Source organism: Sinohyriopsis cumingii, unplaced genomic scaffold (genome assembly GCF_028554795.1).
Source record: "Sinohyriopsis cumingii isolate HCF-2022 unplaced genomic scaffold, ASM2855479v2 utg002725l, whole genome shotgun sequence".
Lineage (NCBI taxonomy): Eukaryota > Metazoa > Mollusca > Bivalvia > Unionida > Unionidae > Sinohyriopsis > Sinohyriopsis cumingii.
Genome location: NW_028316283.1, coordinates 221,062 through 357,554, shown reverse-complemented (window position 1 = coordinate 357,554; position 136,493 = coordinate 221,062). Strand labels below are relative to the sequence as shown.

Here is a 136,493-nt window from a genome sequence, read left to right as displayed (position 1 = left end):
GACTGCAATTTTTGTTCTCTTAGATTCATTTTGAGAAATCGTACGATGACGAATTTAGACATTTGTAAGTCAAGATGAAAGGTAAGACCCGAGTAAACCGAATGTTCCACCCAGCACCACCGGAACCGTGCGTCAAACATGTTGTAGCGCGTATGTCGAAATTATCAATTTGAAAACAAAACTGATACTTTTGCAGACTGATACAGATTGCTAATTTTCATCGTTTGCGTGAACTGATACCCTTGTGAAACAACAAAACAAAATCTGGCCAAGACAAAAGGGTAGGGAGTGATGAAATAATGTTCATTCTGACGCAATTTTCAGGCTTACAGTGCATTTAAAAATGATGAGCCAGAATGACTACCAGTAAGTCGGAGGGAGAGGTAATGACACTGGCGCACGTTCTTATTTTGAGCCAAGGAAGAGTTTAATGTACAATCTTTCATTCGTTGCGAAGATAATCAGTTTCTCCTTTACAGTCAACTGCAGAGAGTTGCTATGGGTTAATGCCATTTTTCAGTACATTATGCGCTAAGCCGAGATCGACTGACACTGTTAATTGCTAAAAATAGCACGCTTATTTATAGCTCGCAGACTGAGCTGCAGAATGAAGGACAAATAAACCGGCTTTTGTACTACAATATAAACGGCGGAACACACTGAAGAGATTGCATCTTTCCATGAAAAGCGAAAAAATCACTACAAAATCAAGCGGACCCTATCCCAGCAACACTTACACCAAATCAGTTTCGTCATTTACATGTATTTAGAAACTAGAACATGTGCGATTAACATCGGGAGTAGGGGATGTTTTTAATCAATAGATGTGCTAGTAATGCAAAGTTTTTCAGTTCCGTTATACAGGGGGCTGACCAAGAATGAAACAGAAGGGGTCTAGAAAAATAAATAAATAAAAGTACACAAGAGCTCAAACTTTAAAGAATACACACACACACACACACACACACACATATATATATATATATATATATATATATATATATATATATATATATATATATATATATATATATAAGAAAACACTTAAGATTTATTGAACTAAGCAACTTTATTGCATAGTTTAGAATAGACCATTTGTATAGTTCAGAATTATATAAAGGCCTGCTCAGTGCAGGGGGCGGGGACTTAGGGTCCCGCCATCAACTCAAATATCAGAAGAAACAAATATTTTAACAATAAATTTTTAAATGTTATATTTGCAGGTGTCTAAATGGTAGTAGATTACTACAGGCGTGATATACAAAGCTGTACAAAGATGTTTATATAAAAAAATAAACTAGTAGTGGGACCCATGGGGCATAATTTATGTATTACCAAAATCTGCAGTTTACACTGGTCAACAGTGAAATCATTACTGACTTGAAAAGGCCCTAATCTGTAGTATTTTGGTGTGCCGAACACGAATATAACCGTGAAAAATTTGTATTGGCTCTCGTTTTGAAGATATTCATATACCTCATTTTCTATGTTTCACTGTGTAAATTTCTCCAGTAGGACTGCAGCAACATCCGGAATAATGATGTAACATTGCATAATACCATCATGCTCACATCATCCACAGTTGATTGCATCATTTTCTGATGCAATGCAATACTAATGCCATGCGGCTGCTGAAGTAAGTTGACGTCAGCAGTGTACTATACATGTGTAGGCCTATTATACTAATGCCAGGCGGCTGCTGAAGCTGACGTAAGCAGTGTACTATATAAAGCCCAATCAGATAGGTTCAGCATTTAAAATATTTTAGACGTTGTGCGAGACAGTTCAAGCTACTGTTACATAAAACTTATTATTTTATCCATTTACGTACAATAAAGAACAGTAATGCCTCGAAAGTGTGTTAATACCGCGGACAATTTTTGCTATATTTGTGGGGAAGTGACATTTGCCAACCAGAAGAAAAGTATCAATTCTCAAGTGAAGAAGGCATATCATCTTTACTTCGGATGCAAGGTTGGTGACCAAGACAAGCCTTGGGCTCCGCATATATGCTGTGCTACATGTACAACACAGCTTTCACAGTGGTTGAATTGCAAAAGGTCATCAATGCCGTTTGCAGTCCCAATGGTGTGGAGAGAGCCAAGCAACCACCTAAATGACTGTTACTTCTGCTTGGTTCCTCCTCTTTCCGGCGGAATAACGAAGCGAAAGAAGTCGAGAATAGTCTACCCAAACATTCCGTCTGCATTGAGACCAGTTCCACATGGTGAGGGACTTCCTATTCCAGAACCTCCAGCAGAATATTCTCTTGATTCATCTGACGAAGACAAAGGTGAGTCGACCTGTTCTTCTCCTGGTCCATCAGCATGCAGTGATCCAGATTTTCACTGTGGTGCATCATCAACCCCACACAGAATAACACAGGAAGAACTAAATGACCTGATTCGTGATTTGGACTTATCAAAGAACAAGGCAGAATTGCTAGGATCAAGACTCCAACAATGGAATCTTCTAGAAGAAGATGTCACAATTACTGCATATCGAAAGCGCCACCAGCAATTGGAGCCTTTCTTCAGAAAGGAAAGTAATCTGATATTCTGTTCCGATATTGAGGGCCTCATGAATGCTTTAAAAATCACTCATGACCCACAAGAATGGAGACTATCTGTGGACTCTTCGAAACTGAGTCTCAAGGCTGTGCTTTTGCACAATGGAAACATTCTTCCATCTATTCCAGTAGCGTATGCTGTCCACATGAAAGAGACATACGATAACTTAAGGCAGCTACTGAATTCCATTGAGTATAACAAGTACAGCTGGCACCTCTGTGGTGATTTGAAGGTAGTTGCCCTTTTAATGGGACTGCAGCAAGGATATACAAAATACATGTGTTTCTTATGCGAGTGGGATAGCCGAGCAAGGGAAATGCACTACATGAGGAAGGAATGGACTCACAGGCAGAATGTAGCCATTGGAGAGAAGAATATCCAACACCCAGCTCTGGTTGAGGCTCAGAAAATCTTGCTACCACCCCTTCACATCAAACTAGGTTTGATGAAGAACTTCGTGAAAGCCATTGACCGGACTTTGCCAGCATTCCGATACCTGCATGAAAAATTCCCTCGACTCAGCGAAGCAAAGATTAAAGAGGGAGTTTTTGTGGGTCCTCAGATTCGAGAGCTTTTCAAAGATGACCGGTTCAACAACTTGCTGGAAGGTGACGCGAAACAAGCATGGAATGCTTTTCGCCTAGTTTCTACAAACTTCCTCGGAAATGTTAGGGCAGAAAACTATAAGGAACTAGTAGAAGACATGTTGATGAAGTATAAGAAACTTGGCTGCAATATGTCTCTAAAGATTCACTTCCTTCATTCCCATTTGGATTTCTTTCCTAGCAACTGTGGTATTGTTAGTGATGAACACGGCGAACGTTTTCATCAAGATATCGAAACAATGGAACAAAGATACCAAGGAAAATGGTCCACTACAATGCTGGCTGACTACTGCTGGACACTCCTCAGAGATGCTCCCGAACAGCTGTACAAGAGACAGGCGAAGAAATCTAAGATGTAGTCAATGACTTGATTTTTTATAGGTAGGCTATTACAGTTGACCTTTTACTATTGGAATGCATTTCGTTATGTAAACATTAATTTCTTGCCGATTACAAAAAATCTAGAGCCAATTTTGCAATTTGACTGTCATATTCGTGTTCAGCACATAAAAATTGATAAGAATTGACTAATTTTATTTCAGTAACATGACTTTTGTAAAAATTTGTTGTCCAGTGTTATATACTACATAGTAAGACAATGTTACTGTTCAAATGGCAGCTTATTTAATATGTAGGAACCTTTATTCAGATATTTCTTTTTAAGTGTGAAAATAAAAACACGAGTAAACAAACTTACAAATCTCACACATTCAAAATTCAACTGTGATATGTAACATATTTACTTGTGTCTTCTGATTCGTAGATACCAGAAGAGGCCAATATGTATAGAGCGACCCATGTTTGTGATGCTGGGACACACAGACTACCTAATATAATAGTGACGATTGTGCCACTGGCGCACTAAGGGGAAATATCGCCAGGGGCAACATGATCCCACGAATGGATTTTTGGCGGCCCAAGACTTCTGGCGCCCGGGGACACCCCCCAGTTAGTACGCTACTGGATTCTGTTGTTTCGAGATCAAGATCATGCGTCATGGAAATAAATGAAAAGTTGCTTATATGACCGAAGCATATAATCAGGTCGTCTTCATGTACACAATTATATGACTGACAAATTTTATTTATCTGTTCTGTGTACAATTGCTAGCATGCAAACAGAATTAAATTGTCCATCTTTTAAAGCAGCTGGAGCATAAAATCGAGCTTTCCCTTGAAAGCTTTACTATGTCACAATTAAATTTAGGTCGATGGTGAAAATTTCACACAAATTTAATGAATATGTTACACAGAGAAAGCTACTTCGTTGTCAGACCATCAGTGAAAAATACGGCCGCAGGAGACAATCTTAAATCTTTAGCGTAATTACTTAACTGTTCACATTAAGCTCAGTTTGAGATTGATCAGTGGTCGATTAGAATTTCGAATGGACATTGAAATTGCTCCTTCCTGAATCCCGTATTAAGATTAATATCAGCAGCGATAACGGAAAGACTCCAAGCGAAAATGTAAACCTTATAAATGTAAAGGTTAAAACCAGGGACGTCATTTTAACTTTTTTCTTGGGGGGTGGGGGGGCAAAACTTGACGGCCTTGTTATTTTCGTATATATGCTACAGCAATTTTACTGACGTCCCTGGTTAAGATCATCACTACCTGTCTTTGCAAAGTGCTTCCAAGGATGCTCGTGCACTTCTAGGCTAGCCAATTCGCACATTTTAGCAACTGTTAAGCATGGGCGCCCGCACATGGGGCAAGGGATGGGGTAGGCACTTTGCAATAACAGGTTAGAAACCCCATATTTGTTTTATTGAAGTTCCTAAAACGTCTTCGAAATCATGTTTTCATTCCATTATCCGGGGTATGTATATGTGATTCACTGTAATAATGAGGAGACAACTCAGTAACTGTACGGGCGTCCCGTCCGTTAAGTGTCAATCTGAACCGACAGTAATCAAAATATTAAAGTTGTTTATTGAAAAGTATATCATAGTAGTGAACCAATACATAACGATGCTTAAGGTGCACACATATCAATTTCTTGGTGAAAAGTGTTAGATATATATATTGCCCGAGTGGTCTAAAGCGCTCTCCGTTACGGGTCACTGCCATCTCACCTTTGTCTGCGTGGGTTCGAGTCTAGGATTCGGCCAATGTGGGTACGTGAGAAAGCTTGCCAGTAGCTTCTCGTGGGAAGGTGGTTCTTCCCGGGGTTTTCCCGGCCATGCATAGCCTATCGTGTGCTGAAAAATGGCGTTAAACCCCGCAACAACAACTATATATATAGAGAGAGAGAGAGAGAGAGAGAGAGGGGACATAACTCTTACACTTGCCACGGAATATCGTCGAAGTTCGAACTAGAAGACGCGAATTCTCTGCAGCGATACTTTGTCTATTACCTAGTATCATGTAATAAATAAAGATAAAGAAAAAAAAAGCAAACAAACATTTTGGAATCGGGGGGATAAAAAATGGAGCATAATTGTGAGCTGAAGCTGGGCACTAAGTCATTTACTATTGTGTTGTATACATTTCGCAGAATTTATATTAACTCTGATGCAAATTTGTCGTAGTTATTGTCCGGAAACTCAATTATTTCAGTTTTCTGTGTTAATGCAGAAAAAAATGGTTACATTTTAAAGCTAACTGGTTACTATGTCTTCAGTAGGAATATGAAAGTTAAATTAAAACACTACTATGGTATAACGACAAACCATTTAATACACTACTATGGAATAACGATAAACCAATTACGACACCACTATGGTATAACCATAAACCAATTAATACACCGCTATGGTATAACGATAAACAAATTAAGACGCCACTATGGTATAACGATAAACCAATTAATACACCACTATGGTATAACGATAAACCAATTAAGACACCACTATGGTATAACCATAAACTAATTAAGACAACATTATGGTAAAGCTATAAACCAATTAAGATACCACTATGGTATAACGATAAACCAATTAATACACCACTATGGTATGACGATAAACTAATTGAGACACCGCTATGGTATAACGTTAGTGCATGGTAAGCATTTTTTTGTTCGTATTTCAGACCTCTCCAATGGCCTGTCATGTTAGAGCATTCGCCTCGGATGCGGTAGTTCACGATTTCGAACCCTAGCCTAGTCATACCAAAGTCATAAAATGGTACCTACAGCTGCCTCGCCAGGCGCTCAGCATTAAGAGGTTAGTGTCTAGACAGATCGGCCTAGTGTCAGGATAAAGTGATCATGCTAAATGTCTGCGGCACGATGCCCCAGTCCTGGATATCAATATAAACTGCTACACTGCAAACATTGTAGCGATATGACTGAAAATTGTATAAATCTACGTTAAAAATCGAAATCACACACACACACACACACACACACACACACACACACACGTCTGTGTCTCAAGAACTACAGGTTGACAGCAGAATTTCCAGATGCAAACCATCACTGGTGTCTCTTAGTGTACATCGATGTTCGCTGTTACAAAAGAACTCTGAATTCACGACATTTGGGTTTCCTCATTGCTTGCTTGTTTTGTTTGTTTATCGTTGTTGCTTTCTTGTGTGTGTATGTGTGTGTGTAATTGCACACTTCATATAAACATCTGTTAAGTGCCGTGTTAGATACCCCATATGTGTATTATTGGACATCCTAAAACGTCATCAAAATCATGTTTTCTATCCATTACCCGTAAGCATATGTGATTTTGGTATTACTTTTTTGTACCCCGTTAGACAGATATGAGAGTATCAAAAGTCGGTTCAGGTGAATATTATTAGATCTTTTATTTCAATATTCTTTTCTGCGATATACGTCCAAGTACTTTACTTCAAACACCATTCAAGTGTTTTTGTAATGCAGCTTTTTTCGACATGAATTTGCTTTTCTTGTGTGTAGATTTCCGTTTTTATCAGTTCATTAGTATGTTCATTATATATTTCCTATTTTTAATTTCATTACATTTACATAATCCCTTAATTATTGTTCCTCTCATGCAACAATCTATGTCACTGTACACAAAAGCTCTCCGCCCTGAATTATTCTGTGGTAATTACCTTCTTGTGGCGTGACTTGGTTGATATGTCGTCACTGTGGTAGGTGTGGGGTCCCCACATATTCCAGTATTTTATTTAAATTATTATAGAAATCCCACCCAGGCTCGATTTTGGTTGGAAGTTAAATTAGTGAAAGATAGATGTAAAGCTCCGAACCCCCAGTCAGCAGTGACGACGATTAAATGATTGAATATACAGAAAAGTAAAATTCAACTAATAACAAGTTAATGAGAATTCAATAATCAAATTATTAAAATTTCCCAAGTACTCTCCTTCCGCTCGACCCTGTGATGCCTATTGCATCATTTGATTTTCAGTGTAAGATAGCTTTCCACCTGTTCTTATATTCTACTCATCTGTGTATTCTTCTCTCCTATTCCTCCAATTACTTCTTCTCTTCTTCCCAGCTTTCTCGAAATTCCTTCTCTCCACCGACTCTCGATGCTCTTCATCCTTCTCCACTTTCTCCTCCTCGACTCTTTTTCCTCCTCCTCCTCAACTCTCTCCCGACAAGACTTGTCGACTCCGACTGTTCTGCTAGTTGCGCTTCCGTCCCCCTCTTAGAGACTTGGGACATAACTAAACCGGAAGTTCTGTCCCCCAAAAAGCTTCATGTGAAAATACAAGGACGGTACAATCTTTTCCTAAGCCCTCTCATCTCACACTATACCCAGCCTATCATCAGATAACGGCTATTAAATCTCTTCGGTTACGCATTCATTCATATCGAAATACTCATACGTCCTTGTATGGTAAAACAACGTCGTAATAAAAGCCCCGTATCAATTACGTCTCATACATACATCAATAAATTGCGTCACATCAGTCTCTATTCCTATTCCCATTATACTATACAATACCACAACAATTAGACGCATTTCTTTACATTACAACTCATACAGAGTACCCAAATATTCAAATATTTACGTTTTGATATATCCATACATCCATATTAACTAATCTTACACACTTCATGCATTTTCCAAATTAACAGTTCAAGTATGTGTAAAATCTAATATATCACACGAATACCTTCGCCACCTTCTCCTTCTTTACCACACGTCGACGATTTTAAACAGAGACAGAAAGAAGAATTGGAGAAATTTTTACAACAGCAGAAGGAAGCAGAACAAGCTTTTCTCCTTTAACGACAACAGCGAGAAGAAGAGACAAGAAGGACACGACAGGAAGAAGCAGCAGAGAAGAAACAAAGTCTAGGAGAGAAGGAGAATAGTGAAAGTCAAACGGTAACGGTACTTTTAGACATTTTAGCAGAGTTAAGGAGTCTGAAATAAATGTATCAGACTTCTTTATTACGACCCAAAGGGAAAAGACCTTCTCGAGCTAAACAACACAGCCATGTTACTACGCCTGCGATACTACCCTTAGTGATTTCTACCAAATCATCATCGACAGGAGCCAGTCCAGAAGTAGGTCTTGGCCGTGGCAAAGGCTTATGGCAGTTAAAGATGATTACGTCCCGTTCCTGAGTTTGTTTTTCTAAACAAATACCCAACGGTCCTTTTCAGGGCCACCCACTTCTCTCGAAAAGAGATATTATTTAAATTGCCAAAATCAATTAAAACTCAAAAGCCCGTTTGAACCCATGATGTACGTGTGTGAGTGCGTGAGTGTAGGTCCATATTCTAAAAATCAAAACCAAGAGACACTTACGTTTTCTGTCTGGTCTATTCTGGCACAAATTTTATAATCCAATTCACAACACAACACAACACTTTAAAAAAGTTCATAGACTTCTTCTGTGTCTGTGTTCCCTCTCTCTCTGTTTTTCGAATTTCTTCACTTTCACATGTTTTTTTTCTTTCTCCTCTTCTTCTTTTCTTCTCATTTCTCTTTTTCTGCACGTGTCTGGGTTCTTCCTTTGGGGAGGGTACCTCTTCTTCTTCCTGCTCGGAACCCCTCTCTTCTTCTTGCTCCTGTTGTTTCATCGGGCATTCTGAAGACCAATGTCCTTTTTCTTGACAATGATAACAGGTATCTTGACTTTTGTCTCTTCTAGCACCTGTTTTGCTTTTTTGATGGCCTGCATACTTTGAAGACCCCACATATTCCAGTATTTTATTTAAATTATTATAGAAATCCCACCCAGGCTCGATTTTTGTCACTGGACGAGCGCATGGACGTCATCCTGCCGTCTATAAATTGGAAGCCAAGAACGGAGAAGTGTTAAAAGGAACGTTTTACTTGCCCGAGTTACAACGTGTCACCAAACAAAGAAGACGACGTGTACGATATCGAAATCATTATCGAACGAAGAACCTGTAAAGTGGGGAAACGACGTGTCAAAAAAGTCAATGTGCGATGGAAAGAATATCCTTCCAGTTTTGATTCTTGGATCGACGCTTCGCAAGTCATCGAATATAAAAAGAAGTGACCATCATGTCATTCCACACAGCTTCAGCTACCGCTACCACCGCAATGACCACTCCTTCACCCAGTTCTACTCTGCAAGATCTACAAAAGCAACCCTTGTGGGTGTGGTATGGAGAACGTGTGCCTAAAACGCAAATCGTCTTTTTCTGACAAAATCTTTGTGGTGTATTGTGTCATCGGTGCGGCCATTGCCAATTTGAGTTTGCAACAGGAGACAAACAACTGTTGACCATTTTATTGAGCAGTTGCATCGCTTATCTCCTCCCCAATCCTTCACTGAAATACACATTGAACGGGAACAACGGGAATCTTGCGTCCAGCGTCACCACTCCAACAACAACAACATTTTGAGGGGAGACACTCCTCTGACTTCCAGTGACACCTCGGACAGCAGAACTCTGGAATTATGAACCAAAAAAAATCCTTTTTACTTAACCTTACCCAGTGACAGTTCCATAGAGGTGTTTCCAAATAACACTTTGTGTTGTTACACGGCTAAATTACCTCAGACCATCCAGTTAGATTATGAAGCCCGTTGGGAAGTGGCTTTGGTGGAAATCGTTCACCCTACACAAGTCCTGAATGTCCTTCCAAATCAAAATTTGTTTACGGTCGAAGCTCATGACAAACAAGTGCAATAACACTTGAATGAAAAACCCATCTGCAGGTGGGTGACTCTATGAAAACACGTGACCCCAAAACTAGACGGGTCACCTATATGTTGTCAATTCCAACAGACTATTATTTTAGTGGTCAAAATCTGGTGAACACAATTTCTGTCAGGTTTAATGCAGTGCTTGGTAAAGCCTTGGACAAAAAACAAAAACGTGTCACCATTGATTACGATAAAATAGCTCGTCGCCTGTGATGAAATTTTTTGAGGACAAAGTATTGGCCATTACATTTTGTCCTCATTTGTTTTTGTGATAAAAAAACAACACAAACGCCGAAAATTCTGTGCAACTAGTTTCGCATTTAATGTATGCTTACTCAGGCACGAAATGTTTTGAAAGTATATATATATATATATATATATATATATATATATATATATATATATATATATATATATATATATATATATATATATATATATATATATATATATATATATATATATTATAAATATAATTTACGTAATATAGGTCGTATAATTAATAAATATTATAGTCTCCTAAATTTATCCAATAAAACTAGCGTCAAATCACTTTTCAAAATTAAACCAGTTCTCGCTTATAGAAGACCCAAGAATTTGCAAGATTTTTTAATCAGAACTAAACAGACAGAAAATAAGAAAATACACTTTTCGTCATCTAAATGTAACAGACACCGATGTTCTCAATGTGCAAACATAAGAGAAAGTACTTCTTTCAGTAGTGCTAATACAAAAGAGGTATTTTCTCTACGCGATAACACTAACTGCATATCAACTGATGTGATTTATTTAATAACCTGTAAAAAATGTAGCATGCAATATGTTGGACAAACACTACAACAAATTTCTAAGAGAATGAATAATCATCGCTTTCATATAAAAAATTATAGAGATTCTCAGTTTTCCTCTAATGTTTCAACACACTTTAACACCAATAATCACTCTCTACTTGATTTTTCTTTCGTGCCAATAGATATTGTGCATGGTGACATGAATAGACTCATAAAAGAAACTTATTGGATTCATAAGTTAGATACTCCGTATCCTAATGGACTTAATGATAATGCACTATATAAAATTGTATAATTTAAATTGATGTATTGTATATCCTTTATAACAATATAATTATATGTATGACTGTTTGTCTCTAGTTTATTTTAATATTTTCCTCATTTGTTTGACATTTTGGGTGGAGACACCAAGATGATTAAGATTAAAAACGAAATATCAGACATTATCTGCAACGTGGATTTTGCGAAAAATTTCGATTCCCTGTTGAAATGAACCAAGGACTGAATTTGATCTTTGTGTATTCCGATGTGGTGGAGTACAACGTGGTGGGACACATCTTGGTGCCGTTACTGCGTGTCATTCCTTTCAAAGTGGATTTTGCCACGAACGCTGACGAGGAAGATGGAAACACCTAACACGGTCACCGCGAATTTGTACATCCTCACCATTTGCCCGTGAGCAAGTCGTATTTTGACACTTTCAACATTGCTATAAAAGGAGATCTTAGACAAAATATTCCAAACACCAAAGGGAAAGTCACGGTGAAACTCCATTTTCGAAAACGATTCTCTAACGACTCGTAAGTCATGTATCCTGTGTACCGAGGCGTCGCTCGACAGCGAGGACATGTTTTGGGAGATATGTTAAAATCAGCCTTTGGTTCGGTGGCCTCAGTTTTAAAACCGATGGTGACACGAGGATTGCATGCCTTGAAAGTTTCCGCATTGACGCAGGGCAAAGAATTTCTCCAAAATGTCATCATCGGCAAACAAAACCCCAATGAAGCATTCTTGAGAGCAGGCAAAAATGTCTTGCTGAAAACAGGCAAAGCCATTTTGGGTCGACGAGAAACGCCTATAAATACCCTGGGCGCTGCCGAGTCAGGCATTCCTGCTTTCCTGACGCCACAGAAGGACAAGGCAGAAAGAGACGACGAAGAAAACAACCCTTCAGAAGTCTCCATACTCATAAAGCTAGAAAGACTAAGAAAAGAAGAACCGTCCGATACTTAGACGTTTTTGATTATTAAATCATAGAGACAAAGAATGCACCGAGAGACTTGTTCCAAGTCTGAACTAGATCTGTTTGCCATGCCACCCACCATGATGAAGATGCAAGAATCCCAATGGGTCGAATCATGTCTCCTCTTTGACGGATTCAGCTCCCATCGAATCTGAAATCAAAGGAATGCCCGAAGATTACATCGATCTGAATAGCAGTTACTTGTACTTGAAAGTCCAAGTGAAAAAAGTGGCAGACAACAACCCTCCAGGAGTCGATGCTGGAGTAGCTCCCGTCAACAATGTCATGCATTCCTTATTCAGCTCAGTGGATTTGTACTTGAATAACAAACTGGTCAGTAGCAGCATGGATATTCACCCTTACCGAGAGTACCTGGAAAATCTCTCGACGTACGGAAAAGAAGCCAAGAACACTCATCTGTATGCTTGCGTGGTATGGAAACCTGACACAGCAGGTACAAACACGTTTAACGACACAGAACTGGCAAAAGACAACTAACTTCACAATGTTGGCTTTAACAATCGTCGACAGAAAATCGTGCAAGGATGTAGTTTAGAACTGATGGATCGCTTTCATTTGGACATGTTGTTACAAGAAAAGTATTTGCTGAACGGAGTGGATGTCCACCTGAGATTGAATCTCAGCAGCTTTCCATTTGATGGCTGAAATTGCCGATTTCAAAACCGTCATCCAAGAAGCCAGACTGTACGTGCGACGTGTGGAGTGTTACCTAAAGTGGGAAATGACATCAGTCACATTTTGAGCAGAACGACCGTCAAGTATCCGATACGAGGCGTGGAAGTAAAAACTTTCACCATTCCCGTTGTTCATCATTCCATCATCGAAGATCATCTGTTCCAAGGATAGTTACCCAAACGTTTAATCGTTGGTACGGTGAGCAATGCAGCCTTCAATGGAACCTTCATTGCTAATCCTTTCGAGTTTAGGCATTACGACGTGACCAAGATCGAAGTCAGTCGCGTTGGCATGAGCTTGTGTACCAGATCTTTCGAACCTAGCTTTGAGAAGAAGAATTACTTGAGATCGTATGTGTCCCTATACGAAGCCATCGGACAGTTAGGGACTAAAACCAGTCACGGAATTACGTACGACGATTATGCAGGAGGCTATGTTTTGTGTTTTTTTATTATTTCACTCCTGACCATGGCAGCGACGAGGGACGTTTCCACCCTATAAAATCTGGTCAGATTCGTATGTAAATTCAGTTTAATCAAACTAAAGACCGAAACCACACGGTGAACGTCATCGTGTATTCAGAATTCAACAATACGATAAAAATCAACAGTTTGAGAGAAGTCATTCTAGACTATTAGAAGCAATGGAAGACTGTTATCCTTCTTTGAATAGTGGAGAATCAATGGAAAATGGGATGGAAGGAGACCGTGGAAGTAGAACCCCAAGACAAAGACGAAAGGGACATAGTCATGAAGTCCAAATGGCCAGAAAAAGAACAACATTTAGTCTCCTGTTTTGCCAAACACCTGGCAGAAAAAAATACAGATTTGATCAAGAATGATTGCTATGGATGTAAAACCAATCATCCCAGTCAAATTCAACACGATAAATGTCTGATGCTGAGTCAAGAAGAAAAATAGGACGAGTATTTGGACGAAGCTTGGAGTCACATATCATAAGAATCCGTGTTGTATCAGTGGTATAAAGACTTGCGTGAACATTCCTTTCCTCCACTGATGACTATAGAGATCCATCACATCGAAGGTCTCTTGGCTCAGAGTGCAGAGACGAAACGAAAAAAAAACAAAACGGTTACTTGTCAGACATTTTCAAAGAGAAAGTCTGGATTGAATTGATCACTTATCATTACCTGTGAAGAAAAGAAGGAAAACAACAGCAAAAAAAAACAACAACAAATGGATACCTGGGAACATTATTACCTTTTGAACTACAGTTCGTACACCACTTCTGGGAATCCTGTCGTGTGTGGAAAAGATGAACTGCCTCATCGCAAACTTCAAGACCATCAAGCTTATGTGATCAACACGGACGATAGTCATCTCCCAGAGTCTCACTGGGTAGCCGTCTACTTTCATAAAGAAGGTTGTGTGCGGTATTTTGATTCATATGGATTGCCTCCTTTGGAAGACGATATCGTTGACTTCATGAGATAAAATGCTCAGACAACACGATTCAATAATGTGAAATTACAGGCACAGATTCCATGGTGTGTGGACAATATTGTGTGTATTTCCTTCATCAATGCAATCTGGGATATTCTTTAGAACATTTAGTGGCTTATTTTGATCGTCATTCTCCTAGAAACGATGACAAAGTAGATCGATGGTTTTGTGAACATTATGGTTATCTATTTTCATTAGCTAGGAAACGTAGTGTACATCAATGGCCCAATGACATTGGAAGTCTAACTTCATTTCACAACGTTGTCAACCTTGTCCAAAATAGTTTGTTCTTTGAAAAAATGTTTGTTGTTTGTTAAAATATTGTTAATTTTTAATTGTCGGATGTTAGTTTTTTTAATAAAAATGTTGTGTTTTGAAAAAGACGTCTGTCGTTTGTTTGTCATTTTATGATAAATTATGATCTTTGACTTCTCTCTATCCCTGAAATCAAACTATTCTAGCGTTCAGACTCTAAACAGTGTTTGGATGTTTTCTATCGCGTCCGAGCTTGAACCATATAAAGCGGGGTAGTCTTCAGCCTGACCATCTCACTACCACCAGAAACAAGAGTAAGATCACCAAACCGAGTACATTGGCTCAAACCCCACTATTGCCACAAGGCAAAAACGAAAAAGGACTGACCAATCCAAAAAAAAAAACAAAGGACGCGAACCTCCAAAAGACAAAAGAGGTCTTACACTCCAGCCAAACCCCAGGCCTTCCATGGAAACAAACACACCAGACCTAGCTGACCCAATATGTACGACTCATTACCGTCAGAAGACTATTTCCACATGTTATCACGAGAGAGGAGAAGAGCAAGGTCAGCAGAAGAAATATTGAATTAAAAAAAGGGTAAAACCCCAATAAACGGAATATCCAAGGCCAAAAATACCACCAAGGTAACTATTAAGACGACAACAATCAAAACAATAAAGATCCCGATCAAAACGACAAAGGAAACAAAACGCAACCTCACAAACAACAGTAGGTAACACAAAGGAAAGGACTAAACAACAAACAAGAATGAACAACCAAACAACAATGGGAAACAAACAGGGAAAAAATCAATACCATAGTAATGATCTTACCCTATTCATCGCCAGCAACAGAGCCAAACAATTCAATATATGCACTACTAGTCTAGCATCCATACTAACTAAAATTCATGCTCGAGTCTTTGAAATCATCCGACCAAGATCGAACTATATCATAGTCAGATGTAGCACCTCAAGACAAGTTGCCAAATATATGGAGATCCAACAAAAAGGCCAAAACCAAAGTGAACACAACAAGGCATAAAGCTCTCTCCAAAATAACCTCAAGCAAAATACAGCAGGACCAAACAATGAATAAGAAAAAGGAGTAAAAACCAGATATCGTCCACACAAAAAAACAATACTCAACAAACACGGATGATTGGACCCAAATCAACTACAACATACAAAAATGTTTTTTAAACTACATCCAAAATGTAACCACCTAAGTAACAACGACATAGCCTTAGAACTAATAAACCAGGTAGCTGATATATCAAGAGCTTACAGGTTTAAGACGAGAGCCAAGCACAACCGACCAACATCATCCTGCTATATTTCTATCCAAATTCCACCACTTCTCGTCAATTTTGATGGCCACTCATACCCTCAACTAGAATACAATATTAAACCTCGCTTCTGCAGTCATTGCAAGTCATGGGGACACCAAGCCAGCAGCTGACAAACCCAAAAAGATGCGACACCTTCGGCGGAAATCACAGCAGCAAATATACCTACCTAGGACACAAATGTGCCAACTGCAACGGCCTCCACCATCCTATCTCCAAAAATTGTCACTACACCAGAAGAGAAAAGGAAATTATACAAGTAATGAAAGAGCAAAAGCTTACCTATGCAACTGTCAAATCAACTCTCCTATCGAAACGCACCGTGCAGGAAAAGAAACAAAAATCACAAACACCTGCTATAACTATACCAATCCCCAAACAAAACCCCAAACCTGCCCTAATCTGAAAAATCAGCTGACAACAGGAACCACCCTCTAGCCCTCTAGCACCAATAAAAAACAGGCGGATCCTAAACCAAAACAAATAATTAAAGATATTAATATTATCACCTAACCAACTAAATCATATATATCGACCTTCGTCCAGGGGTTCGAAACCAACAAAAACTGAAATTGCAGACCCACCACTACCAAGCAATGCAAGTAGCAAGGGCGAAAGCAATGCAGGTAACACATGTGTGCCCACACATGAGGAATTCTCACATGACACTATTATTCACTACTTAAAGGACCTCATAGTGGGGATAGCTAACATCTCTCAAAATTATCACATACCTTTTTTCCATTGCAGATTATTGTCTGATTTACTGGAAAAACACCTCCAAACCAAACACCGATTTGACCCTATAATTTACTACCCTAATTAATTATAACAACAGACATGGATACAAACAGGAAAAAGAATATAGTAATCTGGCAATGGAATAGCCGGGGATTAAATATTAATAAACCGGAACTAATGATTAAACTACCACAATCGAAAATTAAACCTGATTTGATAGGCATTCAAGAAACACTTATCCATCAAAAACTAAAAATATACCCAAAAAATCCCAGTTTATTCAGTCAGCAACTTCATGATGAGAGATAATGAGGTAGGTGGTTTAGACATCTTTCACTCCCAAATACATCATTCCAGCAACACCCTGTAGCCACAAATGACACATTAACCCCACAACCCTCGAGTATCAATCGATAATCATCCATAGTGGGCAGTTTGTATTTGAAATCTTGAATAGTTATGACCCTGGCAAGCCTCATGCCGTCTCTCCCCCCCCCCCCCCGCGGCTATGCCCAACTCATCAGCACAACAAATGAATACATGATATGCGGTGACTTCAACGCACATAGCAAAAGATGGGGAGGAAAACACCAAAAACAAGAGAGGCTAATTAATCGAAGAATGGACACCAACAATAAGCTGGTTATACTTAATGATGGTACTAAAACCAGAATTTCACCAGAGGATGGATCACTATCTGCAATTGACCTAACAATTTGCACACCCAAATTAGCATCCATATCTAACTGGGAAGTAGATAGAAATACCACGTTGGGCAGCGACCATTTCCCCATTATTATTACCATTAATTTTACCAATCCTGTTGCCACTTCCTCCCAAGTCTCCAAATGGAGACTGGACAAATCCAGTTGGCACTCATTCAATTCCTTGCTCACCGGAGTGACTATAGCCAGCCTACGGGACGACGACATTAACAAATATAACAAAACAATCATTGAAACGATCAATGCAGCCGCCACTCACAGTATCACCACTACTGGAACCAAAAACACCGCTAATGCTAAACAACCAATCCCGTGGTGGAACGACGACTGCAAAAATATAATCAAGGGAAAAAAGAAAGCCCTCAATAAATTACGCCATACAAGTCTCTCAACCGATTATGCAAATTATAAAATAAAAATAAAACAAGCAAAGAATATCATTACAAGAGCAATTGAAAAATCTTGGCAAAAATATTGCTCCACCCTTAAAAAAAACCAAAAGCAACTCAAAACACGTTTGGAATAAACTAAAAGCAATGCGAGGCGCAAATAGTAACAGTATTCCAAACATCAAGGGTGCAATAACGGACAAATATAAAGCAGAACAACTAGCAATACACTTCGCTGGAATGAGCAAAAACTGAAAATCATACAGCTAAATTTCAAGCACATAGAAAAAGAATAGAATATATATATATATATATATATATATATATATATATATATATATATATATATATATATATATATATATATATATATATATATATATATATATATATATATATATCCATACCTATGTACTGACCTAGATCAAAGGATTTCTCCATTAAACGAACTATTTAGCCTGGACGAATGGAAAACAGGATTTAGACATAAGAAGACCACCTCCCCAGGGGAAGATAACTTAGGATAAGAAATATGTAAGAAAATACCACCCAATATGGAAAAACAATCATACTACATTTGGTTAATCAATCATGGCAGACAGGACAAATTCCCTACAAATGCAAACAGGCTATCGTCATCCTGATCCCTTAGGCGGGCAAAGACCCAACATAAATATCCTCATACAGACCGATCTCTCTCTTACCGATTCCATTTGCAAGGTGATGGAGACGATGATAAACAACAGATTCAAACATCTCCTTGAAAGTAACAATCTTCTCTCACAAAACCAAAGTGTCTTCCGCAATAAAAAGATCCACCCTAGATCAACTAATAAGGCTCTAGTCTCGTATCAAACTAGCTTTTAATGCTAAAAGAAAATGCGATAGACACCTCATAGCTATTTTCTTAGACCTTGAGAAAGCCTTCGACTTATTTTGGACTGATGGTCTCATTGCCAAATTGAACCACTATGGAATCGATGGCAACATGCAAAACTATATTAAGACCTTTTTAAAAGACAGACAAATTAGAACCAGAATAGGAGCGCATTATTCAGAAGAATATGTGCTAGAGAACGGAACCCCACAAGGAAGTGTCCTGAGTCCGACCCTATTCAACGGCATGATAAACAATCTAGAACGTTCTGTCGATCTCAGCAAAACAGACCTATCGCAATTTGCTGACGACAGCGGCTTTTGGAAAGCGGGCAATCCACGCAGTCAACAACTATTAAAAGAACTGCAAGTCAGCCTAAATAACATCGGAAAATGGGCGACAAATGGGGGTTCAAACTATCAAATGGAAAAACAAATGGAATACTATTCCCCCATCCCCCCAAAAAAGATACAATATAGAGCCACCAACCCTATATATTCAAGGTGAAACAATCAAATTTGAAAGAGTGGCAAAAAATGTAGGCATGTATTACGACCAACATCTCACTTGGAACCATCGCGTCACCGAATTAATACGGAAATGTACCGGAGACCTTAATCTTCTGAAAAACATCAAAGGCTCACAATGGGATGCAGACCAAGATATATTGGTAACACTCTACAGGGCCTTAATTAGATCCCAAATGGATTATGGATGCCAGATAAATGCATCTGCCAAACCATCAATGCTCAAACGCCTTGACATAATCCAAGCCAAAGCTTTACGTATATGCAAAGGTACGCTCCGAAATACCTCTAAAGAAGAACTACAAATCATAACAGGCGAAACATCTCTAACACTAGGGAGAGAAGAAATGATATTAAGATATGCAGCCAGAATTTCAATACAAAATCCGAACCACCCAACAAGGAACATCATTAACAAATGCAACATCCCATTTAGCCGGAGACTTTTTCCCTTCCCGCCATCCGGGAAAATGATCCATACATTATATATAGATCTACAACTCGACTATCCTAGAAATAATATCCAGACCCTACCCCATGGTCACGGAAGAAGCCAACTATCAACACCCTAGCAACAACCTTCGGATCCAAAGAAGAACATCCTTTGGAAATAAGATCACAGATCCTCACTATATTAGACAACTCTTACAAGGACTTCGTCAAAATATACACAGACGGGTCCAAATCAAATAACCCAGACGGAACAGCTGCAGCACTCACTATACCGGAACTGAACAACGAAATAGGAAGCAAACTCTCGGATACGTGTTCAATATACATATCAGAATCACGGCCATATTCGAAGCAGTAAAGATAGCATATAAAAAAAAAAATTCAGAAAATACTAATGGTAAGCGACTCACTTAGTGTACTTAAAACACTGGAAACAGGCAAATCAAAGGGGCGTGAAAACCTCCATAAAGAAACCTACTTGCTAATTAACAACATGGAAAAACATGGCCAAGTTATAGAATTCATGTGGGTTCCAATACATATAAACATCCCAGGCAACGAGAAGCCCGATCAAGCAGCAAAGAACGTACTGAGCGAACTTGAACCAACCCACATCGATTACAGCGTCTCAGAATTGTACAGCACGACAACCACAAAAATTGTCTCTAAATGGCTGCTGGGTGGTATAGTGGTGGCAGGAGTGGCATACGGTTTACAGCCCGAATAGGAGCGAGTACCGCCAGTGCGCGGGCTGATGCTACACTTGCAGCTATCACCCACTTCGGCGCCATGAGCTGCCCAGATGTATAGTCTATTAAACAACGTAACAAGTAATCGGTAATTAGGAAACCATATTACATACTAACATCTATCTTCTATCCTTACTTAAAGCATGATGAATCGACATAAAATATAATAATTATGACTGGCCAACAAAATTAAAATGGCTAAGGTGGCTTAAATCGCAGCCACCAGGGTCCGCTGCACAATGCGGCAACAAACTGACCATAAATTAACTAGAAAACTAGAGTAACAACCCAAAATTAGATCTATAAGGCAGCTAAAAACCCAAACACATCAGGACCAGCCACACAAGGTGACACCAAATTTTACAATTAGGAATTATGTCCTTAAAATGTTGATCTATAAGGTGACTAAAAACCCAGTCATCAGGCTCTCCGCACAAGGGGGAAACATTTATTTTTAGAATAGAAACACCAAATATCATTCGATTAAATAATTTTCTCCCTAAAATAGATTAGGAGATTCATCTTGCTATCTATATCTATATCTTGTCTTTTCAAAGATTTTCCAAAGTTATAAATACGGCAAACGACGCCATTTACTATTCGGAAATTGGGAACAAAAATCGATACCGGATGTAGAATGCATCCCTTACACTGAGCCCGATCTTCTGCCGCCTCCAGACATCTAGGTGAGTGCGTGTGGACCATTCCAACTCACCGCTAGTCCCGTGAGACATAAATGTCTCAAAACCGGACCAATCAGATAGCACTTCTTAAGTGCATTAATGCGTTGGGGGAAGTGGCACCAAAATCAATCATTCCTAAATGGGAAATAAACCGGTCGTACATGCCCGAAAGGGCAATAAACGACCTTAATTCAATCAGTCAGTCAGTTTAAAGCATCCATTGTTGACTCATTCTCCTATGAAGATGTGCTCAAGACTAGCCAAGCTGAACGATGCTTACGTAAATTTACATCGTGTCAGGCAAAGCCTGATACCAAAGCCTGCAGAGATAGAGAATGTCAGAATCTTGAAAGTGACTGAAGACCTGACAGAAGAGTTCGTCAGAGAGGAAATCAAGAAAGAAAAGGAAGAATGGACGGAAAAGTACAGACTTCAGAAACAGCAGAGAGAGCAGCAGCAACAACAGCAACATCAGGAACCAGACAAAGGGTTTGTCAACTGCCGTGTAGACACCAAAGAGTTCTTCTCTTTCCGAAGAAGCAGACCCTATCCTGTGGGAAAGCCTGCCGATAGACGAGGACGCAATCTTAGACAATAAAAGATTGCCATACCTCCTCGTCCACAAAAAATAGTCCTTTTCAGGGCTACCCAATAGTCTAGAAAAGAGATACTAATTCATTTGCCAATAGTATGTTAGTAAGTTCGAAAAAATAGAAGTGTGCCTATAAGCACTTCGTTTCTTTAACTTTGTTAGAAAATTTGTAATTAATGTTTGTAAGTAAAAAAGTGAGTGAGTATTTCTTTTAAGTCCACGCGTTTATGTTTCTTTGGGTAATGATATGGACAAGTAAGTTTTTTGGTGACGGGATGTTTTCCTTCACGTCCGTGCTTGATAAATATAAAGGAAAAGCTCGACAGTCTGGCTACCCAGACTAAACCACAAATACTGGTATGATCCTTTTGTACACCATCGAAAATTAAAACCGACGCCGGATATTGATGAAACTCTTATTTTGTCCCTTTGACAATTATATAAGTAAAAGTAGGGTATTATATCATGTACGCTAAGTACTAGCTAAGTCAGTTAGTTAGGTATTAGGAAAATTTTCTATTTTTACCTTTGACTGCGTGACTCTAATTGCAATTGTGGCTTACACATAATTGGCTATAGGGAATTCGATCATTCTTAAAACTGGAAAGAATTTGATATACAGTATGCCATGGCGTTTTCAGGTACATTCCGGTGAAGTTTGGACCCCCTTTGGGACCCATTCTTCCCTGCCAGCTTAGACATTTAGAGACGAATGTGTGGGCCAATCCCAACTTGTCTATAATCACGTGCCCCGATGATCGTGTAAACACGGAACCGGGGTGACGTCATAAGAGCAGTACCCAATCCTGTGAGACGTCTTATCCAGCTATACTTTCAAATACAGACGTCAACTTACTTAACTTGAGTGCATGCTGGGTCCAATCCCACTCGAGTTAGCCTTACATATAGGTCGAAAGGGACTTATTGTCCCACGACCTGTCGGCTAATCAATTAGCACTCGAAGAGTGCATTAATGCCTTGAGGGAGGTGGCACCATTCCCTCCCCCTCGAATAAATCTAGCATTCCCAAACGGGAAATTAACTGGTCGTGAAAGCCCGAAAAGGTGATATATACGACCTAAATCCAAATGATAGACAGTCTGGTTACCCATCATTGACCAGTCAACTACGAAGAAAATGAGTAGAATAGTGAAACTAATTAACTCCAAATGCACCTGGAATATGCCAGGCGGCTCCTGGATGAGCTGTCAATGGAAGCGATCGAAGAGGGAGAGAGAATAGAAGAAGAGGAGGAGAGGAAAAAGAAGAAAGAGGAGGAAGAAAGAATCCTACCTCACCTCATGCTGAGACCTCTGTGTAAGGTCAAACCTGAGGTGTGGATAACTCCACAGGCAGCACCAGCAGCAGCACGACTACCACAGTCACAAAAGCCACAGCAACCACTAGCAGCAGTAATACAACCTGTACCAGTATCGCAGACACTAGCAGTACCACAACTTCGTCATCCACGGGTGTGGCATAGAAGGCAAGAACACTTCAGAATCCCACAAAAGGAAGATTGGTATTCTAAAGCCAATCAACCAGCCTCTGCGCTCCCAAGAGCAAGACTGAACTGGGAGCAAGACTGGAGTAGGAGATGTGTTTGTGGTGCCAGGCCTGGGAGATGCCGGCATTAGTCATGTGCATTTGGAGTTGTTTTTGTTTTTTTTTAAACAGCCCTTCTCAGGGCTAACCAAATCTCTAGAAAAGAGACTATTCGAGTTGCCAATTTGTGTGAATGTGAAGTAGTGTGATTATAAACACTCACTCCTTAACCGATGTGATTGCGCGCGTGTGTGTGTGTGTGTAAGCTCACGTACGTTTGTGTGGATAGTAGAGTCTGTGTTTGGATAATCGGGTGTTTTGTACGAGCTTACGTAAGTTTGTGTGGATAGTAGATATTTTGGGTTTGTAAGCGTTCGCGTACGTTTGTGTGAATAGTAGAGTGTGTGGTTTTTTAGTTTTTCTTCTGTGTGGATGATATATTAAGGTTTATTTTTTTCCCTTCCCGTGTGTGGATGGTATATTTGGTTTTGTGGATAGTATATTATGGTTTCATTTTTTTATGCTACTTATCGTGTGAGACTATTATATTTTGGTTTTGTTTTTTGCTCCTTTCCGTGTGTGGATTGTAATTTGAGGCTTTGATAGTATATTTGGGGCTTTCTTTTTTCTTCTTCCCGTGTGTGGATAGTATAATAAGGTTTGCTTTTCTCCTTCCCGTGTGTGTATAGATGATAATATGTGAAGTGAGAGATGGAGATATATTCCTTCACGTCCGTGCTTGACGAATATAAAGTCAAAGCGTTTGTCGTTCGCGCCATTCTACCCAGAATAAAAGAAAATGTCAATAGAGTTGTTCAACGAGTTAAAGAATTGTTGGTACTGGATGATGGATGTAACATATGTGGTGGAAAGGCTTGAGACAGAATTGAAGTATCTAGGTAGCCTAGACTTCGCGACCAGTTTGAAATTAACGAAAGATCAAGTAGAAGGTATGATAGAGGAAAAATTGAAGAAATTAAGAAGAGTCATTCAACCTCCGTATGTGAGAGTAGGTAGCTTGAAGGAAGCACTTGATAATGTAATCAAAGTCAGGTGCTTTCTAGAAGACACGTTGTATTGGACTTAGTGGTCTTTTGTGAAATGAGGATGAGACAAGCTATAAAAAAAACCCAGAAGAAATGATAAGAAAGGTGTTGGAAACAGAGGTAGAGAAAAATATTAAAGACACATGGGCAAAGGAGAGAAACGAACAAGACAACAGAAAGAAAAAAGAGGCATTTGAAAGATTGAATAACAACTGGATCAAGATAGAGAAGAAATTTAAATCCATGGGACATACTGTCTGGATGCCAGAGACGGAAATGAAGAAGAAGAAAGGAATCATTGAGAAAGTGAGACAATGGCTGAAGAACTTGAGAAAATAGAAGAAGAACCCAAAGGCCCTTTTTCAGGGCCACTCATATACCTCGAAAAGATTTGCTTTTATGCCCAATTTTTTTTAATAGTGTGTTGTATAGTTGTTTGTATTGCCTATTGTCTGTGTTATCTCTGTCTCTGTCCATCTATGAATGGTAAGTCCCCTTGTCCTTAAACAATCCCTATTCCCATGTTCAATTTCCCTTGTCGCTAGACAGTCCCGTTCTTTTTTGTCGCTCTATAGTCCCATCCATGTTAAATTTCCCCATGCTAAATTCCTCTTGTCGCCAGGGTACAACCCCCCTAGTTTAACATTAAAGTCCCATGTCGCTAGGGTATCCCACTATACTACTTATGTCTATTTATGCAGTGAAAGCCATAACGAAAAACACGAATACAAAAGGATACTAATGGATCTTATTCACACTCTGTGATAATACAGGTATATACTCTTGTATGTATGTACTCTTGCCTCTTTTCGTGGCATATTCGTATTTTAAATGTTTAGCATATAGCTTATGTTTGACCAATGTAAATATTTTCTCTGCTAGTCAATAATCGATTGGGTAAAAAAAAACGTACATGGAATGATATATGTCTGAATCATTTTTACTAACACCTGAAGATTTTGCAAAATTCGGCCACCCTTCGATAGAAATCATATAATAAATACCGAGTATTTTGAATGTTGTCCTGAAATTGAAGTTTTGTTTTTGTTCTTATAAAGTTTTACTTCTATTTCATTTAATCGGAAATTTTCATCTTAGTATCTTTCTTTGTCTTATGCGTTTATGTGACATCTGTTTTCTCATATATTCCATATTGTATTCCTTATTATTATCACAGCAACGGTGGTGGTGGGGGGATGAGTGGTCTAAAGCGCTCGCAGTTACTAATCACTGCCATTGGACATGTGACGGGCCTGGGTTTGAGTCTCAGACTCGGCCAATACATGTATGTGAGAAAGATTGCCACTAGCTTCCCGTTCTGAATAAGAAAGGGTTACTGTCCGTCTAAAGGGCAAAGGCATTTCTATTTGTAAAAGTTAGCCAAAGGAAAAAGGCGTGGCTTTTCCTAAGGAGAGTGTAAAATAAATAAAATAGAAAAACTTTAAACTGCTGAGTGCAGAAGCAGACCTTCAGCCCGAAAAGAGATAAACTTTTTCTGTCAAATAACTTGTTACTACTGCAAGTATAATCTGTCCCTTGCGTGTATTTAAATGGCAGATCTTGTATCGATGTACAAATGAGTGATGAAACACACACCGTTCTATTTTATACTGCGTTGTTGGTCAGTGACGGGGCATGCCCTAGAGGACAACGTCACTACTTTATCAGAGTACGGCACAACTGTCAACAAAATACACTTTAAACTTGATCCAATACAATGATTCGGTGCTGGAAATCGGACATGAAAGAGGTGATGGAAAGAAATACTAAGCTGAATTCGACGGAGGCAGGGTTAGAAACAGTTACAATTTGTATGCAAAAGACATCAGCTGGATTTGGTCGATAGTTACAGGCATGTCTATTCTTTTAACCTTTGCTTCGTGTTAGTACTGTTATGATAAGGCGTTATGTGTATCATAAACTTCTCATTTCTTGCTATGAGAAGGAATTAGTCATAAGTTAAGAAATGTCTTGCCCATAGTGAGAGAGATAGAGAAGAAAGAGTTCAGGCTCTCTTAAAAGAGGTGTCAGTCATGATGGTGTAGATACGGCTACATCATGGAGAATGGGGTACGTCGGGATGTGTTGACTACGTCATCAGACAGACAATTCTGCTACAACAGCTTGCTTACTCATTCAGAAGGAATATTTGGAATTCGTTAGTTCCACAACCTCCACAACATACCGGGTGTAATATTTGCTGACTTTACGATACATGAGAAATGTATAGTGCAAGATAGTTTTGCCTTTGTTCATAAGGGCGCAATCTTTATTAAAATAGTGTATAGTTGTAACACAAAAATAAATGAAATTGATCTCAATATAGTTGAGTAGAAAATTACTTTCAATATAATTTTAATGAAAAGATACTTTTAACACAATTTAGAGAAAATTTAAATCTTATTACATTTACTTAAAAAAAATCTGTCCTAATAATACAACACTTTTATGTAGTGTTACAAAGTCAGTAAGAAAGTACTTTATACAACAAAGGTTTGAAACATAACGAAATATAAACATGTGCCATCAATAAGCGTCGAGGAAAAAAGCTCGGAGGCAGTATTAGTTAAATCAACAACGATAGGTTTATTTGATCATCAACGAATACAACAATTACAAAAGATAAATATATAAGGAAATGTCCCCACCCCACAACTGGGCCAATATGACAATACTTAGTTCCAAGACAGCGGAACATCGCTGAAGGTGGTCACTGAAATACGATTGTTTCAATAAAGCTAACTTTATTTACAGGAAAGGAGGAAATTGAAAGAAATATTCAAATCAATGGTCTTTCGAATAAAGACCTAATATATGGTGACATTTCAAGTACACGACAGATTTCCTTCGAAGAAATCTGTTTTAAGAATTCATTGGATAACAGAAGTGATCAACTAATAATTTCATTGCAACAAATATATTTGATTTTGGGTATTGAAAACTTTCCGATGAACTTAAGAGCAAGTATATTTTACTAGCTAAACACCATAAATAAAGAGATAGCAACAAATAAATGCTGATGGGTTTGACACATCCAAATACGCCTGTCGAAATTTGCTAGAATTCGGGTGCTAGAGATCTATAAAGGTATCGACTGCATCTGACGAATTTTGAAGATTTCCAAAACCTATTTTTTTATATATAAATTCTACTCAAGTTGATAACTAACAGACAAAATTACTCGAATGGCTACTATTCGTGTTGAGCAGAGTTTCACTGTGACTTACTTTCATATAGTGGTAATGGTCATGAAATGCTATTTCAGATGGGAAATTAACAGGTTGAGTTTCGAAATGACAGATAAGAATGGACAATTAAGCACGGGCGTCCACACGTAGGGACATGATTTTGTGGGGGCAATTACCCTACCCCCACCCCTGAATTTCACCTCTGAACATGTTTTGGCCTACATCCGTAAAACTTAATAACTGACAACTACATGCTCCCTCCCCCCCCCCCCCGAAAATAATTCTGCGGGCGCCCTTGCCAAGTAAGCGATTTTCACTGGGTGCCTGTAACATATCTCTGTTCCTTATAAAGAAAATGGCGTTAAGAGGCCATCGTGACTTTAGTTAAACGTTGAGACAAAAGCAGAGGAAAAAAGATGCCACATTATGTCAAAATATTACTTGTAAGTTAATCTATAATAATTATCGTGTTACTAATCTAACAGATCTGGTAAAATAAAACAATAAATACAAAATTTGACGAACCATATATTATTTTGCTACAGAAACGGGTTGATACTCAAATACGTAAGATATTGAAGGGTAATGATTCAAAGACATGGGTGGGAACAGGTTGACAAATAATTTTCAGTTGATGAATATATTTGTACTGAAAATGCTAAAAGAATGTATATCTACAAAAATAGATTGACCAGAGTAGACAAAAGATTTCAGATGTTCATGATTTGCTTAAAAAAAAGAGATTAAAAACGTTAATATTTTGCTCTTCATAAATTGAAATAAAACAGTAAGAACATAAGTAGACGAACAAGGGTGTACTAATCAAGATTATTTACAGCCAGTCGAGCAGGAGATACATGACGGAATATATTCCTTTGAGAATGAGATGAAGGTAAATCTCTCGAAGGCTATAACACCTTGCATATCACATTGAACAGTCACGCGAAGATCTGAATAATATAACACACCAATTTTCGTTTTGAATAGCAAGATAACAGCTAACACTAATAATGAGACAGAGTTGATAAAAACGAATGAAATAACCCAAAAGACGGAGATAAAGAAAAACAATAAAAGAGCAATAAGAGCGATTACTCTAACTTACGATGTATATACTGTACCCAAAACTTTAGGTCCAAGAATTTGAAAAAAATTAAAAAAATGGTTAACAGTACTTGAATAACCTGAAACCATCCGGACATTCAACTTTATGCAAGATGATATTGCGCTTAACCCTCTATCTGTTTCCGTACAAACGTGCCTTAAAAACATATAAGAGTGTGCTCTGAGATTTGTGTATGACGATTTCACAAGCTGCTATAATAAATTCTTATTATGTCAAAAGTACCAACCCGATACGTATGTAGACCTTGGATTATAGTTCTAGAGACTATCAAAATTCCGAATAAGCATCCTCCCAAATGTCTAGATGATTTAATGTGTTTTAAATAAAACAAATAAAAAAATCTATATTTAAATATTTTAGATTCCCAAGAATTAAAATCTCAACTGTTGTCAATAAAATCTTAAAGATATGCAGCTGCCATTCTATGGAATGAAATACATAATTTAAAACAATAAATAACTTTTAGACAGCAATGAAATTTTAACTTATTTAGATCATTATTTCTATTCTGGAATGTCTGACTGTAAATGTACTATCTGCAAATAATTGCCCCCCCCCCCCGGCCATGATGACGACAGCTAATATTTGTTTTACTGATTTTTGTTTATCTGTACTTGTCTTATGTACCATGAAGCACCTTACTGTTAGCACCTTTCTTTTGAAGTAAGACACACGCTTCATCGAAGCATGCCTTTAGTCCTAATTTGAGCCTTATAAATTTAATTTAAATTTCTACCAATAATTCTTTCTTTTTTTGTGTTGAAATTATCTTACATTTTGGTTTGAATGTATCCAGATACTTAATTAACTTTTAATTACTTTTAAAACGCATTGCTTGCTCATTTAAATTTATCAGGTGTGTTTTGTCCAACTGCATCAATAGACCTGTCTTATGCTGAGTTTGTATGTCATGTGTGTGTGTGTGTGTGTGTGTGTGTAATGCTGGTAAATATCTCATTATAGTTGATGTTGAATTGTTGTTTTAAATCATACTGACGTTAAATAAATCTTATCTTAACTGCATTTGTCTGAAACAAGTGATTTTTGTGCATTTGTCATTTGTCATTTTTGGTTATGTCTATGATCATGAGTCTTCATTGGAACCAAGTAAGTCTTTCTTGGGACTTCATCGTTCTCAACTTATGGCCCTCTTAACTGACGACTAGGTTTACTTGGATATCAGACTAGTCCTACTTGGATGACAGCATATATGCGCACAACTTCTCCGGGATATAATCTTATCTAAAGAAATTCATGTAAGGTTACTGAAAAATTAACTTGTTTACTTTTTGAATGCATAGTAGCAACTTCATATCGTTTTAAAAGTATTCGCGATGACTACAATTCAAGTGTGATATACATTTATTTCAAAGTGATCGTCGGTATTCATAGACTTCTCACAGACTATCACAAGGTTGTCAACATTTTTGAATACGAGACTACCAGAAATCACTCCTAGCTCTACTAGTACTGAAATCGCCATTTCAAAGAAGAGGGGAAATAATTTGGTACGTGTGTCAACTTTTTCGCACAGGGCTCGTATAGTTGCTTACAATTCAACTGTCATACATTAGTATAAAATAACATTTTATACTATATGTATGGCTGATAGTTAAATTGTAAGCAAGATACGAACCCCTGTGCTTTTACGTTGAAGAGCGTACCGTTTCCAAGTCATGGTTTCTTCGTTAATGATAGTTCAATCGTTGTAGTAAATAATGAAGAAGAAATTTCATCAGAATTGGAGGGAAGCTCATGTCTTTGCTCATAGGCTTAAAGACGATTAATGTTTTTGTGATTGGCTTGAAGACGAACTTAATGTTTTTCTAGTCCTACGACGTAAGACACATCACCCGATAGTTTTGTTCGGGGGTGGGGTGGGGTGATGGGTCTTACTGCTAAACTAACGAAGCGGTGTAGCATGTTTTGATGTCGACTAACTGTAATGAAAGTCAAATTTTCAGGAATATCTTACACAAATGACAACCAATAACGACGCATTTCTACAAAGTAAAGTTTCTAATGTTTTTGTCAGACTTTACTTACTCTGATGTCTTTTCTCTAATAAATTTAAATTCTCACCAAAGAAATGGACCTGTTTTCAAGTTTCGTTGGCCTACATTTCAGTTGGCTGGAAAGCAATGAAAGCAGGGAATGCCAAAATCAGTTTAAATTGAAATATTCTTTAACAATACGAATAAAAATATATTATGCCTATTGGAACTGTAAGCAGCGTTTCAGTTCATTTAAGAAACATATCCCCCACATGAACCTACTTAAACATACTTGGGCATACCTCGACTACCGTTGCATTTCAACAAATTCAAATGTATGTCAACAGAACATGAAAATGCAACCATTTGCTAGTGTCATATTTCCATCCTGCCAGGATAAAGACAGCACAGTAAGTATATTAATTACATATAAATTAGTGGAATAGTGTCGATATAGGCTGCCAAGTGTGTGAGATTTTCTTGAAACTTTGACTACTCATTCCGATGTCAACCGACATTGGAACACGCTATACAAGGCCATTATTTGGATAGTAAGACAGAGCACTAAAACAAAAACAACATGTGCTATATCTTACATTGTAGGACTAATTAATTTTTGTGTGTGATTAATTAAACAATAATAAAATTACAAGGTGGACACCATTTGCATGGTTGTAGTCTAGTCTACAAAGTAAGACCTCGACCCTGATATTTATGTTTTGCATGAAAGTTTAATGAAACGAATAAAAACTGTATTAATATTCAATAAAGTGTTTAGATAGCTTTGTGTTGTTCAAGATTCTTATCATCCTTTTGACCGATTCTGGTATTTCCGGGGCCCCGAGTGGCTGAGTGGTCTAAAGTGCTCTCTGTTACAGATCACTGCCATCTCACCTCTGTCTGCATAGGTTCAAGTCTCAGATTTGGCCAATGTGGGTATGTGAGAAAGCTTGCCAGTAGCTTCTCGAGGGTCGCTGGTTCTTTACGGCGATTTCCTGGGTTCTTCCTCCATCATTAATACTGGCCGCCATGAATAGCCTATCGTGTGCTGAAAAATGGCGTTAAACCCTACAACAATAACAAGAACAACTGGTATCTCCGGCTTCCATATATTTTCCAGCCAACTGAAATGTAGTCCAATGGAACTTGAAGCTTGCCTTTGTGGGAATTTTAATTTTTATAGGAAAAAGACATCAGAGTAAGTAAAGTGTGACTAAAACATCTCTTTAATTTGTAGGAAAGCATATATATGGAATGCCAACTGTTTGAGGTATTCCTGAATTTTGACTTATAGTGCCGATGTTAACATCAAAACATGCTACACAGCACCATTATTTAGGCAGTAAGACCTCTATGACCAAAACATAAATATCAGAGTTAAGGTCTTAAATTGAAGGACTAGTTATAATCTAGTTCTGCAGTGTAAGATATCAGTCCTGATATTAATGTTTTGGGGGTTGCGGTCTTACTGTCTAAATAATGACACTGTGTAGTGTGTTCTGATGTTGACTAACATCATAACATGAAGTAAAAATGTCAGGAATATCTCATGCTTGGCAGCCCTTATCGACACTTTTCTATAAATTGAAGTCATAATGTTTTAGTCCAGTTTTAGTATTCTAGGCTTCCATGGACTAGGTTGGTTAGTCCTAAAGTGTAAAACATTGACCCAGATATTTCAGGACTAGGATGGTTAGTCCTAAAGTGTAAGACATCGACCCAGATATTTCTGTTTTGGGTCTTACTGCCTAAATAATGACACTGTGTAGCATGTTTCAGAACAAGAAGTCAAATTTACAGGAATATGTCACACACTTGGCATCCTGTATCAACATGTTTCTGCAAGTTAAAGTTATTTTGTTTTAGTTACTTAGATGTCTTATTTTTGGAATAAATTAATATTCTCACCCAAGTAAATGGACATGTTTTCAGGTTCCGCTGAACTACATTTCACTTGGCTGGAATGTAATGGAAGCGGGGAATGCCAGAATCTGTTAAAAGGATGATAAGTATCTTGAATCTAACAAAACTTTAGCTTTCGTTATTGTGTTCATTTCCGAATGTATCGGAATAAGTAATGCATGAGAATCAAGACATGTTGAGACTTAGACAAAATGCCATTTGTAAATTTGGATAAGTATTTTGGGGTTAAATGGCAAACTTACGAAGATTGTAACGATATTCAGAAGAGTGCTAAAGCTGCTAGAATTGATAGTTCGGATAGGACAGTAGCTAAGTGTAAGAAAGTGTGTGATGCTTAGCTTAGTGTTTGGAATAAATCCTTGCTTGGATTGACAAAATTCAGTATCACTCTGATAGACGAAAAAGAGCTATTTAAGCGGTACATTGACTGACCATACTTTTTTTTAAAATGCCCCTCGCCTTAGCCTGGTTAGTTCTAGTGTTTGTAGTGAAATGTATTCATCAAGAGATCAGTAGCTAGGCCAAGTTTTGATATCAGTTACGTTGACAAACAAACTCCTGCCCATTCACAAGCATATGTTTTGATAGCTGATTGACCATTAACCCTTTTTCGAGTAAGGTAGCAACTATCAATTTCCTGCATGATATCCTTTGATGATAAAACATACAAACATGTTTTTTAAGATCAGAATCGGTGATCTGGATATATATTAGCTGCCTCTTTTACACTATTTTGTCATAAAATTAGTTTGAAACTGTAAGTGAACCAGTAGGCCTAACGGGAAATAGTGGTGGACTTTGCTAAGTCTGGGATATACCAGTTTATTAGATTGTCTGTTTTCGTACATCATCAGGCAGATATTTTCAGAAAAATATACAAATCATTGAAAGCAAAGCCAAGGTATTATTTTATTAAAGATTTAACTTTAAACTGCAAATTATGTAGGTCAGAAACGTAGAGGACAACGCTATGTTGTGGAATTTGCGAGATGTGCTTTAAGGTCTAAGCTTTATTCCTACTTGACACGTATTTGCGAAAATACGGGGAAAAAAACCCAGCAAATCAGATACTATTTAACCATTGCCTAAAATTACTACAAGGACGTAGACAAAAAAATAAACCATAAATTTGCAATCCTGTCAATAGACTGTTGTAATGAAGCTATATTAAAGTGAGTGATTACATTACGGAAACCTCTCCATCTAAATATAGATGCACTCACGTCTGTGTTGATTCTGTAGGAAAGAAGGGACTGCAACTTTTGATGGTGGGACTCCTATTTTTACCAAATTGGGAGTCTTGTACTACTTGTTTTAAAATCCTAGTGAGATCTCTGTATTGAAACACTTTCTTCAGTATTAATATATTCCTGATTCATTTTGTTAAAGCAACATATTTCAACTTAATCCAATTCTGCATTCCTGGCTTCCATGACATTCCAGTTTCTAGGCCAAGTTTTATTCAGAACATCAGAATTTTTTGCACCTAAAGAAGCTAAACACTTCATGAAACCAAAATCAGACATTTGAATAAATCTTTCACTTATCAGAGTTATTAAATAATATATAATCATAACTGCACCAGGTAAGCACATTGTTTGATTTATCCTAACGGGGGGGGGGGGTACTGGCTCATTTAGATTCTTTCTTCGGTAAGAGTTACAATTCTGTAAGAAGTTAACTTTTTAGACTCTAATTATTTTGTATAAATTAATGTCTTGAAGGTTTGCTGTTTCTTACAAGTTTTTTTTAATGAATCAATACTTTCTTTGGAGAGAATATTTGGATGGACTGTTGTTGTTTTTCATGATGTGATCAGCACTTTTTAGTTGTTTTGCACATGATTTCCACATTCAATGTGCTAAAAAGCATGGAGATTTGCCATGGCAGGCCATGATGTAAGATCTAGTTTTTGGTCATATGACTCCTGTTTTCTTCTTACAGGATTTATTTTAAAAATGTCTGACAGTGATGGCAGTGTTGTTTCTGATGCTGAAAGTGAAAGGGCTGAAAGTGGAACAGAAAGTGAGGTAAAAATTATATCATTGATGTACTTATAAGTATTGTAATCAGTTCTGAAAAAATCCATTGTTGTGTTGCATTGTAAAATGTGCCTTCTCTGATAATATTCCTGAAGACTAGTATGCACACATATAAATGAAAGTAGCATCAGTTTACTTTTTCTTTTTTTCTTACGTACGCACATAATTTAATTTGAAGCATTTGAGTTATGACTCTTCAAGCAATAGTGGCATCCATCACTCAGCTGTCTGATAATAGATTCCAGCAGATCATTAACCAGTTTGATTGCTTGCTAAGCGAGTTGTTGCATAATCACATATCCAGAGAAAAGCTTGCCCCATATAGTATGACGGATAGTGAGAATTTACTACTTGACTTGTTCGTATTCAGTTCCTTATAACTTCAACAGTTCTCAGAATAAAAAATTGATGGTTTTAAAGAAATAGAGTTTGTACAACATTTTTTAAAATTTTACAAGGAGTTGGTTAGTTGATGAGAGATAAGCACACAAATTGGTTAACCAAAGTCAGCACAAGAAAGGTACATTTTGTCTTTTGTAATAAGTATTCTCACTGCAACTGTATGTAATTAAAGTGGGCACAGAACAAAACTGACTTCTAAAGATCTATTTCATTCACTATACAAAGGATCCTGATGAATTCAGTGTCTAAACGTCAAGGTCACTTGGGGTTCTCAAGAGATTTTAAGGATGAGGAAACCAGTCTTGAGTCTACATTGTACACTCATGTAATTCAGGGGTCTGCAGCCTATTTCTCATAGTACCTGGTATAAACTTGTGATTCATGCTCTTTCAAAAGGATAAAATGTTAAGTGAAAAGCATAAAGCACGTTATGTGTAAATTTATAAGTTTGTTTACCCCTATAACAACACTAAAAACAAAACATAAACCACAACAATAAAATCAACATATAGTTTAAATCTCAAGAATGATCATTTATAATATTCTGCAATTTTCTCTGCAAGTAAAACATCATTTCCATTCCCACTGAAGAAACTTCCAGGAATAAACAAATGACATTTCACTGTACTGTATATATAAACGTAAGTTACCATCATTAAATGAAACAAAGAAAGAACGAAAAATTTATCAAGGAACATTTATCCAAAGAAACTAAGTCAGACAAAAATTTGAATGGTTAAAATGTCTAACGAGACGGCCCTAAGGAATAAAGCCAGGATATGGCAAGGCTCTGTAGAAAAGATGAATTTATTTTGGTATGTGTGCAGTACATAAATGTTGATTGAGACTGCAGATTTGAACTGTTTTCAAAATGAATTCACGCAAGCTTTAGGTACTGAAACTCAAATTTCATCCCGCTTCGGATGCGGGAGGTTGTGGGTTTGAACCCTGGCCAAGTCATACCAAAGACTTACAAAAATGGTACTAATAGCTGCCTCACTTGGCGCTCAGCATTAAGAGGTTATTGTTAGGACTGGTCAGCCTGGTGTCTGGATAATGTGACTGGGTGGAACATCATGCTACATGTCTGTGGCATGATGCCCCAGTGCTAGACATCACTATAAACTGTCACACTGCAGACTTCGTAGCAATATGACTGAAAAATTGTTAAAGCTACTTTAAAAATCCAAATCACACACACACACACTCAAATTTCACCAGTTGAATGGAATTTTCATATTTTTTCCTTTTGTTGGCAGTGTTATTTTCATCACAATTTCATTTCCCCAAAAAATGAAAACATTATGCAAACACATTTTTACGAGTTCACATACTTTTCTGCACTCTTATTTATTGTGGTGCCCTATAAAAACCACACATTCTTAAATGACAGTTTTTGTTATTATGGCATATCAATGATTTGACAACTTGGAAGAGCTCTGATTACTTTTATGATTTATATTTGTGTTGTCACCAAGTTAATTTAAACACTGTTATAATCAAATAGGGCACCATTTATCTGCCCATAAGTTGCAGGTACTTACATGGTTTCTTTAAGTACATCAGGGTAGCCTTCGGAGGGACAGTCCTTTTCACAAGATAATTACAGTGATAAGGATTAATTGTTAATTAATCACACTAGCTTCATGCTAAGCGCTCAGCATTAAGAGGTTAGTGTTAGGACTGGTTGACCTGGTGTTAGGATAATCTGACTGGGTGAGACATCATGCTACATGTCTGTGTCATGAAGCCTCAGTGCTAGACATCACTATAAACTGCCACACTGCAGACATCATAGCGATATGACTGAAAATGTTGTAAAAGCTACATTAAAAACCCCAAACACACACAAGCTTCATGGCTATTTACATAAGTCTAGCACTGTGCTGTTCTGCATATTAGCCGTGGCTGATCAAATCACAATGGATAGGTTTTGTCTTTAAGTCACTTTCTCAGTGGCATTTGTATTCCATGAACACATTTTTCTCCTTCATGTTGTGTTGGGAATATTAGCTTGCTACCTCATGAATCCTCACCACTAAATGATGAAAAATTTTTTTCTTTCTATGTATCTCATGTAGACAAATGGCAATAATTCTTGCCCCTTACTTTCACTTGCCACCGCCAGGTGTCGCAAGTTTTTAACTTCACTGTTGTACTGATAACATTGTAGTTTACCTCCAAGAATCCAAGCCATTTTGAATTTATTGTGTGGAATAATCATCCTGTAGCAGGTTGTATACATTATTTTTACAATTCTGCCAAATATGAGCGATTTTTTCACCTTTATGGGCTTAGTTCATTTAAGACCATGTTACACCACACTATTGTTGACCTCAGGTTGTTATTACGAGTCAGCATGATTTTCACTATTTTTGCTTACTTTGTTAGTAACAGAGATGGTATTGGCAAGTTTATAACATTCTACATCTTTGCATACTCTAGATTGCATCTTAAAATAGACACTATTTTAGTTTTTTCCATTATTAACGGGAGAGATATTTACAGGTTAGTAATATACTGAATTACTAATTTATGCTTTGTTTTTCTCCTCTTGTGTCATTTCAGTGAGAATCTCATCCAGATATATAAAATACAAAAAGTTAAAGCAAAGAAAGACAACCACAAGTCCTGTATTGTTTGTACTAAATGTATAACATTAATGCCAAGTAGCATAACAAGACAGAACGAGTCAAGAAAAGATAGTGTTGACATCTTCAGTATACATCGCAAGTCAACTTCTGTTGTGAGCCTTTAGGGGGATGCTGGGTCCCCCCAACAAAAAAAAGTTAGTTGTTTGCAGCCATCAGCAGCAGGGGAGGAGGATCATGTGGAAAGGGTACAACTGTCTGCGTTTGAACAGATGTGTCGCCTTGTCCAGGAAATGCTGGCGCAATTGCTGACATCATGCCAAATATTACTTCAATTTCCCTTGCTTACTTCTGCACTGGGGCCCTGAGTGGCCGAGTGGTCTAAAGCGCTCTCCATTACGGATCACTGCCATCTCACCTCTGTCTGCATGGCTTCGAGTCTCGGATTCGGCTAATGTGGGTATGTGAGAAAGCTTGCCAGCTTGCTTCTCGTGGGTCGGAGGTTCTTTCCAAAGTTTTCCAGGGTTCTTCCTCCACCATTAATACTGGCCGCCATGTATAGCCTATCGTGTGCTGAAAAATGGCATTAAACCCTACAACAACAACAACTACTTCAGCACTTACTTCTGATTCATCGGGGAAGTGTCCCCCCAATTTTAGGTAGCCCAGTGGGCTTAAGTCCTTCAGCATGCCTGGGCATGGCCTTCAGTCCTGTAAGTCAAGGGGGTTTGTACCACACCACTGGCAGCCATCTAACTGCCCCAGCATGGGGACCTTTTAGTTGAAACGATTCAGCCAACAATGATTTACAGGATGTTAGTGACAGATCTGTTCATCTAGCCATACGTTTACATGGTCATTGCAGTGACAAATCTATCTGTCCAGCCAGGCCCTTGGAGCGGCCAGTACCGGTGATAGCGGGACTGTCTTTTATACTGCCAGCATCCAGGCTAACCATTCACCAGGCAAACCAGCTGGCAGTTTCATCAGTGCTGGACTTCCATAAGTTAACTGCTTATCCACCATGGAGAGCTAGTAACATTTTCAGAGGGGGGATGGAATTGAGTCATTGATGCCACCTGGTATGACTTATTCAGGGCTGCCAGCAGACCCAGATTGGGACTTGACATACAGTGAGTGTGACACAACTCCTTCAAATAAACCATACTCAGATCTGACCATGGAACAGACTGAATTTAGCTTTAAAGCTACTATCAATGAAATTTGTAGGGTGGTGGCTACTTCAGAATGCCCTCCACCTCCTACTGCTACTCAAGACTATAAAGTGAAAGCATTGGTAGATCTTGACGAGGAGTAAGAGATGCTGTTCTTCTGGCTACTTCCCCATTGGCTAAAATTAAGATGAGTGAGCGGCTTTCACTAAAAATGCTGACCTCGAAAACTCTAAGGCTTTCTTCTCAGAAAGCCAAGTTCCAGTGACATTTACAACTTACTGATAAAAAACGGATGCCTTCAATACTGATTTCCTGGCCCTTGACAAGAATGTAGCAGTGATATGTTTGGTCCACTGTTTTATGGAGTGGAAAAAAATGTGTTCCATGCCACGTTACTTATTTGTCAATGTTAGATTTGGCCTCATTGGCAATTTTTCAGACTCTCGGAGACATTTGGAAATAACAATACTTGAGAGGTGACAGCCAGGATTGCTAGAGTCATTAACCAGGCAGCTCACCATGCCTTGGACAATGTGTTGACAACTTCAGCCAACTTAGATGTGGTCTGTGACATGATGCTTGTCTGTGGTCCACGTCACTCCAACCTCACCATACTCTTGCTTTATGGATGAACCCATTTAGGGTCACTTTTGCTTTTTGGAGGCGGTATTGAAAAAGTTCGAAGGCAAGCAGCTCAAGAACTGCCCCTCCAACTCGCCACTCAACATTCAGCCTAGCCAGTTCAGAAGAACAATAAGTGACCTTGGCACAAGGGGTCTTTTCAGTCAGATGTGAATCAATATAGATCCCAAACCAATGCCATGAGACATCAGTCTAACCAAACATTAACCTTCCCTCCCCACAACCTGCAGACAGCGTTAAGTGGGAGCGGCCAACTCCTGCAATTTCAGGCTCAGATCTCCCTATTCTCTCAATGACTGGGGGATCCATGTCATTTTGGAGGGGCTTTGGATTTCATTTATGGGGATGCCTTTCTACAACAGGAGATATGGTCAGTCATTGAAAAGTGGAAATAACAGTATGTACCAATGCCAGTATGAGTGGTTTGGGGGCCCACATGTTGCTAGACCTATTCTCAGCAGCACATGGAAACCAGGTGGCAAACTCTACACATCAACCTTCTAGAAATGAAGACTATCATGAACGCCTTTCATTTTTGGAAAGATCAACCCTCAGGCAAAATGGGCCTTATTATGTCCAACAACTCTATGGTGGTAACAAAGGGGGGGGGGGCAACAAATCACCCCACCTGTGTGTTCTGATTTGGCAGTTTTTACATTGATGTGTCAGTCTCCATATTAACATAAAAAGCAAGCAGGCACATTCCTGGCATGGCTGACTCAATATCTTGGCCAACACTATCCAGGATAGGACAAGTTCTTCAGACAGAATGGTGTCTCCATCAGTTGGTCTTCACTTGGATGTGTGCACTTTGGGGGCATCTGTTGTGCGGCCTTTTTGTGACAAGGTGAAATCACAAGTAACCTACCTTTATCCCTCCAGTCCCAGACCCAGATGCTTGGGCCATGGATGCTCCGTCCATCACTTGGTAGGGGTTGTGGGTATTTGCCTACCCTCCCATGGTCCTAACACCAAAATAATCCAGAAGTTACAAGATCAAAAATGCAAGAAGATGGCCCTATCAGATGGGTCAAGGCCTGGGTCACCGACCTACTCAGTCTAGCAATAGATCTGCCCAGGAATATTCTGGCCAACTTGAATCTTCTTTAACAACCATGGCCGCAGGTGTTCCATCCCTGCCTGGACTATCTTCTTCTGCAAGCTTTGCTCTTATCATGGAAGCCTTGTGAGACAAACAAATTAAACCTTCAGTTGTGGTGAGAATCTCTAGAGCAAGAAGGCCCTGCACTCTGAATGCTTCTGAGGGAAGTAGCATATTTTCAGGACTGGTGCAATGCTAATAACATCGTCCCTCTGAGTGCCTCAATTCCTGAACTGGCTGACTTTTTCCTTTGGCTCTTCAATGAGAAGCAGTTAGCTCCAATAACTATCAAAGATTACTGCTCCATGATATCTGACACATTCTGGCATCAGGCAATATTGGTCATGATAAAGACCTATTGGTTCTATTAGCCAATTTTGATATTAATTGACCAAAATCCCTCATCCTGTTTCCAAATGGAAATTGTCCTGGGTTTTAACATGGCTCAATTCAAATAAATTTGATTCTCTAGTCTTCACTTTGCTAAAGTTATTATCTTACAAGACATTAGCTTCTTTATACAGGGTAAGCGAGTTACATGCCCTTTCTGTTGTCCTGAACTATTTTCAGTTCAGATCAGATGGTTCAGTGGTCCTTTTGACACAACCGGACTTTGTAGCCAAAAATAGGTTACTGTCTGTCGGTAATCAAAGAGTCCTCATTTACTAGCTCAATTGCATAAACTGGTCAAAAGCAGCTACCATGCAAGATCCTGTTTGCATACTCAAGTACTACTTTAAATGCAGAGACAAGTCATGGAACAGGCAAATGCCTCTTCCTTCCAGTGAAAGCCGGGAAACAGGATATCACCCCAGAAGCCCTTGGTTTGTGGCTGAAATGGGTTATACACTTGGCGTGCTCAGAAGTCTCTCAAAATGAGAGTTGCCTCATGAAGATTACCGCCGATGTTATTAGAGCAGTCTCTGCAAGCCTCATGTTTGAAGTAATGTTTTGATCCAAGATATAGTAGAGGTGTTGGCTGGCGCAGAGTCTGCCTTCTTGAGTGTTTATCTCAGTGATTTAGCTTCACAGAGGTAAACCTTGAATCTGGTAGGTCAAGTGCAGTACAGATGACCACTAGACTCAAAACAATTAACACAGCCTATCAGCTTTGCTGATTTCACCAGTTTCAATAGATAAAGTGACCCTAGACTGTTTTGTTTACTTAATTAGAAGAATGTGTTATCATTTGCATGTAGAATCCAGCCATCATTCCCTAGAAGGATACCCGAGGTAGAGGTCATATGCTTAGCATTCCCTCTCCTATTACATATTCTCCTAACATAATGTGATTGGGGTACATATTTGAAGGAAAAAGCAAATTTTTAAGTAAATGTATTACTCCAAGAATACTTAACCAATCACTTTACTTAAAAACCCTCCCAACCACCCCACAATTCAAGCATCCTCATTAGTATATTGCTCAAATAAAAGCTAGTGGCAAGTGGAGGTAATGGGCAAGAGTTACTGCACTTTGTCTTCATGAGAGAGATAGAAAAGATGTTTTTCATCTTATAGTAGGGCTGGATTTGCAAGGTAACAGGCCAATATTCCTTTGTAAAATGGTTGGGTAAGTATTCTTGGAGAAACGTAATTTATTTAAAATTTGCTTTCTAGCTGCATACTAACTAGAGTTCTACTAACATATCTTTTCCAAACTTTACAGGTTGGTTGCATTTAGAATTTTACTGGATTTTAAAGGTTATGGAAATGGTCATCACAGCCCTTAACTTGACTATAAGCGGATGCATTATGTACCATTTTTGGTACTCCTGCTTTCAAGTAAATGTTAGGAGTGCCCATCATTCACAACTTTTCATGTTCACAGACCTTCAGATTCTTGTCCTGAACTGTGATTTTAGACCTGTTCTTTTGGATTTTGTTTCTAAGCAGTATAATCTGTCTGGTGTTTCCTATAAATATGATAAATCAGAGTCTTTTCTGTTTGGAAAATCTTCTTCATCAGACCTTTGCATTTGATAAAATATGGTGCTAAATATTGTGCTTCAGAATTTAGTATAGCCGTAATTTTGGTCCTGTACATTTAGTCGGACAAAAGAGCTTTGTCTAAATTGGATTTTTCAAACTCCCATTTTCAGAATTGTCCAGAGGGGTTTGTTCAGTTTATGATTTATGATTATTGCTGCTTATTAGAATGATGAGTTAGTTATTTTGTGTCACTTATTTCATCAATTAGTGAACAAAATTCGTGTCTAGAGATTAGTATCAATATGTAACTCTAGATTAGTGTCAGAATTCTATACAATTCTGTATCTTGATAATTTGTCACTTTTTAAGGGAGAACAAAATGGATCATTTGATAAGGAAGAAGAGGAAGGATCTTCCAAACCATCTAGACGCAGCAGAATAACCAGTGATGATGAAGATGAAAATGATAAAGAGGGAGGAGAGGAAGGTGAAGAGGATGAGGAAGAAGAAGATGATGATGATGAGGTAAATATATGTCTGTTTGGCACACAAGGTGGCATCTAAGATATATTTACAAACAAGAATCTTATCACGGTATTGCATCTTAAGAGTTGGTCATAAAAAAATTGGTATCAGCTGTCTTAATGCTTGCATGCTTTATTGTCACTTAACAGTGAATTTTGCAGATGTCATTATAACATATAGAGTTAAATCTGTGGCATGTTTCACAATGCTAGTTCTTGAGTACATCTGGTTGGGACTTTATTGAGTATTAATGAGTTTCCGTTGGATAACTAATCAAGTAAAACTAAACAGGGGTGAAGATTGTGTTTTGTTTAATGAAATGCCAATGGTTGAAATGTTGCAGAAACAGCGTTTGTACTTGTTGGAATATTTATCATAAATTGAAACTTTAGAGAGATCAGTATGTCAAGGGAAACAAAAGAAATATATACTAAAATGGCAGTTAGATAAACTGAGATTTGATCAGATAGTTAATAGTTTGTGGTGTGTTCCCAGCAAACATGGCAGTCTAGTTTTGTGAGAACTGAAAGGTCTTGCCTCTGGGCATAGGTGAGACTCTTGTAAAGATTGCCCAAGAAACATGTAGCTGAGAGCCAATGAGAGACACATAACCAGTGGTGTAAGGAGACCATTCTGCTAAAGGGGAAAAAGGGAGTGAACCTCAACACTAAAAATTAAAATTGCTTCCACAAATTAATATAAGAATGAAAGACCAGTATAAGAGACTGGATGACCGAAAGAAGCCACAAAAGACGATGTGATGTATGAGTAGGCCAGAAGGAACCCAAGAATGTTCCAGTGCAAATTGATCCCAACTGACAAGTTGTGTTGATTCTGGAGAGTGACCAGCAGCCATTTTTCAGATTATGAAGCCATGCTGGACATTCAAAGTTTAAAACACACCCATGATTTTGTGATGAAATTTGCCATATTGATATAAAAATAATTTTTAAAAATTCTCAGGTAGATACGCTTCCTTCATTTGGTCCTGTACAGTTTTATTTTGCTTTATCAAATTGATTCAGTATCTCTGCTCAGATTTCCATTTATTCCATCAATTAATTTCATTTTAATATTTGTTCACTCCAGGTTGTAACACTGTGGTCAGTGATCCTCTAGACATTGATAACCACCAAAAAAAACCATGTCAGTCGCCATACTCTGTAACACATCATGATAACCTTTATATTACATTTACCCAATTACTAATAGCATCAAACATGAATGGTTTAAAGATTTTTTTAGCACAAGTACACCACAAAAATTTGGACCTGTTTAGACCATAATTTTAGGAGATACTATTTGGTCCATTTCCAGATTTTCTGGGTGCATGGGAACATGTGAATCTTAAACTTTTATGGTTTTCTTTCGGCATTAATGAAGTTTGAGCCCTATTACACTTGGCATCAGAGGTAGATCAAGTTTCTAAATTTGGACTTTAAAACTTGGAATATTTTACTCCCAGCTTTGAATTCCAAGTCATAATAGTTGAACTTGAAAACTTAGGAGCACCAAGAATACATATTTCAAACAGTATTTCACATAAATATCAGGGTTTTTAAATTTTGATGGAAGTCGTATACAAGTTGAACAGCATAAACTTTAATCTTCTAGCACTTTCTGCAGTGACAGATCTGGGTCATTGCAGTGACATTTGGTTCTGCTCTGTACAGTATACTGTAGCTTTCTTGACAAAGAATCAGATGCCTTGTGATCCTCTTTTGTCCATCCTTCAAGCTTTCTTCAAACCATTAGACCAAATTTATCTAAATAATACTTGCCGATATATGAGGTGGGTGAATATATCAGTATGGTCATCATTTGGTCTCACCCATAGGATTGGTTTGTTGGATTAATAGCACTTTTACCACTTTATTGGCTGTATCATGCTGAGGAAATGTGAGCCAAGTGCCTTTTCAAAGGACACATTGAAGCTGCCAGCCAAACCAGGCACTATACTGAGCTACCATGCATCCCTCACCTGTAGGGGAACAAGGAAGAAGTTCAAAGAACAAATTGTTCAAAATTAGTAAAATTGCTTCTATCTTCTCAGAATGATGTAAAAAGACAGAGGGAGATGATTTGTTGTGGTTTTATAAATTGTACATGCATCATGTACTGTGTTGTTAGGTGTACTTCTAATGTACATCTTATGGCTTCCAGTATGATGAAGAGGAGGATGAAGATGATGAGGAAAGAGGAAGCAGAAAAAGAAAGAAGCCACGATATGGAGGATTTATTTTGGATGAAGCTGGTAAGAAACCTTACAAGAACTATGCTATTAGATCAAACTGATTTGTTTTCATTGTTTATGCAGATTCCTTGTTTTGTACCATCAAAAGGACAGTGCCTTTTAATTCACTATATTCTTCCCAATACTTACTGGTACTTTAATCTTTCATGTAACATTAGATCAGCATGTGATACAGACATAAAACACTTACTAAGGATGACATCATTTTGTATCTCTTACTCATTGGCTTGTGTCTGGCAGTTCTGTATGTTAAGGAGTGATAAACCAGACATTTATACTTCAATATCAGAATGTGATAGCCTTTCTAAGATAACACACTTCTTCTTCCCACTGCTATATTGCAAGGGTAACTAGTAGACACTCGTACCAGACCTGCCAACCCTTTGCAATTTTGCTGCGAGTTTTACAGAAATGACCATTGTTGCGTTTAGGCTGTTACAAAATGTAACAAGAAAAAAGTAGAAACAACCAGCTTTGTACAATTTAACAAATAATTTATTTCCCTAGATAAAAAAAGCGGGAAAAAAATGAGAAAAAACTCATGATTCTACGAATCAAATCCAAAAATAATCCAAGAATATTCCAAGAATTAAAAAATTGAAGTCCTAGTAATAAAAAGTCCTAATGAAACAGAGTTCGAATCCCAATGAAATCCAAAATGGAAGGTGATGACAGATGCTGTGGTCAGTGTCATACAGATATGTCAGCAGTTCTTTGTTGAATCACAGAAAATAATATTCCACTGTTTGAATTCTGTGTAAATTTTGATAACTGTCCTTGTCCAAGAATTAATTTAGAGCACAAGTATTTCCAGGTAAAAATAATTTTTTTGAATCCATATAATTTGAAGAAAATATTAAAAATTTAACTCAAGCTGGTCACAACAAAACACCAGTAGTTTGAAGCCCGACTGCCCAAATTCTCTATAGAAAATAGTTGTACACTAATTTAAGACGAAACAGATTCCCGATATGAGGGTGACATGATCACCCTTTTAGAAGAACGTAGAAGCTTTTTACATGCCTAACATCACATACTCCCAGTATGGTCTCAAATTCACTTGATCAATCTTATACTGAGAAAGAATTTTAAATTATTTTTTTTTAAAAGTTGTTTACTTCAACTCTTACTGATCCTGAATCAAGGTCATGAACTAGGTAAGCATTAGATACAAAGCTTCTATTATTAGTTGTTTATGAAAAACAGTCAGGTCAAATAGAACTGACTGATTTTTTGGAAAATGTCAAAACAGTAAATAAAGTTACATTACAATAGCATGTAATGGAATATAACAAATTTTTAAACTAACAAACAAACAATTAAATTAAATCAAATATAAATTAAATCAAATATACATAACACCATTAAAATACAGGCTTACAGAATAAAAGCACTAATTGCAGAAATTTAATTGTCTTTATTAAAATCCTGAAACTGGTTTGTCTGTGTTTGATTTAGATCTGAATTTGATATTAAATTCAGTGGAGTCTTCCACACATCAGTCTTGAATCACACTTCTGAACTTTCAAATGCGTATTTTGTTACATCTTTTTACAAATGGTCTTACTCAACAGAAAAAAAATTGTCTGCCTTACTGAGAATGTTGGCTGGTCTGCCATGTACCCACTATGCATAAATTCACCTTCACCTTTATTTTTCTCTTTGAAAAAGTTTATCTCCATTGATAAGATGAAGATAGTGTACATTATAACATGCGACAGATAATTAGTGCCAGCAGTGGAGAATTTTAACCTGTTAGCAGAACCACAGATTTTGTTAAACCACTGCTTCATTAAAGTCTGATACAGTTTGATTCTGTCATAACATGTCAGAAATATTGTATGCCACAATTGTAACTTTATTTAGCTAAGCCATGGAGCAGCACAAGTTTCTGTCTGATTAAAGTTGAGATTTGCCTGATAAAATGTTGATCTGATGAGTACCACTACAAGTCATGTTGGGGGCCCTGAGTGGCCGAGTGGTCTAAAGCGCTCACCATTCCGGATCACTGCCATCTCACCTCTGTCTGCATGGGTTCGAGTCCAAGGCTTGGCTAGCGTGGATACGTGGGAAAAGCCTGCCAGTAGTTTCTTGTGGGTCGGTGGTTCTTCCCTGGGTTTTCCAGGGTTCTTCCTCCACCAGTTATACTGGCCGCCATGTATAGCCTATCTTGTGCTGAAAAATGGCGTTAAACCCTAAAACAACAACAAGTCATGTTGTCGATCTGTTGATTCTCCTCCCAACAGACGTAGAGTTATTGTAATCAGTAATCATAATCATCAGTAGTCGATTACTGATTTTCTGTGTAATTGCAACTAATTGTCATTAGACGTTTCTCATTATATTTAATTGTAATTTAATCAGTTGCAGTCTAATATTTTCTTTAATCAGGATGTTTTAGAAATTACTTTAGTATCATATTTTAGTGGGGCTCAATGTTCATGATTTTGTATTTTTTTTAAAAAGACACTTTCATGGATACTTAATATCGTTGTTTTCATTGTCAAGTTTGCATATTAGTAGGTATTGAATTTTGCTTGTTTCACCTTTCCAAAATACCCCAAAATAAGAATACAAAAGAATGAAACTATTCCAATGCACATGGCGGTCACTTGAATGTTTAATTTAGTACTATCACTGGTGTTACCACAAAACAATGCCCCGACAAGATCATTACTTAAACCATGTTTTTATAAGAGAAAATAACATAATTGGAAGGGAACTTAGCCAACAACTCTGAATCAGTGCTTCCATCTCTCTGAACATAAATAAAATGCCTGTGAAGATCAATCACTTACCATTCTTTTGGCTGAGTGCTGTGTGGACCCTTGGATTACAAGTCTGGTGCTCTACCAACCAAGTTATCATAGCTTCCGTTGATAGTTCTGAAAACATATTGCAGATGTTAATGCTAAAACCCTTTTGATTGTATAGATAATAAATATGAACAAAAGTAATTAAAATTCAATGATTACATTCCAGGAAGTAATGTAATTTAAACAATGACTGTCCAGAAGTGAATAATTTTTTAATTCTTTCGTTGTAAAAATTGGAATTAACTGATTACTTTTGAAAGTGACATTTACCCAGGTTTGTTCACCACTTAGATTACAGCTTTTCTATTTCTGAAAATGAGAACAATTCAAATTCATTTACAATCAATCAGTACTTAAAATAACTCTCCCTAATATGAGAGCTACACTTTATCAATTAGACTTCTTAAGAATAAGTGGAGCAGAAATTCCAAAGGTCACCAGGACATCAACATTTCTCTGTGCATGTCAGATCTCCATTTTGACAGATTTTAAATCAAATTGCATTTGTTCTGTAATGAGAAGTAAGATATAAAATTGTTTTACACCATGAATGAATCTTTTGAAACTTTACTTGGAGCTCATTGCATGTATTTGTTCACTCATTAAATTTGTTTCCTATTTGATGAACACTCTTATAATATCTTCTGCCTTTCTTTATACCAACAGAGGTAGATGAAGATGATGATGAAGATGATGTGGAGTGGGAGGATGGTGCTGAGGAGATAATTGAAGGAAAATCCACATACGAAGGTCCAACAGCCAGAGAACTTGATGACAACAGAAGACTGGCAGGAATACTTAAGTATGAACAATCTGTTCTTTTGAACAGTGTTAATTCAACTTGTAGCATCGTAATGACTTGGTTTTAGGTATATAACCCATCTGTGACAAATAGTGTTAGTCCTATTAACAAATGATTTGATTCACTAGTGTACAATGATGTCAAGCTTTAAACAGATTAAGCATCAAAATTTTCCAATGCATATGTTTTTGAAAACTATGCAGTTTGTTTTTCAGAATCCTAGATTTAATTTCTTAAGTTTTAATAGATTCTGGATTCTAGATTTGGATGGCAAATTTATAGCATTTTCTCAAAGAAGATCTCACAGATGGTTTGGTATTTAGAAACATAGGTAATGTGCTCAGAAATACAGTTAGATTGGAATGTTTAGGTTTTTTCAGCTCTACTGGTCATTGACTAGAAGAGCTTGCATGATGTTCTGTTGTTCTGCATCCATCCATCTATCAGAACAAGTTTTGTTATCACTACTACTCTGAAACTATTTGGAGGATGGCAATCAAACTTCACACTCACATTTATCCCATGGTCTAGATGGACCTAAATGAAAATGGTGCAGCTCAGACTCCAGTATGACTGCTGTAATTTCCATCTTGAAAATTTTGTTATCACTACTCATACATGGAAAATCAAATTGACATGTGGTTTTCAGCAGAATACTTTTTATGATGTCTACTTGGTTCTAAATGGAAATGATGCCAATCCAATATGGCCACCATGGTACCCATCTTGAAGATCTTGTTATTGTTACTTTTCCAAAAACAGAAAGTCATATCAGCTTGGGGTTTCCACCAGAAGATTTATTTTGAAGTCTTGTTGGTTCGGATTGAAAATAATGCCAGTTTGACATCCAATATGCCCCCACCACAGCAGCTAAATAAATTTTTTTGTTATTGTTGAAGAATATTGGATATGTTTTCAACCTTCAGCAGTTAAAAGGAAGATATGAGCTTGAATTCCTGGAAATTGTTTTTGGCAAGTGGAGCATCAGTCCAGTATTTTTGGGAAAGGCAACTATATGAGAAAATCTTAAGAAATACATATATCCTTGCAGCATAATTATGTGAAATGTTTTAAAATTTAAACATTTTATTTATTGCAGTAGTCAGACTGAGGATGAAATTGAGATGTACTACCGAGAGAAATATGGTGATAGCTCCACAGCGGATAGATTTGGAGAAGGAGAAGGGATGTCAGATGAAATTACACAGCAAGGTTTATTACCTGGTGTGAAGTATGTATTCAAGTTGACACAAACATCAACTTCTCTGCTTGTACTAAGTAGCATCTCATCCTTTTTAAATTTTAGGTTTTTATACTCCTGTTTATTGTAAGAATATATGGTTCTCTATAGGATTTGAAAGTTGTGGTCCAGGATGCCTTCCATGAATAAAACTTCAGTCCCACCACTTAAATTTGCAGTCCCACTAGCGATACTTTTTTCCCCCTTGTAATCATTTAGAACTTTATGAATGTATTGTTGTGCCACCAATATGTCATCAGATTACTAATGTCCATTCATTGTGAAATGTTTCATATTATAATATATGAATGAAAAATTAAGATGGTTGATAACCTTGATAATTGTGATGTGGTGTTACATCAGTAACAATTTTCAGTACCTTTATTTTGCTATTCTCTAATTTTGTGTGCAGCTGGAAGGAATCAAGGAAGAGATTACACTTTCTTTTCTATAATAATTTATTTAATTGGCTTAATTCCAGTTCCAATAAGTCAATTTTCCAAGACACTTTAAGAAGAAACAGATGACCATATCCGATTCTCTATTTTCATATCATCTTTAAGTAACACAGCATACTATATTAATTTTTTTAATTAAATGTTAACAGATTTCTTCAATGCAGGTTTAGGATCAAAGTCCTAATTTCTTTACCTTCCTTCATCACCCTCATCAATTTTGTTAGTTTTTGTTTGAAACATCTGCAGACCTTTGGATATGATTATGTAGGACTTTACAAGTTAAGCAGTGGCCGAGTGGTCTAAAGCGCTTTCCGTTACGGATCACTGCTATCTCACCTCTGTCTGCGTAGGTTCGAGTCTCGGATTCGGCCAATGTGGGTATGTGAGAAAGCTTGCCAGTAGTTTCATGAGGGTCGGTGGTTCTTTCTGGGGATTTCCCAGGTTCTTCCTCCTCCAATAATACTGGCCGCCATGTATAGCCTATCGTGTGCTGAAAAATGGCGTTAAACCCTACAACAACAACAACAACAACAACAACAAGTTAAGCATTCCTTGGGTTGCATTTGCATTATTCCTTCCATGGTCGCAATACTATGTGCAAAAAGCTAATAATGTTCCATTGTTTTCTCATTTTTGCCCATTGCAAGGTCCTGTTCCATTGTTTGTTCCACAAGTCTCAGACTCTTTGGTTAGTCTCATGAGAATAGTGATCATCTGCAGCCTTATGCTTGACACCAAAAGTAGCCACTGGAATAGTATACATATGATAATAACTTGAAAATGAAGGTATACATGATGCCAAAAAAATGGCTCCTTTTGGGATGATTAAAATGAGAGTTCTTATACCTCTGACAAACAAAATAAATCCCGTAATCTTGGAACTATTTTTCTAAATACAGTATATGATAATATGCAAGTATTCCAAACATCGTTTAAGGATTTTTATTATGATGGATTAAAACTTTGCTGAGTAATTTGTATCAAAGCACAATTGTAATTACTTCTGACTATACCAACCTAATTGTTTGTACCCCCCCTACCAGTTTCAATAATGGAAACCTTTAATGTGATAAAAAGTGCAAGGAACTTAGTCCATTCATTCATTGATTTATAATTAATAACCTGACTGTGAGTAGAGTGGCCCTAACACCGTTATTATCTGCACATTTCATGTTTAACATGTTTTCAGTATAATAGACAAATATGCTCAAAATCCATTTCCAGTTCCTGGACAAGTTCGTTTTCAGCAAAGGGGTGTGTGCACAACTACAGATGTACATACATATGTCATTTGCTTTCAATATTTACAATGTCGAATCAAGCAAAGGAAAAGCATGACAACAACAAATTTGCTTTTCATGTGGATGTAACAAGCGATGTAATTTATATATTCATTTCTGCAAACTATATCATTGTATTGTCTGATGGAAATAAACTATCCCATAGTGTATGCAGTATGGCACTGTGTTAGTATGGAAAGTCCGTTAAGCATAAAAGGTGCAAGGGGATGCCAGTATTAGTGCCATTCTGGTCACAGTCAGGTTAGAAATTATAAATCAGTGATTCAGTTGACTTAGTCTTGTGCACATTTTATCACATTAAACATTTTCATTATTGAAATCAAAAGGGGGGTACAAACAAAGAGGGATTATAGACGGACTATATTATTTTGATTACAATAATTGTTAAGCACCAACAGTCAATTAACAGGTGTCTTAATCTCTAAGAGCTAATTATGTAACCTAATCCCTTAAAAAATTACTTGGACTTTTGTTGAATAACTTGCAGACTACATAATTAATATTTGCTTCATACAAACAAGTAAATAAAAGAATTTCACTGACAGAAAATCTTGCGTACAGAGGACACAGTTGGTGGAATTTTTATATGTCCAAAAATGAAAACTGCATGCTTTGCTCGGATTTCTTTGGAGAACCTTGACATACATACATACATACATACATACATACATACATACATACATACATACATACATATATACATACACACACACACATGGGCCTTGAGTGGCAGAGTGGTCTAAAACGCTCTCCGTTATGGATTACTGCCATCTCGCCTCTGTCTGCGTGTGTTTGAGTCTCGGATTCAGCCAGTGTGGGTATATGAGAAAGCTTACAAGTAGCTTCTTGATTGTCGGTGGTTCTTTCCAGGGTTTTCCCGGGTTCTTCCTCCACCATTAATACTGGCTGCCATGTATAGCCTATCATGTGCTGAAAAATGTCGTTAAACCCCACAATAACCACAACAACAAATACATACATACATACACTCGCACACACACACAAACATTCACGCACACACACATACATACATATTGTATTGGTTCAATAAGAAATTGTAAACTCCATAATGTACTCAACTTAACATAAAAATTATGTTCAGTGAATGGAAAAAATCGATAAAATAGATGTTTTCTGTATGAGTTTGTCACTTCAACACAACTGGAAAACCGCAATATCAACTTCATGGTTCACAATGTCATAAAGGGTCATTGGATATCTGTGAGAAATGAGCACCTCATTTCAAGGTCATGAAAGTCTTTTTCACAAAAGTTATTGAAAGTCCTTGAATTTTAGTCTTGTATTTTATGCAGTGCGTGGATCGAAAGTAGTTTGATTCTGTCTGCTAGTCATTGTCAGAATCCACAGGAAGATCATACATTGTACATAACATCTCTTTCATACAATGTCATTAATGCATGCATGCTTTTACTTCACCGACTGCTTCAGTGGCCTAGTGGTTAGAGCATCTGCTTCGGAAGTGGGAGGTCGTGGGTTCGAACCTAGCCGAGTCATACCAAAGACTTACAAAAATGGTACTAACACCTGCCTCACTAGGCACTCAGCATTAACAGGTTAGTGTTAGGACTGGTCAGCTTGGTGACAGGATAATGTGACTGGGTGGGACATCATACTACATGTCTGCGGCATGATGCTCCAGTGCTAGACATCGTTATAAAATGCCACACTGCAGACATCGTAGCGATATGACTGAAAATTGTTAAAGCTACATTAAAAATCCTAATCACACACACACATACTTTCACTTCACCATGTTTTTTGCCATCAAAAACAGTTCCTTTTTTTAGTCTTTCTCTTGAGTGGTCATTGCAAAATGTTTGAAAATTCCACATTCAGCAATAGATGGCTACTTGATAAAGACTTCATTCATTTGCTAAGAACTGATACAACCTCAAAATTGTTATTTTGCATAGAATGTAAGAAAAAATGTCAGGAATGGGTATTGCTGCCCTAAGTAGCCATGCAAGAGGAAGGAAACACTTGGAACAAACGAAGAAAAAAACATGAACCTGCTGTTTCAATGTCAGTATTCATAGGGTCATCACAAAAAACATCTGATTTGTTGTTATTGCTGTTGTCTGCATCAGAAAAACTGGTTATGTATTTCATGATTGATTTTATATTTAAATTAGCAACTGGAAGTAGAACACCTGATACAGAGAGTAATCCATGAAAATTGATAATTGGTAAATCATTGAATTTGAGTTCTTCTGATCTGTATGAACCCAGAACTGCATAGAGCTGCATATCTTGGTCTTAGTTTTGGATCTGTCTGCACAACTAATGATGTAGATGGTGTCTTCCTATATTCTTTTGTAAATGGAACATTTCAGCATAATATGGCTTAAGTTTGGCAAACATGACAACAATGAAAACATTAAATGTGTGTTGTTGGTACATAATATGCAGCAGAAGTTGCATATTGTGATAAGTTTCATGTCAGATGTGAGCTTCTGATACCCAGCCCTAAATATTCCTTGGAAATTTACACTATATAAACAGTGCAAAAAAAAAGCAAATGAAGAATTTTTTAGAAATCACACAATTAAAAACAAATAATTTGTATGCATCTCATGTCAGGGATCCCAATCTTTGGTTGGTAAGGTGTCGGATTGGTGAGGAGAGGTCCACAACCATTCAGTTGATGAGGAAATTCATTACATATCAGTTCACAGAAGAGGTAAGCAATTCCAGCATTTTTTAAATCTTCCTCCTCTGTAAAGCACAGATAACATTGACTTAATTCAAAGTAGTCTCATTTCAAATCATTCTCTCAAGTCTATGGATTGTTACCTCATTTGACATAATTGCAGTAATTTATCATCCATCCATCCATTAGTACGAGTTTGTTATCGTCTAATCTGCTTGGAAGATTGCTATGAAACATTTTGAATACATTTATCTCATTGTCTTGTTGGTCCCAAATGAAAATACTGCTGCTCAGACTTCCATTGTGACCATCTTGAATATGTTATTGCTATTAGTTCAGAATGGATGGTCATATCAACGTGGGGTTTTCACTCAAAGTCTTGTGATGTCTTGTTTTTCCTACATGTAAATGGTACCAGTTTTTGATGTCCACATAGCAGCTGTCTTGAAGAAAAAAAATTGTTGTTACTCCTACTGAACAGAAAATTATATTGACATTAGGTTTCTGCCAAAAGACTTCATAAGTTGGTCTTAAATTAAAATGGTGCTGCTCACACATCCAGTAATACCACCATCACCACCTTCTTTGCTACTTCTCCTGAATGGATGGTCATATCAACATCGGATTTTCACTAAAAGACTTCTTATGATTTCTAGTTTGTACCTAAATGAAAATGGTGCTGATCTGATGTCCAGTATCATTGCCATAGCAACCATCTTGAAAAATCTTATAATTACATTTCCTGAACCAATTGTCATATCAACATGGGGTTTTCACTAAAAGACTTATGCGGTCTGCTGTCTTCTCAACATAAATAGTGTCTGTTTGACATCTGTTATGCCAACCATAGCAGCTAATTTTTGAAATCTTGATACCAATACATCATCTAGTCTAGTGGAAGTTGCTCAAAGTAAAAATAGGGTTAAACAGCATGTTTAATACCACCAGTTTCAACCATATATATGGAAATGATCCTGACAGTGATGTCCTCTAACCCATGGCAGGCCCATTTGGTTTTCTTCTTTTTGAAGGTGACATGAGACCTAGTTTCTAATCCAATGAAATAAGAATAGTTCAATAATACTACCCACAATTCCACGCTGAATAGCTTTCACAAAATAAAACAACAGCAAAAAGTAACTGTTAGGTCGTTGTTTACTTTATATACAAATTCATATCATCGGCTGTTGATCACACTAGGCTTTAATCAGCCAACAATTTTAAGGTCATCAACATCAAGGTGTTTGTGCATTTGTTGCATATGATAGTTTGCCCTACTGTGCCATTCTGGAACATTATCTGATGACCAACCAGAAGATCATTGTTGCTTAAACAATTGACTTTGCACATTAATGTAAAAATAATTATGTTGCTTTGTTAAATTGTTTAAATCTGCAGTCTTCACTTTCCTTTTGAGTGCAATGTTTTTATATGCATGATGCATCATTCATGAAGATTTTAGGTTCATTTGTTCCATTTAGCATGAAATTATAAGTATGATTGAAATATGCTTGTTGGAAACAACTTTTTAAAGAATTCAAAAAATGAAAAGATTATTTTTCTTTTAGGACATGTGTAAGATATATTTGATATCTCACATTTCTTAAAAATAGGATCACACTACTTATTCCTTGCATTATTCAATCTGCTTTTTAAAATTTTAAAAGTCTAATTGTCAGTTATGTTGACACAGACTCTGTCTTGATAATTGATCTTCAAATGTATGATGGTAATAGAGAGCAGAATACAGGTCCAGCAAACAATCCATTGGTCCAGTCAAACGAAAAGTTGGGATAATTGATGCAGATTTTGACACTTGATTTTGGTGGATATGAAAAAGATTTTTTACTGTATCTTTCAGCCACTACAAATCAAAGCAGTCATTTCCAAAGAGAGTTTGAAGGGATATATTTATATTGAGGCATACAAACAAACTCATGTTAAACAGGCCATTGAAGGCGTTGGGAGCTTGAAAATGGGTCTCTGGTCACAACAGGTAAGGTACACAATTATCTGTATATCTGTCTGTTTGTGTTTTCATGTCTGAGAATCAATCAGTTGGCTTTGTGTAAATAAATTGATTGAATTATTATGCTCCAGGTTTCATTGTTTATTTGGTCAAAATTCTGAGCGTTTTCTTTCTTGTGTTTTTATGAAGGTAACTGAAGGAAGATCCTTGAAACTAAAAATTTAAGTTAGATTTATAGCGAGGTTCACATTAACCACTTTTAGAAATTTTTCTTAACAAATTTTTATAAAGTAAAGAGACACTGATTTTTCTAATGCTATTGTATAGTCAGTCGTTAAAGAATTCATGATTTTATTTCTTGACCATCATATTATATGAAGTATATGTACACATTTATAAAAGAATGTCATTAGAAGCTAGGATGAAGGGATTTTCCTCTGCTTGCTTAGCTCCAAAGGCCTGCTACTTCTCTGGGAATTATGATCGCCTCAGTTTCTACATTCTTATGATCCCTGGTTGTAAAGTAAAGTATTGTCAACTCTGTAATCACAAATACAGCAAAGTCAGATATAAAATTGATGTGTTTTTACTTGTTTCTTAGATGGTTCCCATCAAAGAAATGACCGATGTCCTAAAAGTGGTCAAAGAATCCACAGTCCTCAAGGCTAAAGCCTGGGTCAGATTAAAGAGGGGCTTATACAAGGATGACTTGGCTCAGGTAAGTGGCTTTGTTAGAGTTACTTCCCATGTAATCATCACATGAAACTGGATATAAAAACATGTTAAATTAATAGTATTTTATTAACTTGATAATACTTTAATAAATTTGATTTTACATTTAGAAATACACACATGTGATATTTAACATTTTAATTATTCCATAGTGACAAAGGTATAAATGTGGTTGTTGATAGCAATGGGAGAAGAACAGTGACAGACAAATATAATGCATATACCCTATGCAGCACCTTCATTCTTGTCAGCAGTAATTTAGAAAATTGTTCTATGACATATTAACACTCGAGAGCTGAGGTATGAAGATGGTAACCTTAGAAACCAGAAGTAGTGTTCAAATCCATACTGATGTGCCTATTTTGCCCATGCCTTATTAAAAATTAATTTACAAAAAAATAAGTTTAAAAATAACCCATGGTTGTCATGGTTTGCAGCATGTAAATATTGTGCTGCTATAATGCAAAAGTCAGCGTCTCCTGTTTTGTCTTAAAGTCATAATCCTTAAGACAGATGCAAATTTATTGTATTGTAAGATAAATCAAATATTGTATCTCAAGTGCATTTTAATTTATTCTTTTATTATTGCGAATCATATATGCACCCTATTGTTTAATGATGTTAATCTGAAATCCCTTTATTCAACTGTTGTTCATATGACTTAAAAATTGGGATGATTTTTTGCAGGTCATTTAAATATTTATCAGTAGATCCAACATTACAGTAAATCTGAGGTTGTCAGGAATAGCTGGTGTCAGATAGAAGAGACTACAATATATATCTTGAATCAAGAAACATTTGCAAATGTTGTATTATTGCAAAAATAAAATGAGTTATGACAATGTTTTTATTACCAGGTGGATTATGTAGAGCCAGCTCAGAATATGGTTCACTTGAAATTGATTCCAAGGATAGACTATACCAGGACTCGTGGTCTGCTGAGAAACATGCAGAATGTGAGTATCTATCCTGACAGTCATTTCACTGTAGTGCATGACTTTGCTATCACAATTGTGACAATAGTTGGTAAGGACGCATTGCCATAGGCAATTTTACATATGCAGGATTTTTTAAAATATGGTTCTGTATCCTTACAAATGTTCATATTATTTTGTCAAACTTGTTCATTTGTGTATTTGTTAAAAATACTTGCAAGGAAATTGTTAAAACTGATGTGGTAATTATAAAAAGCTATTTTACAAGCCCTGCCAGGCCCTAGCTGATTGGGGTGGTGGGGGGGAGTGTGTACTTAAAGGGCTAAGTCAGAGAATGAACTTGGTAGCTGGAGGCAGACACCAGCTTCTGAAGCATGGAAAAAGGGATAGACCACCCATTCTGCTGCCTGGCAGACTCTTGGCCCCAGAAAGGCTGTAAGCTCTTGGACAGTCATAGAGTGCAGAACAGCAGGTGATCTGGACAAGATGAAAATCTTTTCCTTAGCAGTAAGATACAGCAAACTTCATTCACTGCCTTACTGGATGTCCAAACTTCTCCTCCAAAACACCTGGTCCAACAATTGGAAAGAAACAGGGATCCCAGAATGAAAAAACAGTAGGCAATACTTACCCTAGCACAAGAATTAAGAAAGGGGAATACAGTTTACTGAAGCACCTTGTGCTAAGCAAGATGCAAAACAGTTCAGAATTAATAAAACACAGATAACACCCATTTAAAGAAAACACTCGATAGATACAAGAAGGTACATGATATGCCATGATATTCTGTATGTTGTTGATGACTAAGGAGTCAGACTGGGATCAAGTTCTTTTAAATTCTGGCACTCCACTACAAACTGGAGTTCCAGAATTGAAGGAGTGATTAGCTTTCACTGATTAATAAATGTCTAAGAAAAGGAAAGCAGGCAGTAGTAACAGGGATGTATTATATAATCAACATTAGTTTTACATTTTACAATTCCTGCAACTGATTTAATGTTTCATCCTGAGTTATTTCAATATAAATTGTTGGAAAGCATTTGAAATTATCACTTTTTCACTTGAGACTTTCACTATCATGAAGAAGATAAAGAAAAGGCAGAAAGTGTTTTGCAGCATGTGTTATTGGTCTGTTTGTTTCAGGAAGCAGAGAAGAGGAAAAAAAAGAGACGACCAGTTCAAAAGCTGTTTGATGTGGATGAAATTAAGTAAGTGTACATGTCTTCTTAACAATTTTAACTGTTGTGCACTAGCTTTATACATTTCCAATTTATTTGATTGGCCAATTGTTGAAAAATGTGCATGTGAAGTTTCTTTTCTGTGATAATGTAAAACATGGCTGAGTTATTGAGAAAGAAAATTGAACCCTTTGGAAATGTTTATACAAATAGAGACATTTTGGACAACATTAAGTGCCTTTGACAACATCAGATAGATTTTATGGTCTCTACAAACCATGAATTTGAAGTCCCAGTGAATAATTATCCTTTAGTAGGGAAAAAAATGAATTTTTCCCCCAGTTCACATATTTCAATACCAATGATAACAAAACAAAACAGCAAACATTGATAACAAACATCAATTACAGTATTTTGCTAAGTTGTAGTTGTGTGTTCTCAAAACAGTTTTGCATTTGATATTTATTTTCTAGGCGAATAGGTGGCGAAGTTACAACCGATGGAGATTTCTTAATATTTGAAGGAAACAAATATAGCCGAAAAGGATTCCTCTTCAAGAATTTTGTGATGTCAGCCATTGTGAGTAAATTTAGGATACTTAATGCTTTGATACGTTGTTTGTTTGCACAGTATAGAATAACATCTGATTTTTCAGCGTGTGTAAGCAGATCAGGATGTATGCCGTTTGCTTGTAAGTGTAACAAACAGTATTGATATTGGTCTTTAGAACATTTTGGACATGTCAAGGAACTTTTTAAAAAAATTCTCAAAGTCCACACACACATGCAGTCAGTCAAGTACTAAATATTTATACACACCTAAATAAACATGTACATTTGATTTTGAAATGTAGAAGCTGCTGATGTTAAAAAAAAACAACTTTGTGCCAGGGTATAATGTTTTTATTATTTTCATCAAATGTGGACAGCTAAATCAGGTATCATTGGGATCAACTTACACCAACATACATATTGCTTCTTCAAGTTAGAAACTTTGCTGTTTTTATGTAGAAAATTTGTGTATAGTATATCCAGAATAAAGTTATGAAAATGTTATTTGTGGAGGCAGATACCTCATATCAGATATATTTAGCTGTGAGAAATTTTGGTGATATAACAGTTTCAGAATGAAGCCATGAAAGTAAATCCTCTTAAAATTTATAATCTTCTAAAATATAACCTCCTTAGGTGTGTTTCTGCTTAAAAGAAATTGTACTGTTCAAAATTTAAAATACAACTTTTTTAACCAAAATCGTTCAAGTTTATGTCTGCTAAAAATACCCACTACATGGTACTTGTAATGAGAGTTTTAAAGCATCTTATCTGATCCAGGTATTAGAATATGTCAATTAATAATATGAAGTGAACAAGGCACATATTTCTACTGGCTATCAGCATGTTTAGGTTGCATATTTTTGGATCTCGGGCATTAATTAGGCAAATTTGTTTCTGCAAGTAAGAATATGGTCTACTATTTCCATATAATGAATGAAGACTGAAAGGTTCTCGCAAAGTTTTACTTTATTTGAAAACTTTTAATAAAACTCGAAGTAAATCAACCATTGCAAATCATGGCTGGAAAAATCACTTCTCAGTTAGTCTGGGGCAAGTTCAACATTTTGCCTGACATAAAACATTTTACCACTTGTCCAGAATGGTTTAAAAATAAAAGTTTGTACTTTGGGGATTTTCATTAAAAGGGCAGTTCTAGACAAGTATAAAGCTCTATCTGTTTTACTGCCCAGGTAATGTACACAGTGAACCAAATGAATATTGACATGATACTTTTCTGTATACACTTATATACACAAACATTTCTTGTAGATTGCAGAAGGAGTCAAACCAACACTGGCTGAACTGGAACGTTTCGAAGATCAGCCTGAAGGAGTTGGCATGGAGTGTATCCTTTATGTTTTGTCACATAATTTAGCATCAGGTGTATTTTATGCCCTTGTAATGTCTAGCTTTGGTGTGTGTGTGTGGGGGGGGTATGTTCTGTCACATAATGTAGCATCAGGTGTATTATATGTCCCTGTAATGTCTAGCTTTGGTGTGTGTGTGTGGAGGGGGGGGTATGTTCTGTCACATAAAGTAGCATCTGGTGTAATTTATGCTCCTGTATCATCTAGCTTTGGATATGTGTGTGTGCATGAGGTTTATGTTCTGTCACATATTGCTGCATTTGGTATAATTTATGCCCCTGTAACATTTAGCTTTGGGGTTGTGTGTGTGTGTGTGTGTGTGGAGGTCCTGTCACATAATTTAGCATCTGGTATATTTTTTGCCCTGTAACATCTAGCTTTGGAATTGTGTCTCTTTGTGTGTGTGTGTGCAGGCAAGCATGTTCTTTTCCAGCATTTTTAGCTTGGTAACCTCATACCCAGTTAATTTCATATTTGGATTATAAAAATAGGACTATTTCTCTCAGTACCACCTCTGGACATGGGTTCAGCCAATGGGTGAGGGTACATGTCAAGAATTGTAACAAAGACATATTTTGATTGAAGTTTTTTATTAAATTTATTTCATTACTTGTATCTCGATAATCCATTTACCAATCCACTTCATGTATGATCCTGTTCTCTGTACCAGTTTTGCCCCTGATTTGGATTGTGTGGTGAAGAATTAACACTGGCAACAGTTTAGTTTTTCATCACTAACATTTCCATATCCCTTAATCAATTTGCATCATATTTGGAATATAAGATCATCACATACTCTCTCTAAGTACCACTCCTGCCTCATGTTAGGACTATGTAGCCAAGGACATATTTTGATGTAAAGTACTTTTCACTACACATTTCCAGACCTCCTCATCCAGATCACTTCATATTTGGAATATGAGATCAACATATTCCCTTCTCTTAGAACCACTAAAGCCCTATGTTCAGTTCATGTTTGGAATATAATATCATCACACACTGATCTAAATGAATTTTGCTACTCATGCCTTAGGTTAAATTCCTTGGTGTGGGAATAGGTTAAGTATGTAGGACACCTTTTGTATTCAAATAACCCCTCATTTGATTCACTTTGTAGTTGGAATATTATATGATCCTTCTTCACGACTTCCATATCCCATGTTGTCCCTGGGTTGTGACACTCAGGTAGAACCATGGGATCAAGAAGTTGACTATTTTTTTTTGTCATCCCTTATCTGTCGTCAGTCTGTTAGCACAAGTTTGCTATCACTACTCCTCCTAAACTACTTTGAGGATTACCATGAAACTTTACACATTCATTGTAGGGTATAGTTTATCCTAAATGAAAATGTGCTGATGAGACATCTGGTATGGCCACCACAACAGCCATCTTAAATATTTTGTTAGCACTACTTGTCATATCAGCATGGGATTTTCACTAAAAGACTTAGGATGATGTCTAGTTAATTTTAAATGAAAGAAATGCTGATCTGACTTACAATATGGCTGCCATGGCAGCCATCTTGAAAATTTCATTGCAAGTCCACCTGAAGGAAAGTCATATCAACACGAGATTTTCATCAGAAGACTTCTTATGATGTTGTGTTACTCCTGAAAATGGTGCTTGCAAGACATCAGTATGGCCACCACGATGACCATCTTAAATATCTTGTTAATGCTATGCCTGTAATCAGACGATCATATTGACACAAGGTTTTTAATAAAAGACTTATATGATTTCTACTTGCTCCTAAAAGAAAATGGTGCTGATGTGACATCCATTATGGCCACCACAGCAGCCATCTTGAAAATCTTGTTATCACTACTTCTGAATAGAAAGTCATACCAGTTTGGAGATTTCACTGGAAGACTTTTGGTGGTGTCTAGTTGGTCTTGAATAAAAATTGTGCTGATCTGATATCCAATATGGTCACCACAGTGGTCATCTTGAAAATCTTACAGCTACTACTTCAAGATGGAAATCCATCTCAACATTGATTTTTCATCAGAGTACTTCTTATGATATTTAGCTGGTACTAAATGAAAAGGTGCCAATCTAACATCCAGTATGATCACCCCAGTAACTATTGTGAAAATCATTTTTGCTATGTGTCATAAATGGAAAGTAATAGTGACATGGGGTTTTCACTAATGCAAATGATACTAATCTGGCATCAAATTTGCCACCATCTTGAAAATCCTTGTCACTACTCCACCTAAATGTACAGTCGTATAAACATGGGGTTTAATCAGAAGACTTCTTATGGTATGTAGTTGTCCTAAAAGAAAATTATGCAGATTTGACATCCAATATAACCACCATAGTGGCCATCTTGAAAATTTTGTTATTGCTAGTCCTCCAGAAATGATGGTCATATTAGCACAAGGTTTCGCCAAACACTTCTAATGGTATCTAGTTGGTCTTGAATGAAAATGGGTCCCTTCAGACATCCGATATGGCTGCCACAATGAATGTATTGAAAGTTTAGTCACTAATTCTCCTGAATGGATAGTCATATTGGCATGGATTTTTCACCAGAAGCTTCTAATTATGTCAGATTTGTCCTTAATTAAAATGGTGACAATCTTAACATCCAATATGGTTGCTACAGTGGTTAATTTGTAAATCTTGTCACTCAGAAATATCAGAGATGGTTTGAACACTTAGCAATTAAAAAGAAATGGTCTTGTCTTATCTAGAAATTCTTTCAGACAGTAGAGCATCAGACACTTTGACAGACACTTGGTATTAATTTGTATATGCTCACCAGAAAGTGGAGTGTATTATGTTTTGATGTCCATATGTATGCCTGTTACCATTTTCATCTCTGCACAGTAACTAAAGTTGACTACCATATACAGTTAACAAACTTTGTTGATGGCTTTCATATGTGGGTAAGAAAGAACACTGTCAATGTCAGGGTTTAATATTCAAAAGTAAAGGTCACTGACTGAAAGAAGAAATATGGTTTCTGCACAAAAGCTGAAGTTTTTCACCATCAGCAGTCACTCATGCATGTGAACTTCCCACATGGGAGGGATTTCTCTCCAACGATTAGGGGTGTGACTCACTGAAATCACCTGCACACACAAAACTATTACTGAAAATTTTCATTTTTTCCATATTTGGTTCCAGTGTAGTGTATTTATGCTAATACTACCTGTGATCATGTGACCATGAACTGGCTTAAGCGAGGCAAGACATGTAGTCACTAATTTCACCCTTTGATCCTGTCAGCATGGTCAGCTGGCTTGAAGTTTGTCAAGGTGGATTATACTATGTGAGAACAGAAGAAATTCGGAAAGGATTAAAGACATTAATTTATTATGGTTGGGTTAAGATAGAGCTCAATCAGCACAAAACAATAAACATTTCTTTTTTCTCTCCACAAGATATGTTCACTTCACTGCTTAAAGTTGTTGAGATGGCTTAGAGTCTATACTGTGTATGATCAAAAATAATTTGGACAGGATTGACGATGTTGATTGATTATGGTTGGATTATTCAGTAGCTCAGGTAGTACAAAACGGGGCTTGTTTGACTTTGGTCTTCAACATTTCTCGAGATGTCAAAGCATCTAAGTATTCCAATGCTAAAATACCAAACTTCAAACAACTGAAATATCACACAAAATTCAATGATGGTTGAAAGTGGGAATTTCAGTGGTTGCAATCAAGTTCAAATGGACCTGAATATGCATTCTGCTCTTCATGTTAAGCTGACTTAAAGTCTATTATGGTGGCAAGAATGACATCACGTGTCATGCAGAAACCCTCCTTGCATCAAAGCATTATTAACCATGACAAAACCAAACATAATTCCCATTTCTGGTAGCAGATGATTTTTCAGGTCTAGTCAGTATAATGTTCTCTAATTCATAATTCATGCCAAAGATCTCATCCAAACTGACAAAACCTACTTGCATTGTGACTATTTTATTCTTCATAAGAAATGATCTTAACTGTATAAAAATAATAATAATAATAATTTATTATATAAACTCACTGTTAAGAGTGACCATCTGTAGAATGCAACGGGCGACCAGGATTTTTTACTACTATGAACAACTGCATTGCTAAAACTGATATAAACACCACTGGCCTTGATTTAATCCCTAGCAGATGTGAATGTAAACCAGACTAAAGTACATGTCACTAACTGCCATTGTAATCCCTAATGCCTGGGATGATTGAGGACTTCGTCTTCATCTGTTATACTAGGAAGTGGTAATTGTTTTCAAAAAGTGGTGATGACAAAGGTATCACAGGTTAGGCTTAAAGGGTGTGGTAGTAGAATATGTGTTCATGCTTCAGGTGGAGAATCTTACAATAAAACAACATCAGATCCAGATTAAACAGGTCATGCAGGCAGTCTGCAGTTGGAATCTACCCACAGCAAGGAAACAATTTAAACATCTTGTGCACTCAGCAGAGTTGTACTGACATTAATTACCACATTCTAATGCAGACACTGAGGAAAATTAAGGGTGACTCTAGAGGAAACATGGACCTAGTAACTGTACATCATTTCATAAGTGCTAAGATTAACAATGATGAGGACTTGCACTATTATAATCCAGCAATGATCTCCTAAGAAATGCTAAAACTGCTTGTGGTGCATATAGGGGTAGTATTAATGACAACAAGTTACAATGAAAGGCATGATTTGTTGAGACAGTGTGCATATTTTAATTTGTTAAAAATGTAAATTTGTTCAAAGTAGTAATGTTTACTCATTTGCCTGCTAAAAATCATATCTATGAAAATCCTCCCTCTTCTGAGGTAAAAACTCACCAGCAAATTTTGGAAATCTTGTCTGTCCTGACCTGACCTGTCTTTTCTGTCACGTGTCTAGTTTATGACTTTTTGGATGACTTAACTTGGCATGAGGAATAAACCTTGTGATTTTGGGGTCAGAAGCTTAAAGGTCAAAGTCACTGGCTGAGAAAAAGCAGTATGGTTTCTGCACAATAACTAGCTTTTTTAGCAAACTTTGTTAGTGTCTTGCACTTGAAGTTAAAAAGAGATCAGTTGATTTGGAGATTTAAGGTCAAAGGCCAGGGCTGCTGTGACTGAAAGAATAACTATTGTATTGGCACAGTAACATTAGATTGGCATCACAGAGAGAGCCATGGAAGCTCATTTGGTAGATTGTCAGACTGTAATCCAGTGTCATGAACACAGGTTCAGTACCCACCCAGAATAACCTAGGTTGGCTGTTTCATTGTGTCCTTATTAAAGGCATTTGGCTGCCATTTCCTCAGCATGATGTTACCAATATTGTTTAAAATACCACTAAAATCAACAAAACAAGCAAATATGTCACAGATCTGGACCAAACTTTTTTGTGGATGACTTACACTTGGGGTAAAGAAGAGGTTGATTTGGGGATCAAAAAGTTGAACTTCATGGTCAGTGACTAAAATAAGAAAGTTGGTTTGTACACAAAACATTCAGTTATCTGCTTAAGGTCTATTAATCATAGGGCAGGTGTAAATTGTGCCATTCATGATACTCTTGTTTCTTATTATTACTGTTTCATTAGAGTCTTATTCAGTTCATAACATATGTTAAATTTCACATTATCATTTACCTATTGCGTTGTACCACTCCTACATTTGGATTATGCCATTTGATGGGGACATTGAATTAAAAAATATTGTATAAAACTGGTTATAATTTTCTGCATCTAATTTAAACCCTGTTTGAAATGTATTTGCTGCTGTGATATTCCTGCTGATGTTGGGTCAAGCATGTCTCATGGCATGTGTTTCTTGAAACACGTTTTTTGCAGGGGGTGGGGTGTTATAAACCCAAAGAGTTTATGTGATTTTTTTTTTGTCTGTTGTTCATTTGTATATTAGTACTAGATTATTATCATTACTTCTAAACTATTTGGAGGATTTCTTAGAAATTTTACACATTCATCCCATTGTCCAGGTGGTTTTAAAAGAAAATATGGCTGTCACAGTGGCAAAATATTGACTGCAGTATTGAGACGGTCTTGTTAGAATTGGTAGGCCTGCAGCTTTAGAAACATGGTAAATTTCTTTAGAGGTGCATCACATGCAATACAGTTGTAATAATATGATGTCTGTTATCAGAGTGTTCAGTTGGACTTCAGGTTGCTCAACCACGTTGCCATCCAGGCTCAGAAAGTTGTCCTTAACATTATGTAAGTGGTTCCGGAGAAGTCTGCAGGGGAAATAACCCACAATTTTGTGCCAGGAGATGTGGTTGAGGTCTGTGAAGGAGAATTGATACATCTTCAGGGAAGGGTCATCAGTATTGATGGCAACAAGATCACCATGATGCCCAAACATGAAGACCTTACTGTAAGTAAATTCATAAAATAGCCAATGCATGAAATTACATCCCCAGTTTTATCATGAGTGTCACCCACAATGCTAGTCAGTCAAAAGTTATCATATGTGCATTTAAAAGTTTGTTTATTCTTAAAGGACATTTTGCTTAAATGATGAATGAAATCCTTATAAAAATGGGTTTTTTTCAGCTGTAAGAGAAATTGTATTGTAGAATATGACGTTATATATGGTATGAACATGGATACAAAATTGTATGGTTATGGCAACATTTCCATTGAAGTGTTAAATGTGCACATTTTGTATTTAAAAAATACAGTAAGTTATCAATAGAATGTAGTGATTCTGGGATCCTGAAAGTTAACTATACAACATTTTGGCTGCACTAGTGTGGATTCATTTTCAGTTTTATGTCAAAGAATTCAGCAACTTACTGGATAGAATGTATAATATGGGACTAGATATTAGGACCCAGTAAACTGAATGATTTTCATTAGGACCAAATAAAGTAAATGATTTTCATTAGGACCAAATAAACTAAATGATTTTCATTAGGACCAAATAAACTATGTTTTTCATCCATTACAAACCAGGTTCTAAATAAAAGTTTATGATGCTGCTGTAAAGAAGAATTTTATCCCTTCCCAGGTTCTTGCCTGTGTTTTATTGTTACAGTGAAGAGATTTATCCATGTAGATGTATCTTGAGGTTGGTCATTATATCCTGGACTGTGTTATAGGAGGGCTTTTCATAGAAATGAACAACTTTAATATTAGACAGTATCATTTAAAGCAAATTGCTGGTCATTGGCCAGTCAGCTGGTCATTGATGCAATGTGCTAAAAATGTTCTTGTTATTTCTGATGTCATCTGTTGTCAGATTATCATGAATATAAGTGCAGTGTAAAATCACATAAATGTAAACCAAAACATATAAAATAACCAATTAAAGTGATGTTATTAAAAAATGTTTAAAATATGAATAAAAGATTTCACAGCTATTGGTGCATACTACATTTCTCAAATATTGCTACATTTCAGTTCATAAATACACTGATTTTTACCAACCATTTGTGGAAACCGGTTAAGCTTTGAAATAAAGCATCAATTAGAATTTGCATGTACCATGTTGCAGGAAATCTCCATGATGTCATGTGGTGTCAGTTTCTACACAATGCACATGATGTCAAACAATGCGAGTTAGCTATGCTCTGCAGACTTTGTCTCTGCCATTGTTTTCTGTTGGTTTGAGTCCAATATGTGTTTGAATGTTCTTTGTGATACTTGTGAACAAAACAGCACATAAATACCATTCAACATTCAGTTAATTCTCAACTGCCATTACAATCTAAGTTTAAATTTTATTGAGATATATATAAAAGAATTAAAGCATTTTTTTGTGTCTTTGGTTTTGTTTGGAGAGAAAGGAATAGTGCAGCTTCATTATCCTTGAGATGGAAGGCTTTTGGAAATGTATGGATGAATTTTTTTCAATCAGTGTTATTTTTTTCAGTATTAACTCTAATGCAAACAGAAGAAACTGGAAATGAATTGTGTATGATTGGAAACTGTACACATTATGTTAGTTATACATTTCTGTGGAATAGGAGATGGATGAGAAATGAGAAATCTTGGTTAAGATATCCTAATTTTAATGTTATTTTTGAAGTAATGTGACACTGATTTCTTATTTAGGTTGAAATAAACTTGGAAAATATGTGAGGTCAGTACATAATGACATACTTGTAAGAGATAGTTTCATTGATCTGGTTGACAGGCAAGTAGTGCTAAGCTAAGAGTAGGTGATGCTGTGGGCAGAATGGAAGGGTATTCCACATATCTCTCTAATTGGAACACAGATGTAATTATAATTTTCTTTTAAAGGACCCTCTTGAGTTTCCAGCCCATGAGTTGAAGAAGCACTTTAAAATGGGTGACCATGTAAAAGTATTAGCAGGACGGTATGAAGGGGACACTGGTCTTATTGTTCGAGTGGAGGAAAATATGGTGGTGCTCTTCTCAGATCTCACGATGCATGAGGTAAGTCTGTTGTCTCTATCATGCAGGTCTCATGGCATTTCTGTTTCATCAAGTATACTTGATTGTTTAGATCGTGGCTTTTGAAGCTAGGGGAATTGAATAACGTGGAGGAAATCACCAATCTTGTCATGCAGGACTAAATATTCTTCTAATGCCAGCACTTGGTATTGAACCCAGAGTACCACAGTTATAATAGTGTGGTTGCCCATGACAAGTAATTATTTTTGGGGAGCTTGTGGAATGTTGCTTGTACCTAGCCAATGACAAAAAAAAAGAAACAGTCCATTAGAAATAACTGGATACAACCAACCCTGTCTACCTAGTTGCAGCAATAAAAATTATTTTTTGGTCCTCAAGATGTTTGACTTTATCGCACAAATGTGATGATCAAGCTTCCTCATGACCAGGTCTAGATTACATGAGATTGTTTGACTATTGTGTACTGCAAATGGCTGTTTGCACAACATACCAGATAGTGAAAAGCATTTTTTATATGCAGATACATGCATGTAACATAACATAGGTGATACAAGTGATGTAAAAATGTCTGAGGAGAACAATTCAGCAAAACTCAATTTGTAACTTTCTGTGGTTACCAAACTTTGTGAATGGCTTGCAGTTGGAGTAAGAAAGATTCTGGGCTCACAGGTAACCAGACTTTCATCTTGAAACTTCTGTCTTGTCTGGACACACCAGCTGAAGGACACTACAAGACCCAGAATGGGCTTTGAAGTGGTACCTTAATAGAACAGAGCTGTTACATCAAGGGAGATAAACCTCTTTCTGCCTCTCAAGACAGGACAATAGGATAAATCAACACAGACTCTCTTGTCCTGGATTAAGTGGGTTACTTGCTCAGAATATAGAGAAATAGCCACGGCTTCAATGAAGTTATTATGCAGTTTGGTTCATGACGTTAAAGCAGTTGCCACCAGCCTAGCATTTGACTGTAACTGATCACTAACTGACATCATTCAGGCTGTGGGAAGATCAGAATCCACATTTTCTAGCTTTTATCTCCAAGATATGTCATCCCAAAGGGTCCAAATCAATCCAGTAGAACCTATATCTGCAGCTCAACAGGTCACCCTTCCAGGTCGATCGACAGCTTCTTAAGACACTGCTTCATGTCTTTGCTGGATTGGGAAGGGGGGATCCCCTCCTGTCAGGTTACCTAAAAGCTGTCTCACATACCTTACAGAATGGAGGTATTATCTCTCAGATAAGGGGATGTACCTCCCTCGACCTCTTACCTGTTCACCTCAGGTATTATGATTGGGTAACATATTTAAAGAAGAAACCAGTTTTTTCTAGTAAAAAATGTTTTCTCGAGAATACTTCCGAATCATAATACATATACACCCTACTGGCCTCCCCACAGTTACATCCATAGAGAGCATGCCTTCTGCTCCTGTAGTAACTAAGAGGTTCTTAGACTTTGCTGCCAAGATCTCCCCTTAGGTTAAGACATGGCAGCGAAGTCTAAGAACCACTCTGCCTGACAGCCGCATAGGTCGGCAGACAAGTTTTAGCTTCCTTTAGCTAAGTATTCTCAAAGGAGACATTTACTAGGAAAAATTGGTATCTCCATGTTAATTCCATAATATACTGATATTCATTATTAAGCATCACTAAATTAATACACAGATTGATCCTGCTTTGCATTTGAATGTGTGTATTATATAAGTCAGTATAATCATTTAAATAGATATTTTGAGGTATTTGCTGTATGTTGGTGAGAAATAATTCATCACGAGTAATCCATTTGTTCATTGTTTTAATTTTTCAGCTGAAAGTTCTTCCTAAAGATTTACAGCTATGTACAGACATGGCCACAGGAGTAGATTCCTTGGGACAATTCCAGTTTGGAGACTTGGTACATTTGGAGTAAGTGTCTGATTTTTAAGCTGCATTTCTTCCCAAATTATTATTAAAGTTGAATGATGAATATGTTCAATAATTTTCTGAAAGACCATGTAAAATCATTCATCCCTCTCAAAATTGTGAGTGCTAATTTCCAGTTCATTTTCTGTCTACTTGGGCAAATACTAATTTATGGCGTTTTTGTTTCTGGTCACCACTTCTTCCAGCTTTGTGAACTGCCATTAGATAGCTCTTGTCTTTTTGTTTCTCCTTTGAATACATTCCCAATCACAATATGTTAGGAATACAGTAAAACCTGTTATCAGCAACCTTGCCATGAATGACTACCTGTTATTTATTACCACAGTCATAATGCATGGATCAATTTTATTATATCAATGCTCTGTCATGAGTGTCCACCTGCAGAATGCGACCAGCGACCACATGGTCAAAACAGACCAACACCACTGACCTTGACTTAATCCTTTGTAAACACGATAGCTTAGGACACGTGTAGTATGCATACAAAGTGCAGATTAAATAATACTGCAGTTGAACAACCATATTGTGAAAACAGAGATGAACAACACTAACCATTGTATAATCCTTTGTAACCACGACCACATAAATAGTAAAGATTGTTCTAATAATTAATATAAAAACATTGGCTAGCTACTGGTTCTCTGAAATTTACAAGTCAAACATATAAAGTCATTTGTAAAATGTTGTAAACCCAACTAAAGTACATGTCACTAACCGCCATTGTAGTGCGGAAGTGATGTGAATACCCAGTAAGATTAACTTTTCTTTCATCAAAGGGAATAATCATGTATATACATAGTCAAGTTAAAGGTTTGTATTTTTTAAAATACTATTTGTGAAAACCGACACAATGCGGGTGAAATCTTTTGAAAGGCTTCATGGTAGTGGTCGAGTACATTGTTTGTCTTTCCAATTAATCGGTAATGCCTAGGGGTGAATGAGTTCTTTGTCTACAATACTAGTAAGTGAGAATTATTTCCAGATTGATTGTGATTGCTAAAGGGTTGTTTTGGGTTTTTTTCTTTTACTTTTGTTAAAGTGTTTCACCAAGCCACCACCTGAATATGCTGGTGCACATGGTTGCAACCTATGTTTATCTAGCTACAATGCTAATGAATTAACCTCGTCTCAAAGTTAATTGTTTCTTGATGAGTTAATCATGTCTTTCAGTTTCATTCATTGGTTGGGCATGTGAGAAAGCTTGCCAGTAGCTTCTCGTGGGTCGGTGGTTCTTTCCGGGGTTTTCCGGGTTCTTCCTCCACCATTAATACTGGCCGCCATGTATAGCCTATCGTGCTGAAAAAATGGCGTTAAACCCCACAACAACAACAACAACATCATTCATTGGTCCATATATATTTATTACACATTTCCCCAAAACCTGCTGAAACCAAAATACATGTAGTCATTATTACATCAACACCTTAATAACAATGGCAGAACCTACAATGAAAAAGACAAAAATCTTAAACTAGGAAAGAATTAATGTAATTGAAAGAAATGAAAACAAGTAAGTATGGAGTGGTTTTGTGTTGCCAAGATTAAAAACATACCAGTAAGTAGAAAGCTGATTCAAGAAAAGGCAATTACTGTCTCAGCAGAACTGAATTGTAATAACTTTGTTGCATTTAATGCGTGGCTGGAGAACTTCAAAGATAGATACAATATTACAGCTAGTGTGCTCAGTGGACAATCAGCTGATGCGAATTTACAGACAGTTGATAACTGGAAAAAAGGACTACCATCTGTCACTGAAGGGTGTAACCTTTGTGATATTTTTAATGCTGATGAAACAGGACTCTTTTACAGAGGACTGCCAGACAGCTCAAAAGTGCAGAAAGATGATATTCGCGAAGGTGGGATAAAAACAAAGGAGAGGTTGACACTATTGTTAGCATGTAGTGCAACAGGAGAAAAACTGGACCCCTTAATTATGGGCAAGTCACGCAACCCAAGATGTTTTAAGTCATTCAGTGTCAAATCTTTGGGTGTTGCCTATGAATCCAGTAAATGGCTTGGATGATATCGGACATCTTTCATAACTGGCTTGCAACAGTCAATAATAAAATGAAGAGGAAAAATAAAAACATTTTAGCTATCATGGACACCTGCAGTACACACCCAGATGTTCAGTTCAGCTATGTTAAATTGGTCTTTTTGCCCCCAAATACAACATCAAAACTACAACTTTGTGATGCAGGGATAATTCAGGCTGTAAAAATTAATTATCAGAAGAAAGTGCTGCAACACAGTCTTTTCAAAATGGATGAGTGCTCTACAGCAATTGAAATATCTAAAACTGTCACTCTTCTGGATGCCATGCTGACTACATTAACTAACCCTAACCTCCTGTTGTAATTCCCAGGGAACAGAGAGAGCCAGTGGGGTCAATGCTGGTTTCATAAATGATTAAATGGCATGGACTTCTCTTACTGAGAAAGTGATCCTATATACCAGTATATGGTTGTCAAAAAGAACACAAGTGACACCAACAGTAATAGAGAATATCATAGTTAATTGTTCCAACCGTTACTTCCCCATTTTCAGTTTCAATACATGAACCATATCAGTTATCTTGGTTATATGTTTCAGTGTTATGTTTATTTGATTTAATTTATATTTGATTTAATTTAATTATTTGTAAGTTTTAAAATCTTTTTATTTTAATTTCATTACATGTCAAAGTAATGTAATTTTGTTTACTAGGAATTTGATATTTTCCAGAAATTAGTTTGACCTGACTGTTCAGTTGAAAACACCTTAAAATAGAACTTTGTATCTTTTTGCTGACCTAGTTCCTGGCCTTGATTGAGAATCAAGTAAACAACTTTTTTAATTTATTCTTAATGTGTGAATGATAATAGTGAAATCGAGGCTGTCCTGGAATACGTGACCTGAGACTTGTAAATAGCTTCTAAACTGTTCTGGAATGTGATCACATGATCCTCATACGGGTATCTATTTTTGCGCATTCTTTGACTGTTTAACCTTTGTCTGTAGAGAAATAATCTCAGTTTGGACTTTTACTTTGGACCCTGGAAAGTGTTTCGTTGTGCCAGTTTGGAGTTAGATTTTAATTTTTATTTGAATTATTTGGATTCTAAAAGAGTAATTCTTTTTCCTGGAAATATTTTGAGTGCGCACATAGAATTTTTAGACAAAGAATATTTCTTTAAATTTTATTCCAAATTCAAATACCAGAATATTATTTTATGCGGTTCACAAAGAACTGTGAACACTTCAGCGCTATACTGACTACAGTAAACGTCATCACCTTCCAGTTTGGATTTTTCATGGGGACTCGAACTTGAATTTATTAGAACATTTCATTACTAGGACTTCTGAAATTTAATTCATGAATTATTCTCGGATTATTTTTTGTATTTGATTCCTAAAACCGTAAGTTCTTATTTTTTCATTTTTACACTGTATTTTTCTAGGGAAATAAATTAATTGTTAAATTTTTCAAAGGTTGTTGTTTTCACTCTTTCTTTTGTTAGTGTTTATTATAACCTAAACATGTAACATAAGTCCCGCCTTGGCCTACTGTTAAATGTTGTTTGTTATTTACCTTTAGCAATATCAACAACTGTATTGAATTTTGACAATTAAAACAGAAAGCTTTATTTCCAATAGTTTAACTGTATTCAATACTACTTTTTATGAGGGAAAAACTTAAAATGTTAAGTTTTGTCACCTGAAATGTTTGAAGTAAAATAAATTTGTTTGTTTTATTGAGGTTGTAAAGTAGTCATCTTACTGGATGAATATTTCTTCTTACATTCCAGCCCACAGACAGTTGGTGTTGTTGTACGTTTAGAAAAGGAGAATTTCCAAGTGCTGAGCATGCATAACAAGGTAAAGGAAGATGTCTTCTTGGATAGTAAATGGAAAGCATTGCTGTCACATCATTCCATATCTGCAATATCCAATGTTGTGGAGAACTGTTGAAGCCTGTTAAGTTATTAGGATCATTATGCATGATGGTTTGTCGACATCATCACCATGATCAATGTTTTTCTTACCATAATTTTTATGATATTAGTATTTATCTATAAAATAGTGTTTTCAAGGTAATTGTAATAGGGTCTGATGAGGGTAATAGAATGAAAAAAAAATTTTAATTTTTTTTCAATGAGCTAAATAATTTTTAAGTTGTTGATTGCCAAAAAGGGGTTATTTTGCATGCTCATGAAATATTTTATTTTGAGTAGTTCATATGTACATGAAAATCCTTGAATTGGAGTGGTTACCATGAAAATCCTTGAATATGATAGGTTGCCATGAAAACTCCTTCAATTTTGAAAATAAAATGTCCTTGAGTTTTTTAAAAACATTTTTTATTTTTCCATTTTTCTAAAGGAATACATAGGGCTGATCATAAGATGCATGATACAGGTAGTTTAATAGAGTAGCATCCCTTTGCTGTACGGATTAGTTATGTATTTTTTGTTCTGCTTTTTTACCTATAGTTACAAAGTAACTTACAGAGAAAGTTCAATATCCTAAAGAAAAATACTCACTGAAAATGTAAGGAAATTTTTCAAAACTTGTTGAAAAATCCTTGAACTAAATCAAATGGGCTAATGAAACCATGTATTGAAATAGGGAACCATTTGTTATCTTGCCTGAAGTGCTGTAATTATCAACAATGTTAAATCTTTATTATCAAATCATACCATACAGCATACTTAAGGAGCATTTTTAACTCCACAAAGACATCTCACAAAAAGAATCCCAGCAACTGTCTTTATACATCTCAGTTGTTAATGTTTGCTTTTAGGTAGTGAATGTGAAGCCACAGTCTATCACAAGAAAGAAGGACACAAGAAATGCTGTTGCACTGGACTCCGAAAACAACAACATCCAAGTCAGAGATGTGGTCAAAGTCATAGATGGACCTCACTCAGTAAGTTTTTATATCCCCACCTAATAAAGGTAGTATATAAGTTTCAGTTGATCCAGAGCCATGGTGACTCGGTGTTTAAGGTGTTGGATACTTGACCAGCATGGTACAGGTGTGATAATGACCATTGAAGCAACATGGATCAGCTTCTGTGGTGCGTTCTTGAGCTAGACACTATATTATATTTGATTCAGCAAGTTATAACCTTGAAAGTGTTGCTTTGCCTTAAAACAGCAAAGCCAAATCTTTCTGTGCATCTGCCTATCCTTCTGTCCTCCTTGTCTGTGATGTGCCTGCTATATTATATCACCTTTGGACATTCAGCTTGTACTATGGGTGCATCTTGGAATGAATATGTGTTGTGCACTAAGATTGTGTGACCTGCTTTTAAGATTTCTATTAAAAAAATTGTGTCTGGGCCAGTACATTTTCATCAGTGTTGCCACCATGCTTATATTGAGGGTGCATCTGATGATGAATTTGTCGTGCACCATAACCGGGTTGCCATGACCTTCTTTCTAGGCTGTTACAGCTCAACATCTACACCTTTTGACATTGAACTTAAATTGTTGAATTTGTGCTGTGAACCAAAACAGAGTTGCTCAGACCAGCATGGACTTTTCATGATTCATCAGACAGTGATGATGATCATCTCTTGTTCATTATCTTACCACAGTTGTCATGATTGTAGATATTACTGAGCATCTGTCAGATAAAAGGTTATGACTGATAACTCAAGAGCCTTCTTTACATTGTAGTGAGTCATCTGAATGCATCTTTCTCACTTCTGGTACAAATCACATACTGATGTGTATTATTGGATGTACCTAGCTAAGACAAAGATATTATCACCTTCAGTATGTCTGCTGCACTCTTTTATAAAGTGGACAAACAAGTGTTTAACGCCACGTCAGTGTTTGGAACATTGTGTAGACTTCGTTCCTATATGATCTGGCATCACTGGCGATCTTTTGCCTTGCCAAAAAGATCATAAGTGACCATAACTGGCATTCAGTTGGCTATATTACCAAGGTAACCCATTAGGCTGCTCACCACGTGATGGCAAATGCCCTAATGACCTTGTGTATCATATATTTGATTACTGCAAAAGTCACAAGGGCCATGAAGCATTCAACACTGAATATTTCAGTAATGAGTGTAATTTTTTGAAATTTGATTTTTCATACCTTTAAGTGGCAAGTATTCACTTTATTTAGATTCTTATACATCCACATTTCTTTGGAAGGTCATTATTTTGATGCCCCAAAAAGTACATACAGCAAAATCATTGTTAAAGAACACAGACATTTTTGGACAAAATTAACCTATAGGTGTGATCCAGTACAATCCGGATTGAATGTCGTGTGCTGTGATGTCACAATGAATGTTACGTATATTGATAAACAAATTCGTACTACCCTGTATTGTGACGATTCCACTTGACTTGCTCTTTTCTTGACCAAAATTGAGTTCATGGCCACCATTGTTAAAGACCATAGAGATCGATAATTTTCGTCTGGAAGTTTCTTGATGACAGTTAAGGGACAGAGCAGAGCAGAGTATTCAGTAATCAGGATTGAATAGACTGGTAAAGAAAATTAGTATTAAATATTAAAAGATTAATTTATATTTAATTTAAATTGAGTAAATGCAGATACATGACCCATGTGACTTTTACTATAGAGGCATACAGAGAATAGTCACAGTGGTTTTAAAAGGCATTCTCACCATTGAAGGCAGGAAAGCAAGAAATATCCCCCAACCACTCAAGTTTAGCTAATGGAGTTATTAAATCTGTGTACTCTGAACTCTCACAGGATCATGTACAACTAATGAAGGTTTCAGCTTTTGAAATACAAGCAGTTTTCCACGGCCTTCGAAGGTAATGTCTCAATTCAAGACATGGTACAGTCATTTTAGTGAATTATGTTTCTCCAGTGAAACTTACACAATCACAAAATTCCCTCACATCTTTCCTCATCCTGATAAAAGTTTCACTTGTGCTTAAACTGGTTACATCTGGGATGCTAGTGGCCACCTTGCAGGCACAAGGGGAATTAACTTGTAAGAGTTGATTCTGTTCATTTATATGATCTTCAAACAGAAAGACATCTTTCAGGGAGGACTGGATTCTGAGGTAGCAGCAAGTAACCCCAATTTTTAATGTGGTGAGGTAAATATTGTTGGAGAACATAATTTACTCAAATTTACTTTAGCAAAGAAGTGCGATAATCCAGTAGTTGCATTAATTAAGTTTTTTGAGACAAAAGTCAAAGGCATAATTCACTGATGATATAAAGAGATTAAGTCAATAAACAAAGGCTGTAACCAGCTGCAGAACAGTGATGGTTTGTTGTGTGGGTTTTAATCACTGTGTAACATTATAAAAGCCGCAAACAATATAAACCTTTACAATGAAAATCCAATTTGGAAAACAATAATCACTTACTAGTATTAAAGACAAAGATACATTTCATTCAGCTGAGGCATTGTGGATTAATTCCAAAGACAAACGATGTGGTCGACAGCTACAATGAAGCCTTTTAAGAAGAAATCTCTATTACATTATTGGCATTGTGTGGGTTTTCACGGAAGATAAAGAACAATATGAACCTTGGAATTGATTTTGTTATGTCTGTGACTATTCCCTTTCAAGGAGGAAAAGTTAATCATGATGGCACTACAGAAGCAGTTAGTTGTATAAACTTGGTAAGGTTATGATCTATAACAAATGAAACTGCCTGTAGATTTAGAAAACTGGTAGCCAGCCTTAACTTTTTTGTTTTGTTCAGAACAGTCTTTACTATTTAAGTGTTAGTGGTTAACTCGGTGTTTGCAATGCAGTTTTCATAGCAGTGTTGTTCAGAAAGGTATGCACTTGCCTGCAGACCCTTTTAAGTGGCTGTGGTTGCACAGTATTAAATAAAAATCTAATTTTTGGCAACATGATCGTATGTAGCAGTATTGACACTTGTGTTTTTTTTAATAAAAATTGTGGTTGCTGGTCACATTCCGCAGTCATCGCTTATGACATTGTATTTATATAATAAAATTAATCCGTGCATGAAGATTGTGATCATAAATTACAAGTGGTTGCTAATAGCAGATATTGTTCAAGACAGATTTTAATGTACTTCTATTAACATCACATTTTAGACATTAGCATGCATGTTGGGATGAGCATGTGTGGTGCAGTATAACTGGGTCACTGAATTTCTTTCTAGAATTGAATTTTAAAAAATTATTTACTTAATTATTAACTTTTTCAAATTACAGTACCTTTATACCATTTGGTACCGATTGATGTTGCATTCTAAGATGAATATATTTCACACATCAAAACCAACTTGCTGCGTGACCCTTTCTATGATTTTGAAAATTACTTATAGATGTATGTGCACTCTTATTTTGATGTAAATTCCATCACCTTTTATAATATAATGCTAAAAAAGGGTGCATTTTACTTGCATCATGGGATTTAACTGCATTACACAACAAAACATCTGTCGCTGTGAGAATTTTCTATGGTTACATCAACACTTTTAAAGAAGCTGACTTGGGCCACAGAAGTAATGGTATCTTGTGAGCCCCTGGTAACTAACAGTTTTTTATAGACATGTATGATGGGCAAATCTAAACACATCTGGAGCATGAGCATATATATTCATTTTTGGAATAAGTGTAGACCTTTTATGAAAATTTTTATTCAGAACTTATGTTTTCTGTTGGTGGTTAGGGATACAATAAATTTGTGGTGTTCAACTCTTTTCAGTTGAAAATAAAAGGAACATCCCATATTACTGAAAAGTACATTAAGCAGAGTAGTTGGTTTCATACATGGACAAGCTAATTGCTTCAATTTCCCAGCATATTCACTATGGAAATATTAATGTCATCATTTGTTGCCTACATATTTACTATAGACAACCTAGTTATGTCATCTTTTTTCCTGCATATTCACCTTGCACAACATTAGAGGGATGTTGTCTTTTCCCCCTGTATATTTACTATAGAAGAAATTAATGATGTCATCTTTGTTTCCTATATATTCACTATAGACAACATTAGTGATGTCATCCAGGGCTGACACTTTACTTCATAAAAAGTACATACACCTGTGTTTGTTTCTGTTATTGTCAGTAATGTAATGTTTATAGCGTATCTTTATCTGTCATTTCATTTCTGGCCCAAAATATATGACATAACACACTATATCCACTGCCTTGTCTGTATCCTACTGCATATGCACTGGATATAACTAAATCCATTTCCAGCAAGACTGATACTTCGGTGTATTTACCCTTAATATAAACTGTGCACACATGTGTTTATTTCCTCAGGGCAGATCAGGAGAGATCAAACACTTGTACAGAAGTTTTGCTTTCCTCATGTCCAGAATGATGACTGACAATGGTGGTTACTTTGTATGCCGCACGAGACATCTTGTTCTTGCAGGTGGATCTAAGGTAAGCGTTGTTGTTCTCCATATTTCATATAATTTTTGCACTGAGCTTTCTCATTTTTTTAAGTAGCCTGAAGTAGGCAGGGTCGGTGTAACGTTGTAAATGTTACATGGTTGTAAAATTATATGGCTACAACATTATTTTTCATGGGTTTTTAAGCTGGCTGTGGCTTGTAATGAGAACAGTTAATTCTACTTTTAAGTGGTTGAAGCTTATTATATATGAGTTGAAAGAAATTTATACATAATGCCCTCACTAACACTGGCATTTCCAAGGCCTTATCAGTTGATTATTATTACTTTTATTTGTTGATGATTATTCTATATTTGCAGTATTTTTACTGACTGATAATCACACTTAAGTATTTTTGGGATCATGGTAAGTGTTCTAATACGCAAAAATTTATATAGAGAGAGGTTCATTATAGCAAGGAATAAGTGTTTCCAGAAAAGATAAAGTTTAGAAGAAGAAATGTCAGCAAGCAGATATACAATTTAGGATGCAATATGTAGTGCAGAAATCTTACAAATGTCAGTTACTTACTAATAAAGACTAAAAGATGTTACTTTTCTTACCTTTTACCGTTTCAATAGACCTCAAATGCTGCTCCAATGAGCAGCAGTTTACCATTCATGTCTCCAAGACTAGCAAGCCCTTCCCATCCCAGCAGTGGAGGAACAACCCCAGGACGGGGTAGGGGAGGTGGAGGCACCCGAAGGGATAGGGGCCTTATTGGGCAAACTGTCAGTATCATACAGGGACCATTCAAAGGTAAGTATTTATTTGGTTAGAGAGATTCTGTGAAGTTGCCTTCATGTACCAAAACTACTATAGATTTATAGTAATAAACATTATTATTCATTAGAGTATCTAAAGAGTTGAAAATTAGTACCCTTAAAAGTGGTTGAGTTACATGCATGACGTAAAAAATCTCTGGTTACATTTTGACATACTGACTAGCAGTGTCTTATAATTTATTATGTACAACAAAAATTGCAAACTTGTTTTCATATAATTTTTTAAATGTCAGAAAAATACCATAAATTTGTACATGCATCTGATACTATTACTCAACATAATTTATTTCATAATAATGACCCTCTGTGTATGTAGAGTGATCAGAATGAATTGTCTAGCAGAAATGGTATTTTATATCTTCCTGACTATAATCATTGGCTTACAGTTCAATAAATTCCTTAAATCACTGTCTTATCTTCATAATTGTTTTCTGACCCTCATTCAACTTGCTAATTGATATGAATTTTCTGTTTATGATAGGTTACATTGGTATTGTCAAAGATGCCACAGAAACCACAGCAAGAGTGGAACTTCATTCCAGTTGTAAAACTATTTCTGTCGACCTGAGTCGTCTGGCAAATCGCACGTTAGTATTTTGTCTTGTTAGGGTAATCCAGCTTTTGTAAAATAAAACTTACTGTGCAGTTTGAAATGATGTGATCATTACAACACCAATAATATGTCCGCTTTTATCTAAGTGTATCTTGGCGCCATGAGAGGCTGGCTATAAAATGATGTAGTTGCAACTTTTGTCTCTGTTAAAATAAGAAAAATGAAAAATTCACAATATTAACAACTGCCATGCAGGGCCTTACATTAGATTTAAAGTTGGAGTGTGAGTTGCCTCAGTAGGTGGTGTGTTTGGGGGGTCTTCCCCAACGGGATACAGTGGGTTTAAAAATGTAATTGGGTGTAAAGTAAAAGTAGCCAGGTAAATCACCAGCCTCATGGCTGATAAGGAAAGCCCTTCCCAAGGAAAAAACCCACATTGAAGGTAGTGGACAGTAGTATACAAGACATATGAAAATCTTTAGCAATTTATGACTTGCCATAAATTTCTCGGATAGGCTTTCTGTTGTGGAATCAAATATAATCACAGTAAATATGTCATTATGAAAAAAATGAACTTGTGCTTTAAAAATTTCAATCACAAGTATACTCATTCGCACATCTGCATACCCTTTTGTTTGTGTATTTAATAAGAGGATTGTAAGGTCATCAGTTTGTGCAAATTTTTATGTATTTTTTAACTGTTAATTTATGGGCAATAAATGACACAGTACATTTCTAAGTAATGACCATTACCAGGAGTAATGCAGAGAAATGCATGCCAACCCTTAGATATTTGTTTTTGTGATTTTTGGATTGCTTGGACCCATAACTGTGTAAAATTATATTTTTGAAAGTTAAATACTCTTGAACATGCTGTCCAACCTTTTTGACACCATGGGCCACTGAAAAATGTTTTTCTTGAAGCCAAGGGGCGCAGCAGAAAACTGAAAAGCAATGACTATATAGCTGCTCGAGCTCTGGTGGGCCTTTTGAAATTGCCCACGGGCTGTGGGTTGGACAGCACTGCTCTTGAGTGATCATCCTGAAAATTTAGAGTTACAAATACATATTAGAACCAATTTATAGTGAACACCAAGGGATGAGTGAAATTTATTCCTTGAAACAGATTTATCACCATGGAAACTAAAAAGATGAGCCTGTATTTTATGAATTTTTATTTTTGAATTGGAACTTGATGTGAATGATATCACTGTATATAATTAACTGAAAGACTCAAACATGAAATACTTTCAGTATCTTCTCTTAAATTTCACCTGATTGAGGAGTTTTCATATTATTGGAATGTTGCTTTCTAAATTGTACCTGTTCATAGATTTGTCTTTGTGTTAGTAAACAAATTTTAGCACACGATATAATGATCTATTATAACATGTCATGGAATGTATTAAATGTGTGCTTTGTATTTGAAGATGAGTGAAGTTAATTTGAGCTTTAAATCCGACTACAAATTCTTATGAAAGTCACATTTATTGTAACTATGGAATGCCAAGAAATCAGTGCTTGAATAATTTTACAACATAAAATGAGTATAGAAGTAGTTAATCACTCAGGAGTAAAAATATGAAATGGCTTCAATTATGACATGAAATATTATGGATTCATCTTTCACAACAGAGGACAAAGAGTGGGCAGTTTGACAGTCACTCCTGGACGAACTCCTGTCCAAGGATCACAGACACCATCATATGCTGGGGGAAGAACACCAATGTATGGTTCACAGACACCACTCCATGATGGAAGCAGGACACCACATTATGGCAGTCAGACCCCAAGCTATGAACCAGGGAGTCGTACCCCAGCAGGAGGAAGTAGTGCTTGGGATCCTTCCAATACTAACACCCCTTCCAGGTATGAAGTACAATCAATCTTAACGATAATTTTCACACAAGAATGTATCAGACTGCATATTATAACATGATGTAGTTTTGACAAAAGTGCAAGTATAGGTTAATTTTTAGGCAACAATCTATTACATTAGGGTTTTAGACAACAAAATTTGCCTACCTCCTAGTTTTTTCTAGAGAATGAAGAGTAACATAGTATTTTCACATTTTTTGGGCAAGAAATTGTAATATGAAATTATTAGATGCCATTTTTTTTATGGCCATATTACCATTTCAAAAAAGTGATATAAATATTTAATATTTTTGTAAGAATTTGTATCTCTAGGCCATGAATGTGCAACCTATCGCCTGGTTTTATTTGCTTATTTGCATCATAGGGTGTGACTTTAAAAATCGTTTATCCAGCCCATGCCCTGGAAGAAGTTGTTTATATTACTGACTGAAGAATTATCTTCTAATGTGGAAACATTTTATAGCAGTCAGTATGTACATTTAACTAATGTTGTGAACCTGCCAATGAAAATAAACCTCAGACTTCCAGTGTAGCTTATGATAGGCAGTCATGATGCTTTCTTACCTGTACATTTAGATTTCATAAATTCAAGGAATAAATATAAATCTTTTATGATTGTCTTTAGTTTTGAATAATGTCGTGAGCCGCTTGCAATCAGTTGTATAGATTATTATTCAATGTATTTCATACGTATCATGCCTGTTGAGTAAACAGTAGAGATTCTGTTTATCAGACAACTTTGAAAATGGAATATTTATCAGATATCTTGCTATGTGATTTTGTTATATGTGTTATACTTTGTTTATGATTTAAAGTTATAACAGTGACAATAATTTTTATGTACCTTACAGATCTTGCAAAATAGTTTTAATTGATAATGTTTACCTCTGGGCAGATCTAATGATTTTGACTTCCCATTTGATGAGTCCCCATCACCATCTGACACCCACAGCCCCATGGGGCCATTCACCCCACAGACTCCAGGGAGCTCATACTCTCCATATGGACAGTCACCTGCAGGATATCAAGGTAGGGGATGACATTCACGTTTAAGAAGACAATGTTCCTTTGTTTGTCTTGTCTGTATACACATAGGTTTAGAAAAATTTTAATTTTCCATGTCAGTAACAGGATGTCATCAGTCTTTGTACCATTTCCTATGTTTTGCTTAGTTTCTGAAACACCTTTGCCAGCAGAGAACTGACTTAATTTGGAGATGCTTCATTAGTAGTAACAGAAGCTTAAGTCAAATCTAAGATATCAGTACTGCATGATGTAAACAAAAGAAAAGTTTTGTGATCTGGCCATGTCTCATTATGTTGTAAATTTTTATGTTCTAATTTTTTTTTTAAACTTTGTATACAGAAAGAATATATTGTATCATAGTTTTCATGCTACTCATAGTATTTCCTGAATTCCTTTTTCTGAGCAGATCCTCTTTAAACACATTTTTTGATAGAAATATTATCAGGTACAGTATCCAAAGTACAGTATTTCTCCAATGATAGACCTGGAGGGCCAACCTTATAATTTTCAAAGTGTATGGGATGGGCACATTATAATACATAGATTATTCATAGTAAATATTTGTCAGAATTTTTAAAAATAAGGGATGAACTAGTCCACAAGCATGGGCTTCCTGTTTGAAATGCAAGGCTGCATTCATTAGCTAGCATAGAAATTTCATAAGGAATTCACCATACCCTGCCCTTTTCAAAGAAATGATGGGTATTATGTAATTCTGCTTATCCAGTGTGTATGCATGCATAATGTTGTTGTGCTGCTCCTCCTGCACCATTTTAAGATGGATACTTCCCACTTGACAATATGATTGGAGGTTGTCTGCTTAGGCACACAGGAGTCTTGGAATTTGGATAATGTGCAAGGAGGGATAGTGATCTCTAAAAAAAGCATTGGAATTGTGCAATTTTATAGCAGACTTCTAGTTTGTTTGTTTGTGGGTTTTTAATGTAGAAATCCATATATATATAGAATCCTTGTATGATAAACCTCAGATGGCCATTTAAAATTGTTCAATTAAAAAAAATATTTGTTTCAAGAATTGATATACACATCAATTCTATGTTAAAACTTGGACTTGAATAAGTACTTTGATTTGAAATTCCCTTTTTGTTGTATTGGATTCCACTTTTTATTTATATTTTAACAACTTTGATTTCTCACTCTGCATTTCATTTTAAAGCTTTGTCTCCCAATGTTTCCTTCTCTCTCTCTCTCTCTCTCAAAAAAGAAATAAAGATACTATTTAATAAAAATGAATTTACATGATTTCCTCCATCTCTCTCTCCGTCAAACAATAAAGATACCATTTAATAAAAATGAATATACATGATTTCCTCCATTTTCCAGCAAATAGTCCTGGAATGGGTAGCTCTTCTCCTAGTCCACTAGGATACCAACCTTCCCCCTCCCCTAGTGGTTATGGTTACAGTCCCATGACCCCAGGGGCACCATTCACTCCCCAGACTCCAGGAGCTGCCATGGACCACTCACTATCAGATTGGCACACAATGGATATAGAGGTGAAAATAAAAGAGACTCATGATGATCACAACCTGATATTTCAGACAGGAATTATCAAGAGTGTCACTGTAAGTATATATGCAATATTTATTGTCTCCCTTATGTCAGCAGATAGTATAGATTTTTGTTTCACCAGTGTTTACAGCAAGACATAGCTATCAAATTTCAGATGGAATTGTTGTTGGTGCAAATGTCAGAATTAAATTTTTGAAATTAGCTCAGTTTCTTTGATGATATTGTATGTATAGTCTTCAAACTTGATTGGAGTATTCATCATGAAAGGTACTGTTTATCACAGACAAAAAGGAGGTCACAGGGACCAACTTTGCCTGCTCCTGTGACTTACATTAATGTTTTGCATTAGGCTCAGTTTCTTTCATTGTTCTTACATAACATAGCAGCTGAGCGTACGAGACATTGCAGTCTATGGAATCCTTATTCCATCAGCCTTGCTAAGATTTGGTGCTAAAATGTTTTGAAAGTTATGCAATATAATGTTTAAAGCACATGAACCCATTAACAAAACATTTACTTAAAGGGTTGTATTAAATTTTATGGCATTTGCGACAATACCCATTGTCAGGATAGCAGCCACTCAAGAAAATGGCCTATTTAAAAGATACACTCACTTAACAAGGAAACAATTTTTGAAAGGAACATTGTGTCCAGTAGATTATATTTGTGACAGGTTGTCACATGCAGATCAGAGACTTCAGATAGACCAAGTCACTCCCTCAGTGCAGACTCTAGCTATATTTAGACCAGGTACATGTCATTGTTTCACTTTGCAAATCATACTTATGCCCGAAAAAATTAACTTTATGAAAAAGAGTGAGTAATCTACACTTGAAAATTGACCGTTCTGGTGGCCTAAGTGGTTAGAGCATCCACCTCGGATGTGGAAGGTCACAGGTTCAGACCCTGGCCAAGTCGTACCAAAGACTTATTTAAATGATACTAGAAGCATAATGATTTTAAAGGGTTTGGCTATGTTCACATCATATGACCTTCTGTTATTATGGTGCTGATATTGCTCAGCAGTCAGTACTATAAAAACTATTTGTACACATTGACTGTCAGTGTTATTTGTAATTTATTTATATAAAACTTTGAAATATTGGCCTATTTTTTACAAGTTTATTGTGCAAATAACTGTTGGGAAGAAACAGCACTTTTTTAAAATTTTGTTTATTTTAATCATGATACTAATTTTGATTACTAATTAAATATATAGATTTTCATTAAAATGGAGAGATAGGATTATATAGTTGTTGGTATCACAAGTGTTTTCATTATTTGCTATTCTTTTTATATGCTTGTCATAAGGCTGATAATCATCCATCCATCCATCTGTTGCCAATTTCATTTCTGCACAATAACTTTAATCCACCATCTACAGTTACCAAAGTTTATTGATAGCTTGCACTTGAGATGAATCATATTGATTTTGGGATCAAAAGGTCAGGGTCACTGACTTAAAGAAAACAAATGGTTTCCACATAAAAACTAAATTTTCATGGAAAAATCATTTGTTAACATTTTAAAACTTAATACAAATTTCCAGGTTTCATTTAAATTAAGGGACAGTTAGGTTATTGCTGCTTGTCATACATGATTACTTGTTCAAAAATATGTACAAAGAAACTTAATGGATAATGATGTCATGGATAAAACTTGTGCAGAACTAAGTTTATTCATAGTAATTAAGAAATACAGGAACATTTACAGTGTTTCCTCGTTTTCTTTCTATCTTTCTTTGGTCAAGCATGTTTATAATTAGTACCATAATCAATACCTTTGTGGTGGACACATGTAGTGCCACTCAGTGGCCAAAGGGAAGTAAATCTGGTTGGAGTGTCATATATAATAGGGTCTGTAATGCTCAAATCATATGCAGAATTTAACATGTGTCTCTTCATTTGGTTAGCCTGTTTGTATTGGCATGTGTGAGCATGTTAGAATAAATATTTTAATCAAGGTGCAAATGATAATAATTTTGGAATTCCATCCAGAATTTAATTTACTATGCATAGTAAGCAAGCTCAATCTCATTAAATTTCCTCTATATTATTTTCTTCTTTCCAGGAATTAGGTTTCCTTTTTCACTCATTATGGCAGTGGTTCTTAACCTGTGGGTTGTGACCCAAAATGGGGTTGCCATGCTTTTTGAGAGGGTCACCAAGATCTACCTTAATAATCAGAAATTTCCTACCCAGTGGTTTTTTAGCATTTGATGGATGGAAGGTCACAATGCTAACACTGCAAGCCTAATCTGGGTCACCACCCAAAACGGTAAGAACCACTGCATTATCTTGTACATGTCATGTTCTGATTTCTTTTCATTGTGTCCCAGGGAGGTATGTGCTCAGTGTATATCCCTAATGAAGATAAGGTGGTGAATATAGCCTGTGAACACCTGGAACCAGTGCAGCCAGAGAAAGGAGATCGAGTAAGTAATAATGAATTCATGCTTAGTGGAGGTACAGTGTATTCTGTTATTCACAGTTGCAGATCTCTGAGGACTGGTGAAATTAGCTTTCATTAACAGAGTTTCATTACAGGTAATAATCAATTTCAGTTACTTTTGACACTTTACGACTGAAAATTGTCTAAGTTCGGGTTTGTTGAAACTATTATCAGTTCAGTTTTGATGAATAGATATTTTTTACTTGAAGATATCTCTAAATACAGTAAATTTAAATATCCACAGATAAATAACATGATATTTTTGGAGGTGGCAATGTTGCATTGATTTCTGTAATCCAATTTTTAGTTTATTTTCCATCTCCTTTTCAAAGAATAGGCGGGGACATAATATCTGCACATCCATCCCTCCACCCATCCATCCACCCACTTGTTTTTCCACTCTATAACTTTAAAGTCATTTGAGATTATGGGATAACACTTGGCATACTTGTACATCATCACTGGGAGTTGTGTTTCATACCACATTGGGGGGTCCTCTTTTCAAAGTCAAGGTTATAGCTCCATATTTTCTATCTCCCATCACTTTTCCTTTTACTGTATTTGAGATTAAGGGATGAGGCATGGCATACTTGTACATCATTACTACATGATGTGTCACATACCACATTGGCACACCGATTGTCAGGGTTAATGTCACACTCTTTAAAATTAGGGATTGAAATTTGGTATACTTGTACATCATCACTTAAAGGTGTGTCACATGCTACAATGGGATTAGTATCTTCAAAGTGAATGTCATGGTTCAGTATTTTATATTTTCATCACATTTTTCCTTCAGCTCTGTAATTTTAAAGCCATTTGATTTAGAATGAAACTTAACTTACCTTGTAAATAGTAATTAGAAGATTTGTTGTGTACCACGTTGAAGGTCCTGTCTTCAAGGACAAGGTCATGGCTCCATATTTTATATTCCATCATGCTTCCTTTTCCACTCCATAACTTGGGAGCTGTTGGAGATTAAGGGATGTAACTCATACTTGTTTGTCATCATTAGTAGATGTTCTATGTACCACATTGATGGTCTTGCCTTCAAGATCAGTGTCATGGTATTATATGTTGAGTTTTTTCATAACCCTTTACTTTCCAATCAGTAATTTTACAGGCATTAGAGAGGAAGGGATGAAACTTATAGCTGTATTTCATCACATAAATTAGTGTCATATATGCCACATTGGAAGTCCTATCGTTAAGCCCAAGGTAATAGGTCAGTATTTTAAATTTCAGTTGCACTTCTGCTTTCTAACTTAGATGTTTAAGATATAGTTTGGTATACTGTTAAACGAAGATGTGTTGCATTGCGTATTTCAGGCCTTATTCTTAAGGTCAGTGTAACAGCTCGATATTTAAGGTTTCTTTTCTTTCTGTTTCTCATAAAAGCTGTTTGAGGTACAGGGATGAACCATGGTACACTTTGGATTCTCATTGTATGATATCTCCCGTATTACATTCAAGGTTTTATCTTCCAAGGTCTTTTGTCACTGATAACAAATTTTTTACCCACCGTTCCTCAAATGCCCAGATAGAGCAATGAAACCTGTTTATTTTCTCTGTCTGTCCAGTAACTTCACAGCTGTGTCTTAAAGGTTATGGTCATATATAATGATTTCATTATTGTCTTTTTGTGTGACCTCACCATGGTAACCTGGGGACAGAAATTCAGTGAATTGCTTGTTTGCCACAAACCATTCTTTTTGTATATACTTTACAGATTCCATATAATAATGGTCTGTTATCGGTGTCTTGAATACAAAAGCTCCAGCCATTGAAGAAAGTAGTCCTACAGTTTTGAAGTATGGGGGAGGAATCCAGTCAAAGGAATAATTTTTCAATCATAATTAAATGTCTTAGTAACTTTATTGCCAGTTAGTGCACAACACTAGTATACAACATGTAAAACAATATTTAAATGCAATGAAATTACAGTGCTTTCAATGGATGCACACCATTATTACAGTTTCTGGTATCTAAAGTATTACTTTTCTGCCAGTTCTCATTCATAAAATTGTGCATAGAAAAACCCATTGTGGGTTTTCATTACTTTGTATTTTGATGGTATGTCTTTCTTTTACTTATCTACTGTAATGCATGTATAGCTGTAAATATCTGCCATTCTAATATACATGTAGGTGGTCTAAGTAGGTTGCTTAATACCTAAGTATGTTGAAACTTGAATGGCTGGAGTTACAACTCTGTGGTCTTAAATAACAATAAAAGCAAAACCAACAAGTTTAATAAAATTCAACAAATTATTTATTTCACTTGAATACATGGTGAAAAGTTAAGAGATAATTATAGTATTGTGCATTAAATCCCAATTTATCCCAAGAGTTCTATCACAAGTCCAAAAGAATAAAGTGTTCCAAATGGATTACATTGGTTCTACAAATGACTTTCAGTCTTGAATGTACTGATGTACAGTTGTCTTGAAAGTACTGATGTACCAATACCATTGGTGTATCATAATCATATAATCCAGAATGTCTTTGAATCAATTCACAATAACCCTAAGTAATGTTTTAGTCCAAAATATCAATGAGCACTTTGTAATTCTAATGAATAATTTGAATAAATAATTCCTCTTAAATTATATCTGAACACAACTAAAGTGATTTCATTAGTGAATGATATTAAGATAGCAATTGATAATTTTGTTTATGAGAAATTTATATATAAACCCAAGACACAGCAAGATGATCAGGGTATGGGTTATTTTCCCATCAAATTCCGAAACAAGATTGATTCTAGAACCTTCTGTGGTCATAATCAAGGCTAGGTCTTGAACTCAGACCCAAGGAAACATCTATTTATAACTCAAAAACAAGACAAAAATCAGGTATGATCCAAAACTCTATCTTCAATCGTGGACAGAGATCAGGCACACAAAATAAATATACATTACGTTGGCCAGTGGTATAGTGATCTTACACTGGTTCCTGCAAGAAATATAGGTACCTAAAAAGATATGCATGAGGGATATGTATTGTTTTGTTTCTCCTTTTCTTGTATTTTCTAAACAAAATTAGTTGTAAAGATTTATAAAGATTGCAAGAAAAGACAAGAAAGAAAAATAAGGCTTTTGATTGACATAGTGTATCATTTACATGTACAAGATCCAGTACTCTACATCTGAACTTAACAGTAAAACGTTTTTAGTTTTCAAAGGTGACTTCATTTATAGTTGGGAATTAGACCTGGAAAGCAGTAGAGAGCACAGTTCCATATTAGAAAATTGTACCATAGGTTAGCTCTCCTGTATATTCGATATTGTTTCAATGCATCAAATCCTAAAACCAAAGGAAACTGCAGTAAATTGTCACAAAATTTGTCTAAGATGTATTACTTTATCAAGCTTAAACATTAAGGAAATTAATCCCAGAGTTGCATCCCATTTCATAGATTGTAAATGGATTTGATAAAAAAAAAAGTAAATTTGAGTAATTGCATTCACATGTATTTTTTTTTTTAAATTAATAAAAGCAAAAATTACATAATATTAGATTTTTCAAAATAGTAAATCTGTTGTATAAACTCTAGAAAATCAATAGTCAGTCTTTATTTGATAAAACTGGAAAGGTATCCTGGGTTCAAAGGGAAAACATAGCGTGAGCACAACTTTGAGACTTTGTAATAGTATGGCATGGAATTTGGCTGCTAAACCAATGTGACCAGCTCTGTTGAAGGTTATTGTAACTAGCATTGTATAAACTAATTTCTCACCTTATAGTTTGTTAACTTTTACTAACTCTCAAGTCTTCTCAACTTTCTTATAAAGGGGGCCCCATGTGGCCGAGTGGTCTAAAGCGCTCTCCGTTACAGATCACTGCCATCTCACCTCTGTCTGCGCCAGTTCAAGTCTCAGATTCAGCCAGTGTGGGTATGTGAGAAAGCTTGCCAGTAGCTTCTCGTGGGTCAGTGGTTCTTTCTGGGGTTTTCCCGGGTTCTTCCTCCACCATTATTACTGGCTGCCATGTATAGCCTATCATGTGCTGAAAAATGGCGTTAAATCCCAAAACAACAACAAAAACTTTCTTATAAATCATAAAGGATAATTTTTATCTTCTGCAGCAGATATTGATACATAAGTATCATGTACTTGCAGAAGTGGGGTCATCAAAAATATCTTGCTCTTCAGACTGTAAGGCCATGTGAGTTTAGGGGTATGGTCAAGTGCCCATTGTCCATCCATCTGCCAACAGTTGCTTGATACCAGCCTGGAGGTCATATTTATGATCAGCCATAGACTGTAGACTTAGATCATCATGATCTTGGACTGGTTGAATTATGAGCAAGGTCTGTGCTTATTAATGAATAAAGTGATATTGGATCTGATTGGCTGAGTCAGTTGTCACTCTGGAGGCCTTATTTTTGATCCTGTTTTGATCATACTTGGAATATGTGCTGGTACCATAAAGATCTCGGATGAGTTTATATTAATGATATCTTGCATCAGATTGGCTTAGTAACACTGATTTGCTTTTTTATTTATTATTTTTTTATTTATAGTTATTTCTGATCTGATTTTGCTTAAACTTGTATGATCAAAATTTTGGACAAGTTCAGTAATGAGTGAGTTCCATGTATTCTAATGAGATGATCTTGCATCTGATTTGCTGAACTTGATTCCACTCTAGAGGCCATATTTCTGAACCAATTCTGATCATACTTTTAAAGGTTATGCTCTACGTAAGAAGTAAATCCCAACATTTTAACAATGGGATCCTGTGTTATTTAAAGTTGAATCAAGGAATGCTTATGTTGATGCGAATCAGTTTTGTTTAGGCATTGAACAGGGTTTGTATGGTCTTTGAGAGTTTGGGAAAAATGAGGTAGCATTTTCAAGGCCTCGAAAATTTGGGAAAATCAAGCCAATTACCCTGAGGTCTTTAAAAGTCTTTAAAAATTGAAATAAACCCAAATATTTTAATTTCTTTCCATAATCACAAATAAAATTGTCCACAGTTGTTAGATTCAGATGTATAATCTGATTATACCAGCCTGTTTGTTTGTACCCTCTACCAATTTCAATAATGGAAACCTTTAATGTGATAAAAAGTGCAAGGAACTTAGTCAATTCATTCATTGATTTATAATATCTAACCTGACTGTGAGTAGAGTGGCCCTAACACCATCATCATCTGCATGTTTCATGCTTAACGGAAGTTTTCAGTATAATTGACGAACATGCTCGAGATCCATTTTCAGTTTCTGGACATGTGCATTTTCAGCAGAGGGGTGTTTGCATGACTACAGATGTGTATACATATGTCGTCTGCTTCTGATATTTACACTGTCAAATCAAGCAAAGGAAAAGAATGACAAAAACAAATTTGCGTTTCACATGGATTTAACAAGCAGTTTAATTTCTATGTTCATGTGTGCAAAGAGATATAATTCCAAACTCTCAGCATTTATGGTAATTTATGGAATTATCCAGTAGTTACTGAATAGGATGACCTACATCATTATGTTGTCTGATGGAAATAAAGTAGCCCATAGTGTACACAATATGGCGCCATGTTAGTATGGATAGTATGTTAAGCATGAAAGGTGCAAGAGATGCCAGTATTAGTGCCATTCTGGTCACAGTCAGGTTTTAAATTATAAATCAATGATTCAGTTGACTTAGTTCTGTGCACTTTTTATCACATAAACATTTTTGTTATTGAAATCGGGGGGGGGGGGGTTACAAACAAATGGGGGTGTATAGTCAGACTATAGTCAAATTTTCCTGGTTTCTTTCTTTTGATCACCCATTAAGTTTCATTGCTGCCGCAATAACAAATGAGAATTTGTTTGGCCAGCCAAAGTTGGCCTTGGCGGTGACTTCAGTAACACATGCACTCTTCATCAAAGCAAGCCGGCTACACCCTTCATCAAAGGAATTCAGCACCATAACTATTTTCAGCACATTTTTTGTTTTCTAATTTCATGGTGTGTTTTTCGTATCATATCATTATATATGTTTTTAGGTGTTATCTAATGTTGTAAAGCGCTTAGAGCTTCTAAAGATTAGGTGCTATACAAAGTCCTCATTATTATTATAATCACAAATAAAATTGCCTAAGTTCATTAGATTTGGATGTAGTCGTTTTTCCTGGCTTCTTACTTTTGATGAATTGTTCAATTTGATTGGATGAGTCCATCAGCTTTGGTCAATCAAAATGTTCATTACACTAATTAACGATTTTTTTTAACAAGACTGTTCAGCCAGTTGAATTTTGGTTACATTGAACAAGTGCTGACTCTATGTAGAAAGTGTGCGAAAGTAATAGATGTTCGAGGATTCAAAATTTGTTTAGACAATTTAAGTCTTCATTTTTGTTTCGCCTCCTGTTTAAAAATGCCTGGTCTTTGCTCTTTCCATGAAATCTGGCTTGAACAAGAGAAATACAAGGAATGACTGAAAAAGGATAAAATATGTAAACGAGAGGCGTTTTGTACATTGTCAGATAAGGAAGAGGGAGAAGCAAAACTCTGTAGGGTCCTCAGAATTATGTGTGAGGCAGGAAGAGAAGAAAAGACCCAGAGTGATTTAATATTGACTCAGTATGGAAAGTCAGTGGATGAAGTTATCCAATTGGACAATCATCCCTTGAAATGCTTCAATAGAACATATGAAAGCCTTGATGAAGTGTTTAATTCCGTCCTTTCCAAAAGAAAGGAATATGTTGAACTTTGGAATGTTCTCCAGAAAATGTTGTTGTCACATGGGCAGGCAACTTTGGAGAGAGGATTTTCTGTCAACAGACAGGTATTTGTTGAGAACCTCGGCAGAGAAAGCCTCAGAGCTCAAAGGCTAATCATTGACACAATGAGAAAAGCAGTTGGACCTTTGGAAATCATCATTAGCAATGAAATGATGGCATATGCCTCCTCTGCCAAGACATAAGTATCATGCCTAACTGGATAAGAAGAACGCAGAGGAGGAGCATGAGAAGAAAATCAGAAAAGGAAAGAACTGGAGTTAGCCATGGATGAAGTGGAAGAACTTAAAGCCAAAAAGCTGCGTCTTGAAGCTGACATTACCAGCCTACATGCTTCCTCTTTTCAGAAGGCAGAAGAAGCAGAGTTAAAAGGACTCATTGTGCTTATCACAAATGCTCTTAGGAGAAGAGCAGATGAAAAGATGACACCAGTGGCTTCACTTTCCAAAATGATTGAAGAGAAAAAACAGCAACTATAATAATGCATTTAAAGCAGTGCTGATGTCTGTTAAGAGAACAATTTATTTTGTATTAAATATGATGCATAAGTTACATATTTCTGAAGTAACAATGAATGTTGACCTATCTTCCAGATCCTTATAAAGCAATTTTAGGAAATTAATTATAGTTTGAATTTCATGATTAAACGGTATTGTAGTATTTTGCATTTGTTGTTTTCTCATATAACCTGTATACAAAATGTTAGCAAAAATAGGTCTGGGAAATTTATGTTTGTGGTCTTTGAAAGTTTGGGAAAAGTCTTTGAATTTATCATTCATAGTTGAGTATGAACCCAGTTAAATATGTACCATATGCTGTGGGTATTTTGCTCAGTATAATTACTACACATTCAAATGTAAAACTTGGAAGTTGATATCCAGGGCTAAGTTTTAGCAATACTACATAAGCCAGTTTGTTGAATGGTCAACTGTGCATCAGTTATGTAAGTTAATCAAGTAGTATCAGGCCCACTTGGGACTCTTGTTTTAAGATTTTATGTTGATGTTTTTGAAGACACCTAACATACTACATAGCCTGTTGGCAAGTGAAATATATATTATTATTATGTTGCACTATGGTTTTATATTTACAGTTACCAGTGAGTGTAGAGAAAAATAACAAAATACATCAGATTGAGCTCTTCAAAGAACTTTTATTTTTCTTTGCAGGCTAAGGTTATTTTAGGTGAGGAACGAGAATCCACAGGAATTTTGCTCAGTATCGATGCAGGAGAGGGTGTAATTAAGACTGAGTCGGCGGAGATTAAAATGCTTCCCATGCGATTCTTGTGTAAAATGGTCCATTGATGAACTGCATCTGTGAATAATATGTACAGTATGACTGGAATAACTTGTTCAGATACAAAAGGATGAACGAGGAGCAAGGTTCTCTGTTGTTACTCAAGGATGCCATTGTGATCTTTCTGTTGCATGATTTATCAAAGCAAGATTGAAGAACAGCTTTTTATGCTCCTACTGCTATTAACAGGGTCGTCTAGATTCATTTCTGTCTGACCCTCCAGCCAACCGTCTATCCAAAGAAGCTTACCAAGAAGATTGTGCAAAAAACATGAACAAATAAAATATGATAGGCATATATGTATTCATATGTAGATGACCTAATTATCTTTTTAGGTTTTTGCTTAAGTATTTCTGTGTTTTCTTGTACACATTTTTGTAAACATTTTGGACATGTTACCATGATTAAACAAAAACCACATAAGGTAGACGAATTATATTTGGGAAGCTTCATTCATATTTAGATGACCTGATTATTATTTTTCAGGACCTTCCAGCAATTCTTCAAATTTTTACACCTGTTCAGTTTTTGGGACTCAGACTTTTTTTAGAAACCAAAACCTTGTTAGTACAAGTGGTCACTAAATCACTTAAAGAGGCAAATAAAATGTGGTATGTATATTCATATTCATATGTAAATAGCCTCATTAGATTTTCATGTCTTTATAGCATTCATCAACTTGTCTAAATGTTCAAACATTTTTGGACAGTTTTCTTTAGTCATTAGGGAAATACATGTTTTACAAACACATCTCTAATTTTGGCATACAGTTTTGTTTTACTAGCCAGTTTGGTTTCATTAGTTTGATGCTGTTTTTGTTTTTTCCTATCTGTTTTGACTTTCACTTTGAACAGAGCAAGTATGTCTAAATGAAGAAAGCACAACTGTTGAAAATGTTCTGGCTTGTTTGTATTTTTTGCAACTCAGTTTGTCAACAAGTCTTGGATAAAAACATAACCTTTATGTTGATACAAAACCAGTGGCTGCCAGATTCCAAGTTAACCTCATTCGAGCTACACTTTAGACTTCTCAGCAAAGGACAAGTTTACTGCTGTTGTTACTGCTAATCCTGTTCTACTGTTTGTAAAGGAATTGGCAATTTGTCTTGCAATGAAAGCATCATATATATGATTTTCATTTGACAGTTTTCAAGTTCAGCATATTATAGATGATTTTGGTTTGTTCAGAACTTAGTATTGAAAAATTGACAAATTTAATGTAGCTTTTGGCATTAGTCGAATTGTTGGGATGTTTAGTAGATTTACTTTTTACTTTTATTTTTTTTGGTGTCAGATATGCCTTTTTCCATGGGAAATGTTTTGAGTGGTAAACAGTTTTTTTTAATGTTGATTCATAGCTGTTTTAAGGTTATACATATGATTTGTTACACTAAGTACATCAGGTTTGAATTCTTCCCTCAGGTCAGTCTTTGTTAGCTGTGGTGTGTCATTGGTAAAGGAAATTGACTCAGGATTAGATAGCCTACAGAAGCAATTTAAGATGTGATGTCATTGAAAGAGTTGTCTTTTGCTCTTAGCTGTCTGCATTTATAACTAGTATCGCATGTTAATAAACAGGACTCATTTGAAATACAATTCTGTTGAGTTGTGTATTGATATATACAAAGGTGCAAGATTGGTCATTCCTTTTAATCTACTATGAGAGGAATTTTGAGGGTACACAGTTTAGTTTCCATACACATTTGTTAGTAATAAGCTGTATTTCTATTCTTTCTGATAAATTTTGTTCACAGAAAGTGATTTATAAGTTCACTGAAGATAGATGTGGAGTTTAACAGTTCTGGGTTTTGAAAATATGTCATAACAATAAAGGATGATATACAGAGTCAGCATTTTGTTTTAATCGTCTGGGCAATGAAGGATTTTTAAATGGGAAAAGTTGAGCTGTTTTGATTTAATAACATTTGGCCACATTCAAACATTGTAATCATGGCTTATAGTATATACTATGAATTTATCTTTTATCCTGGGCATCAATATTTGTGGCTTTTCAAAAAATAACATTTTTATGTGTCCACCATAAAGCATTGCATATTATGTTATGGTCCAGCTGGCCAAACTTTGTGGATGGCTAGCAGTTGGGGTCAAAGAGCACTCTGTCAGGCTCGGGATCAAAAGGTCAAGGTCACTGACTGAAAGAAGAAAAATGGTTTCTGCATAACAACTCAGCTTCTCCACTATCTACATTTACCAAGCTTTGTGGATGGCATGGAAGAACCCTGGTGATTTGGGGCTCAAAATGTAAAGGTCATAGTCACTGTAACTGAAAGAAGATTGGTTTCTGAATAAAGACTTAAGCAGACCTGCCAACTCTTACGATTTTGCTGTAAGTCTTACGAAAATTGTCCGTAAAATAAGGACTTAAGGCATACTAGCAAAAACTACAGAAAAACTATCGTTGCTGAAAAATCGGGATAATTGTTTCATCCGTGTTTTATTCGGATAAGGGTTTCATCTTAGAATTAGTGAAATTAGTCAGGGAACCAGACTAACTTTACAGCAGCACCCCAGATGCTTTTAACTGCACCTATTTGTTCATGCAAAGAGTCTGCATGATCAAACTGTTGATTATAGAGTTTTTAAAAATGGTGTCTAGAAAGTGATGCATGTTTAAGATGAAAGGGAAAATAAGTTTCTACAAAAGTGTTAATAATCAACACAGAAGAATAAAAAGGAGAATTCAGATTCTTGTGAATAAAAGCTGGAAAGGACACAATTACGTTTATTGGATATCACATGCCAATTTGAGTATGTCTAGTGGCAGGAGATATGATTGCCATCATCATATGAAATGGAAAAGAATTTCCAAGAATTATGTCAAGTTGAGAGATAGCAACAAGCCATTATGCTGCATAGGGTTTGGAACTAGAGTTTGTGCAACTGTACTAGTGGTAAATAAAGTCTACACATACTTTACAAACTTTTCAGTTGAACATAATGTTTGTCATTGATACGTCAAACTTTTAATTACATTTTCCAGCTTTACAATAGCAGTTATTGATATTTTGTTACACCTTCCTGAAAATTGGTCAATCTTACGGGGGAAAATGAACTGCCTTACTGAGATGGACTTGTCAGGGTTGGCAGGTCTGCTTCAGTTATCCACATCTACAATGGCCATCTTGAAAATCTTATCACTATCCAGAGGAATGGATGGTCATACCAACATGGGGTTTTCACTAAAAGACTTAGAATGATGTCTAGATATCTCTGAATGAAAATGTTGCTGATCTGATTTCCAATATGGCCAGCAGCAACCATCCTGAAAATCTTATTGCTACTTCTCCAGAATGGATGGTCATATCAGTGTTCTGTTTTCATAGTAACATATGATACCTAGTTGTCATAAATGAAAATTGTGCCTATCTGTAGCCAATACAGCTGCTAAATAGCCCATCTCAAAAATATTGTTATCACTCTTCTATATGTCAGCACTGGGTTTTCACTGAAAGATGCCCTATCATGTCTAGTTGGTCATAAATTGTAATGGTACTGATCTGACTTCTAATACAGCTGCCAAAATGGCAATCGTGAAAATCATGTTATCACTGCTTCTACAAGGTGGCTGGTCATATCAAAATTGTGCTTTCACCAGAAGACTTCTTAAATCTAGTTGATGTCTCATTGTTACTAAATGGAGACGGTGCCAGTCTGATATCCAATATGGCCACCATGGCACCCATCTTGAAAATCTTGTTATTGTTACTTCTCCAAAACAGTTTTATATCAACATGGAGTTCTGCCCGAAGGTTTCTTATGGCTTGTTGTTCCTAGATGAAATTGTTGCCAATCTGACATCCAGTATGTCTACCACAGCAGCTAAATTGAAAATCTTGTTATTGCTGAAGAATATCAGAGGTTGATAATATCAAAGACAGTTTCAACACTCTGCAGTTAAAAGGAGAAATGGTCATGAATTCATGGAAATTGTTTTCAGCCAGTGACTTTGCAAAAGTGCAATTATTAAATGAAATATTAGATTATTGATTCAGCTTTAGTCTTTCAATCTCACCAATGTATATGATCTGCATTTGGATCACTTGGGCTTTTCTGCATGAGCTTTTAGCTTGGGCTGTTGAAAGAATTGTTTTAATATCACTGGACAACAAATTTTTACAAAAGTCATGTTACTGAAATAAAATTAGTCAATTCTTATCAATTTTTATGTGCTGAACACGAATATGACAGTCAAATTGCAAAATTGGCTCTAGTTTTTTTGTAATCTGCAAGAAATTAATGTTTACATAACGAAATGCATTCCAATAGTAAAAGGTCAACTGTAATAGCCTACCTATAAAAAATCAAGTCATTGACTACATCTTAGATTTCTTCGCCTGTCTCTTGTACAGCTGTTCGGGAGCATCTCTGAGGAGTGTCCAGCAGTAGTCAGCCAGCATTGTAGTGGACCATTTTCCCTGGTATCTTTGTTCCATTGTTGCGATATCTTGATGAAAACGTTCGCCGTGTTCATCACTAACAATACCACAGTTGCTAGGAAAGAAATCCAAATGGGAATGAAGGAAGTGAATCTTTAGAGACATATTGCAGCCAAGTTTCTTATACTTCATCAACATGTCTTCTACTAGTTCCTTATAGTTTTCTGCCCTAACATTTCCGAGGAAGTTTGTAGAAACTAGGCGAAAAGCATTCCATGCTTGTTTCGCGTCACCTTCCAGCAAGTTGTTGAACCGGTCATCTTTGAAAAGCTCTCGAATCTGAGGACCCACAAAAACTCCCTCTTTAATCTTTGCTTCGCTGAGTCGAGGGAATTTTTCATGCAGGTATCGGAATGCTGGCAAAGTCCGGTCAATGGCTTTCACGAAGTTCTTCATCAAACCTAGTTTGATGTGAAGGGGTGGTAGCAAGATTTTCTGAGCCTCAACCAGAGCTGGGTGTTGGATATTCTTCTCTCCAATGGCTACATTCTGCCTGTGAGTCCATTCCTTCCTCATGTAGTGCATTTCCCTTGCTCGGCTATCCCAGTCGCATAAGAAACACATGTATTTTGTATATCCTTGCTGCAGTCCCATTAAAAGGGCAACTACCTTCAAATCACCACAGAGGTGCCAGCTGTACTTGTTATACTCAATGGAATTCAGTAGCTGCCTTAAGTTATCGTATGTCTCTTTCATGTGGACAGCATACGCTACTGGAATAGATGGAAGAATGTTTCCATTGTGCAAAAGCACAGCCTTGAGACTCAGTTTCGAAGAGTCCACAAATAGTCTCCATTCTTGTGGGTCATGAGTGATTTTTAAAGCATTCATGAGGCCCTCAATATCGGAACAGAATATCAGATTACTTTCCTTTCTGAAGAAAGGCTCCAATTGCTGGTGGCGCTTTCGATATGCAGTAATTGTGACATCTTCTTCTAGAAGATTCCATTGTTGGAGTCTTGATCCTAGCAATTCTGCCTTGTTCTTTGATAAGTCCAAATCACGAATCAGGTCATTTAGTTCTTCCTGTGTTATTCTGTGTGGGGTTGATGATGCACCACAGTGAAAATCTGGATCACTGCATGCTGATGGACCAGGAGAAGAACAGGTCGACTCACCTTTGTCTTCGTCAGATGAATCAAGAGAATATTCTGCTGGAGGTTCTGGAATAGGAAGTCCCTCACCATGTGGAACTGGTCTCAATGCAGACGGAATGTTTGGGTAGACTATTCTCGACTTCTTTCACTTCGTTATTCCGCCGGAAAGAGGAGGAACCAAGCAGAAGTAACAGTCATTTAGGTGGTTGCTTGGCTCTCTCCACACCATTGGGACTGCAAACAGCATTGATGACCTTTTGCAATTCAACCACTGTGAAAGCTGTGTTGTACATGTAGCACAGCATATATGCGGAGCCCAAGGCTTGTCTTGGTCATCAACCTTGCATCCGAAGTAAAGATGATATGCCTTCTTCACTTGAGAATTGATACTTTTCTTCTGGTTGGCAAATGTCACTTCCCCACAAATATAGCAAAAATTGTCCGCGGTATTAACACACTTTCGAGGCATTACTGTTCTTTATTGTACGTAAATGGATAAAATAATAAGTTTTATGTAACAGTAGCTTGAACTGTCTCGCACAACGTCTAAAATATTTTAAATGCTGAACCTATCTGATTGGGCTTTATATAGTACACTGCTTACGTCAGCTTCAGCAGCCGCCTGGCATTAGTATAATAGGCCTACACATGTATAGTACACTGCTGACGTCAACTTACTTCAGCAGCCGCATGGCATTAGTATTGCATTGCATCAGAAAATGATGCAATCAACTGTGGATGATGTGAGCATGATGGTATTATGCAATGTTACATCATTATTCCGGATGTTGCTGCAGTCCTACTGGAGAAATTTACACAGTGAAACATAGAAAATGAGGTATATGAATATCTTCAAAACGAGAGCCAATACAAATTTTTCACGGTTATATTCGTGTTCGGCACACCAAAATACTACAGAATAGGGCCTTTTCAAGTCAGTAATGATTTCACTGTTGACCAGTGTATTCTGCAACAACTGAAACTTCTCAGACAAGAAAATCCAGCTGAGGTAAATAGCTACTACTTTAGTTGCCATGGTGTGCAACATCACTTGTATAATACATTGCTTATAGCAAAATTAGAGACAATGCACCAAAAACATTTCATAGTGGCTATTTACCTCGCTATTTTATTTTTCCAGAGTGACACTGATTTCTTCACAGGGTTCTTAAATAGCTTGAATATCTTAAAAGTACTGGATTTTGGCTTTTAAATTCAAGGCCTTGAAATTCTTGAAAAATTGAGATTTTACTTTTGAAGTCCTTGAAAATCATTTTTTCAGCCTCTAAACTTGTTCTGAACCACTGTTTGTCATGTTTCCTGCGATATCACCCTGATTGGGTTCATTGATGATTTAAGATTTTACAATTTGTTTATTTCTTGTATTAATTACATTTACTTTTTAAAGCATCTTTGGATGGTCAACTTCTTTCAGGAATCTGAATTTGAACAGCCTGTTGTGCATTATACTCTATTCTGGAATATTTGTACTCCAGGAAAATTTATTTTTGAGGCTCTGGAAAAGTTCTTGAATTTGTAGCCAATTGTTGCAGTTGGTTAATACACAAAGCCACTGCCAAAGAGCCTGAAGTATTATATATTCCAGTGATGTAGAATGATGAGGTTCAAGGAAAATGATGTTCCAGAGGTATCAGGATTTTCATATTGACTTGGTTTCTTCAACTGAGAACACCTTGTTTGACATTACTTTATTTTTAATTTCATGAACAAAGCAAGATCACAGGGTGTAATAATTATTCCCCATGAACTTTCATTTATTTAGAGTGATTTTTACATCAAAACATGACTGTTAATTATTCTTTGTTCTGTTGCTACAAGATCAAGCAGGTTTTAGGTTTTCCTGTATCTGGGCATTATTGCTTTTCAGATTTTACATGATGCCCATCTGTATGTTATTGACACTTCTCATTGACTAATTAGAGGATTAACATGAAACTTAACACACTCATTCATCCTAAGGCCTAATTGGTCCTAAATAAAAATGGTTATGCTCGGACACCCAATATGGCCACCACAGCAACCCTCTTGAAAATCTTACTGCTGATTTTGAATGGACGGTCATATCAATGTGGTGTTTTCACTAAAATACTTATGATATCTAGTTGCTCCTAAATGAAAATGGGGACACCATGCCAGCCATTTTAAAAACCTTGTTATAGCTTCTTGAACAGAAAGTCATATTGCCAAAGGTTTTCACCGAAGGGCTTACTAACATGTCAATTTGCCATAAAAGAACATGCTGCTGCCTGGCAATCCAATTTGGTCACCACAGCAGCCATCTTAAAAATATTGTTAGTCATTGTGAATGGTAAGTCATTCAGCATGGGGGTTTTACTTTAAGACTCGTAAAAAATAAAAATTGTGACAATCTTGTTATCCAGTCCTGAAAATCTTGTTATTTGTATTTCTTCTAATTGGAAAGTCATATCAAAATAGGGTTTCACCAGAAGACTACCAGGAATTATATTTACTTGGTCCTGATTGAAAATAGTGCTGATCTGACAACAAAATATGGCTGTCACAATGAACATATTGAAAATCTTGTCACAAGTTCTCCCGAATGGATAGTCAAATCAACATGGGATTTTCACCAAATTAATTCTAATGGTGTTTGTACTAAATGAAAATGGTGTCAATCTTACATCCAGTATAGCTGCCACAATGGTTAATTTGAAAATCTTGTCGTTCGAGAATATCAGATATGGTTTTAACCATCATCAGTTAAAAGAAAAGGGAAAAAATGGTCTTGTCTTGAATTTATGGAATTTCTTTTCAGACAGGGACTCTTTAGCATTCCAATTACAAAGAAATAAAAGGAGTATGCCACACTCCTCTGCCCTTATTGTGAGTCCTGCTACACCCTTCATCATACCCATATGCTTTCTTGAACTGCACAATTAGCATCTTGATAAACATGGTCATTTTCCACATGATACATTAGTTAAATTACTTGTTTTAATTCTGTTTCAAACTTGCATCACTTGCTTAATTGATTGTTAATCACATTCTTCTTGGATTAAATTCCAAGTTGTTGGTATATGTTAGCCAGAGCAAAACTGTAAGATCAAAAGTAACATGGCATGTGGTCAGGCTTAGAAGCATCTATCAATAAAGGTTGCTAACCTCCAAAGACGACTTCATTTGTTCTTTCTGCTATATTAAATAGTAAGTTTAAAAGCCTAAATATTCTGAGCATAAGTCATTTAGAATAAAAACCCAGTGCAACTATAAACCTCACCATTTCATCAGGTTGTTTGAGGGATTTAAACTTGTTACAGTCATGCTGAGAGATAATTGTCAGTGTTCACAGATTGAAAAACAGAAGTGAAAAGTTCCAAAAAACACAACCATTCATTAACCTCCTCGGGGAACAACCCTTCCAGGTAAGACAGTTTTATTTATTGTCATTTAATTTCTTTACTAAATGTTGTCACTGTCATTACCTACCATCTTTGACTGACACATGACCTTTTGTGGTCAGCCTTGTTTTGACATGGAATGAATAATTAGAGGCTGTATATGGACTTGGTATGATGAGATATTAAACACATACGAAGGTAGAACCACAGACATTCAAATTACATCAAATTTTTTTTTTCTGATCGTGGTATATATGATAATGTTTGACATAGCTGATGGTGCAAGTTGTGACTGTAAAGAATAATTTCTGTGTAATATGAATGCCTTTTATCATATAGTGTTATTGCTGTTGTTGTTGTTGTTGTAGGGTTTAACGCCATTTTTCAGCACAAGATAGGCTATACATGGCGGCCAGTATAATTGGTGGAGGAAGAACCCTGGAAAACCCCGGGAAGAACCACCGACCCACGAGAAGCTACTGGCAGGCTTTCTCACATACATGTACCAACGTTAGCCGAGGCTGAGACTCGAACTCACGCAGACAGAGGTGAGATGGCAGTGATCCGTAACGGTGAGCGCTTTAGACCACTCGGCCACTCAGGGCCCCTAGTGTTATTGCATGTTATTTATAGGCAAACTTTAAGCAATGATACAAGCCACATGGTAACTCTACATTGATAACGGTGCTTCAACCACCCTACCTTTCTTCTTTAAAATCTTTATCTCTTGTATAACTAATTATATTTGGTTTTGGAGTAAATACTTTAGATAAATTGTTATCTTAAAAGCTCCCTCTTGCACATCTGATATATAAATCATGTAACACAACAATTGTGCATGGTTAGAACAGTGTTTACAGTACACAGCAATTGGCAAGCCTTCTTTACTGTATATATCATAGCAGCTACTACATGGAAAAATTTAAAGAGTGGAAAACTTAAAGAAATTTAGTAATTAATTATTTCACAAGAATTTTGTAACAGTAATTGAATCCTTTACATAGGATTTTAAAAGAATACTGCAAGAACTGTTCACAAGTCACCATGTATACAAGTAAGCATATAAATTGGTTGTGGTAAAAATTTAATTAGAGCTTGAATATTTCTGTGTTCCTTAATAAATGTTATTAAAAACTTTATAGCCATTGTTGTTGTTGATCAATACAAATAATCATTTTCTCAATTTAAAAAGAAAAACAATTTTGTATTGATATCCGTTTTGATGGACTGTATCAAGCATACCCTTTCCAGTAATCAGACTCAACACTGACTTCAACTACCGGAACTGGGAAGTCAGCTGTTGAAGCAAACAAAACCAGAATCTCGGCCATGGAAAAGGCATATGAGGCCAATGGAAGCAAAATATGGTACAAATTGGGGTACAAAATATTCGGGAAAAGACTAAGTACATCAGCACCAAGAGAGTGACCAGTACAAGTTTGCTGTTACCATGGACATGATAAGCATAGTGCAAGATATGACCTCTAAAATTAACAGTGCCTCCCAAAATGTAGTGAGGATGCATCTTAGATTCACTACTTTTTAGTGTCAAAAATACAACTTGGCTTATGACTTTTTTGGACGAACCATTGACATGTACATTGATGAAGGTGACACAGATCTCCCTGGGCTTGATCATGCCCAAACCTAACTTTAGAAGTTTGGACATTGTCACGGAGTTCCTCAGCCTACTTAATGACAAAATTGAGCATGAAATTCCAAATGAGATTTATGCAAGTCAGTGCTAATCCATAATGGTGCATGAAGTTACAGACAGATGGACTCTAAATACCAGGCTATGAGTTGACATTATACTAGCTGCCAGATGAAAGTACCATTTGTAAGAGATAACGAATACCTGATGGAACTGCATAGACAGTCACCAAGGTTCTTTTTTCATCAAAGCCATAAAAAAAATGAGCCCAGCAAATGGAATCTGTCAGAGACATGGCAGGATTTCATTTGATGGCACTACTGTTTTATTGCCGTCATGAGAAGGGTGTTGCCAGGCAACTAAAGATGACAATAAATATCTCCTTACACATGTCATTACAATTGTCAATGGTTTGCTTCAGCCTGCTGTGACAATTTCAGTAAAATCACACTAAGATGCTTGAGTCCCTCTACAAATATTAAAGATACAGATTTAGGAACACGGAAAGTTCGAAAAATATCCAGCATGAATTCATTTATACACCAGCCAGCAAAAACCTGGCAAAACATCATTGGCTGCTAAGTCATGACCCAGCTGGCTTGGCAATGGGCAGATATTAGAAGCCTGGCTTGCAGACCATAAATCATCTAAAATCACCTCTGATCTGTTAGCAATGAACTGATGAATGATAGAGAAAGCTTAGAAATCCTGAAATTCCTGCATCTTTTGGCCAACGGCTTTTCCTTTCAATACACTGCGCTGTATTCACAATAGCCTATGAGTAACCTCATTTCCATATTGGTAGCCTCACTAATTTGATCTGGTCGGCTAATATTGCCCTCTAACAGATGTTGTCTTGGATGACCTGACCACAGTTGTAGTGTATTTAACTAGCATGCACATGATTTTGCAAAGCCATGTGGTCTTGGGACAATGGATATCGAAACTAAATCTAGAAGGAATCATTTACTCCGTGGCAATAAATGATAATGGAACATAGTATTCCCCTTGTACATGAGTAAGATCACAATCATCAGGTAACTAAACAATACAAATTACAGTTGTCCTGATGCCCCACTCTCTCTCTCTCTCATATCGGGGCATATTTTATTTAATCATGAGGTACAAGATGAATAATGCTATGGAATACCTATCTTTGTCATGGTTATTTATTTTCTAATTTGTCTATTCTAATGTACATATATATATTCAATTGAGATTTAAACAACGTATATTAAATGTGCATGCTGCTTTAGCGCAATTTCATCTGCTTTATGTGAATTTAATATTGACAGTCATGTAAATATTTTAAAATCCTTTCCATGTCCGGTACAATTTTTTTTCGTACACAATCTCTTCCCCAAAATGATAATTATCTACAACATTTTTTTTTTTTACATTTTGGAGGAAACAATTTCACAATCGAAAAATTACATGACATACAATAAGGCAATTTGAATTATATTATCCATATATAACTCGATTCAGAGGATAAAACAAAATCCACATTTTATGGGGGAAAAGTCTCGACTTATAGCCCGGGTAAATATGAAACGATAATTTTGTCTACATTGATTTAATACTCGAAGTGAAAGTACAATGCACTACCAGACATATTAGATGTAAGTTCCAAGAAAATTGTGATGCTCTTGGCAAGTTTTAGCAGCTGCTTGTCTCCCATATTTTTATGTGAGTTTAGACCTAAACTGGGTGCGTATGATTTTTAAGGAATATGCTGTATTATGTCAAACACAATAATTTAAGTCCATCGTCAATTTGCTAGTTTCTGTGTCTCATAAAATGATTGTTCCAGAATCAAAATCAGTTTAATGCAGATGCAGTTATTTACACAACTAGTCTTTTTGAGGAAACTACCATTTTCATCACTTTACTTTCGAATTTTGTAAAATAGTATTATGCTAATTCCTAACCATAGCACATACAAAATTGTAAAGGACATGTATAGATTTGTAAATATAGACATGATTATTTTTAATAAAGAATTTTTTTTCTCAATCAGCCTTTGGACCGCTCCGGTGGCCTAGTGGTTAGAACGTCAGCCTCGGATGCGGGAGGTCGTGGGTTCGATCCCCGGCCGAGTCATACCAAAGACTTGCAAAAATAGTACTAACAGCTGCCTCGCTTGGCGCTCAGCAATTATAGGTTAGTGTTAGGACTGGTCGGCCTGGTGTCAGGATATTGTGACTGGGTGGGACATCATGCTACATGTCTGCGGCATGATGCCCCGGTGCTAGACATCACTATAAACTGCCACACTGCAGACATCGTAGCGATATGACTGAAAAATTGTTAAAGCTACGTTAAAAATCCAAATCACACACACACACACACACACACACAGAGCCTTTGTTGATTTTTTGAAGGACTGAGTTATTTTCTGGCACAATGCCATTATAGTAGCACGCACCAGACCCCTTTGGAAGCTTGAACTGGAGTAGCAAAACAAAATAGGTCACCATCATGCGTCCAACCTGGAAAAAAGAAGAAATGAAGTTATCAGTCAAGACTGCTTGATTCATTTGTATTTGTTTAAACTATATTATATTTATCATTATTATTGTTGTTGTTGTTACCATATGGCAGTAGCATGTATTCTGGCTGGGAAGCTGTATTAAGTGACTTTTGAGGTAGAGGATAATAAGGAAGCGAGAGGAACGTTTGGAATGGACAGGCGTGAGCCTTGCATGTGCTGGAACCAGGAAATTGAACTTAGGGATGTATCACGTGAAGACACTACTGCCGTGTGCTGTACTGGCTCTGATAACAGAACTAGAATGAAGCTACATGCAAACATGTCTGTATAATACATGCATTCATGAGGCTCAGATGACAGCTGGTGACAAATTTAGTGAATGCCTCTGTTGTCTGATAGTGCTTGAAATGACAACACTTGTTCTCAGATTAGAATTTTCTGAATGGGTAATTGCAAAAATAAGTGGCTTCTTCGCCAAGGTTGATACATTTCTTCGATTTTGTCACCCTAAAAGTCACTTCACATAAACGACCTTCGAATTGGAACTGTCTGATATACAAATAAAGCAAAAATGTAATGTAGCATACATATAAAGATGCATACAAACAAACATACAAATTCGCACATACAGAGATATATACATGAATCCATTCACACATACACACACTCTCTCTCTCTTAATGTATACGATCAAATAGTTTGATTATTCTATCATTAACACTATTTGATCGTATATATCTCTCTCTTAATGAAACCGTGAGAGATGTGTGTGTGTGTGTGGTTTGATTATTCTATCATTAACATTATTTGATCGTATATATCTCTCTCTTAATGAAACCGTGAGAGATGTGTGTGTGTGTGTGGTTTGATTATTCTATCATTAACATTATTTGATCGTATATATCTCTCTCTTAATGAGACCGTGAGAGATGTGTGTGTGTGTGTGTGTGTGTGTGATCTGGATTTTTAACGTAGCTTCAAAAAGAATCAGTCATATCGCTACGATGTCTGCAGTGTGACAGTTTATAGTGATGTCTAGCACTGGGGCATCATGCCCCAGTCACATTATACTGGCACCAGGCCGACCAGTCCTAGCACTAACCTCTTAATGCTGAGCGCCAAGAGAGGCAGCTGTTCGTACTATTTCTGTAAGTCTTTGGTATGACTCGGCCGGGAATCGAACCCACGACCTCCCGCATCCGAGGCAGACGCTCTAACCACTAGGCCACCGGAGCAGTCCTTGACGAAAAGAAGGTTATCTGATGTATTTCATGCCCAGTAGCTTTGCTCATTTTTTTCTTTCAAAATTCATTTATTGTGTTCATTTTATGTTTCAGTCCTGAAGCTCGATAATTATGTGCATCTATCTTACTGCAGTGCCCTTAAAACCAAATAATTTAAAAATAATGTACATTTTATGTTTACTAACATGTCTTAAGTATTTGTTTCACGACCACTTTGATTCATCCATGCTAGACCCATATACACCCTACCTTACTAGTTGGGACCAAGGTAGCTGGAAGCAGGAATGAATATTTTATTTAGCGGTAAGCTTCCCTTATTAATGACTATAAACGGTATAGTTTACCCACCACGGGTTAACTATGTATTGTACATGTCAATGAGTCTAGGAATTAGAGGAGTGGACTGCACGATTTTTATGTGTTGCCTCACACATCAAAGTAATACTTGATGCATGAATTATGAACTGCTGGCTGTCACTCCAATGTTACCATACCTGTGACTTCCACAAAGGAAATCCAGCATCTTGGGGCACAGGGCTGTTATAAAGAAAATTAAGAGTATCCTTAATGGTTAGAGAGATGGGGAGTACGGCCTGTAACAATATTGTTACAGAATGGACACCACCCACCCACAATCCCTCTATCGATTCACGATATTAATTTATTATAATTTATCTTGATGTGTGCCTGTGATGAAGACCATACACAAAGGAAACGCTCTTCTACATAAAGACTAAAAGCTGCCCCAAAACACGTACTCCTAAAATAAATAGGACGAATTTTTTGGGCAGTGTCGACAGGACTGATGCCCAATATATTGCACTTGCCCAATTCTGGGATCTGGTTAACCCCAATCTGGCTAAAATCAAATATCAACTGTTCTAGGTCTTCACTTATACCATACCATTCATTTATCTTCAAGACTTTTCTGTCTTGCTTATTCTCTCTCTCTCTCTCAAAGCACATGCATACAATTGAAAGGCAACTGCAACAAAATATAAACAAGATACAAAATTGGGCAAGTACGAACGACTTCAAATTCTCGAAATCAAAAACGGTATGCATGCATTTCTGTCAGTTACGAAGACACCACGATGAACCTAAACTCTCGCTGGACGGAACACCTATTCCAGTTGTTGAGGAAACAAAATTTTCAGGTATAATCTTTGACAGAAAACTGACTTTTATACCACACCTAAAGAACTTGAAAGCTAAATGCTTAAAAGCACTTAACCTACTTAAAGTAGTAGCGCACACTGACTAGGGTGCTGATAGAAAAGTCATCCTGAATTTATATAGAACGTTTATTCGCTCCAAACTAGACTGTGGTTGCGTTGTGTATGGTTCAGCCAGAAAATCATATCTTAAAATGCTTGATCCAGTTCATCATCAGGGAATAAGTCTGGCTCTGGGAGCATTTAAAACATTCCCGTGTGAAAGCCGGCTAGCTGAAGCGAACGAACCACCGTTATCGCATCGTAGAGAAATGTTTTCCGCACAGTATGCTCTCAAATTAAAATCAAACCCTCTGAATCCTGCTTTTTCGGCTGTTTTTCAACCCAAATACAAAACCTTGTACGAAAATAAACCAAACGCCATACCTTCCTTTGGCATTAGAATATCATCCAGCCTTGACAGTACAAAAATTGATCTTTCTAAAATTCAAAAAACGTCCATCTCCGAAACACCAACCTGGCTACTTCAACAACCAAAAGTACTTTTTACGCTACACGATGGAAAAAAATCAGATACAAACCATTCCGTCTTCCACAACTGTTATCAAGAACTCCTCACCGAATTTAAAAACTACACAAGAATTTATACCGACGGATCAAAGGATGAGGAAAAGGCTGCTGCAGCCTTCGTTTGGGGAAACCACACAACGCAAGTTCGCTTACCAAATGGAACATCAATTTTTTCAGCCGAAATCAGAGCAATAGACCTTGCTCTGCGACATATAGCAAGCAAACGTATTTTAAACAGCATCATCTTCTCCGACTCACTATCAGTACTTCAGTCACTACACAATAGAAAACTGGAGAATCCATTATTGAAAAACATACTCGTCAAAAATGCCGAGAGGAGTGTCTACCACAATATAATGTACTGTTGGTTACCTAGCCACATTGGTATTAAAGGTAACGAAAAAGCTGATCGCGCTGCTAAAATGGCCCTTACTAAAAACCATCTGATTTTAAAATACCTTATACTGATTTTAAACCTAGTGTCAGAAAGTCCTTACGTCAGAAGTGGCAGGCATCATGGAATGATGCATTGAATAACAAACTTCATGCAATCAAGCCAACTCTATGAGAATGGACTCCTTCCTACAGAACCATGCGTAGGGAGGAGGTAGTCATTGCAAGAATCCGAATTGGTCATACTTATATCACCCACTCCCACATACTAAAAGGTGAAGACCCACCAGAGTGCGTTTCTTGCAATGAACGATTCACTGTCAAGCACTTTATGATAGAGTGTTTCGACCTGTAATCTACGCGCGATCAGTATTACAATGTGCATGACATGAAGGAACTTTCTGATACTATAAACATCACTCGTATTATAGAGTACCTGAAAGCAGCGAATATTTACTCTAAGCTCTAAGTTTTATGCTATCACCTTCTGCAGTTTTATGCAATATATATACTGTCCCTTTTTAATACCTTTTCATTATTTTTCATTAACATACAACATTTACATCCCCCGTTGATCGGGAAGCTTTATTTTGCACCGTTACCATCTTACCGTTTTAATTTCAACTATTTTTTTTTTATATCGCTGGTCGATATGAGACTTTTTATAATTTTTTAAAAAGATTATACATATAACATTTTGTCTGGCGCTAAATAGCCTTACAATGCTGATGCGCCGTTAAAAATAAAATCAATCAATCAATCAATCAATCTCTCTCTCTCTCTCTCTCTCTCTCTCTCTCTCTCTCTCTCTTCATACCCGCATAAACATAGTTAAACACTGGAGTAATGTCACTATCGGAAAAGCTTGTGCGTATCGTAATGCACAATTCTTATTTTCGACAAACTTCTGAAAATACATCTCACAAGTTTTTGAGGAAAAAACAATTTTATGGGAGTAGTTATTACTGACTCGCTATGGGCGGCTGCAGGAATTTTTCTGAGGGTGGGGACAGAAGCCAAAATCAAAGGGATATATTTATAAACTGCACAATGAATTTTAGAAAATGGAGGGGGGGGGGCGACACCCCACCCCCCGACAGCACAACCGGACACACGTGTGACCCAAATTAAATGAATGGCCCGCACATCTTGCAGAATTCTGTCTTTATCAAATATTATTTTTTTTCTTTTAAAGCAAATTTGTGTTTGTAATGTCAAACTGTATTCGATAAATTAACGACATATATCAAAGTGCTATGGATGTAAAAGACGTCCAAAACATGAACAGTTTGAATGTTTACTTATCGTTAATCAGAAATCAGTTAATCAAACTGTGTAGCCTTTTGTTTTCTTTTACATGCTTTTGAAAGAAATTAGATGTGTTTTATGTTTTATCTTGCAAGAAAATAAATATTTTGAAGGGTTTCCTCTTCCTGGAAATGTTGGTATTGTTAGCCTTATTTATTTATTACCTTTTTGAGATCTTTTCCTTTTTTTTTATAGCTGAATTTTAAACGGCGCTATATAGCCAGGATTGTGCTGACGTGCCATTAAATCCTTTAAATAATTATAAATAATCATCATCGTCGTCTTTATTTAATAAGGATAACACCTCTGAATATAGAAGATCCACATGCTAATTTAAAATTCTTTGGGATAGACAATTTCAGATATGAGCAGTTCTGGTCAAATACAATAAGGTGCAATAAGGTAAGGTTTTATGACGCCATTTTTCAGAACATGATAGGCTATACATGGCGGCCAGTATATTTGGTGGAGGAAGATCCCGGGAACAGCCATCGACCCATGGGAAGATACTGGCGAGCTTTCTCACATACCACCGTAGCCGAACCCAAACTCGAACCAAGCAGGCAGATGTTAGATGTGAGTAATCTGTGAAGATGAGTGCCTTACATCATTAGACCACCCAGAGCCCCTCAAATACATTAAACACGTACATACTCACAGGACAGGCCCCAAACATTTGAAAAGTTTCTATCCATGGTAATATGACCCCCGCCCCAGCTGAATGACCCTCTGCTGTTAACATCCCAGGCCCATGACTGTGTGAGTCTGCCGAGTTCTTCCAGGCTTATGTAAACTACTGTATGCACCCGCTTATTAATTAACAGAACTATCAGACATGCAATTGATGCAGGTGTTTGAGACAATATAATGAGTGTCATTTTATATGCATTTCAGTCTACTATAAAGGCGTATTTCTTCATTTTTTCCCCAGCCACGTATGAACATTTTAAATGGTGTTATGAATAGTCCATATAAATGTTGTTACAACCCACACTGTAATTTGTCGACCTCTAAGAATGATGCACCTACATTTGTTTTACTATTACAGATGTTTCATCGCATATTCTTTTAAAATAGCTTTGTATTTATATTCTGGTATAAAACCTGCAATCTTATTTCATTCAGAGTATCCGTGCTATAAACAAAATCTTGAAATTCAACAAACGTTATTCCACAGATGAAGTATGGCTGAAACAAACATCTAATGTGAAGAAAGAAATGTGCCACTAAATTCTGGAGAGTACCAAAACATAATTTTGACAATTTTTTCCTTCACTTTATGCAAAATCTGTAAAAAATGCAATATGCAACAACTATCCCACCCCTCTCTCTCTCTCTCTCTCTCACACACACACTCACTCACACACACACAAGAAATGCACGCACGTCATGACAAAATGAATTAATTTAAAAGTATATCAAGCAGGAGTGACCCTGAAATTGCTGGAAAGGAACTGGTGCCCTTGGAGAACCATGCAACCGGTGCCCCCTCCCCGCTCCAATAACTTCTTAATTTCTCTTCAAATCTGGCGCCCCATTTTAAGAAAGAAAACAAAAGTTCCATCATTCGTACCTTCTCGGTTAATCTGTGTTTCGTAATAAGATGAAATAATCTGAACGGCAGCTACCAGTCTACATTCAAGATACAATCAGTATGATTAACATCGAAGATGCGAACGTTTCGCCTGCTGAATCTTGCTACAGCGTAACGTGTCTATATATCGAATGCTAACCATCCTCTAAGAAAACTGCCTCAAAGAAAACAGGGAAACTGGTAAAACTAATTATAGGAACACGAAAGTAAATAACGAACACGTGCTTCGCTTAGTCTCCCCCCCCCCACACACACATAAGGTTTTACCCACATGCATATATGACTTTGAAATGTTTAAGAGTGAGATAATCAATAAATCTCTCTGTCCATCTATTCTCACAAGCCAAACGGTAAACCTCTATCAAGAAAACTATAAACAGTTGGCAAACGTAGATTCGCTATTGCTTACCTGTTGACATCGGCATAAAAACCAAATTCAACAGAAATCGGCCAACTCCGCCATCAAATGTCCCAGGGATAACACAATCAGCTATATTTCCAGGCGACGTTATATCTTTTTATACAAACTAAGCAAATTTTAATTCGTATATTTGGTCAGAACTCGTGAGTGGTGACCATACCTAATATTTAACATACACTAATTTCATCAATACTGAACATGTAAATGAATCTTTTTGTGACAGCTCCGGGCTTTAGTTTCTGATCACTTCTGAAGCGAATGAAATTTGAAATACAATTCTGTAATCCCTGGAACAATCACTTTAAAACAGTAACACCATGCTTTATCTGCTTTAAGAAAAAAAGAAGAAAAAAGTTATTGTTTGACTTGATCATCAGGAATGTAGTAAGTAATACGTTGTTATGCTCGGTATGATATTACTGTAATCACGAGTTTCAACTGTGTAGTACCTGCAGTCATTGTACGCATAATCCAATTTCATGATTTATGTGTGTGTGTGTGATTTAGATTTTTAAGGTAGCTTTAACAATTTTTCAGTCATATCGCTACGATATCTGCAGTGTAACAGTTTATGTAGTGATGTCTAGAACTGAGACATCATGCCGCAGACATGTAGCATGATGTCCCACCCAGTTACATTATCCTGACACCAGGCCGACCTGTCCTAATACTAATCTCTTAATCCTGAGCGCATAGAAAGGCAGCTGTAAGCACCATTTTTATAAGTCTTTAGTATAAGTCTTTAGTATGACTCGGCCGGGGTTGGTACCTGCAACCTTCCGCATCTGAGGCGGACGCTCTAACCACAAGGCCACCGAAGCGGTCCCCAATTTCGTGACGTCACAGGTAATGACATTGATAATACTGTTTTTTCAGTGCGATTTATTTCGTAGAAATGCTAAATATTTCTAGTTCTGTTGTCGATGTGCGTCTTCGGTGCACGGACACGAATCATCACGTAGAATAACTGAAATAAAATTTCGCGACGATAATGAAGAAAATCATGCATACTCATTGGACAAAGATGGTACGATATATACATTATGATAAGTATAAAGTGAAGACTAAAGTACCCCTTTACCTGCAATCTTTGGGGCTTGGGGTTGTCTGAATACATGCCAGTCAAAAAGTACACTGGCAACTGATGAACAAAACTAGATGGATGGCGGGACTAGTGCAAGACATTACAGGAGGAAATCTGTTCGAAATTCCGGATGTCTATAATACTGTCTGGATATTGAAAATTGATTTGGTGATTCCATTAAACTTGCATCACTATTTCAAAGAGATTACGAGTTAGCTCCAGCGAAACTAATTCCAGACTAAAATGATCACCAGGATGTAGTCGATGCAGTACCAGCCGCAAGTACATCGATGCCCTGAAGTTTAAGCGACTTGTACACAGCTCCTTTGCGATGGCAGTGACTTTGGTCATCATGGCCATCGTAGCTACGATTTATTTTCAAATACCGGACCGCATCGTCCGGAGGAGGTAAATCAAAAGGAGCAAAATATTCGACGTCGCTCCGGGCAGGATCGTCGACCACAGCGACTCAGTGTGTTCTGCTAATCACTCAACTTTCAAACTTTGCTCGGGAAGCTGATCCTTGGGAAAAAAAAACGCCTCGGAAATTTTTCACTGCAGGAGTTAATTGTTTTTCGATGTCTACATTGGAAAAAGGTCTTACATTGTCTCCGGTAAAGTCCGTTCCTTCCTCCCCTGTTTTTTCGAGTAGGAGTGGCTGTGACTGAAGGTAAATTGACCTTATGCGAGATAATAGATCGCTCCGCCTGTTGACATGACTTGTTAACCTCCAACAAACATGCAGTATTTTGAGAAAAATGAATTAAAAGTATATAACAAAATAGTAAACAGTTACTGTTTACAAGTATGCTGTTGTACATAATTCCTTTTAAAGTTCTACTCTGTTCGTGAGATGGATACATGTAACATGCATGCTTAATGTATTGGAAGATAAATATGTGCAATCATTATTTTGTACTTTTTATTATTAAGTACAATGTTCATCTCCACCCAGCTCAATGACTGAAAGCAAAGAATAATTCAGTTGTCTAAAAGATCGAGACGACGAAGCGTTATTTTTGGGACAGACCAAAACTAAAGAGGACATTATCAGATTTTGAAATAATGTATTGTGGGGTTCAGTGCTTCCTAAGTAAGAAAAAATACACACAACAAAGAACAAAGTCAGAAGTTAGGGCTTGTTGGACCCATAATCTCGACTGGTTCATATATATATATATGCCTTATTCCATTTCCTTTTTATTTTCCCTTCAATTTATCGAGAGAACGTTAATTTCTATATACTTGTGTGAAACAAACACACACACAACAACAACAACAACAAACAAACACTGGTAATTGTGTCCTTGTTCAGTTAATCGTGTGGTCGATCACTTGCAGCATCAGATAATGCAACAAAGGGTACAAGTGTCAGTAACTAGAACAAAATGTATTACAAGACATGTGATGATACTTTTTTCTTACATCTGGTATATGGGCGGCCCTTTTTAAAATATTCAATTTAGTAAAGTGCTCGTTATTTTTTTTAGAGAGATCTGCAATTGAATTAGAGAACTCTACGTATCAGTTAGATAGATCAATATATCAGAGAGATCAATATATCAGTTAGAGAGATCAATAAACCAATTATTGCCCGCAATATGTTGTTCTAATTTGAAGACTTCTATAACTTATTGTACACATCTGTAATAGAATTAGAGACCTCTCAAATTCAATTGTAGCCTTCTCTCTCTCTCTCTCTCTCTCCCGAGGTATCAATTCCTCAATCCTTAGTGTTGTCACGTTGCGCCATAGTCGCTAATAAAAGACTGCTTGCTCTCTGGCGATTTACTATCCAGTTTGGATACGATTTATCTCTGCGCCAACCAACTCTGAGGTCACGTCTGTATGTTAAAACCAACAAATTAGTTCCAAACACGTGGCCCAATTACTTTGTTAACTTTCATGACTTAGTGAAGCCAGTCTAATACATCTCTTGGAAGTAATTTTAAACTAAGCACAACTCTTTCAAAAAAGTATGTTAATATGTAATTTTGCAAAGCGTAAAGTTGCCGACGCTTAGTGGAACACTCCCTTTGTCAAATCATGATTTTCGGAGGTGGGTAGTTTGGCACGTTGAAAAGCTCATCAATTTCGGAGGTAAGTAAATCTTCCTTTAGTTCGCAATCCCATAATGCCTAAATAGAAGTGATCCGTTAAAAAAAAAACGGAACTTGTGAAGTTCGCATTGTTGTAATTTATCCCTCAACAACATCGAAATACATCAGATATTCACGCAACAATTTTGTATTCACTTAAAAATCACCCGAAGGGTGTCACAAGAGCAACAAACCGGTCCATAAAATATATAAATTTATATAGTATTGAAATAATTAAACATTATATCTCCTCTGTCAATACAATAATCTATTTTTGAATGCAATATTCAAGATTAAAATAAATACTACAATGGTTTAAATCCCAGATTGCATGTAACAAATATATGATACTAATATACATGTATATTAGTATCAACCAATATGAAAAACAAATTTAGGTTATCAATTCATTAAAGAATTTGGATATTTTACAGTGGAACAATTTAGTACAAAATGTCTTGCCTGAACTAGACTGCTTCAAATGTACCGTTTTGGGATTTTTTTTCTTCATATTATGCACTTAAAAAGCAGCGTTTTCTGTCGTATCTGTTTCTCTCTTTCCACCGCACCTACTTTGAACATTTAACATATATGACAGAAAACACTGCTTTTTAATTGTATAATACTATTTCTTTTACCAGTTTACCATGAATCTTTCTTCTCCAGGTAATATGTGCTGATGGACAACTGCCCAGAATCAGAGAGAGAGAATTCTGCACTACGTACAAATAAAAGAGGAACAGTGTATTTAAATGGCTCATTAAGATGTTTTAAGCAGAATGCTTGTTTGATGCATCGAATTTAGTTAATAAAATGTCAGATGTGAGATAGAACTCACATACGCACACGCACTCTCTGCTGATTCTTATATGCAAAAACAGAACAAACTTGACAAAAACAGATAATTAAATTTAATCGCTTTTCGTTTTGCAAGAAAATGTGTAACGCTCATGAAAACCCGGAATACATTATTTTTTTTTACATGCAACTATAAATATCAGCATTTATATTTTACAAATATCTGTATTACTGTCAGTTTTCAGTGCAATGCTATTCTTACAGTTTTCAAAGAATCTCTTTCGTACAATCATCTCGGTAAAAATCATATAATGCTGATCTTAGCTCTAATCGAGGTCGCATCCCGTGCCTTAATTTTACACAGTTCTCAATATTTACCAAGCTGCACTTTTTATCAGAAAAATAGTATTGATATAATGTCGTCGAATAACGGAAGTATTACAAATTCACTAATATAAATTAATTTACTCTTCTTTATAGCTTGTAGTTGTATGCAGTGTATCATCCAAATGTAGGATCACAATATGAGAAATATATCAATCAAATTTTTCATTTTCAGTTCAATACATAATTATGATTTCATACGGCTTTAATTATCTGCTTACCTGGTCCTGCGTCATTCGTCCGTCATCCATAAATGCTTTTTATTTTATTAAAAAAATTCTTAAAAACCACTGGATAAGAAACAATAAAATTTAGCTGTGCATTTCCTAGCACGAAGTCTGTACAGATGATGCCGATCTTACGTCAAATATGTCTGCCGTTACTTAAAATAGAAAATCCCCAATTTAATATCATTATGTTCTAAATTCTGTGATGCCCCATTTTACACACGCCTAACTCTATATACTTCGTTGGTTTCCTTTTGTTTAGGCCCAAAATGCAAAAAATTTGCAGTATTGATCTCCGACTTATTTCTTGTTGTGCAGATATTGTCGTTTATAGCGAGAGCATACATTTATTACGCATTCGGTTACAATCAAGCGCGAAGAACATTACTCAAAGGGAGCAGTTACTGTTTTATTTTAAGAATGTTAGGCTTAAATACCTGGAAACACTATTTTAGAGATCTCTTCAGATGATTAAGAGAACTCTGTAGTTTAACTGAAGATGTATCTAATTTATTTAATGACCTCTTTAATTAATTTTATATTTTATTGAAATAGTGCTGCATTAAAGAGGTCTCTAATTCTAGTAGAAATCTCAACAATTGAATGACCTCTCATTTATTTGTAGAGTTCTCCAATTTCATACCTTATCAGTTATTTATTGACGATAATAAGTAAATTCAAATTGATATGCAGAGGTAACTGATATAAAGCGCTCTCTAGTTTAATTGTAGTTCTCTCTAATTCATATAAAGCGCTCTCTAGTTTAATTGTAGTTCTCTCTAATTCATATAAAGCGGTTCTCAAAGAGTCTCTAAAAACAGAGAGAGAGAGAGAGATGTGTTGAATTGAATATATGTAGAAATGGATGCCTATAGAGATTCTGGCAAAGCTTACAGTTTATTATGACAACGGAGGTACATAAATAAGAGCTTTATTACAATCGACGGACTTTCTGAAAAAGAAGCTAAATTCCACAAGCCAATTGACAATAGAAATAGTAAACTATCCATTTCCATTTTCTTACAGATAACAGATTTGGTTGTTGGATATTGCAAAATTTCCAATGCTCAAAAAAGTCAAACATGCGAAGATCTCAGTTCTGACCGATTTACTTACGTCATTGATTGGAATTATATATATATATATATATATATATATATATATATATATATATATATATATATATATATGGGACAGTAGTGCAAAACTAATGTGAAATCAGCTCTAGCCCTTCCAGAATCAACCAATTCCTTTTTGAAGGAAACGAAGAAAACACAAAAATGTCATTACAATACTGAATCTATAATTCTGGATGATGGTTGCGGTAGTATTTACATGCCGATACAATGAAATAATAAGATAAAAAGCAAGGGTACATGAAGTAAAACGTTGCTGCTTTTTAGACTGCTTCCGATCAGTGTCCGCAAGGTAAAAATGGCTACAACAAAGACTTGCAATTGATGATATAAATCAGTCACCAATGAGATCTTCGCGCCATCTACAATTGTCAAATTACATTTTTATCTTCTTTTTTAAATCCCGGATCTAATAGTTTATTGAACTGGCGGTTTCGTAAAATGTAGAAGTTGCGTTATAAAGCAGTATTATATAATTGAATTAGTACTAATTACTAGCTATAAACACTTTTAAATAGATTTAAATGCGTTTTTTAATTTGTTACAGAAAAATGCTGGTTAAGACCATGTATTTTTTAAAAAGCAAAAATAATGATAAGAAAGTGCGACTTTGGTATCTTTTTCAATCTTCACTATACATGCACAAACAAATGCCTGTTTGGAGTCTTCTTGATTTAAACGGTTTGGGTGATCGCAGCCTTATAATCCAACCGGTTTCTTTGGATTTCCTGTTTCATGTACTCCATTTTGAGTCATGGGCGATTCCAGTTTGGATTACATCATTTAAAGTATATCTGCGACAAGATAAATGTTTCGACACTGATATGATTTCTATGTTATTCTTCTTCCATTCTGTTCTATATGTGTTCATTCTAATATTTAATTTCTGCGTTTCCAACGTATTGAGTGCTGCATAACTTACATGTGATGCGGTAGATCATATTTTCAGTGTTGCATGTTATTGTATGATTCTGAATATTACAATTTTCACCCGCTACTATACTGGAAAATATGTTTGTTTCTTTCATGTGCTGGAATGTCTCGCATTTCATGTTTCCGCGACGCTTCAATTTCCAATCTATTGATTTTATTTTATTGTGGCCTTCAATTTGCCCTGATTAGGACGTATCTCCCATTTTTTGGTCTAGGGAATGTTACAACTGGTTTGTGTGAGAAGACCACTTTAAGCAGTTTATACCTTTCAATGGTTGGACAATGTTTGTGAATGATGCGATCTACTTGTGGGCTCTCTGGGTGGAACATGTAGATGAAGTGTGTTCTTTCCACCTTTTCTTTTTTCTTGTATTTTAGGAGGTCAGCACGGTTTATTTGCTTGAATCTTTGTTTGATGAATTAGACTAGCTGTCCCCTCCCATCTCTCCATTTCATTCCCACATCATCAATGAAACGTACCCATTAGCATAGTTTATAGTTTATATAGACCAGAATAAACCAGAAGCTGGCTTTCTAATCGGCCCATAACGATATTCTCTTATGCTAGTCTCAATAGTTGTTCCATTTATCTAGTTTTTTTAAATAAAAACTTTTGATGACGAAACTTAAAAGATATCTTAAAAAAATAACAATACCAATGTTAGGTACCGCTGACTTTGAAGGAAGCGATAGTTGAAAAGTTAAAAGGCAACAAAAAATAAACTTTTAATGAGGTTGGAATATCTCTTTGATGATCGTGTGGTAGAGTAGCCATATGGAAATGTGTTTATTTTATGCACATAATATCAGTAGTGAATAGGGGCACCCTACGTACAATGGGAATTAGCATTACAGGGACCCCTGGGTCACTCTACGTACAATGGAAATTTAACATGGCGAAAAATCGTGGGTCACTCTACGTACAAGGGGAATTTAACATGGGAATAAATCGTGGGTCACTCTACGTACAAGGGGAATTTAACATGGGATTTTTTTTTTTTAAATTTAAAAAATTTTTTTTTAAAAAAGGGGTAGGCAATGGAAAGGCTATCTCTTTTCGAGAAATATGGCTGGCCCTGAAAAGGGCCTTTGGGTTTTCTTCTAATTTCTTCTTTTCCTCCACCAACTTCTTATTTTATCTCCAACACTCTTTCTCTTCTTTTTTTCTCCTTCTCTTCTTTCTTCTCTTCCTCCTCTTCTTCTTTCTTCCTCTTCTCATTTTCCTCTTCTTTTTCAATTTTTTCGTTCCATGTTCTTATTCTTATCTTTTCCTCTTCATCCTCCTTCTCCTCCTTTATTTCCTTCATCACACCACTAATCTTGTCCTTTGCTTTTCTTAAATTGTTAATTTCCATCTTTACACGATGGGGACTATAGGAATAATGGTCTTCAACGAGTCTTATTAGCATCTGTTCCATTATTCCTAAGTTGTCTAAAACGTCTTGCAAGGTTTGTATTTTGTCCATTTGGTTTGACGCCATCTTCTTTTTATTCTTTGCAGAATGGTTTGAACGACTAACACTGTGGGTTCTTATAGTGAAAGCGCGAACGTGATGGAAAACATCCCCCTAAAAAACATAAAATGGCTCTTACCTAGATCATGACCCAACAACGCGCGTACGTGAAGGAAAACATCCCCCTACTTTTTTCATATAATAAAACCCTAACTGTACTCTTCACATACGCTAAGAAACCCATAATCTACTATTCACACAAACATACCTCAGCTCTTACTAACACAATCACACAAACACATACCCTCACATTTTTTAAGAAAGAGTTAGTGTTTATATTCACACTACTCTACCTACACACATTGGCAAATTGATGGTTATTTCTTTTCTTGAGTATTGGGTAGCCCTGAAAAGGGCTGTTTTTTAACTTCAGAGGCCCTGGTTAATGGTGGCACCTTCCGGGTCTGGCACCACAGACACAACGTCTACTCCAATCATTAGTCCAATTGACATGACTTGTTTGAAGAGCAGACGGTGGGTGAGTGGCTTCACTATCCCACTCCTCCGTTTGCGGAATAGTGAACACTTCTTCTTCCCTCTGTCTTCTTTGTCTTTGTCTTCGTTGTGATTGTGGTTCAGCTACAGGCTGGCAAGATGTCCTTGCCTCAGGTATCACCTTGCACACAGGGTTCATCATAGGGTGACACCTGATCTCTCTCTTTCTTTCATTCTCTTCTTTCATTTTTCTCTCCTCCTCCTCCTGTTCTATTCTCACTTCTTCCACAAGGGCCTCCGCAGTCAGCTCGTTCAGTAGGTATCTGGCATACTCCAGATGCATCTGAAGTTCCATCAATTTAGTCAGTCTGTTGCTCATTTTTTACTGTTGATCAATCAACAAGGGTAGCTAGACTGTCCAGCGAGTTTCAATTTATAGTGAAAGCGCGGACGTGATTGAAAACATCCCCCTAATAACATAAAATTGATCTTACCTAGATCATGACCAAAAAAACAACAATAACGCGCGGACCTAAAAGAAACACTTGCTCACTTTTTTATGCTACCCATCACTATTGTAAAATTTTTATAAATCACTTCAATAGACTATCCACATACGCAAAGCAATCCAATCTAACCCAAAATATACACCTCTAACAGCCCAAAAAACAAACATCATTTTAATCTACTATCCATACCAACTTACTTAACCACTTACTAACACAAACACACAAACACATACACTTCCACTATTAATAAAGAGTTAGTGTTTATGTTCACACTACTCTACCTACACACATTGGCAAATCGATCGTTATTTCTTTTCTAGAGTATTGGGTAGCCCTGAAAAGGGCTGTTTTTTTGTTTTGCTATGGCATTCTTTTTTAGTTTCTAAGAATGCGATGTCCTCTGAGGATAGACTTTCTGGCGATAGGTCTGCTTCTTCGGAAAGAGAAGAAGAATTCTTTGGTGTCGATACGACAATCGACAAAGCCTCTGTCAGCTTCAGGTTGCTGCTGCTGTTGCTGTTGTTGCTGCTGTTGCTGCTGTCTCTGAAGTCTGTACTTCTCTGTCCATTCTTCTTTCTCCCTGTTCATTTCTTCTCTGAAGAGCTCTTCTATCAGGTCTTCAGTGATTTTTAACATTCTCACATTCTCTATTTCTTCTGGCTTCGGTATCAGACTGTGTCTGACCCTATGCAAATTCACGTAGGCTTCGTTGAGCTTAGCTAGTTTGGAGCACATCTTCTTAGGAGGATGAGTCGACAATGGATGGCTAGACTGGGAACAACCCGGTTCTTAAAGTTAAAGCGCGGACGTGAAGGAAAACATCCCCACACGGTTTTCGAGCCGCAACGTTCATGAGAGGGATAGTAAGAAATGAAAGAGCATCAATCCAACATTCTTCTAGCTAAACAAAAGACAAAGGCATTTTTTTCTAAACACAACATTTTTTATTCAAAAATCACTTAACACTAAACAACAACTCTAACATTTTTTTAACAATAATCCAACACTATAACATCAAACAATTTTTTTCAAATACAATCTATTTTGAACAGGGCTGACAACGTTGTGAATGAAATTGTGATTTCCACTGTTGGAAATCATTAGGCCATTGATGGACACTACGTTTCCTAGCTTGAGACAAAAGATAAGCATAATGGTCACAAAACCATCGATCTACTTTCACATCGTTTCTAGAAGAAGAACGAGGATCGAAATGAGTCACTAAATGTTCTAAGGAATAGCCCAGGCTGCGATGATGCAGAAAATACACACAGTACTGTCCACACACCAATGAATCTGTGCCTTGTAATTTCACATTATTGAATCGGGTGGTTTGAGCATTTCTTCTCATAAAGTCGATGATATCGTCTTCCAAAGGGGGCAATCCGTACGAATCGAAATATTCCACACATCCTTCTTGAGGAAAGTAGACGGCTACCCAGTGGGTTCCTGGGAGATGACTGTCGTCCGTGTTGATCACGTAAGCTTGATGGTCTTTAGGTTTGCGATGAGGGAGTTCATCTTTAGCACAGACGACAGGATTCCAAGAAGACGTATACGAACTGTGGTTCAAAAGGTAATAAAGTTCCCAGGTATCCATTGATTTGTGTTTGTTTTCTTCTTCACAGGTAATAATACGTCGTCAATTCGATCCTGACTTTTTGCTTGAAAATGTCTGACGAATAAACGGTTATTCGTTCTGTTTCCTCACTCTGATTCAGGAGAGCTTCGATACGATGGATCTCTTGAGTGGTTAATGGTGGACAAGAATGTTCACGCAAGTCTTTATACCACTGGTGCAACACGTCTTTGTTCGAGATGAGGCTCCAAGCTTCGTCCAGATACTCGTCCAATTTTTCTTCTTGACTCAACATCAGGCATTTATCGTGTTGAATTTGACTGGGATGATCGTTTTGACATCCATAGCAATTTTTCTTGATCAATTCCGTCATTTTGTCGACCAAGTGTTTGGCAAAACAGCAGACTAAATGGGCTTCTTGTTCTGGCCATCTCGACTTCATTATGATATCTTCTTCGTCTTTGTCTTGAGATTCTTCTTTTTCCACGGTCTCCTTACATTCCATCTCCAAAGTTTCTCCACTAGGTAAAGAGGGATAACAGTCTTCCATGGCTTTCTAATAATCTAGAATGACTTCTCTCAAACTGTTGATTTCTATGGTATTATCGAATTCGGCATACAGGATGACGTTCACTGTCTGTTTCAGTTCTGCTCCAAACTGAAGTTCCACACGAATCTGGCCAGATTTTATAGGGTGGAAATGTCCCTCGTCGCTGCCTTGGTCTGGAGTGAAATCGAAAGCCCACAAAGCATAGCCTCCTGCATATTCGTTGTAATCAATGCCGTGACTGGTGTTGGTTCCTAACTGGCCGGTGGCTTCGTACAGGGACAAGTACGATCTCAAGTAATTGTTGTCACCAAAGACCGGTTCGAAAGGTCGGGTACACAAGGTCTTGCCATCGCGACTGACTTCGATTTTCTTCACGTCGAAGTGTTGAAAGTTGAAAGGATTTTCAGCGAAGGCTCCGTTGAAGGCTGCATTCGAGACCATACCAAGGATCAAACGTTTGGGTAACTGTCCTTGGAACAGATGATCTTCGGTTATGGATTGCAGTCCAGTAGAAATGGTGAACGTTTTCACTTCCACGCGTCGGATCGGATACTTGGCCGTCGTTCTGCTTAACGTCTGACTGATTTCGTTTCCCACTTTAGGTAACACTTCCACGCGTCGTACGTAGAGTCTGGCATTCATGATTTGGCTTTTAGGATTGCCAGCAGCAGTATCAGCCAACAAATGGAAAGCGGCACTGCTGAGATTCAGTCTCAGGCGCACATTGACGCCGTTCAGCAAATATTTCTCTTGCAACCACATGTCCAAATGCAAACGATCCATCAGTTCTAAACTCTTTTTACCTGTGATTCTGTCTCGTCTTGCCACAAAGCCGTCATTGTCACCTGCGTCAGCTATCTTAAACTTGCCCGCTTTGTCATCTACCCACAGCACACAGGCATTGAGATGGGTCTTTTTGGCATCTGTTCCGTACGTCAAGAGATTTTCCAGGTAGGCACGGTAAGGGTAAGTATCCATGCTGCTGCTAACCAGTTTGTTGTTCAAGTACAAGTCCACTGAGCTGAACAAGGAATGCATGAAATTGTTGACGGGAGCTATAATCTCAGCGGGATCTACTCCACCATCATCCTTATCTAGAACTTGGACTTTCAAGTACAAGTAACTGCTATTCAGATCGATGTAATCTTCGGGCTGTCCTTTGATTTCAAACTCGATGGGAGCTGAGGCTACCAATGTGGAGACGGGATGAAATTCCACCCATTGGGATTCTTGCATGGTCATCATGGTGGGGGGCATGGCAAACAGATCCAGTTCCGTCTTGGAACAGGCGCAAGACTCTCGGTGCATCATTTTGTTTTGTGTTTCAATAATCGAAAACGTCTAAGTCTCGAACGGTTCTTCTTTTCTTGGCCTTTCTCGCTTGAAGTCTGGTGAAAGGGTGTTTTCTTCTTCGTCGTCTCTTTCTGCCTTGTCCTTGCTGAATGCTTGACTCGGTAGCGTGCAGGGCATTTATAGGTGTGTCTCGTCGGCCTAAAATGTCTTTGCCCGTTTGCAGCAAGATATTTTTGCCTGCCCTCATGAAGGCTTCTTTAGGGTTTTGTTTGTCGATGATGACATTTTGGAGAAATTCTTTGCCTTGTGTCAGTGCCGCATCTTTCAAGGCGTGCAATCCGCGTGTCACCATCGGTTTCAACACCGGGGCCACCGAACGAAAGGCCGATTTTAACATGTCTCCTAAGCCGTGTCCTCGCTGTCGAGCCACCCCTCGGTACACTGGATACATGACTTACTTACTTACTTACGAGTCGTGAGAGAACCGTTTTCGAAAATGGAGTTTCACCGTGACTTTTCCTTTGGTGAATGTAATATTTTGTCCCAAATCTCCTTTTATAGTAATGTTGACCGTGTCCAAATACGACTTGCTGACCGGCAAATAGTGAGGATGGACAAATTCGCGGTGGACGTGGTAAGTGTTTCCACCTTCCTCGTCAGCGATCGTGGCAGAGTCCACTTTGAAAGGAATGACACGCAGTAACGGCACGGAGGTGTGTCCCACCAAGTTGTATTCCACCACATCGGAATACACAAAGATCAAATTCAGTCCTTGGTTCAGTTCTACCGGGGCATGAAAATACTGGCCAAAAGACTCGTTGCTGTAAATGACGGTTTTTTGTTTTAGTGTTTGTTCTACTTTCTTCCTCATCTTTACGTTACCACCCAACATGTCAAACAATTCATCACAGAAATAGAAACCCAAGATTTTTTCCTCAGGAAATTTCATCAGGAAGCGACGAGCTGTTTTGTGGTATTCCAGGGTGACAGCTTTGGACTTGAAAGTCTTAAAAGCTTCCCCAAACACGCCATTAAACTTGGAGGCTATGGCGCTGATCAAATGTTGACCACTAAAATAATAGCCTGAGGGAATGAACAACTCATAGTCCATCCAATTTGGATTGACTTTGTTTTTTGTTTTATGGGGATATTTGTTCTTGTCATTCATCCACTTTTGCAATGGTTCGTCATAAACTTCCACCGTAAATTTACTTTGATCGTCAATGACATTGAGGACTTGGGTCGGGTGAATCATTTCTACCAAAGCCACTTCCCAATGGGCTTCGTGATCTAAGGGGATGGCCTGAGGTAATTTGGCTGTGTAACAGCACAACGTGTTATTGGGAAACACCTCCATGGAACTGTCACTGGGTAAGGTTAAGTAAAATTGGTTTTGGTGACTCATAATTCTAGAGTTCTGTGGCTGTCCGAGGGGTTAGTGGATGTCAGAGGCGTGTCTCCGCCCAAAATGGGGTTCTGATTGTGGTTGGACTGGTGACTGGCACTGGCACTGGACACAACGTTCCCGTTCGAGGAGAATTTCAGGGAGGGATTGGAAAGCAGGTAACCGATGCAACTGCTCAATAAAATGGTCCACAATTGTTTGTCTCCTTGTTGCAAACTCAAATTGGCGATGGCTGCCCCGATGACACAATACACCACGAAGATTTGGCAGAAAAAGACGATTTGCGTTTTAGGCACACGTTCTCCACACCACACCCACAAGGGTTGTTTTTGTAAATCTTGCACAGAAGAACTAGGGGAAGAAGGAGTGGTCGACGTAGCTGCGTCTGCTGCTGTGTGAAAGGGCATGATGGTCACTTCTTCTTTTTATAGTCGATGACTTGCGAAGCGTCGATCCAAGAATCGAAACTGGGTGGATATCCTTTCCAACGTACTTTGACTTCTTTGACACGTCGTTTGCCCACTTTACGGGTTCTGCGTTCGAGAATGCTTTCGATGTCGTACACGTCGTCTTCTTTTTTGGTGACACGTTGTAACTCGGGCAAATAAAACGTTCCTTTGAGTACTTCTCCGTTCATGTCTTCCAATTTATAGACGGCAGGATGACGGCCATGTACTCGTCCAGTGACGCGAAACAATTCGGTCGTCCAGTTAGGTAAGTAACCTTTGTCGAAAGTGCGTTTGGTTTTGCCAATGCGCACCCAATCTCCTACGGCCAACTCTCCACTTTTCTTGGGGACAGCCCTCGTCGGGGACGTACCAAACAGGCGCTCAAACACCAACACTTCGTTCTCGGGAGTCACGTCTTGCGGGGCACGTCCGATGCTTCGATGGTAAGATTGGTTGTACGCTTGCACCAGGTGTGGTAAGATGTCGATGTACTTCAGAGTGTGGTGATGCGTAAAATATTTCCACATGCGTTCTTTCAAAGTGCGTTGAAAACGTTCCACGATGCTGGCTTTGGTTTCGGGATTCTCGGTGGTAAAAAAATGAATGTCACGTTTCTTTAATTCTTTTTGGAAAGCTTGGTTCAGAAATTCGGTGCCTTTGTCCGTTTGCCATCGAAGAGGGTGACGACCGCTTTGTTTCAACACCCGTTGCAGGGCTCGCACTAACTCGCTGCTCGATTTGGAAGTCAAAGGCACGACCCAGGCAAATTTGGAAAAGACGTCGATGACACAAAACAAATATTTGTAACCACGATTGTAGCTGGCCAAATGAGAGACATCGGCTAAATCGGCTTGCCATTGATGATCGATGCCTTCCACTCGGGTGCGACTTCTGGCAAACTTGCGTCGAATGGGTTTGTGCAAAGTGTAGGTAGCTTGTTCTTGTAACCATCGTTGCACTTGAGGCAAACGGAGACTTTTCAGTCGCGTTTTGGCAGCACGATACAATTTTTGAACTCCTGCGTAACCTGCAGGATGCGAGGGATCGTAGTAAATGCTGGCTAAGACTTTTTCCATTTTTTGTGTTGATTGGTGTCTTAATAAGGCACCCACTCTTGGAAGAGGCTACTCTTTTTCTCTTGGGGTATTTTCTTGGATTGCAAGGCTTTGCGTGTGCGGCCAGCAATAGGTGTCGAAGAGGAGGAGGAGGAGGATGTCTGAGCGGGGGATATCGGTTCTTGTTTCACTTCTGTCTTCACTTTCTTTTTCTCTTGTGAGGAAGAAGGGGTGGCCATCATCTTTTTAATCCATCCAATTCTGGAGGTAGGTGGTGTTGTTAACTTGCGTACTTTTTCTGGTGGAGTTTGAAACCCTTCTTCTTCTTCTTCTTTTCCTTTTTCTGTCTTGGTCACGGGTACTGGTGGTACTGGTACTGGTACTGGTGATGGTGCTGGACTTTTCATCAAGGTCTTAAAATCTTTCAGAGTGGGTAAAGCTGTTTCGTCTAAAGCTTTCTGGTGAAAGAGTTGCAGTCTTTGCAAGAGTTGACCGTACTTTTGCGATTTTTCTGTTTCGGACAAATCTTGGCGATCCATCAAGGATTGCAATTCGTGTTGTAACTGGGACATCTCGCTCAAATTGGGATTGGGAGGTAAATGCGGGGTGCGTTGTTCTTGCCACCGATGGTATTCCATCCATCGTTTGTAAGGCACTAAAGCTAGTTTTCGTCCTTCCATGGGGTTGTCAGGGGTGAATTCTGAGATCTTGGGACTTCCGAAGGCCTTTTTATCTTGCTCCCATCAGTCCTCCCAACATGGTTCCCAAGACTCCTTTCAGTATGGGGCCTAACAAGAGAGGTAAAATGCCTCCACGTTGGACCAACATCTTCTTTTTTTGACGAATGGGAATTTTCTTTTGAACCATTTTCCGAAGAACGTGACGATGTTTGCCTAAGCATTGTTTCTGGTGTTTGGACAAAGGGATCGTGCCTTTCAAAACGTTCAAACAACATTCGCACACGGTATCGATGACCTCTTTGGAGGCCGTTTGAATGAGTTTTTTTCGTAGGGGTGGAGAAGCTTTGGACAGGACAGATAACAGGTCCCCATGTTTGGCTAAACGTGGTGGTAGTCCTTTCCTTTTTTTTCCTTGGGGTTTTCTGGAGGGTGACATTTTTGCTTGTGGGTTCCGGGACATTCACCGAACAGACACTAACGTCGATGATTTAACGCACACCCTTTTATCTTTTTTTTCTGGGACTATCGCTTTGTCATAAAGGTGACAATGTTTTTTCGAAAATCGCCAAGGAATCCTCCCCTTTGTTGACGCCTCTTTTTCTTGGAACGACTGTGTCTTTTTTTAGGGTAACGTCGATGCTTGGCTAAGCGCTTTGTCGGATGACGCGTCTGCCTTTGTCTCTTTCTTTTGTGGCTTCTTGGAGGTGACATCTTTTTACAAGTTCACTGATACCCCCGACTTGGTCACAGGTCTTTTTATACTGGAACGCGTCGCCACTGATTGTCTTTACGTTTTATCAGTTTGAGGACAGGCATGACACGTCGTGCAGGGGTACGCAACGGACTAAATGGAGCCAGTTCTTGCTTGGACAAATCCAGTAAACTTTGTAACATGCCCGATCTTTCTTGAACTTTGATTTTGGGAGAAGGTACTTTGTGAGCAGCAGCCACTGTCGCTAAATTGGAAGGTCCTGCCACTGGGGAAGTTCTTTTGGGGGTCATCAACGGAGAAGTTCTTGGTGTAATCAACGTCTCCAAGTACTCTTCAGTTCCTGGTGACATCAACGGAGAAGTGGACAAACGTGAGGCTGCCGGAGACGCTGTGGCAGGTCGTGGCTTGCGAGTGTAAGGTTGCGTCCTGGCCGAAGTGCCTCTCTTGCGACTAGTTTTCTTCTGTGGACTTTTCTTTTTCTGAGGACTTTTTCTCTGTTTCTTTTTCTGGGGGCTTCTTTTCTTTTTCCGGGGTGATGGTGGTGGTGGTGTCTGGTAAGAGGAGGGTCCTGCCACTGGAGAAGTTATTCTTCTTGGGGACTTGGTCTTTTTCTTTTTCTTCTTGGGGCTTCGTTGAACTTTTGTCTTGGGGATAACTTTGGGGGCATTAGGATCCCATCTTAAGAGTGAGCGAATGATGACCCCTCCTAGAGTACCGCTCCCTCCAGGTTTCAAAATGATTTGTTTTTTGGTTTGAGTGTCGATGCGGGGATCGGCCAGTTGGACCAAAGCGACTTTGTTTCGATCGAAAAAGCGTTGGGTTTGATGAGGAATCTGAATGATTCCTTGGAGTAATTGACGTGCCGTCACCGTGAACCATCGTAAGACTTCTTTAAGACTAGCTTCTAAGACACGGGCTCGTGTTTGTGGATCTTTTTCTCGACTGATGCCATACAAGGCACGAATCAATTTGACGGGAAGATGCGACTGAAGGGACGTCATGTTCACACTGTGTGAGACAGACGAAAAAGGGTCTGAGGTTTTTATAGATTTTTTTCATGGGAGGAGTGAAATGAAGTCGAGGACGGAGACGTGTACAGGACAGGCCCTCCGTCTTGGCACCAGTGGTGAAACAAGTGGGTACGAAATCGCAAATCCTCGGGGGTTGTAGGTTTCAAATCGACGAGTAAATAGGCGTGTGGCGTTTGAGTGGCATCGTCGTACGCCTGAGTCAGCCAAGGCGTTCCTAACTGTTTGGCTAAGACTTGCACTTGCGATTTATCTCGAGGGCTTTTAAACAAGACCACGTAATGCGCATTGAGACTGATGGTGCGATGGGCTTTACTTTGTTGAAACAAATTTTGGGTGATGTAAACGACACTGGCATTACGGTGATGCCCTTTGCGCGTGAACCACAATTTAATTTCTTCTTCGTCTTCTCCTAACATGTCATCGAAAATGACCAAATGGGTTAGACGTGAGTCAGAGACGATGCCGTCGTCTTCTTTAGGAATGCCTTCCACAAACACGATGGAATCGCCTTGACTTTCTCGCAAGAGGCTGTACGCCGATTGCCACTCTTTGTAACACCACACGATCCGTTGATGGGGTCGATCGATCAAATGATGTTTATGTTCGATCAAACGTTTGACGAATTCGGTTTTGCCTGAACCGCTAGGTCCAGCAATGAGCATGTTAAAGGGATGGCGAAGATACAAAGCCTCCCAACTGGCACGATCTAAGTGTTCGTCGATGACTTTGACAGTAGAGGAAGAGGGAGCAGAGACAGCAGAGGTAGCCATGGTGTGAGAAATGTCACTTGTGACACGAAAAACAAACAAGACAAGAGTTTATATACTTTTTTTCAGAACACGTTTATTGAATGTTTCAAATATGAACACGAAAGACAAAAATACATACAACCCAAATAGTGATGTACAGGAATAAAAAACACATCAAAACAATCAAAGTGGAATATAAACAAGTGTCTGTACAACATGTTTTGGGTAACGAAGATGTCCTAGGGACAGTGTGTAATGTTCTTACAGTCTCTACATGAGGTATTGTCACACAAGTGTCCTCCCGGAATGACCTTTCAGGCCTGTCCATGACAGTCCTGTCCTGAAGCGAGTGGTTGTTCTCGGTGACGGGTTCTTCTGGCACCGTCACTAACACAGGTTGAAAAGTAACTTTTTTCCTTGAACAACTCTCGTGCATACTGGGCCACTTCTTGGGCCCAAGCCTCAAAACCCCCCTTTTTCCAATCACGAACATCTGTCCAATGGGGGTGTAAGTCACAAGCTACACACACATCGTCATACACGTCTTGGGTCGCTAAAAGTTGACGAATCTTTTTTTCCTGTTGAGGTCGAGAAGTATCCAGATGAAAACGCAAGGCTTTGAGCAAAAGGAGTTTTTCGTGACCATTTAAGGCCATGGAGGTGGTAAGTACTGATCGTAAAGAGTCCACAAAGAATCGGCTGGTAAACGAAATCCCAGAAAACAAGTCACTAAGACACACACCACTTGTCGTCCCAAATTGAATGGATACAATTCTTGTAATAATTGATGGTAATGATCCACGGTTTGAATATGGTCATTGAGTTCCTTCCACGGAATCTGTTGAATGATATGTGACATAATCCGTGGCATGGCAACTTGATTTTATAGT

The 136,493-nt window shown here is 37.0% G+C and overlaps 1 protein-coding gene across 4 annotated transcripts; it reads left to right on the top strand.

The window, feature by feature from the left end:
- The first annotated feature begins 29,949 nt into the window (after positions 1-29,949).
- Positions 29,950-99,044, top strand: LOC149770073 (transcription elongation factor SPT5-like). 4 transcript variants are annotated; one of them, XM_089949449.1, is made up of 26 exons: positions 29,950-30,203; positions 34,557-34,642; positions 42,865-43,020; positions 45,184-45,274; positions 48,757-48,892; positions 49,992-50,123; positions 54,493-54,592; positions 56,424-56,558; positions 57,133-57,249; positions 58,121-58,219; positions 59,342-59,406; positions 59,850-59,955; positions 61,200-61,275; positions 67,478-67,632; positions 69,504-69,659; positions 71,449-71,546; positions 75,353-75,422; positions 76,348-76,473; positions 80,811-80,936; positions 81,527-81,704; positions 82,212-82,317; positions 83,919-84,152; positions 85,057-85,190; positions 86,532-86,773; positions 89,059-89,154; positions 97,066-99,044. In XM_089949449.1, the coding sequence occupies exons 2-26, from the start codon at positions 34,571-34,573 to the stop codon at positions 97,201-97,203; spliced, it is 3,144 nt and encodes a 1,047-aa protein (XP_089805575.1). In that variant the 5' UTR covers positions 29,950-30,203; positions 34,557-34,570; the 3' UTR covers positions 97,204-99,044. The 4 variants fall into 4 exon arrangements, with proteins under 4 accessions (XP_089805575.1, XP_089805577.1, XP_089805576.1 ...); XM_089949451.1 differs by lacking the exon at positions 29,950-30,203 and adding an exon at positions 30,211-30,443 and having other exon boundaries at positions 34,558-34,642; XM_089949450.1 differs by lacking the exon at positions 29,950-30,203 and adding an exon at positions 30,211-30,534.
- The last annotated feature ends 37,449 nt before the right edge of the window (positions 99,045-136,493 follow it).

Bases quoted from the DNA above. Each gene is read 5' to 3' on its own strand.
- LOC149770073 (XM_089949449.1), top strand. From the start codon at position 34,571: ATGTCTGACAGTGATGGCAGTGTTGTTTCTGATGCTGAAAGTGAAAGG. The intron at 50,124-54,492 runs GTATGTATTCAA...ATCTCATGTCAG, and splicing joins GGTTTATTACCTGGTGTGAA to GGATCCCAATCTTTGGTTGG. The intron at 81,705-82,211 runs GTAAGTATTTAT...TGTTTATGATAG, and splicing joins CATACAGGGACCATTCAAAG to GTTACATTGGTATTGTCAAA.